Source organism: Coregonus lavaretus (genome assembly GCF_964263955.1).
Source record: "Coregonus lavaretus genome assembly, chromosome: 22".
Taxonomy (NCBI): Eukaryota; Metazoa; Chordata; class Actinopteri; order Salmoniformes; family Salmonidae; genus Coregonus; species Coregonus lavaretus.
This window is the reverse complement of record NC_140009.1, coordinates 36,832,846-36,977,024: the sequence shown is the minus strand read 5'-3', so window position 1 is coordinate 36,977,024 and position 144,179 is coordinate 36,832,846. Positions and strand designations below refer to the sequence as shown.

General features: G+C 43.1%; 2 protein-coding genes across 5 annotated transcripts; one reads left to right on the top strand and one right to left on the bottom strand.

The window, feature by feature from the left end:
- The first annotated feature begins 56,032 nt into the window (after positions 1-56,032).
- On the top strand, positions 56,033-87,130 carry LOC311150093 (solute carrier family 41 member 1-like). 4 transcript variants are annotated; one of them, XM_084187368.1, is made up of 11 exons: positions 56,662-56,851; positions 66,429-66,733; positions 72,740-72,847; positions 73,237-73,308; positions 73,693-73,837; positions 74,025-74,171; positions 81,300-81,444; positions 81,694-81,773; positions 83,457-83,609; positions 85,476-85,624; positions 85,806-87,130. In XM_084187368.1, the coding sequence occupies exons 2-11, from the start codon at positions 66,455-66,457 to the stop codon at positions 85,977-85,979; spliced, it is 1,452 nt and encodes a 483-aa protein (XP_084043494.1). In that variant the 5' UTR covers positions 56,662-56,851; positions 66,429-66,454; the 3' UTR covers positions 85,980-87,130. The 4 variants fall into 4 exon arrangements, with proteins under 4 accessions (XP_084043491.1, XP_084043494.1, XP_084043492.1 ...); XM_084187365.1 differs by lacking the exons at positions 56,662-56,851; positions 85,476-85,624; positions 85,806-87,130 and adding an exon at positions 56,033-56,164 and having other exon boundaries at positions 83,457-83,919; XM_084187366.1 differs by lacking the exons at positions 56,662-56,851; positions 85,476-85,624; positions 85,806-87,130 and adding an exon at positions 56,876-57,547 and having other exon boundaries at positions 83,457-83,919.
- A 4,981-nt stretch (positions 87,131-92,111) lies between these two features.
- On the bottom strand, positions 92,112-112,138 carry LOC311150098 (carbohydrate sulfotransferase 11-like). Its single transcript, XM_084187378.1, has 3 exons — positions 111,639-112,138; positions 100,055-100,137; positions 92,112-99,037 (listed from the first exon to the last, which is right to left on the bottom strand). Exons 1-3 carry the CDS (start codon positions 111,730-111,732, stop codon positions 98,192-98,194), a joined length of 1,023 nt encoding a protein of 340 aa, XP_084043504.1. The 5' UTR covers positions 111,733-112,138; the 3' UTR covers positions 92,112-98,191.
- Positions 112,139-144,179: the final 32,041 nt, after the last annotated feature.

Below are 144,179 nucleotides of genomic sequence, written 5' to 3'. Positions count from 1 at the left end.
ATTGCAGCTAAAGGTGGCACAACTAGTTATTGAGTGTAAGGGGTCAATTACTTTTTCACACAGGGGAATTGGGTGTTGCATAACTTTGTTGATGAAATAAATATGTAATTGTTGTGTTATTTGTTCACTTATGTTCCCTTTATCTAATATTAGGTTTTGGTTGAAGATCTGATAACATTCAGTATCACAAATATGCAAAAGTAGAGAAAATTAGAAAGGGGGCAAATACTTTTTCATAGCACTGTATGTGAGAATGCTATTCATTGACTACAGCTTAGCGTTCAACACCATAGTGCCCTCAAAGCTCATCACTAAGCTAAGGACCCTGGGACTTAACACCTCCCTCTGCAACTGGATCCTGGACTTCCTGACGGGCTGCCCCCAGGTGGTAAGGATAGGTAACAACACATCTGCCACGCTGATCCTCAACAAGGGGGCCCCTCAGGGGTGCGTGCTCAGTCCCCTCCTGTAATCCCTGTTCACCCATGACTGCATGGCTAGGCACAACTCCAACACCATCATTAAGTTTGCCGACGACACAACAGTGGTAGGCCTGATCTCCGACAACGATGAGACAGCCTATAGGGAGGAGGTCAGAGAACAGGCCGTGTGGTTCCAGGATAACAACCTCTCCCTCAATGTGATCAAGACAAAGGAGATGATTGTGGACTACAGGAAAAAGAAGAGGACCGAGCATGCCCCCATTCTCATCGACAGGGCTGTAGTGGAGCAAGTTGAGAGTGTCAAGTTCCTTGGTGTCCACATCACCAACAAACCATTATGGTCCAAACACACCAAGACAGTCGTGAAGAGGGCACGACAAAGCTTATTCCCCCTCAGGAGACTAAAAAGATTTGGCATGGGTCCTCAGATCCTCAAAACTTTCTACAGCTGCACCATCAAGAGCATCCTGACTGGTTGCATCACTGCCTGGTATGGCAACTGCTCGGCCTCCGACCGCAAGGCACTACAGAGGGTAGTGCGTACGGCCCAGTACATCACTGGGGCCAAGCTTCCTGCCATCCAGGACCTCTACATCAGAGGAAGGCCCTAAAAATGGTCAATGACTCCAGCCACTCTAGTCACAGACTGTTCTCTCTGCTGCCGCACGGCAAGCGGTACCGTAGTGCCAAGTCTAGGTCCAAAAGGCTTCTTAGCAGCTTCTACCCCCAAGCCATAAGACTCCTGAAAAGCTAATCAAATGGCTACCCGGACTATTTGCATTGTCCCCCCACCCCACTTTTACGCTGCTGCTACTCTCTGTTTATTATCTATGCATAGTCACTTTAACTCTACCTACATGTACATATTACCTCAATTACCTCGACTAACCTGTGCCCCCGCACATTGGCTCTGTACCGGTACCCTCTCTATATAGCCTCGCTACTGTTATTTTACTGCTGCTCTTTAATTATTTGTTATTTTAATTTTTTACTTATCTATTTTTTACTTAACACTTATTTTTCTTAAAACTGCATTGTTGGTTAAGGGCTTGTACGTAAGCATTTCACTGTAAGGTCTACACCTGTTATATTCGGCGCATGTGACAAATAACATTTCATTTTATTTTATTTTATTCACCTGGTTATGGAAAGAGCAGATGTTCCTAATGTTTTGTACACTCAGTGTGTATCTGACACAACACCTGAAACCATAAGGGAACGCTTGAGAGACATACAGTTGAAGTCGGAAGTTTACATGCACCTTAGCCAAATACATTGAAACTAGGTTTTTCATAATTCTTTAATCCTAGTAAAGATTCCCTGTCTTAGGTCAGTTAGGTTCACCACTTTATTTTAAGAATGTGAAATGTCAGAATAATAGTAGAGAGAATGATTTATTTCAGTTTTTATTTCTTTCATCACATTCCCAGTGGGTCAGAAGTTTACATGCACTCAATTAGTATTTGGTAGCATTGCCTTTAAATTGTTTAACTTGGGTCAAACGTTTCAGGTAGCCTTCCACAAGCTTCCCACAATAAGTTGGGTGAATTTTGGCCCAATCCTCCTGACAGAGCTGGTGTAACTGAGTCAGATTTGTAGCCTCCTTACTCGCACACTCTTTTTCAGTTCTGCCCACAAATTTTCTATAGGATTGAGGTCAGGGCTTTGTGATGGCCACTCCAATACCTTGACTTTGTTGTCCTTAAGACAACTTTGGAAGTGTGCCTGGGGTCATTGTCCATTTGGAAGACCCATTTGCGACCAAGCTTTAACCTCCTGACTGATGTCTTGAGATGTTGCTTTAATATATCCACATACTTTTCTTCCTCATGATGTCATTTATTTTGTGAAGTGCACCAGTCCCTCCTGAAGCAAAGCACCCCCACAGCATGATGCTGGCACCCCCGTGCTTCATGGTTGGGATGGTGTTATTCGGCTTGCAAGCCACCCTCTTTCTCCTCCAAACATAACGATGGTCATTATGGCCAAACAGTTCTATTTTTGTTTCATCAGACCAGAGGACATTCTCCAAAAAGTATGATCTTTGTCCCCATGTGCAGTTGCAAACCATAGTGGCTTTTGAATAGCGGTTTTGGAGCAGTGGCTTCTTCTTTGCTGAGCTGCCTTTCAGGTTATGTCGATATAGGACTTGTTTTACTGTGGATATAGATACTTTTGTACCTGTTTCCTCCAGCATCTTCACAAGGTCCTTTGCTGTTGTTCTGGGATTGATTTGCACTTTTTGCACCAAAGTATGTTGATCTCTAGGAGACAGAACGTGTCTCCTTCCTGAGCTGTATGACGGCTGCGTGGTCCCATTGTGTTTATACTTGCTTCAGGCGTTTGGAAATTGCTCCCAATGACGAACCAGTCTTTTGGAGGTCTACACATTTTTTTCTGAGGTCTTGGCTGATTTCTTTGGATTTTCCCATGAAGTCAAGCAAAGAGGCACTGAGTTTGAAGATAGGCCTTGAAATACATCCACAGGTACACCTCCAATTGACTCAAATTATGTCAATTAGCCTATCAGAAGCTTCTAAAGCCATGACATCATTTTCTGGAATTTTCCAAGCTGTTTAAAGGCACAGTCAACTTAGTGTATGGAAACTTCTGACCCACTGGAATTGTGATACAGTGAATTATAAGTGAAATAATCTGTCTGTAAACAATTGTTGGAAAAATTACTTGTGTCACGCACAAAGTAAATGTCCTAACCGACTTGCCAAAACTATAGTTTGTTAACAAGAAATTTGTGGAGTGGTTGAAAAACGAGTTTTAATGACTCCAACCTAAGTGTATGTAAACTTCCGACATCAACTGTAAATGTTATCATCATCTTTATGGTATAATTCTTGCCCTAAACCTAATACTACAGTAGGTGCCTGATTACCCAGAATTAAGTCAAAGCAAGAGAGAGCCAAGACAGAACAAGCAGAGTGAATTGGACAAACGGACACAACTTGAAAGCAAAGCATTGTCAACTCCCATACTCTGCCAGCTAACTGGCAGCCCTTTCGGGAAAGCAGACTTTGAAGGAGACCAAATCACAAAACAGTTTTTGTTTGGTATAAGCTGTCCTTTCTCTCCCAGTGGCTTAGAATACTCTCCATTGATTCTAGATGGGAGAAAGCAACCACAACAAAGCTTAGTACCACAATAAGTATTATACAATGACATCCAACTGCTCCACATTACGTTTTAGTCATTTAGTAGACGCTCTTATCCAGAGCGACTTACAGTTAGTGAGTGCATACATTTTCATACATAGAAACATCCCCTGTTTCTAATTAAATTGCAGCCTATTATTCATTGACATTTTAAAATATTGCATATCTCTCATGGATCTTTGCTAGTGTAGTGTCAAGTACCTTCTCGTTATTCCAAGTTTATTTTGCATCTGAGATGGCACAGAATCGGATTCTAGAGTGGAAGTAAGTAGCACCAGACTTTGTGTAAGGAGAGTGGCATTGATGGTTGCTGTCTTGACTTGGCACAGTGTTGATGTGATTGGAGTGGGAGTTGGGGGGATCCTGTTCATTCTACTGAAGGTCACATGGAGCTGACCTCTATTCTATCACTTCAACTATGGTGAGGTTCCACATGCCGAATCGGCAGGGAAGATCAAATGAACCCTGTTATACAATAGATCAGTCCAGCCAAGTGCGAAGAGGAGCGTGTAACATTGCACAATCACCGTGTCACCACAGTGCACTGTCACGGCACAATTTACCGTGCAGTGGAATCTCCATTTCAGACTGCAGTGTCAGCTGTCTGTGAAAGAGGCTCTGTGAGTGACTGAGTGTGTGTGTGTTCGTAGCTGTGTGCGTGGGATGACATGCGTTTGTGACTGCTTGTGTGGTGGAAAGGGTGTGTGTGTGTTTGTGCACACATTCTAACCTTTAAAAAAAGTGCTCATTCAGCATTGTTTGTTAACTGTGCTTTTCATCAGTAATTGTGCTAGTTTAAAACATAGCTATAAAGCACTTCTATAAACCTTAGATTGATTAGTGCTTGATCACCAGAGGGGTGGAGCCTGCTGTGAAAACTGTTCAAAAAAATGGATGCAACTAAGGAAGTTAGAGGACACTGTTATCAGGTTGAAAAACATCATACACATTTCAGCATAAAATAAAGCATTTGAAAATCAAACACAGAATACAACATATGTTTCCTATAGGGCATAACTGATTATCTTATCTAGTCTTGCCTAAACCTTCCAAAGCATGCCCAATACATGTATTTCATTACACCCGAAAGAATAGGTGCATGCATGCCAAGACCAAAACATGAACGTTTTTCCATATGGTAGCAGTACAATGCAGAATGTTCTCCTGCTCAGATAGATAGCTTAATATTAACAGCCAAACTGTTCTGGAACTGCTCTGCTCTCAGGGCCCAGGAGAATACCAGCCAGGCTCTGGCATTTCTAACAAATTGATGACCTATGATAGCAGGGCCAGAAACATTATAGAAAGACGGAATTAATGTACATTATAGAACAATATAGCATTTATCCATTCACACTGAGATAATCCACATGGCTTCCATAATAGTAATCATTGCTTAGGTTTTAATATTCCCTGATTTATAATCTGCAGGAATGCCCTTGATGGTGAATACTGTATAATCTCTCAAGATGCATGTCATGTCCACATTCATCAACTTTCCACTATTTAATAGTGTTGTGTTTTTGTGGATGAAAGTCCCACATAACATTCCTTATAGACCCAGTATACTCATGACTGGTTCTCTCCTCTATGCCACCCTGCTCCGTGCTGCAGATGAAGACAATGGGTCCTGCACCCAGTCAATATTTATCCAGAGAAACCAGAGTGGAAGAGGCTTTACAGGTCTCACATGCACCGCTGGTACCTTTAGGGACATGAATGATTGAAAATCAGCTCTTGGTGGAAAAACGACATGAGACAATGTCCTTTTAATCATACTTGTTGTTGATGAACTTGAGCATACAGAAGGAGTTGGTATTTCATTGAGGTATTTTGATCATTTTTTATTTGCAGGTATTTGCTTGCAGCCAAGTGGGTGTCTGGTAAAACCACCTGTCCCGGAACATGTGTTGGCTGCCCTGTCAGCCTAGCCAATATCAACCATTACTGAAGTCCTACCAACAAATTTTGTTCGAGGTGTTTTGACACAAAATGAGTTTCGATGGAATTATTTGTTAAAAGTCTTTGAAGTTGAAGACTTCTATGCAAAGCAGATAGCTGTTAGTAAATTCTCCCTCAGGCTCCTTGTAGGCCCCTCTCTGAGCAGGTAGGTCTCCTTTTGACAATCACTCCACTCTCCACACAGCATGTTATTTATGACTCATGGTATTTTCTGGGTCATTAAATGCATCTTTAAATGGCTTAGGGCTACTGGGGCCAAGGCCCAGCAGTCATACAGATTGTATCCTAGCGGAACGGCAGTCAATCTCCACAGAAGAACAGGGCCTGAAAGTGTTTTGGAGTTGTGGGGTTGTGTGACGACAATTTTTTTTATATTGTTTTATTTCACCTTTATTTAACAGGAGAAACAGGCTGGCCCCCAGCTTAGTCATTTCCAGTCATTCATTCATAGGTGGTGTAAAGTAAAACAAGCCCAAGATTATGAACCTCTCAGTCGATTAACTTGGCTTAGTCGTTGTTGCATTGTTTAATGCATAACATGTATGGGTGATAGGCCAATGACGAAGAGGGATGTGGGTAATAGGGTGAAAGCCTTTCATAATACAGTTTCAATAGGGAGTCTCATTTAGGAAGCCCTCCTTGACATGTGCATGCTTTGCTTCAAAACAACTGTTTCATGTTCCTTTAGGTGTGCATTGCCAGAGAATTAGAAAACCACTGGATTACTTTTGAAGTCATCCAAAGTAAAAGTTTGATACATTAAATGATCCACTATCTTCAATAAAAAGCAGTTGGAAACTCCATAAACATCATATAAGCCCAGTCAGAAGGTAGTAAAAACACTTCTCCATAATCTACTTTCTTTTACAAGTTTATGATCACACATAGAGCTTACCTTTTCTTGAGGAAAGAGCTGATCTAAATATTGGCTCCTTTATCCTGGCGTAATAGCCTACATCCCCTGAGGGAAGCTCTGATCATTTAATCTAGGTTTGAGTATCCAACACAAAGACACTGAGCCAGGTGGACCGCAGCCAGTGTGCCAGCACGCCTGTAGAGAATTACCCACTGTTGTGTAACATTACACAAAGCATCATTTTAACAAGCAAAGGAGAGGAGAAATATACATGCCTTGCCTTAAACCTGAACTCTATAGAAGACCATTACATACACATTAGCACTAATTGGGTTTCCATTTACACTTTTAAAGTGTTTCTTGATTCAGCCAAGTAAGTGTTATTTGCAAGTTTTCAGTGTTGCGTTTCTGCTTATTTATCTTGCCGTCATGTCAATAATTGTTTCGCTTCAAATAGCAAATGAGGGAGTTTATCAAGGTGGTTTAATGACCCCAAACCTTTTCATCCAGAAACATTGAAGGGAAAGTAATGTATACATGTCAGGTAACACCCATCTGTTGGCCGAAGCCTATTGACATTAGATTAGATTGGAAAAAACGACTGGGCAGGATACATTTACTACATAGTTATTTGACCAACAGATGGTTGAAGGAATGATCTCATAACCCAAGTAACACAAGCTCATCAGACCTCTAATCAGACTTGGCAGATGAGACTGGCTGTTAGCTGCCAGTTACCAGGCTGGTGGAACTGGAGCATTGGATCATGGGATGGACAGGGAAACACAAGCATGGCTGGGGCTAAGAGTGTGGGACAATGACTGACCGTCCGGGACAGGAGTGTACTTCCTGTCCTATTTGACACATATTACACTTACATGTCATGATGGAAATAAAGTGTGAGCTGACATTTACATTGTGTGTGTGTGTGTGTGTGTGTGTGTGTGTGTGTGTGTGTGTGTGTGTGTGTGTGTGTGTGTGTGTGTGTGTGTGTGTGCGTGTATGTGTGACAGTGCTCTGAAGTATAAAATATAATATACAAGAGCCTTTGCTTCCATGCTTCCACTTGAAGCCAGTACAGAACGTGCTCTTCTTGCTATTGCCTCCCAAGAAAAACAGATGGATGCTATTGTTTTTAGAGCTATGAGTTTTTAGTGGTTTTTTAAATTCAGTTTTTTTTGTTTTTCAAGGAAAAGGCAGATGGAGCTACTGTTGTTGCCTCTCGTCTGTGGGTCTATGCTTGGCCCCCTAGCCCTCATCCAGTCACGCTCCATGGCATAATCACTCCTCACATTTCAAATGTCTCCTTCCCTTCACTAGAACCATATTCAGGGTTAGGATAAACACTCTAAATCAATCCCTGGCCCCTCTTCCCCCCTCCAGAGAAGTCCTTCTAAAGACTCAGGCTCAGAGTGGCAAAGTCATGTTTTGTATCAGTCTTTGGAATATGCTGTTCTTAGGCATTGATGATGATGACAGTGTGGATTCACAAAAAATACGGAATGTACTCACATAAAAATGTGCTGCTCTTTAGGAAGTGCGTGTCAAACAGAATGGTCATTCTGGAATACCTGTACCCATTACACTCTCTTCCGTCTGTCCCCCTCCTCCCTCCTCCCTCTATCCTCCACACTGTAAGGATCGGAGGGTTACGGGCATCTTTCCAAATGGGCCCCATAACAGCTTCTTTTTACGGTCGTGACTCTGCACCTTTATCCTGCCCCCCATATATCCCGCTGTGAATGAGTGCACACACACACACAAACACACACATACACACATACACACAGACACATCCAGTGGGGCCCCACTGCTGACTGGCTGACTGATGGAGGCCCATTCACAAGTGTAAACATGTCGGAATGTCAGTCAGAGCATGGCTATTCCCTGTCCTCAAAATATTTTGTGTTTTTTTGAGCTAGCACTTCAAAAGATTAACATTCCAAAGACCACTCTTTCAATTAAGGTCACATACAGTTCTGTCAAGTTCGTTTTTTAATCATTGCTAGATACACATTTTGCCATGAGGCTGAGAGAAAATGTTGCAGTTTTACAGCAAATTTCCTGTAATTCTATTTTTTGCCATTTATTTTGACGTGTTCATGTACTACATTGAAAAAAGCTATCTCCCAGATAGCATATGAACATGTTTTTTGGGGGGCTGTGGGGGATGTGGTATGCCAGTGATGATGGTATGTACCTAGTACTACAGAGTACAATGTAACAGGTTCAAACGTGAGACAGGCGGCAGGTAGCTTAGTGGTTAAGAGCGTTGTGCTAGTAACCAAAAGGTCGCTGGTTCTAATCCCCGAGCCGACTAGGTGAAAAATCTGTCGATGTGCCCTTGAGCAAGGCACTTAACCCTAATTGCTCCTGTAAGTCGCACTGGAAAAGAGCGTCTGCTAAATGACATTTAAAAAATGAGACATCTTCAAAACAAGATGGAGAGGATGGCCAGGATTTTTTTTACATTTAGACAGCTCAAGAGAGTAGGAAGACATTGACGCAGAGACTGAAGGCGAAATATAAAGAGACAGGGTCAATTTGAGAAGGAGTAACCTAAGTGAATGGGTGAGTGAGAGAAATAAGTAGAGAAAAATAATAAAACTGGAGATCCCAAATAGTGACGGAAGGGGGGGTTGCCAGGGGGGAGCACGGGCCCACTGTGATTTAAGAACTCCACTTCATTTTTTACGCTAGTTATTTATGGCCTCCGGGAGCCAGCAGCTACATTATTGTTATATACACATACTTAGAGCACTTTTTGAAAATAAAAAAATGACTATCAATTACCAGCACACTTCTGAAAGGGAACATTAGACTGCCATAAAACATGGAAACACAACACACTTAAAGGAATCATTTCTCATTCAAAGCAGCCCTTCGGGCTTATGAATGCACAGAAATCCCAAGGTAGAGTTGAACATATTCACCACAGGCCCTGCTAGAGGCCGATTCAGACTTAGGAAATGTATGCCTTTCCTATGCACTTCTCGGTAGCTGGTATTCAGACTTACCTTATGCAGGTGTGTAGCGGGCATTGCAGGCGTGGTTCCCTTCCGCGCGCTGAATAAATGTAATTCAACCATTGAAAACCCTCCCACTTGCTGGCCAACAGATTTTCTTGTGGAGTTTTCATTCAATGGGGTTTTTAGTAAGCTGCCGCGGTCATCCCCCTCTTCAAAGGGGGTGACACTCTAGATCCAAACTGTTACAGACCTATATCCATCCTACTCTGCCTTTTGAAAGTATTTGAAAGCCAAGTTAGCAAACAGATCACCGACCATTTCGAATCCCACCGTACCTTCTCCGCTGTGCAATCTGGTTTCCGAGCTGGTCATGGGTGCACCTCAGCCACGCTCAAGGTCCTAAACAATATAATAACCGCGATCGATAAAAGACAGTACTGTGCAGCCGTCTTCATCGACCTGGCCAAGGCTTTTGACTCTGTCAATCACCGCATTCTTATTGGCAGACTAAATAGCCTTGGTTTCTCAAATGACTGCCTCGCCTGGTTCACCAACTACTTCTCAGATAGAGTTCAATGTGTCAAATCGGAGGGCCTGTTGTCTGGACCTCTGGTAATCTCTATGGGGGTTCCACAGGGTTCAATTCTCAGGCCGACTCTATTCTCTGTGTATATTTACATTTTATTTTACATTTTTAGTAATTTAGCAGACGCTCTTATCCAGAGCGACATACAGTTAGTGAGTGCATACATTTTCATACTGGCCCCCCGTGGGAAACGAAACCACAACCCTGGCGTTGCAAGCGCCATGCTCTACCAACTGAGCTACAGGGGACTGATGTCGCTCTTGCTGCTGGTGACTCTCAGATCCACCTCTACGCAGACGACACCATTTTGTGTACATCTGGCCCTTCATTGGACATTGTGTTAACAAACCTCCAAACAAGCTTCAATGCCATACAACACTCCTTCCGTGGCCTCCAACTGCTCTTAAACGCTAGTAAAACTAAATGCATGCTCTTCAATCGAACACTGCTTGCACCCGCCCGCCCGACTAGAATCACTACTCTCGGCGGGTCTGACTTAGAATATGTGGACAACTACAAATACCTAAGTGTCTGGTTAGACCGTAAACTATCCTTCCAGACTCACATTAAGCATCTCCAATCCAAAATTAAATCTAGAATCGGCTTCCTATTTCGCAACAAAGCCTCCTTCACTCATGCTGCTAAACATGCCCTGGTAAAACTGACTATCCTACCGATCCTTGACTTCGGCGATGTCATTTACAAAATAGCTTCCAACACTCTACTCAGCAAATTGGATGTAGTCTATCACAGTGCCATCCGTTTTGTCACCAAAACCCCAAATACTACCCACCATTGTGACCTGTACGCTCTCGTTGGCTGGCCCTCACTACATATTCGTCGCCAAACCCACTAGCTCCAGGTCATCTATAAATCACTTCTAGGCAAATCCCTGCCTTATCTTAGCTCATTGGTCACCATAGCAACACCCACCCGTAGTATGCGCTCCAGCAGGTATATCTCACTGGTCATCCCCAAAGCCAACACCTCCTTTGGCCGCCATTCCTTACAGTTCTCTGCTGCAAATGACTGGAACGAACTGCAAAAATCTCTGAAGCTGGAGACACTTATCTCCCTCACTAACTTTAAGCATCAGTTGTCAGAGCAGCTTATGGATCACTGCACCTGTACACAGCCCATCTGTAATTAGCCCACCCAACTACCTCATCTCCATATTGTTATTTACATTGTTATTTATTTTGCTCATTTGCACCCCAGTATCTCTATTTGCACATCATCTTCTGCACATTTATCACTCCAGTGTTAATACTAAATTGTAATTATTTTGCACCATGGCCTATTTATTACCTTACCTCCATAACTTACTACATTTGCACACACTGTATATAGATGTTCTATTGTGTTATTGACTGTACGTTGTGTTTATTCCATATGTAACTCTGTGTTGTTGTTGTTTTTATCGCACTGCTTTGCTTTATCTTGGCCAGGTCGCAGTTGTAAATGAGAACTTGTTCTCAACTGGCTTACCTGGTTAAATAAAGGTGAAATAAAATAAAATAAAATAGTACATCTATCTAAAGCCATCCTTTTAAATTGGGCATACCTTTAATTTGAATATATGAAGGGAACGGTTCAAAATATTAGGGACCAATTTTTAAAACTGTAGGCCTAAATACACGCATATTCATCTCCTTTTCAGCACTAATTGGAAAATATTTATGAATAACTGGTTTGGAGTGCCTTTTCTCACAAAATATATTGGTGAATCAAAAATACAGTGGTTTGATTCATCCTGAAAGTTGCCAAATTCAATTGTCCAATCTATGAAATATTGACAGTGACAGTTATAAATGTGGGTATAACTGATGGTGGCTACCGATAGTGGCTAATATTTAACAAGACACAAATTGTGAAAATGACAGTGAGAGGTCCGGGCATATAGTTAAAACATTCTAGAAATCATAAATCAACTCGGTAGCTTTGGCTCTATACTGTCATTTGCGCATGGCTACAAAAGCGTATAGCTTGGGTCACCAAATTTAATCTTTGCAAGTTATAAGGCCAGCATTTCATAAACTTCACTGTGGAAAAGGTGATATGTTGATATGCTTCAGTTTGCTGCCATATGACTGGTTTCACGTTTGTATCCAGCGATCATAAGGTAAAATAGCTCTAAAACAATTGTTATTTATATTTACAATACCCTTATCCAAACAGCTTACTTATTTACCTAGCTCTTATCAATAGCTCTTATCAATTTGAAAATTACAGTGCATGGAGAATGGTGTTATTTCTGTCTAAAAAAATAAAGTAGATGTGGTTCCATTGGCAGGTTGCTCGACCTTATTCAATGTTTCATCACGCTTAAAGGTGGTGGAATTATGAGGGAATTAAATCAAGATCAGAATACGGCATATCTGTGGAGACACCTCCGCCACGCCTTCATTTCTTTGATCTCCACCCCAAACAAATAGCGGGTGAATAGCATGCTATTCTCATGCTTAAGTTCAAGGTCAGAATACGGGTAGAGAGAAAAGTGCATAAAGAGGGAATTAAGTGTATTTACATGCACTGAACTCGGGTCGGAATCCCCCCCATTGTACACACCCTAGAACAACGGGAGACGTATAACAGCTGGGCTGTTTTGGCCTGTTCTACCACATAGTGTTGACTGTTCCTGGCTGGTCTGATAGAATATTCTACAGGTATGTGAACTATCAAATCTATCTTAAGCATTTATGTATTCTATAAAAATATTCCCCTTGGCCATTTCATCACCTATCATTGCTGTAGCCCAAGGAACCACAGTTCTAAATAAAAAGTATGTTTATTCTCTTTCCATATATGCAAGAATGAAGACAAGTAGCTTCCTGTGGAGGCCTTTGTTTGCGCTGTATAGAGTTGAATATTTAGTGGAAAATATACTGGTAACAGTGGCTTCTTTCATAGCGCCTTGAATGTTTACAGTAGGGGAGAGTGGGGTAAGTCGAGGTGAAGTTTAGTTGAGCCAAGGGTTAGTTGAGCCACCCTTTATTTCTAGGAAACCATACACACAATTAATCATGTGACCAAATATTTAAGAAGAGTTAATCATTTCATGGAGTCTGTGAAGGAAGAAGCCACATGGAAAAAGTTAGGTCCAAAAAACTGATTTTCACTAAATCTAATGATTTTATTGTGTTATAGGTTTCATGATACTTGTATCTAAATCAAAGTAGATTGTTTTAAGATTGTTTGATACATCAGTTGGGGTATCTATAAGCTACAATATGAGGTCCTAAACCTAGCATGAAAGTGCATCATTATAGCAGTGTGGGCATATATAGTAAAAATATTTGCATTAGGGTAAGTTGAGCTAATGGCCACCATACCCCATACAAGTGATGATTATATTTTTATGCATACTATGCATAGTATTTTTGCAATGTGTCATGCATATGAACTCAAGGTAGTGAATTTGTTATTGTAACAGAGCAGACATCATCATGGCCCGTGTATACAAACGTAAAACAAGCACGGGTCTAGCCCCCCTTGAGGTTCTTGAGAGAGCAGCCAAGGAAGTGAGAGAAGGGAAGAAGTCAATTAGAGTGAATGATACTGAAGAGGTACATTGACAAAAAAGATAATGAACATGTACCTGTGCGATAGAGAGGCTATGATAGCAGAGGTACACAAGGTCTTATCTGATGACATGGAGTCTTAGCTTGCTAAACATATCAAGAATTTGGTGGACCAGTTTCATGGTCTTAGTAGCCTCAAATGCAAGGAACTTGCCTACGAATTTGCACATCGAAACAACATCCCTGTCCGAGACAACTGGTCGAGAAATGGAAAGGTAAGTGATATTGAACAGAGAGATCTATATCTGAACGTAGGCATACATTTAAGATATACAACATACCACACCCCCATTCCATGAATTAACCTTTGACCTACCAGCACCATCACCCACTGTCACAGGACACCTTACCCCAAGGCGGCTCAACTTATCCTGTCCCTATACTCAGCTTACCCCATACTCGGGGTAAGTTGTGCCAAGAGACCACTTTTTTTGGACAAGCAATGTTTTCAAAACTTTGCATGAATTCTGATTATTTCCAGGGATACACGACATCCTGAAATATATGTAGCTATCCTTGTTAGAAAGAATCCTATATTTCCCTTGATGTAGTGATGCTGAATGTAATGAATGTCTCAACTTACCCGACTCTCTATGTGTGTTGGTGTGTGTTGATGTGTGTGAGTCTGTGTTGAGGTAGTGTGTATTTGTGTGGTGGGGGGAAGTGTTCTAACTAAAGGAGTTCATCAGGTCACAACACTCATATAACAACACAAAGCACAGCCAATTCATTTTTTCATTTTCACTTCATTGATGCATGAATGTATTTGTAAAAACGAACATACTTCAGTTGTCAACCCTCTGACTCATCTTGAACATGGCGACCTCATCACTTTGTAACAATAATCACAGTAACACATACCCTCTCTTGTTCATTATTGCTTTAATAATGTGTTCTCAGCACCCCCAGGCAAAATGAGGTTTAATCAAACAGTCAGCAATCAGATGTGGTCCAGTTCAGTGCCTCCCAGCACTAGCTTGAGCTTATTACTGTAAGCACACTTGACAGCAGATCAAAGAGGTTATCTACCTATACTTTATAAGACTGACAATCTGAGAGATTCCCCACATGCAGTATCTGGCTATGCCCTCTATTTTCTACACAGCTGCACCTTGAATTGATTCATTGATTAATTGTATTTGTCAGTTACAAAAACATATACACAAAGTGCATACATTTTCAAAAAGTGACAAGGATATCACAAAAACTCAGAAAAAATCACATGTGAAAAAAACAGGTGAATAAAATGTGTTTTTCAACACGAGTGAACAAATCAAGTGAAAAATGTAATATGTGAAAAAGCTACAGTGAGGGAAAAAGGTATTTGATCCACTGCTGATTTTGTGTGTGCCCACTGACAAAGACATGATCAGTCTATAATTTTAATGGTAGGTTTATTTGAACAGTGAGAGACAGAATAACAACAAAAAAATCCAGAAAGACGCATGTCAAAAATTTTATAAATTTATTCGCATTTTAATGAGGGAAATAAGTATTTGACCCCTCTGCAAAACATGACTCAGTACTTGGTGGCAAAACCCTTGTTGGTAATCACAGAGGTCAGACATTTCTTGTAGTTGGCCACCAGGTTTGCACACATATCAGGAGGGATTTTGTCCCACTCCTCTTTGCAGATCTTCTCCAAGTCATTAAGGTTTTCGAGCCTGACGTTTGGCAACTCGAACCTTCAGCTCCCTCCACAGATTTTCTATGGGATTAAGGTCTGGAGACTGGCTAGGCCACTCCAGGACCTTAATGTGCTTCTTCTTGAGCCACTCCTTTGTTGCCTTGGCCGTGTGTTTTGGGTCATTGTCATGCTGGAATACCCATCCACGACCCATTTTCAATGCCCTGGCTGAGGGAAGGAGGTTCTCACCCAAGATTTGACGGTACATGGCCCCGTCCATCGTCCCTTTGATGCGGTGAAGTTGTCCTGTCCCCTTAGCAGAAAAACACCCCCAAAGCATAATGTTTCCACCTCCATGTTTGACCGTGGGGATGGTGTTCTTGGGGTCATAGGCAGCATTCCTCCTCCTCCAAAGTTGAGTTGATGCCAAAGAGCTCGATTTTGGTCTCATCTGACCACAACACTTTCACCCAGTTCTCCTCTGAATCATTCAGATGTTCATTGGCAAACTTCAGACGGGCCTGTATATGTGCTTTCTTGAGCAGGGGGACCTTAAGGGCGCTGCAGGATTTCAATCCTTCACGGCGTAGTGTGTTACCAATTGTTTTCTTGGTGACAATGGTCCCAGCTGCCTTGCGATCATTGACAAGATCCTCCCATGTAGTTCTGGGCTGATTCCTCACCGTTCTCATGATCATTGCATGGAGCCCCAGGCCGAGGGAGATTGACAGTTATTTTGTGTTTCTTCCATTTGCGAATAATCGCACCAACTGTTGTCACCTTCTCACCAAGCTGTTTGGCGATGGTCTTGTAGCCCATTCCAGCCTTGTGTAGGTCTACAATCTTGTCCCTGACATCCTTGGAGAGCTCTTTGGTCTTGGCCGTGGTGTAGAGTTTGGAATCTGATTGATTGATTGCTTCTGTGGACAGGTGTCTTTTATACAGGTAACAAGCTGAGATTAGGAGCACTCCCTTTAAGAGTGTGCTCCTAATCTCAGCTCGTTACCTGTATAAAAGACACCTGGGAGCCAGAAATCTTTCTGATTGAGAGGGGGTCAAATACTTATTTCCCTCATTAAAATGCAAATCAATTTAGAACATTTTTCACATGCGTTTTTCTGGATTTTTTTGTTGTTATTCTGTCTCTCACTGTTCAAATAAATCTACCATTAAAATGATAGACTGATCATTTCTTTGTCAGTGGGCAAACGTACAAAATCAGCAGGGGATCAAATACTTTTTTCCCTCACTGTATATACAGCTCTGGAAAAAATGCCAAAAGAGTTGAAAAGGAAAGTTTTGAGTGAGGAAAAGAAGGGTATAATTCTGGCTTTACTGGCAGAGGGATACAGTCAGTTTGCTTCCATCCTTAAAATTTCAATGACGGCGGTTCATAAGAACAAGTTCAAGCAGCAGACATTGGGGACAACAAAACTACAGACCGGCAGAAGGCGAAAATGACTCTCTACTGACCGGGATGACCGCCAACTAATTTGAATGTCACTCAACATCCGTAGGATGACATCAAGTGACCTACACGGCGAGGACGGTTCGAAACAGGCTACTAGGGGTATTGCTGATGTCGTGCAAAGCTAGAAAAAAGCCCTTCATCAATGTGAAAGACTGGTGGAGAGCATGCCAAGACGCATGAAAGCTGTGATTGAAAATCAGTGTTATTCCACCAAATATTGATTTCTGAACCCTTCCTAAGTTAAAACATTAGTATTGTGTTGTTTAAAAATGAACATGAACTTATTTTCTTTGCATTATTCGAGATCTGACAACACTGCATCTTTTTTTGCTATTTTGACCAGTTGTCATTTTCTGCAAATAAATGCTCTAAATGCCAATATTTTTATTTGGAATTTGGGAGAAATGTTGTCAGTACATTTTTACATTTACATTTTAGTCATTTAGCAGACGCTCTTATCCAGAGCGACTTACAGGAGCAATTAGGGTTAAGTGCCTTGCTCAAGGGCACATTAACGTCATCTAGCAGACGCTCTTAGCCAGAGCGACTCACAAATTGGTGCGTTCACCCTAAAGCCAGTGGGATAACCACTTTACAAATTTTTTTTGGGGGGGGGGGGGTAGAAGGATTACCTTATCCTATCCCAGGTATTCCTTAAAGAGGTCGTGAGGGAGCTTGTTCCACCATTGGGGTGCCAGAGCAGCGAACAGTTTTGACTGGGCTGAGCGGGAACTATGCTTCCGCAGAGGAAGGGGAGCCAGCAGGCCAGAGGTGGATGAACGCAATGCCCTCGTTTGGGTGTAGGGACTGATCAGAGCCCGAAGGTACAGAGGTACCGTTCCCCTCACTGCTCCATAGGCAAGCACCATGGTCTTGTAGCGGATGCGAGCTTCAACTGGAAGCCAGTGGAGTGTGCGGAGGAGGGGTGTGACGTGAGAGAACTTGGGAAGGTTGAACACCAGACGGGCTGCGGCATTCTGGATGAGTTGTAGGGGTTTAATGGCACAGGCAGGGAGGCCAGCCAACAGCGAGTTGCAGTAGTCCAGACGGGAGATGACAAGTGCCTGGATTAGGACCTGTGCCGCTTCCTGTGTAAGGCAGGGTCGTACTCTCCGAATGTTGTAGAGCATGAATCTGCAGGAGCGGGTCACCGCCTTGATGTTGGCGGAGAACGACAGGGTGTTGTCCAGGGTCACGCCTAGGCTCTTCGCACTCTGGGAGGAGGACACAGCGGAGTTGTCAACCGTGATGGCGAGATCATGGAACGGGCAGTCCTTCCCCGGGAGGAAGAGCAGCTCCGTCTTGCCAGGGTTCAGCTTGAGGTGGTGATCCGTCATCCATACTGATATGTCTGCCAGACATGCAGAGATGCGATTCGCCACCTGGTTATCAGAAGGGGGAAAGGAGAAGATTAGTTGTGTATCGTCAGCGTAGCAATGATAGGAGAGGCCATGTGAGGATATGACAGAGCCAAGTGACTTGGTGTATAGGGAGAAAAGGAGAGGGCCTAGAACTGAGCCCTGGGGGACACCAGTGGTGAGAGCACGTGGTGCGGAGACAGCTTCTCGCCACGCCACTTGGTAGGAGCGACCGGTCAGGTAGGACGCAATCCAGTAGTTTATAGAATAAAACAAAAATGTTATTTTTACCCAAACACATACCTATAAATAGTAAAATCAGAGAAACTGTTAATTTTGCAGTGGTCTCTTAATTTTTTCCAGAGCTGTATACTGTATATGTTTATTTGTTATTTTTTTGTCAAACATTTATATCATGAGTCAGACACTGGGTTTTCGGATACGTGTGAAGTTTTACATGTACAGTGGCTTGCGAAAGTACTCACCCCCCTTGGCATTTTTCCTATTTTGTTGCCTTACAACCTGGAAATAAAATTGATTTTGGGGGGGTTTGTATCATTTGATTTACACAACATGCCTACAACTTTGAAGATGCAAAATATTTTTTTTGTGAAACAAACAAGAAATAAGACAAAAAAACAGAAAACTTGAGCGTGCATAACTATTCACCCCTATTCACGCCCCTTGGTTAGTGGTGTTGCAGACTCTGGGGCCTTTCAGAACAGGTGTATATATACTGAGATCATGTGACAGATCATGTGACACTTAGATTGCACACAGGTGGACTTTATTTAACTAATTATGTGACTTCTGGAGGTAACTGGTTGCACCAGATCTTATTTAGGGCCTTCATAGCAAAGGGGGTGAATACATATGCACGCACCACTTTTCCGTTATTTATTTTTTAGAATTTTTTGAAACAAGTTATTTTTTTCATTTTACTTCACCAATTTGGACTATTTTTTGTATGTCCATTACATGAAATCCAAATAAAAATCAATTTAAATGACAGGTTGTAATGCAACAAAATAGGAAAAACGCCAAGGGGGATGAATACTTTTGCAAGGCACTGTACATTTTTCACATGTGTATAAATATCCCCACACTTTTATTTTCCACCACTTCCAGTTACATTTGGTCTCCCATCCAGGGAAAAACCAGGCCTGCCCCTGCTTGGCTTCTGAGGTAAACCAGCAGTGGGATGCAGGGTGCTATGTTGCTGGAATGAATGTGACAAACCTTGCAACTGGAAAAGGCAGCAAAAGCAATGGCCAGGGTAACAACCAAAGACATGGAAAACTGCAGGAAAGAGGGAGGCGTTTTATTTAATCGCGTTATTAAAAAAAATTAAACACTGAATTTTTATTTTTTTCATCCATTTACAATTCCTTTTTTTCCCCTTGCAATATTTTGTTTCGCTATCAATACTTTTGGGTTTATGTTTTGCTTTCAATATAATAGTTTTGGTTTGTAATAATACGAATTTTGTTATTGTTTGTTTTGCTTGATATAAATGGCACAAAAGTAACTCACTCACTAGAGGATTGCACCATATAATAACACCATTACTCTATTACACTATTACTCCTTGCCACAGTTTCGGTAAAAAGCTGAGGGATGGGGCTGGAGAAATGCAACCACTCTCAAATCCATAGACTACACTATGGATGCAAGCTTTTATTTTGGGTTCTGATGGGGTACAACAGTTGTACTAAGCTCATAAGGGAATTTTACGTTACATTCTTCAAGAATCAATGGGTTCATATCATTCATTTATAAGTCTAAAAATGTATGTAGCAACTAAGGTTTGATCCTTTAACAGACAGTGACCTTCATACAGCCATTTGAACGTGATTCATTAACCTGCCCCCCAAAAAATTATTCTGTCCACTGTTCTGCGAATGTCCCGCAAAAATAGTTTCCTTGTCCCGCATTTGGGCTTTTTAGATGTGGTCAACCTAATTCCACTGGTGGAAACATTGCTACTGCAACATGTTAACACCATCTTTTCATGTGAGGAGAATACCATTATTTCAACCTCACATGTGAATCTGCAAATTTCACATGTGAAAGTGAGATTTCCATATGTGGAGTTTTCTTAGATGTGAACCCGAAAATTAGATTTTCACGTGATTGATTTTCAAAAACATGTTGTTCTCCTCACATGTGAAAAGGTGGTGTAATCATGTGAAACAAACATTTTTATACATGTGAAAATATGGTTTCACGTGTGAAATTTAAGCTTAACATGTGAAAAAAGCTATTTCACATGTGAAATTACAAATTTGACGTGTTTTTTTGTAAGGGATGTGCAGGTGAAGGTGGGACATTGTGAAAGAACACCTAAGCCTTGTCCCTACAGGGGATGATGGATGAAATCTTTGCCCTCAGAACAGCCTCAATTCGCCGGAGCATGGACTCTACAAAGTGCCGAAAGCGTTCCACAAGGATGCTGGCCCATGTTGACTCCAACTCTTCCCACAGTTGTGTCAAGTTGGCTGGATGCCCTTTGGGTGGTGGACCATTCTTAATACACACAGGATGTGTATTAGCTGTTGAGCGTGAAAAACCAAGCAGCGTTGCAGGTCTTGACACACTCAGACCGGTGCGCCTGGCACCTACCATACTTTGTTCAAAAGCACTTCAATATTTTGTGTTGCCCATTCACCCTCTGAATCGCATGCATACACAATCCATGTCTCAATTGTCTCAAGGCTTAAAAATCCTTCTTTAACCTGTCTCGTCCCCTTCATCTACACTGATTGAAGTGGATTTAACAAGTGACATCAATAAGGGATCATAGCTTTCACCTGGATTCACATGGTTAGTCTATATCATGTGTTTTTAATGTTTTGTACACTCAGTGTATACTTCATTATCTGGATGGCCCCAGGTGATCAGGGTCGATCAAACTATGGATTTATTCTGAATGTATGGGGATATGCTCATACTGTACATGTAACATGCACATGACTATGAAGCATTCTCCAGATAGTGAAATAACTGAACAAAAAACCATTCATAGAAATAGAACATTACTAGAATAGAACCACTTGGTGGGCTGGGCTTTTAGAAGTTCAAAATGTATTATTTCACACATTGAACATGCAAATATATATGATATCATTGCAGTACTTAAGAGAGATGGTGGGGTTTGAGAAATGGTGTGGAGTACCATTCATGATCCAGCCCTGCAGCCCTAGAAGTTCTGGAAGCCAGACTATGAGTGTCAGGTTGACTGGTGTCTCTGTCCAGGAGTAGTGTGGGTATTAAGTGGGGGCCACACCCTTAGGGAATGTAAGGAAATCATATGTGGTTTGTTACACCCCAGGCTCTAACTGAAATTCAAGAGTTTATTGGAAGTCATTAACCCAAATTATTTAAAATTGCAATAATGAAGGTAATTATTTGGATCTCAGGTCAAATCATCTCTTCTCCTCGTCAGTGGTTTTCTGTAAATACAGACCGCTGTTAGGAAATGTCAATAAACCAAACATGGGGGTCAGTACGGGTTGATAACTTTTAAAACAGTCTGACAGAAAATGTCTGTCTTAGTAGAGAGAGTTGAGTTGGTGGTGTTGGTAGTGTATTGGCTTCTTCCTAAACTGAACTGTGGGCAGATTTACTGTTTTGGCTCTGCAGATGGATTTCTGTCATACAAAGTTCTATGACCTCAGGGTTAAAGGGATGTTTCACCATTGAAACAAACTTTTCATACCGTGCCCTAAAGTCGATCTAAAACCAGCTAATTCTAGCACTATTCTTCAAAAAAATGACTTCAAATTAGCAAGAAAATCAGTGAGCAAATGATAGGTTCAAAGGTGAACTCCTAAACGAGCTGTATGTCTTAGTCAAACTTTCGTACTGTTTTTGGCCGTATTCCTGCGAGATCAGCCCAAATTACCGCGCATGCTTAATAACTAAATGGATATGAAATCAAGGATGGAGAACAAGTACATGTACAACTATCATAGGAGTTCCCCTATTAACTGAATCATTTACTAACTTTTGCTATTTTGAAGTCAATTATTTTAATAATTGTGCTAGAATTACCTGGTGCTTTTTTAAATTCCTTCTGGGAAATAGACCACACAATAAAATGTCTGGCATATCTGGCAGACATATCAGTGTGGATGACGGATCACCACCTCAAGCTGAACCCCGACAAGACGGAGCTGCTCTTCCTCCCAGGGAAGGACTGCCCTCTCCATGATCTCGTCATCACGGTTGACAACTCTCGCTGTTGGCTGGGCTCCCTGCCTGTGCCATTAAACCCCTACAACTCATCCAGAACGCTGCAGCCCGTCTGGTGTTCAACTTCCCAAGTTCTCGCACGTCACCCCACTCCTCCGCACATTCCACTGGCTTCCAGTTGAAGCTCGCATCTGCTACAAGACCATGGTGCTTGCCTACGGAGCTGTGAGGGGAACGGCACCTCCTTACCTTCAGGCTCTGATCAGTCCCTACACCCAAACGAGGACATTGCGTTCTTCCACCTCTGGCCTGCTGGCCCCCCTACCTCTGCGGAAGCACAGTTCCCGCTCAGCCCAGTCAAAACTGTTCGCTGCTCTGGCACCCCAATGGTGGAACAAGCTCCCTCACGACGCCAGGACAGCGGAGTAACTGACCACCTTCCGGAGACACTTGAAACCCTACCTCTTTAAGGAATACCTGGGATAGTATAAAAGTAATCCTTCTACCCACCCGCCCCCCCACCCGCCCCACCCCCACAAAATATATAAAATAATAATAAATAAAATAAATAAATAAAATATAATTGTAAAGTGGTTGTCCCACTGGCTATCATAAGTTGAATGCACCAATTTGTAAGTCGCTCTGGATAAGAGCGTCTGCTAAATGACGTAAATGTAAATGTAAATAAAAATATATGAATGTACCCACAATGCCCAGTATAATTGTTTTAAATACCAGGATTGCCTTCAAAGCATCCAAAAATTGACAAGTACGCTATACAGAACACGAGTTAAAATACATAGTATGTAATAGCACATGTTCAATTTTAGACAACAGTTCACACCCTGAGTTGGAATGTTCTCTTTCAAATACCATGTCACTACACCAAATAAAAACTCAAGTGGTTTGTCACGACAACAGTGGTCCAAGTCAAGTGAAACTTGAGTCAGGTGCACCCAGTCAGGCCTGACAGCTGACAGGCAGCAGTGATGACGTCCTTACGGAGAGCAGGACAGCACAGAGGTGGTGTGACGGTCAGCTAATATAGAAGAGGTGGGGTATCAGCAGCACTGTTCACTGCTGTGCAGGGTGCTGGGGACTGGCAGGCACAGGGCTGTTTCCATCGGGTCACTGACACCAGGCCAGGAACACAGGGGGAGAGGAACCAGGAAGATAGGCAGGCAACACGGCAGGGTCGGTGGGTGAAAGAGACAGGCAGGGACGGAGGGAGGCAGGCAGGCAGAGTGGTTGGGTCAGCAGGGCTAGCTCTCCATGATGGGTCTTGGCTCTGTGGCTAAGTATAGACACTTATGATGGGCTGATGCTCCAGCCAACTCTAATGAGAAAAACATGCTTGCATTATAGTGTATGTCTTTAGGGTACAAAACAAACAAGACACATTATTTACCATTGGGACTAGAATTAGGCCATAGCAATGGTACACAAGTCTTACACAAGAGAGTACATACTCTTTATCAGCCAGACCAAATGAGCGGTATTGATGAATAACCCTGAGAAAAAAAGAAAATAGTTTGTACATTATGTTGGGATATGTTTGTGTGCCTTAAGTCAGCTTATAATTGGCTCTGGAAACAAAACATTTAAAAAAATGTCAGGGTTTAAGGTCTCTGGGAATGAGAATGCCTGTGATTGTGAAGAATAATATAGCTATTACAGTTGCCTTGCGCCGCCGTAGTAATAGCCCTGCCATTATGGCTATGATTACACTGGTCGTAAGTAGGAGTTCACTGTCAGCTCACAGAGAGGGATAGCTGTTGACATATCTAGATATGGAATTGATATTGAAAAACTGGGTAATTCTGTTTCTCTGGCCTGCTTCCGCTGCTAAGGTGTGTGGACATTGTGTGCTGTACTGTAGCAGTGGGGCACGTGACAGACACTAGAAGCATGCCCTATTCCTGTGCCAGTTCTGATAAGAGGTGTGGAGGGAGAAATGAAAGGAAGCATGAATAAATTTTTCTACATACAGTCAGTTGCTTTGTTTGTATCAACAACAAACTGATCTGACCCACATGAGATGGAGGTGGTCATCCTCAAAGAGGTTTGTTTTGGTCCTGTTTTGGTCCTGGCATTGTGGCTTTAGCCTTAGTTTAGTCATACTCCCATTGTTGATTCCTAATAATTGTTTTCAACTCAAGGGGAACTCATACAGTTGAAGTCGTAAGTTTACATACACTTAGGTTGGAGTCATTAAAACTCGTTTTTCAACCACTCCACAAATTTCTTGTTAACAAACTATAGTTTTGGCAAGTCGGTTAGGACATCTACTTTGTGCATGACACAAGTAATTTTTCCAACAATTGTTTACAGACAGATTATTTCACTTATAATTCACTGTATCACAATTCCAGTGGGTCAGAAGTTTACATACACTAAGTTGACAGTGCCTTTAAACAGCTTGGAACATTCCAGAAAATGATGTCATGGCTTTAGAAGCTTCTGATAGGCTAATTGATGTCATTTGAGTCAATTGGAGGTGTACCTGTGGATGTATTTCAAGGCCTATCTTCAAACTCAGTGCCTCTTTGCTTGATATCATGGGAAAATCAAAAGAAATCAGCTAAGACCTCGACAAGTCTGGTTCATCCTTGGGAGCAATTTCCAAATGCTTGAAGGTACCGCGTTCATCTGTACAAACAATAGTACGCAAGTATAAACACCTGTCACACCCTGGCGCTGGGACTCATTATGTTGAGCCAGGGTGTGTTCATTCTATGTGTTCTGTTTCTATGTTGGGTGTTCTAGTTCGTCATTTTCTCTGTTTGACTGAGTGACTCCCAATCAGAGGCAACGAGTGTCAGCTGTTTGCTGGTTGTCTCTGATTGGGAGCCATATTTAACTGTCTGTGTTTCACTTTGGGTTTGTGGGGTTTTGTTCCGTGTTCGGTCATTGTCACCGTGGACTTCACGAGTCGTGTTTTGTTTTGTTTAGAAACTTTAACTAATTAAAGTCATGTTTGTTTCTCACGCTGCGCCTTGGTCTACTCATTACTACGACGATCGTGACAACACCATGGGACCACGCAGCCGTCATACCGGAAGGAGACGCGTTCTGTCTCCTAGAGATGAACGTACTTTTGTGCGAAAAGTGCAAATCAATCCCAGAACAACAGCAAAGGACCTTGTGAAGATGCTGGAGGAAACAGGTACAAAAGTATCTATATCCACAGTAAAACGAGACCTATATCGACATAACCTGAAAGGCCGCTCAGCAAGGAAGAAGCCACTGCTCCAAAACCGCCATAAAAAAGCCAGACTACGGTTTGCAACTGCACATGGGGACAAAGATCAAACTTTTTTGAGAAATGTCCTCTGGTCTGATGAAACAAAAATAGAAGTTTGGCCATAATGACCATAGTTATGTTTGGAGGAAAAGGGGGGTAGCTTGCAAGCCGAAGAACACCATCCCAACCGTGAAGCACGGGGGTGGCAGCATCATGCTGTGGGGGTGCTTTGCTGCAGGAGGGACTGGTGCACTTCACAAAATAGATGGCATCATGAGGAAGGAAAATTATGTGGATATATGACTTCAGTCAGGAAGTTAAAGCTTGGTCGCAAATGGGTCTTCCAAATGGACAATGACCCTAAGCATGCTTCCAAAGTTGTGGCAAAATGGCTTAAGGACAACAAAGTCAAGGTATTGGAGTGGCCATCACAAAGCCCTGACGTCAATCCTATAGAAAATTTGTGGGCAGAACTGAAAAAGTGTGTGCGAGCAAGGAGGCCTACAAACCTGACTCAGTTACACCAGCTCTGTCAGGAGCTTATTGTGGGAAGCTTGTGGAAGGCTACCCAAATCGTTTGACCCAAGTGAAACAATTTAAAGGCAATGCTACCAAATACTAATTGAGTGTATGTAAACTTCTAACCCACTGGGAATGTGATGAAAGAAATAAAAGCTGAAATAAATCATTCTCTCTGCTATTATTCTGACATTTCACATTCTTAAAATATAGTGGTGATCCTAACTGACCTAAAACAGGGAATTTTTACTAGGATTAAATGTCAGGAATTGTGAAAAACTGAGTTTAAACGTATTTGGCTAAGGTGTATGTAAACTTCCGACTTCAACTGTATGTATGGGTTCACCTTGATCTGAAAACAGTTTTTCTAGTGGAGAGATGTAGGTGGATACAATAGAGGGATACCTAGGTCTAAGGTCAATACATTAAATATCACACTAATCAGAAACCATTTATACGTGTCCAATGAACCCTGCTCAGAGGACATGATTTGAATATTTAAAATGTTGATTATAAAGGGTTAATTTTCAATGTTCTCCTCCAGACTGCATGTGACAAAAACTGTTCCTTCCTGTTAATTGCCTCATCCTCATGCAAAATATAACAGGCATAATTAAGACATTCATTACATTTCCAGCCTTAGGTAAGATGCTGATTAGGACTCATTTAGCTTCGTCTTAGACTCCAGAGAGGAGGACTCCATGTTCTCTGCATTAGGAGATGCTAAGTAGTAGTGGGTCCATTACACCAGGCAAATCCTGATCTTGCAGATAAGGGTGTGACCCTGTTCCTTTACTACTACTACTAATACAGCTGTCGCCACTCCTGATAGCAGTGCTGGTGAGATTGTAATGGGAAGAGAGATAAAATAACTGTTGACCACTGAAATTAGCCAAAACTTGATGTAGTTTACCCTGACGATGTGCCAAGGTGCTTCAGAGGCCATGGTTTCCTGCTCTGTGTATAGGACTAACAGAAAGCACTTCATATAGCTTCCATTTAATAGCAACATTTAACAGGAGCACAGAGTGGCGAGTGTAAAAGTACAGTCAAATCCTCATAAAAGTGGGACTTGAGAATGACATGATGTGTACGTAAAAGGTTTGTGAGGATTTGCACACACAGGCCCCTGTGAGGACCAAACAATGGTGTGTTGTGTAACAGCTGAAGATGAATGAGAGAGCAAATAAGCAGTGTCATTGAGGAGGCTTTTATAGACAAGTCTCTGGTTTGGTTGGTTATTATGATGTCTACTCCCTGATAGCGCGATGGCAACGTAACAGAGAACAGCATACAGAGTTAGGGGCAGAAGGGTTTAGCAAAGTCCATCTTTATGTGTTGGGGATAGACACTGTATCTCAGAGTCTAGTGCTTATTAAACAGGGCCATCGAAGTTATATAGTGCCAATGCCGTGTTAGGGAAGCAAATGCTGTGTGGCAATCCCACTGTAGTCTACTCGTTCAATGAACTTAGTGTGTTGATTCATATTTGAGTTACTCATCGACCAAGGCTCCAGTGCTCCATTGGTTACCATATCAGACTAATACCTCCAATGTCCTGCCAGGCCGTATAATGTTTTCCTGGTTGTGTTTGTTTGCTGTTTCCCTCTACAGCAGTGGGCCTCTACACGCTTTGTTCAATAAAGAGGACATTGTTACCCCAACACTTCCTAGTGTAATGCAATGTATGGTAATAATATTGTCGGCACGAAAAGGGCAATCATTTTCATTACTTGAAATATATTAACTATGCACTTGCTGTTATTCATTAGAGGCAAGGGATAATATCATTATGTAATCTACATACATCAATATTAATAATAGCACTGGCAAAAAGCTATCAACAAATCCAATCCGGAGGGGCAACATTAAAGCGTTTGTGATTGGGGTTGATTCCAGAGTCTTCACCTTTCCCATGTACAGCACAGCAGGATCTGGGCTCAATAGACTTACTTTTTAAGTACCAGCAAGCACTTAGTTTAAAGGAATGAGTGCAGAAAAAAACCGCAGAGTGGGTACCATAACTATAACTGTCACGACTTCCGCCGAGGCTGCCTCTCCTCCTTGTTCGGGCAGGCTTCGGTGTTCGTCGTCACCGGCTTACTAGCCACTGCCGCTCCATATATCATCATTCCATTTGTCTTGTCTTTTCAATTACACACACCTGGTTCATATCCCCTCATTAGTCTGTGTATAAGTGTTCCCTCTGCCCCCTTGTCCTTGTGGGTGATTGTTTTATGTGAGCTGAGTGTAGCTCGGTGGAGCTACTCGTACCTTGTATTGCCGGGGTAGATTATTCCCCTGTGCCTGTATTTTGTTGGAGCTACCCGTACCTTGAATTGCCGGTGTAGATTGTTCCCCTGTGCCTGTATTTTGTTGTCGCTATCCAGCGCAACTGTGTACGATGGAATAAACTCTGTATATTCAGTGATTTACCCTCCTGTGCCTGACTCCTTCTAATCACACTCATCACAGAATCACCCACCTTGCTATGGAGTCAGCGGGAGAGGAGCGCATGCCTTGAGTCATGGCACGGGTCCAGGAGCATTCCACGATGCTGGCCAGCTTGGGGGAAGCGATGGATCGGGTTCTTCAGGTCGTCCAATGCCTGGAGAGGAGAGGACCCAATCTGTCGAGACCAGCTGGCCAACCGGATCCAGCCATCCACACCCCAGCACCCGGAGGGATCCAAATATATCGACCACGGGAGATCGACGGACGGCGGCGCTCTGCCAAGGATTCCTCCTCCAACCGGAGCTCTACTTCTCCAGCATCAGGCCGGCCCCATCGGAGCGGGAGAAGGTGTCCGTCCTCGTTTCCTGCCTCTCGGGGAAAGCCCTGGAGTGGGCCAACGCGGTTTGGAACGAAGGAGAACTACGGGGACGAGCAGCTGGTCCACCTGAGGCAGGGGACTAGGACCGCGCAGGACTTTGCTTTGGAGTTTCGGACTCTTGCAGCGGGGTCCGGGTGGAACGAGCGGGCCCTGATCGACCATTTCCGGTGCCATCTGCGGGAGGACGTCCGACGGGAGCTAGCCTGCCGGGACACCATGTTGTCCTTCACGCAACTGGTGGACATGGCCATACGTTTGGACAACCTGCTGGCAGCCAGAGGATGTCCTGGAAGGGGTCTGCCCATTCCCACCCCGGCCGACTCGGATCCCGAGCTGATGGAGCTGGGTGGAGCCGCCATCTGAGAGAGCGGAGGACGACAGCGACAGTGCTACTCTGGTGGCATGAAGGAACAGTACACCACACGTTGTCGTCAACACTCTTTTGGGTCTGGAGGCAGAAGGCAGGGCACTCTCGCATCACCCCAGGTATCAAACACCCACCCTCTGCTGCACACTGTACCCTACCCATCTACTTTCCCGATCACATGGTAGTTCCCCAGTGTAAGGCGCTAGTCGATTCAGGCGCAGCTGGGAACTTTATGGACAGGGCATTCTCACGCCGTCTAGGCATTTCATTGGTTCCCCTATCCATTCCACTCCCCATCAGAGCACTTGATAGTCGACCATTAGGGTCCGGGTTTGTTCAGGAAGTTATTGCACCAGTCACCATGATTACCCAGGAGACTCATTGTGAGCAGATCACTTTTTTTATTATTGAGTCCCCTGCTTTCCCTGTGGTATTAGGTAACCCTTGGTTAGCACTCCACAACCCCACCTTCTAATGGCCGCAGAGGGTTCTCACGGGGTTCTCACTACTAAGTTACCACCTCATCGTGCGGGGGATTGCGCAACAAACCTCCGGGTAGACGCTATACCTCCCAGGAGTCATGTGTACCCCCTGTCGCAGGCTGAAACGGCGGCAATGGAAACATACGTCACCGAGTCACTGCGCCCGGGGTATATACGTCCTCCACTTCTCCTGCCTCCTCAAGTTTCTTCTTTGTGAAGAAGAAAGACGGCGGTCTGCGCCCGTGCATTGATTATCGATCACTGAACAAGGAGACGATCAGATTTAGTTATCCACTCCCCCTCATTCCTTCAGTGATTGAGTTAATGCATGGGGCGCGCTTCTTCACCAAATTAGATCTCAGGAGTGCATACAACCTGGTGTGTATCCGAGAGGGGGATGAGTGGAAGACAGCATTCAGCATAACCATTGGGCATTATGAATACCTGGTGATGCCCTATGGTTTGATGAATGCTCGATCCGTATTCCAGTCCTTTGTGAACGAGGTGTTTCGGGACATGCTTGGTCGCGGTGTAGTGGTCTACATCGATGACATTCTGGTGTATTCCGCTATGCGCGCCGAGCATGTGTCCCTGGTTCGCAAAGTGCTGGCCCGACTATTGGAAAATTACCTTTATGCAAAGGCAGAAAGTGTATGTTTTTCCAGCAGTCCATCTCCTTCCTCGGATACCGCATTACCACCTCAGGTGTGGAGATGGGGGGAGATCGCATTTCAGCCGTGCGTAATTGGCCGACTCCAACCACGGTTAAAGAGGTGTAGCGCTTCCTTGACTTTGCCAACTACTATCGGAGGTTTATCCGGGGCTTTGGCAAGGTCGCAGCTCCCATTACATCCCTGTTGAAGGGTGGGCCGTCCCGGCTCCGCTGGTCTGCTGACACTGACCTGGCCTTCAGCAGACTGCGGGGTCTGTTCACCTCAGCCCCGGTACTGGCCCACCCCGATCCATCACTACCATTCGTAGTGGAGGTGGATGCGTCCGAGGTAGGGATAGGCGCTGTCCTATCTCAACGCTCGGGCACGCCACCCAAGCTCCGCCCCTGTGCCTTCTTCTCTAAGAAGCTCAGCCTGGCGGAGCAGAACTATGACGTTGGTGATCGGGAGCTGTTGGCTGTTGTCCGAGCCTTGTCCGTGTGGAGGCATTGGCTCGAAGGGGCGAAACACCCTTTCCTCGTCTGGACGGACCACCGTAACCTGGAGTACATCCGGGCAGCGAGGAGGCTGAATCTTCGCCAGGCCAGGTGGGCCCTATTCTTCACCCAGTTCAATTTTACACTGTCATACATCCCGGGTACGAAGAACGTGAAGGTAGACGCATTGTCAATGCTGTATGAAACAGAGGAGAGGCCCAGAGACAACACCACCATACTCCCAGCCTCCTGCATTGTGGCGCTGGTAGTATGGGCGATGGACACGGATATAGAGCAGGCATTACGCACAGATCCATCTCCACCTCAGTGTCCAGCTGGGCTGCGGTATGTGCCTGCTCTTATCCGTGATCAGCTGATCTACTGGGCACACACGTCACCCTCCTCTGGTCACCCAGGTATCGGTCGTACAGTGCGCTGCCTGACCGGAAAGTACTGGTGGCCTACCTTGGCTAAGGACGTGAGGGTGTATATCTCCTCCTGCTCTGTGTGCGCCCAGAGTAAGGCACCTAGGCACCTCCCAGCGGGTAAGTTACAACATTTACCAGTTCCACAACAACCATGGTCTCACCTAAGTGTTGATTTCCTGACTGATCTTCCCCTCTCCCAAGGTAACACCACCATCCTGGTCGTTGTGGACCGCTTTTCCAAGTCCTGCCGCCTCCTTCCTCTGCCCGGTCTCCCCACAGCTCTGCAAACTGCGGAGGCCCTGTTTACACACGTCTTCCAGCACTACGGGGTACCAGAGGATATAGTGTCTGACCGAGGTCCCCAGTTCACATCTAAGGTCTGGAAGGCGTTCATGGAAAGTCTGGGGGTCTCGGTCACCCTGACCTCTGGGTTCCACCCGAGTCTAATGGGCAGGTGGAACGGGTAAATCAGGATGTGGGTAGGTTCCTGCGGTCCTACTGCCAGGACAGGCCGGGGGAGTGGTCGGTGTTCTTGCCATGGGCAGAATATGCCCAGAACTCTCTCCGCCACTCCTCTACTAACCTAACGCCATTCCAATGTGTTTTAGGTTACCAACCGGTTCTGGCACCATGGCACCAGAGCCAGATCGAGGCTCCTGCGGTGGATGACTGGTTTTGGCGCGCGGAGGAGATGTGGGACGCTGCCCACGTTCACCTCCAACGCGCCGTGCGTCGTCAGAAGGCCAACGCTGACCACCACCGCAGTGTGGCCCCGGTCTTCGTACCGGGGGATCAGATCTGGCTCTCAACCCGGAATCTGCCCCTCTGCCTGCCCTGCCGGAAGCTGAGCCCGCGGTTTGTGGGGCCGTTCAAAGTCCTGAGGAGAATCAACAAGGTCACCTATAGGTTATTACTTCCCCCTGATTACTGTATTAACCCCTCATTTCATGTGTCTCTCCTCAGGCCGGTGGTGGCTGGTCCACTCCGGGAGTCTGAGGTGCGGGAGGTTCCTCCACCTCCTCTGGACATCGAGGGGGCCCCGGTGTACTCTGTCTGTTCCATCCTGGATTCGAGGCGTGGGGGGCCTTCAGTACCTCGTGGAGTGGGAGGGGTACGGTCCGGAGGAACGGTGCTGTGTCCCGGTGAGGGTGGGATTTCCACCGTCGCCATCCGGCTCGCCCTGCTCCGCGTCCTCCTGGCCGTCCCCGAGGCCGGGGTCGGCGCGCTGCTGGAGCTGCGCGTCAAGGGGGGGTACTGTCACGACTTCCGCCGAGGCTGCCTCTCCTCCTTGTTCGGGCAGGCTTCGGCGTTCGTCGTCACCGGCTTACTAGCCACTGCCGCTCCATATATCATCATTCCATTTGTCTTGTCTTTTCAGTTACACACACTTGGTTCATATCCCCTCATTAGTCCGTGTATAAGTGTTCCCTCTGCCCCCTTGTCCTTGTGGGTGATTGTTTTATGTGAGTTGAGTGTAGCTCGGTGGAGCTACTCATACCTTGTATTACCGGGGTAGATTATTCCCCTGTGCCTGTATTTTGTTGGAGCTACCCGTACCTTGTATTGCCGGGGTAGATTGTTCCCCTGTGCCTGTATTTTGTTGTCGCTATCCAGCGCAACTGTGTATGACGGAGAAAACTCTGTATTCAGTGATTTACCCTCCTGCGCCTGACTCCTTCTAATCACAATAACATACATTTCCAACAGAAATGGAATCCCGTCAGTAAGCTATTTCTCAGTCAATTTCACGGTTTTACTTTGAGCTGTGAGTTTTACTGTGGTTTTTCTCAGACAGCTTTTTAGTTTTCTTCCTTTTCTGGTTCCTCCACATTCCTGTGCACCGGTCAATGTTTTCATTCATCCTATAAAGTCAAACAGACTCTCTTCCTTGAGAATATCATGTTACCATCTGCAGCTCCATATTGTTAGGCTTGTGCTTTCACAAACACAGATTCTCTCGCCGAAATCCACACACACAGGGATGCACACGCACGCACACACACACACACACACAGTCACGCATGCATGCACACCTGTTACTGTTTTATTTAAATGGACAACTTATCTCAATGCTTACATAACCATGATGTGGTCAACACTATGTCTATTTAATATCAGTGTGCCCAAGAGGAGCAGAGAATATCACACTTTAAACCAGATCACTTTAAACCATCCCCCTTTGCAAGATTATGTGGAAAGTCTGACCCGTTTCAATGGTCCATAGTATCTGTTACAATTTAACAGACTGGTCTGGTCTCTCCCCAATTCAAACAGATGGGAGATATGAGAAATCTTGGCAGTATGGGTTTATTACTGTATTGTTACATATTGCAATATGATAGACTGCTTCATACAGTTCAAGACACAATATGAATGCAATATGGTTACACCTCATGTGCAACTGAGTGTAGAAAACATTAGGAACACCTTCTCTTTCCATGACATAGACTGACCAGGTGAATCAAATCAAATGTTATTTGTCACATGCGGGGGGGGGGGGGGGGGGGGGTCAATGTAAATAGTCTGGGTGGCCATTTGATTACTTTTGGTCCTAGACTTGGCGCTCTGGTACCGCTTGCCGTGCGGTAGCAGAGAGAACAGTCTATGTCTTGGGTGACTGGAGTCTTTAACCATTTTTGGGCCTTCAGCTGACACTGCCTAGTATATAGGTCCTGGATGTCAGGGAGCTTGGCCCCAGTGATGTACTGGACCGTACGCACTACCCTCTGTAGAGCCTTACGGTCAGATGCCGAGCAGTTGCCATACCAGGCGGTGATGCAACCGTTCAGGATGCTCTCGATGGTGCAACTTTATAACTTTTTGAGGATCTGGGGACCCATGCCAAATCTTTTCAGTCTCCTGAGGGGGAAAGGTGTTGTCGTGCCCTCTTCACAACTGTCTTGGTGTGTTTGGACCATGATAGTTTGTTGGTAATGTGGACACCAAGGAACTTGAAACTCTCAACCCGCTCCACTTCAGCCCTGTCGGTGTTAATGGGGGCCTGTTCGGCCCTCCTTTTCCTATAGTCCACGTTCCGCTCCTTTGTCTTGCTCACATTGAGGGAGAGGTTGTTGTCCTGGCACCACACTACCAGGTCTCTGATCTCCTCCCTATAGGCTGTCTCATCTTTGTCTGGAATCAGGCCTACCACTGTTGTGTTGTCAGCAAACTTAATGATGGTGTTGGAGTCGTGCTTGGCCACGCAGTCGTGGGTGAACAGGGAGTACAGGAGGGGACAAAGCACGCACCGCTGAGGGGCCCCAGTATTGAGGATCAGCGTGGCAGATGTGTTGTTGCCTACCCTTACCACCAGGGGACGGCCCGTCAGGAAGTCCAGGATCCAGTTGCAGAGGGAGGTGTTTAGTCCCATGGTCCTTAGCTTAGTGATGAGCTTTGAGGGCACTATGGTGTTGAACGCTGAGCTGTAGTCAATGAACAGCATTCTCACATAGGTGTTCCTTTTGTCCAGGAGGGAAAGGGCAGTGTGGAGTGCGATTGATATTGCGTCATCTGTGGATCTGTTGGGGCGGTATGCGAATTGGAGTGGGTCTAGGGTTTCTGGCATGATGGTGTTGATGTGAGCCATGACCAGCCTTTCAAAGCACTTCATGGCTACCGACGTCACAGCTACGGGGCAATAATCATTTAGGCAGGTTACCTTCGCTTTCTTGGGCACAGGGACTATGGTGGTTTGTTTGAAACATGTAGGTATTGCAGACTCGGTCAGGGAGAGGTTGAAAATGTCAGTGAAGACACTTGCCAGTTGGTCCGCTCATGCTTTGAGTACACGTCCTGGTAATCCGTCTGGCCCCGCGGCTTTGTGAATGTTGACCTGTTTAAAGGTCTTGCTCACATTGGCTACGGAGAGCGTGATCACACAGTCGTCCGGAACAGCTGGTGCTCTCATGCATGCTTCATTGTTGCTTGCCTCGAAGCGAGCATAAAAGGTATTTAGCTCGTCTGGTAGGCTCGCGTCACTGGGCAGCTCGCGGCTGGGTTTCCCTTTGTGGAAACCAGATGAAAGCTATGATCCCTTATAGATGTCACTTGTTAAATCCACTTCAATCAGTGTAGATGAAGGGGAGGAGACCAGTTAAAGAAGGATTTTTAAGCCTTGAGACAATTGAGACATGGATTGACTATGTGTGCCATTCAGAGGGTGAATGGGCAAGACAAAATATTTAAGTGCCTTTGAACGGGGTATGGTAGTAGGTGCCAGGCGCACCATTTTGTGTGTGTCAAGAACTGCAACGCTGCTGGGATTTTCACGCTCAACAGATTCCCGTCTGTATCAAGAATGGTCCACCACCCAAAGGACATCCAGCCAACTTGACACAACTGTGGGAACCATTGGAGTCAACATGGGTCGGCATCCCTGTGGAACACTTTCGACACCCTGTAGAGTCCATGCCCCAACTAATTTAGGCTGTTCTGAGGGCAAAACGGGGTGCAACTCAGTAGTAGGAAGGCATTCCTAATGTTTTGTACACTCAGTGTATAAAGACACTCCATAGTTCTCTAGTTACAGTACATTCACATTTGGGTTGCATTTGCTCTTCAGTTCTTCCCTGCAAGAATACTGAAATATTTTCCTCTCTCTTTGTCTTTGTAATGGAGATATTAATGGACACAGCAGAGACAGAGGGAAAGAAGAATTAACATTATATGCTTTCGAAAACAAAATGAAAGAAACCCAACTGATGACAGTGAAATGACTCTGGGCCAGAATTGACTGCCCCACAAGAGCCTCTTGGGGTGAAAGTAAACACAGAAACACACACACATGGGTTTTAAAAGGGAGGCTTAGCTCACTGGCACCATATAATTTGTGGTGGAATCTCAAAATTGGACCTCCGAAAAACTCAGGGTCTGGCAGGATGGTGAACAGACTTAAATTGTTGCAAGAATGGAATGGAGGGAGGTGGGAGGACGGAGGGGGGTTTAAAGTAACAAAGAAAAGAGGAGAAAATAATGTCCTCAGAGCTAACGGTCATAAAAAACAGCACTCTCATAAAGACATGCTGAGGAAACACATTCATAAGACAGGCTTCTGTTTCCCTTTTCTTTCTTTTTGTTGCATTCGTTTATTAGTTTCCTTTGGTTGAAATGCTTGGGGAGGTATGGTATGTTCAGCATGCCGATTCAAGAATCTCTTCTTGAATCAGTTGAGACTGGGTATAAAAGAGATGTGTTGATCAGTTGAGACTGGGCACTGATTCAATGGATCTGTTTCAACATTTCACAGTAATTCAGTAAGTATTTTGCATTTGTATTCACTTAACTTTATGCTGACAGAGTGTTTGATCGATTCCACTAGGTTATTTCAGGCGGAAAAAGCACTGAGGGCATGTCTCAGGGTGTCTGAAAATATTTGCTTCACCACAGGAAATCCACGCCAAGGCATTGTGCAGTTTGGGATCCTAAAACAACCACCACATTCCAGTCCCTCCAGCATGTTGGCTCAGTTTTAGAAGTCACAATGCCTCAGTGCAGCAATCTGTAAAATGGATGCTTTCGTAGCTACAGTATGAATGTAACAGTGGGAAAAAAAAGTATTTAGTCAGCCACCAATTGTGCAAGTTCTCCCACTTAAAAAGATGAGAGAGGCCTGTAATTTTCATCATAGGTACACGTGAACTATGACAGACAAATTGAGAGAGAAAAAATTCCAGAAAATCACATTGTAGGATTTTTAATGAGTTTATTTGCAAATTATGGTGGAAAATAAGTATTTGGTCACCTACAAACAAGCAAGATTTCTGGCTCTCACAGACCTGTAACTTCATCTTTAAGAGGCTCCTCTGTCCTCCACTCGTTACCTGTATTAATGGCACCTGTTTGAACTTGTTATCAGTATAAAAGACACCTGTCCACAACCTCAAACAGTCACACTCCAAACTCCACTATGGCCAAGACCAAAGAGCTGTCAAAGGACCCCAGAAACAAAATTGTAGACCTGCACCAGGCTGGGAAGACTGAATCTGCAATAGGTAAGCAGCTTGGTTTGAAGAAATCAACTGTGGGAGCAATTATTAGGAAATGGAAGACATACAAGACCACTGATAATCTCCCTCGATCTGGGGCTCCACGCAACATCTCACCCCGTGGGGTCAAAATGATCACAAGAACGGTGAGCAAAAATCCCAGAACCACACGGGGGGACCTAGTGAATGACCTGCAGAGAGCTGGGACCAAAGTAACAAAGCCTACCATCAGTAACACACTACGCCGCCAGGGACTCAAATCCTGCAGTGCCAGACGTGTCCCCCTGCTTAAGCCAGTACATGTCCAGGCCCGTCTGAAGTTTGCTAGAGTGCATTTGGATGATCCAGAAGAGGATTGGGAGAATGTCATATGGTCAGATGAAACCAAAATAGAACTTTTTGGTAAAAACTCAACTCGTCGTGTTTGGAGGACAAAGAATGCTGAGTTGCATCCAAAGAACACCATACCTACTGTGAAGCATGGGGGTGGAAACATCATGCTTTGGGGCTGTTTTTCTGCAAAGGGACCAGGACGACTGATCCGTGTAAAGGAAAGAATGAATGGGGCCATGTATCGTGAGATTTTGAGTGAAAACCTCCTTCCATCCGGCATTGAAGATGAAATGTGGCTGGGTCTTTCAGCATGACAATGATCCCAAACACACCGCCCGGGCAACGAAGGAGTGGCTTCGTAAGAAGCATTTCAAGGTCCAGGAGTGGCCTAGCCAGTCTCCAGATCTCAACCCCATAGAAAATCTTTGGAGGGAGTTGAAAGTCCGTGTTGCCCAGCGACAGCCCCAAAACATCACTGCTCTAGAGGAGATCTGCATGGAGGAATGGGCCAAAATACCAGCAACAGTGTGTGAAAACCTTGTGAAGACTTACAGAAAACGTTTGACCTGTATCATTGCCAACAAAGGGTATATAACAAAGTATTGAGAAACTTTTTGTTATTGACCAAATACTTATTTTCCACCATAATTTGCAAATCAATTCATTAAAAATCCTACAATGTGATTTTCTGGATTTTTTTTCCTCATTTTGTCTGTCATGGTTGACGTGTACCTATGATGAAAATTACAGGCCTCTCTCATGTTTTTAAGTGGGAGAACTTGCACAATTGGTGGCTGACTAAATACTTTTTTTCCCCACTGTAGTACAATTAAATCTAAAAAAGATTTGGGTCAAAATTATTGCCACCCTTGTTTTCAGTACTCCAGTACCCTACCTTTGCGAGGATAACGACACTGAAGCTTTTTCTAAAATGTTTTATGAGATTGGGGAATACTTTGGGAGGGATCTTAGACAAGACTTTGGGAAGAATCTTTCCAGATCCTTGATATCCTTTGTCTGCGCTGGACTGCCCTCATCAATTCAAACAACAGGTAATCAATGGGGTTCAAGTCAAGAAGACTCAATTAACTATTTCTTTGTGGATTTTCATGTGTGCTTGCTGGAAGATCCACTTGCAGCCAAGTGTCAGCCTCCTGCCAGAAGCAACAAGGTTTTTGGCTAAAAGTTCATGATGCTGTTGACCTTCCACAGGACCAGTGGAAGCAAAATAGCCCCATAACATCAAAGATGCACCACCATATTTTACCGTAAGTACAGAATTAGCTACTTTTCTGCATGTGCTTCAGTTTTTTGTACGCCAAATCCACCACTGGTGTTGCTTGGCCAAGGAGCTCTATTTTCATGTCATCTGACCATAGCACCGCATGGAGTGATAAATCACCAGTGCTTTTGGTTTGGTATGTAGCTTGAGTGTGGCAGGCAGCCTCTGTCCAGCTCTGATATCACCTCCCTTTACGACTGAAAATACCTTTATTGAATACATTGTCATCTCAACACTACTAACCCTATCCTCTCTCTCTCTCACTCCCGCTCTCGCTCTCTTTCTCTTTCTAAGTAAGAGTAAAATACTTGGCATAATGTAGTAGCTTGATCATTTTGTGCGTAATATTTTTTACTAATGAACTGAACATCAGTGGAGGCTCCTCAGAGGAGGAAGGGCCATCCTACAATCCAAACTAGATGCCATCAATCTCACACAAATTATTAAGGAACCTACCAGGTACAACCCTAAATCCGTAAACATGGGCACCCTCATAGATATAATCCTGACTAACTTACCCTCTAAATACACCTCCGCTGTCTTCAACCAGGATCTCAGCGATCACTGCCTTATTGCCTGCGTCAATAACGGGTCCGCGGTCAAACGACCAACCCTCATCACTGTCAAACGCTCCCTAAAACACTTTAGCGAGCAGGCCTTCCTAATTGACCTGGCCCAGGTATCCTGGATGGATATCGATCTCATTCCGTCAGTAGAGGATGCCTGGTTGTTCTTTAAAAGTGCTTTCCTCTCAATCTTAAATAAGCATGCCCCATTCAAAAAATCCAGAACTAAGAACAGATATAGCCCCTGGTTCTCCACAGACTTGACAGCCCTTGACCAGCACAAAAACATCCTGTGGCGTACTGCATTAGCATCGAAAGCCCCCGCGATATGCAACTTTTCAGGGAAGTTAGGAACCAATATACACAAGCAGTTAGGAAAGCAAAGGCTAGCTTTTTCAAACAGAAATTTGCATCCTGTAGCACTAACTCCAAAAAGTTTTGGGACACTGTAAAGTTCATGGAGAATAAGAGCACCTCCTCCCAGCTGCCCACTGCACTGAGGCTAGGAAACACTATCACCACCGATAAATCTACAATAATCGAGAATTTCAACAAGCATTTTGCTACAGCTGGCCATGCTTTCCACCTGGCTACCACTACCCCGGCCACCAGCTCTGCACCCTCCGCTGCAACTTGCCCATGCCCTGTCCTAGAGTATGTGGACAACTACAAATACCTAGGTGTCTGGTTAGACTGTAAACTCTCCTTCCAGACTCACATTAAGCATCTCCAATCCAAAGTTAAATCTAGAATCGGCTTCCTATTTCGCAAACAAAGCCTCCTTCACTCATGCTGCCAAACATGCCCTCGTAAAACTGACTATCCTACCGATCCTTGACTTCGGCGATGTCATTTACAAAATATCCTCCAACACTCTACTCAGCAAATTGGATGTAGTCTATCACAGTGCCATCCGTTTTGTCACCAAAGCCCCATATACTACCCACCACTGTGACCTGTACGCTCTTGTTGGCTGGTCCTCACTGCATATCCGTCGCCAAACCCACTGGCTCCAGGCCATCTATAAATCACTGCTAGGCAAATCCCCGCCTTATCTTAGCTCATTGGTCACCATAGCAACACCCACCCGTAGTATGCGCTCCAGCAGGTATATCTCACTGGTCATCCCCAAAGCCAACACCTCCTTTGGCCGCCATTCCTTCCAGTTATCTGCTGCCAATGACTGGAACGAACTGAAAAAATCTCTGAAGCTGGAGACTCTTATCTCCCTCACTAACTTTAAGCATCAGTTGTCAGAGCACCTTTCCAATCACTGCACCTGTACACAGCCCATCTGAAATTAGCCCACCCAACTACCTCATCCCCATAGTGTTATTTATTTTTGCTGATTTGCACCCCAGTATCTCTATTTGTACATCATCTCTTGCACATCTATCATTCCAGTGTTAATACTAATTGTAATTATTTTTGCACTATGGCCTATTTATTGCCTTACCTCCATAACTTGCTACATTTGCACACACTGTATATATATTTTCTGTTGTATTTTTGACTTTATGGTTTGTTTTACCCCATATGTAACTCTGTGTTGTTGTTTTTATCGCACTGCTTTGCTTTATCTTGGCCAGGTTGCAGTTGTAAATGAGAACTTGTTCTCAACTGGCTTACCTGGTTAAATAAAGGTGAAATTAAATAAATAAATAAAATAAAAATAAAAGGGGAGGACCAATGTTTCACAAATGTAAATTGTGAAACATTAAAAAAGTTATCATTTTTTGATAAAACTCTGTTAAATATATTAATATGTCTTCAAATAATGTATTAAAATACACTGTTTTGCAATGAAGGTCTACAGTAACTTCAACAGCACTGTCTGGGGTATCACCATGGTGTAGCCGGAGGACAGCTAGCTTCCATCCTCCTCTGTCTGCATTGACTTCAACACAAAACCTAGGAGGCTCGTAGGCCTCACGCCCTTCCATAGACATACATGGTAATTATGACCACTTCCGGAGGACATTCTCCAACCAATCAAAGCTTTTGCAGTATGAACTGACATGTTGTCCATCCAGTCATAGAATTGAACCTAGTGTGTTGTATTGGGATTGTGCCACAGAGCATTATGGGGGTTCTATGTGTTGAGAAGCTTGGTGACATTGTTGGATAGAGATTAAGAGTGAAGAGTGATAGTTGAGCAGTTTTTTTTATATTATTCAATTCAACAAAAAAAAATCAAATTACAGGAGACGGAGGAGGTATATTATAAATCGTTTTCTTGGTTTTAGAACTGTATTTTTGTGTCCAGTTAGTGCAATTATTTAAATTTGCCTCGCTAACTTCAGTAGCTAGCTACCAGTGCAAGTGTGCAGTTTTCTCCGCCAGAATGGTGGAATGGCTAACGCTGCCGAAAATGTTGTGGACTTTTTGTTGAAGAACCCCTTTCATTCTCTGGGGTACACGGAAAAGGTGCAAATTAAAAGCGAAGTTCTACCTCTGCCTGAGATCAGTTTCATGAAGAAGGATGAAAAGGTGAGGGCGTTCAATACCAACTGGTGTCAAAAGTATAGCTGGTTAACATGGAGCCTTTCATCAAGTCGCCTGTATTGCTGGCCTTGCCTGCTTTTTGGAAAGTCTGAGCCTTGGTCGAAAGGTGACCTGAAGAACATCGATTCTTCAGCTAAACAGCAAAACAAAAGCAGGGAGCATATAAATGCCCACATCAGATTCAAGCTTCTTGTAAAAAGCTGCATCGATTATGACGAAGGTCTGCGTATTCAAACTGCGCAACACAATGAGAAAGTAAGAAGAAACAGGGATGTGCTCAAGCGGCTTATGAACACCATTGCGTTTTTGGGCATGCAATAATTTTGCTTTTAGAGGACACGACGAGAGGGAAAGTTCCGCCAACAAGGGCAACTACAAGCAGCTTGCAGAGGTAATTGCACGTTACGATGCTTTACTTGCTGAACATTTCAAATGTTCGACTGTCTTTTCTGGGATGTCGAAAACAATTCTGAATTATTTGATAGCTTCCATCGCATCATCCATTGAAAGTTAGATTAAAGAGAGAGGTTGACGCAGCGCATTTTTTCGCATGCGCTTAAGTAGGCTTTCCACTTTCCTCCGGTATTTATTTAGCAAAGATGATAACGCATAATCACTCCGGACAGACACAAGCAAAAACTCATGACATAAATGTTGCATCAGCCTAGGCTACACCTAAACATTAGACATCTGACATGCTGTATGGGATGAAAACAAGACTATTTTTCAGTCTGATCAACTGTAGGCTACTAATAAGAGCAGCTGCATACAGCGTATGCGCCCTGTCCATCTGGTCAGGGTAAACTAATTGGTAACTTTATGTATTTATAGTCCATTTGTGTGTCAGGAGAAAATGTGAATGTGATCAAATTTAGTTTATATTCAAAATAGGGCTGGCTAAACTGCCTATACGTTTTTAATCCAAAATTATTAACTGGAATTAATCAATCAACATAATAGGTCTTTGTTCAGCGCACTCTGAATGCTAAGAGGTCTTTGTTCAGCACATTCTGAATGCTAGTCTTTTTTCAGCACATTCTGAATGCTAAGAGGTCTTTGTTCAGCACATTCTGAATGCTAAGTGGTATTTGTTCAGCACATTCTGAATGCTAAGAGGTCTTTGTTCAGCACATTCTGAATGCTAAGTGGTATTTGTTTAGCACATTCTGATTGCTAAGAGGTCTTTGTTCAGCACATTCTGAATGCGAAGTGGTATTTGTTCAGCACATTCTGAATGCTAAGAGGTCTTTGTTCAGCACATTCTGAATGCTAAGTGGTATTTGTTCAGCACATTCTGATTGCTAAGAGGTCTTTTACCCCCTCAGTTTTATCATTGCAATGTGACACAAAACGAGCCTCGGTGTGCTTTAGGACCATGCGGACGCCTCCGAGCAGTCGGGTAGGCTGTTTGGAGTGTTTATCTGACTGGATAAAAAATTTAATAATAATAATTTATGTCATCCCCACTTCTAAAACCAAAGTTGTGCCCCTGCTCTGAAGTAACCAGAAGTACTGGACATACTGTACATGGATGAAAGACGTAAACAACAGACAAATGCATATGTGAAAATAATCTCTCTCTTCAACTTCTCTGTCATTATCTATTTATCTATCTATCTATCACATGCACACAGACACACTCGCCCTATTCACAAGATAACATTTGAGCTCTTTATGTAATTGCGCTGTGTTCCGCCAAATGGATGTTTTAATTGGAAGGGCCTTCAGTGCGTTCACATTACTGATACTGCATCTCACAGGTTCTCTCCCTGCCCCCTCAAACAGAGCACTCAGAGTGCCGGACAGTGAAGTAGCTGTTTCCCCCAGTACGGTAGGTTCCGGGAAGCAGCTTGATTTAAGACTGGAGCTAGAGCTGGAGCTGGGATGGATGCCTCGCCTCACTCTGTCATCAATGGAGCTTTAAGGCCAATGCAGCCAGTTAATCTGGGTACTTAGATCAGAACAGGCGAACGGAGCTAACAGATCTTAAAGGGATACTTCAGGATTTTGTCAATGAGGCACTTTATCTACTTCCCCAGTCAGATTAACTTGTGGATACCATTTCTATATCTCTGCATGCAGTTTGAAGGAAGTTGCTAACCAGCACAATTGCTAACTAGTGTTAGCACAATGACTGGAAGTCTATGGGTATCTGCAAGCAGTTAGCATTGGCTCGCTAAACTACCTCTAACTTCCTTCATACTGGACACAGAGACATAAAAATGGTATCCATGAGTTCATCTGCACAGTACATCACGATGGCATGGCTCACAACTCCCACTTTTACTAAGTGTTCATTAATAATGTGCTATGACTCCTAGGAAATCTACTTTACCTGTAATAGAGGGACTTTACAAAGACAGACCTTGCCACTCCACTACTTCAGGTTGGCACAAGCAGAGAAAGACACCCTTCGCTAAATGGCTGGCAGTGGAAAGTGAGAAAGACCTTGCTGCCTGTGCTCACTGCTTCAAGACAGAGTTCTTTTAAACACTACCACATGCAAGGAAGCACATGGTGATGGATCCCAGATGTGTGCGAGAGAAGGAGCTAGCTCGCTTTGGACCGAGGCCACAACAGTCCAGACCAGATTGCAATTGTATTGTCCGGTGTTGTGTTGATGATTTAGACTAATTACAAGACTGATTAGAGTAAGCTTGGCGATGGACCACAAGGCCTTGTGTGCTTTGATGATTCAACAAGTAACAGCGCCAAAGACTGATAGTGGTTCATACACATACAAACCCGCACGCATGCACACACAGGGACATGTACATGCATACCCACCATCTGTGCATAATACAATGCACAATGGCTCTCAAACCAACTTATGTAACATGTTAAAGATGAAGCCAGAAATGTGTTTTCCAGAGACTGTCATCATCCACTGCATCCTGGTTAACGTTATCCGTCCATATTTTCTCTTTTTTTTTTTTTCCTTCTTATGAATGTCAGCACAGCCGTGTATATTTCCAAGACAGCAAGTAACCAACACCACATCATGCTTAAATGCCTTAATGAGCTGACAAAATCAGATCCAGGAGATTTCTAGGGGAGATTTTCCTCGACTGATCAGAGACTTGTAGGCCTAGAGAGGGATCTCTTTATGTTTGTGTTTGTGTGATGGGGAGGGGGCATTTTAGAGTCATGTGTAACAGTTTAAGATATTCCTTTGAAGAGCAGCATATATTGTGGAGGAGTCCAGAAGTACCGACAGAAAGGGCCAAACCCAGAAGATTATGTCATGCACACACACACACACACACACGTGCGTACGAACACACATGGACGCACACACACACACACACACCATAGTGATAGTAGTAGCAGGTCTTGCCAACAATTTGACTCAGGGTGTCATGCATTTGGTGTGTGTCCAAGTAAAACTTGTGGGCCAATGGGTCACACGATTAATGAAATACTAGTGTGGGAAACATTCAATTGTGATTGTGATGTTGACTTTGTTTCCCTTATTAATCTGTTCTCCTAATCTTGTTTTAATATTTGATTCATCACCATTGATTATATTGAATAACATAGCCCGAGGTCCTGGCGCTCAGTGTTGTTATGCCAGTAAATGAGGACCAGTTCCCCATTTCCTCAGCTCTCAAACTTTGAACGTTGTCCAATATGTAACTAAGAATCTTATTCTGTGCACTTACACTAAGTTGTGATCAAACAAATGTCCAAAGCACTAATACAGATCTGCAAGATCTACAAACAAACTGCTTACCAGAGGAGGCTGGTGGGAGGAGCTATAGGAGGTTGGGCTCATTGTAATGGCCGGGATGGAATAAATGGAACATGTGGTTTCCATATGTTTGATGGGTTTAACACTATTCCATTTATTCCATTCTAGCCATTACAATGAGCCCATCCACCTATAGCTCCTCCCACCAGCCTCCTCTGCTACTTACTATTGGAAGATTTGGGAGCTGAAAGCCACAAGAGAAGTAAAATTGACAAATAAATCGCACACACATGCACAGACGCACGCACACACACACACACACACACACACACACACACACACACACACACACACACACACACACCCCCCCCCCCCCCCCTGGTTGATGACTATAATGTAAATGTAAAATGTAAATGTCCAGTCATCCACCCACGTCTTTCCACAGTACTTGTCTACAGTAGCCCAGTCAAAGCCAACAAACGTAGGTCGCAGCACCCTCGGGCCCGATTTTCCACCAAAACATCATGTTTCCTGGTGTGTAGCCTGCCAGGTGCACTGCAAATGCTTCTCCACCACAGCCCTGGAACCATTCTAACCACTGAGAATAAGTAAGTAGGGGCCTATCTTTCCCTGCGAACTATCTTCAATTCCCTTGGGTGTATTTATAGTGCATAGCCTGTACTCATAATCATGCTATAGTATATGATTTAGTGTAATCAACTGCAAAGCTCTAATGGCTAGTTCTCTTCACAATATGGAAGGAGCCAATGGTATTATCTTTAAATCCAATAATTTAAGGCTAAGGAAATCAGAGTCAAGATTGTAAGGCAGTGTTTAATAGTTTATCTCAGCTTCCCAAACCGATCTTTAATTAGTCAGAGTTATATGCAATCTATTGAAATACTGAAAGATTGTCATCATTGAACACATCAGTATGCATGTGTGTATGTCTGTGGAGGAACACTAGTCCACTGTGCAGGGAGGAGCACGGGGCTAGCTGAGTAAACATACTATTATTATGTCATTACATGTTTAGTTTGTAAATAACCTGACTTAAAAAGTAATGTTATGTAACACTCCATTCCCCCAATATAAATATAGCTATTTCGGATCAGAACATAGTCCTGGGAAATTCTAGAAGGATATCTGCCAATTTGACATGAACATAGTCAAACACTAGGAATGAGAGAGCCAGGAAGCCAGAGAGATCCAGCCTTGTTATTCGATTTGAACATGTCAGCAATACAGGAAGCAATCCCTCAGCTTCCATGGTCAATCGTGAAAATATACTATGTTTATTGCCATGCTACTTTACAGGCTCTTTTGATCTCTTCGGCTCACAGCTTGCCACAATGCTGTGAGATGAATCAAAGACCCCCTGCTATATTACATAACAAAATTTGAAACACACAGAACAAACTGGCCTAATTTTTATCAAGGACATTCATCAGCAATTAGTAATGCAGATATTAAATGACCATCAATGAAAATGAATCTTTGTTGCTCTTTTGGGTGCAACGCCTTCAATCACTACAACTTCAATCACCTACTGTAATTCAAGTTTGATCGTAGGTATCTATTCCTCTTTCCCGTAAGGGTCAGGGGTATCAGGGCTCTCCTTACCATCAGGAGTACATGTACATGTGTGTGAAAGTGTGTCTAAGCTAGTGTGTGTGTGAAAGGGGGAAGGGTTGTTAACACCTGCTGTCGTTCTGGGGAGAGCATGTGTGGAAAAGCAGAGGACGGTGTGAAACTGAGGAGGATAGAGGAATGCAAATGGACAGTAGGGTTGATCTCCTGCTGGCAGCATCTGTCAGACAGTCAGCCTCACAACAACAGGCTGCTGCTGCTCCCCCCCGTATGAAAGTCAATTTGAACAACAACAAAAAACGGTTCAGGTTTTCCTTTTATAAAAAACAAATAAATGTTGCCCTTCCTCTCTAAAAATGAACATATCCGGTTCCCTATGTGTTCTTCTCATTGTATTTGGCTCTCTGTTTTCCCTAATTTGATAAGACTGGGAAGAGAAGGAAGGTTGAGAATACAAGCAGAGAAGAAAGTATTGGCACAGAGCAACAGTAAGCCGAAGCCATCATCAATCAAGTTCAGTACGATTATGTAATGTCTTTTTTTATGAAAGGGTCAGAAGGCAGCGTAAAAACAGATGGTGGATCTGAACACATTCAGTAATGGTGGGGACATGTGTCTGCTCAAACACACAGGCATTGCACACACACGTGTTTTCCTCTGATCAGGTCGCGCAAAGGCTGGATTCAGCAGTAAATGTTATTGCCATCAGACAAAGGGTAAAATAAGCCCCATTCTCTGTGTCTCTAAAGTAATCATTGTATCTCTCATGCCATGTAATACATACTTATTAGGTGTAATGGCTGTGCAGTTTACATGCTATCACTCCCTCTGGAGTAAGATCTACTTCACATCTATTACATTTACATTTTACATTTTAGTCATTTAGCAGACGCTCTTATCCAGAGCGACTTACAGTTAGTATGTTCACAGTGTATTTGGGTCCTACGACTAGTTGAATTCCATTTGATCAGATACAGATAGATGTAGGATCTTAATTTGAGACCGTTTGCTACAGCAGGAAAATAATCCTGCAGCAACAGAAAATGTGAATTATTACGTGGATTATAAAATAATGGAACTTTTTTGTAGGGGGTGATACATTTTTCATTAGGGAAAATCAAGTCTGAGATTCTAAAGTGGAAATTACAAACTTTAGAAGCCTTTTTTAACCTTGAATAAACTACAAGTTTGAATTTCCTGCTGTGCAGGAAAATTCTCAGCAACAAAAGTGTGATCAAGATAAGATCCTACATCTGTACATAAAGTAGATTACTGTAAGTAGGCCTGCATACAGTTTTTCAAGCATATTGCATCCGGAAAGTAATCAGACCCCTTGACTTTTTCTACATTTAGTTACGTTACAGCCTTATTCTAAAATGGATTAAGTTGTTTTATTCCCTAATCAATCTACACACAATACCCCATAATGACAAAGGAAAAACAGGTTTTTAGAAATGTTTGCAAATGTAATATCACATTTACATAAGTATTCAGACCCTTTACTCAGTACTTTGTTGAAGCACCTTTGGCAGCGATTACAGCCTCAAGTCTTCTTGGGTATGACGCTACAAGCTTGGCACACCTGTATTTGGGGAGTTATTCCCATTCTTCTCTAAAGATACTCTGAAGCTCTGTCAGGTTGGATGGGGAGCATCGCTGCACAGCTATTTTCAGGTTTCTCCAGAGATGTTCCATGCTTCACCGTAGGGATGGTGTCCGGTTTCCTCCAGGCGTGACGCTTGGCATTCAGGCCAAAGAGTTCAATCTTGGTTTCATCAGACCAGAGAATCTTGTTTCTCATGGTCTGAGAGTCCTTTAGGTGCCTTCCGTCTGGCCACTACCATAAAGGCCTGGTTGGTGGAGTGCTGCAGAGATGGTTGTCCTTCTGGAAGGTTCTCCCATCTCCACAGAGGAACTCAAGAGCTCTGTCAGAGTGACCATCGGGTTCTTGGTCACCTCCCTGACCAAGGCCCTTCTCCCCCGATTGCTCAGTTTGGCCGGGCGGCCAGCTCTAGGAAGAGTCTTGGTGGTTCCAAACTTCTTCCATTTAAGAATGATGGAGGCCACTGTGTTCTTGGGGACCTTCAATGCTGCAGAAATTTGTTGGTACCCTTCCCCAGATCTGTGCCTCGACACAATCCTGTCTCGGAGCTCTACGGACAATTCCTTCGACCTCATGGCTTGGTTTTTGCTCTGACATGCACTGTCAACTGTGGGACCTTATATAGACAGGTGTGTGCCTTTCCAAATCATGTCCAATCAATTGAATTTACCACAGGTGGACTCCAATCAAGTTGTAGAAACATCTAAGGATGATCAATGGAAACAGGATGCACCTGAGCTCAATTTAGAGTCTCATAGCAAAGGGTCTGAATACTTATGTAAATAAGATATCTGTTTTTTTATTTTTTATAAATTTGCAAACATGACTAAAAACCTGTTTTCGCTTTGTCATTATGGGGTATTGTGTGTAGATTAATGAGGATTTTTAAAAATGTAATACATTTTAGAATAAGGCTGTAATGTAACAAAATGTGGAAAAGGGAAGGGGTCTGAATACTTTCCGAATACACAACAGATATACTTCCGGAGTATTGTGTTGGGCAATGCATTTTCACCACAAGTCATTATGTAAATATATAAGGTTTACACTTGGCAGAGTAATATGAATGCAAGTCATGCTAAAACAGTAGGAGAAAAGCAATGCAAGTCATGCCAAAACAGTAGGATAAAAGCAATACAAGTTATGCTAAAAGAGTAGGATAGAGAGTGTAGTAGAATGGTGTGGGAAAATGAACAATAAATAAACCCAAACCAGTTTAGGCCTAACCACAGATCAATATGCCTGCAGCAATATCATAAATCACTCTTCTGTTTCAATGGAAGTCCTTGAGTGACACGACACCCACATGATTTCATTGGCATACAACCAGTCAGCCCATTTTCCTTCTCTTCTCACGGGTTGTGCCTGTGGTGACAGTGTCAGAGATCACACACAGAGGAGCTGCAGGAGTGTTGGAGAAGGGAAAAATGAAAGTAGCGTGAGGCCAACAGCTGTTGGTCGTTGGGCTGGCAACAGGTGTCCAGAGACAGACAGCCCAGGCCCAGGGACATGTATTTTTAGCCCTGAGACTTTCCACCATGCTGGCCAGAGGGTCTGGAAATACCCATCCTCGGGTTCAGAGAAGCTAGGACAGTCCTCAGTCTCCCCCCTCTGTTGAGTTGAGACTCTAACTCTAACTCAAAACACTCACTCCAAAGATCCACACCACCATTGATAAAATAATCTCCTACTCCCAATGACATCTCATATTCCAAACATTTCTAAGACAGGAAATTGCAATAAAACTTCTACAGTGAAAAGCAGAGCTGTTTGATTCTCAAGTCACAGATGTAGCGGCTTCAGCTAGAGGGGACTGTTTCCCCCTTAAGGCGTCAGCATGCTTCAGTTCGGCTGGCACCTCGCATACTCCCTTAAAACACCTCTTGGAAAAACTAGGTTAAAGCAGCAATAGTACTGTTTGTCCATCTTGAGACACTGTAGACAGAAAAAAATAGTCAGAATTAATCCAAGATAACTAAGAAATCTTTGTCGCACAACTCAAGGAGATCTTTGTCGCACAATTTTACATCTAACTAAGATGTTTGGTGCAATATTTCTCAAGTGAAAAAATGTGCATGAAAACAATTTATCTCTCGTTGAATGACAGCAAACACTTTATTGAAGAATCCCTACTGTTGACCAATCGCAGACGAAGGGGCGTAGACTTTGGCAACCAACTTCGGCTTGTCTTGAGAGAAAAAATTATTGTGCACGAACAGCCGAAAAAATCCTTGCTGAAGACCAAAATGAACAAAAACATCACAAAATGTCCTCATAATATATGCACAAACTGTTCCGAACTGTTTCGGACGGGATGCCTTTAAGGCGTCCGCATGCCTTTTAGACAGCTCCAGAGTCCACCGCGACGCCCCCTAGGCCCTCCTGTGGAGTGCACATGTGGAGTCCATATTGAACTTTATGTATGATGTCTGCATGGAGGTGTTAATGAAGTGATGAAAACATCACAGCTCATACTGACGGCTGAATCGCTGCCAAAAATCCTAACGCAAAACAAAGTCGGAAAAAATGAATAAAGGAAAAACAGACGTAAAGGTAGTATTTGCATCTTACTGGTTTCGATTTAATATGATGTTAAAATAAACATCAGTGGACCGTCAACCAGATCCCAGTCATCTCCTGGAGCTTTCCACCTCTCAGAGGGGGCTTACATTCAACTCCATAACTACAACAAGGATTATGGGAACAATAATCTCTGTACGACATCTACTACTACTTCTACTGCTACAAACAATACAACCATTCATTGTGTCCTTGCTACCACTACTCCCATGTTGTTTTGACAGGAATAGAAATATGTAAAGAAACCATTCATTAAAATAGATCAACATGTATATTTCAGTATGTGGCTTCTGTAAAACAGCACTACTGTATGCTGTTAGACATTAGTAACTCTGTTGCAATCCACAGCCAACTCTCAGCGAAGGATTCCGTTGCAATGTGGTGAGTGACACAAATACATTTTTACCTGCATGGCTGACTGAGGAGTAATAAAGACATTTAGGTTTTCACTTTACAGTATGTTCTGTTTGATTTGTTATTCCATGCCACCACCTAGTGGAGGACCACACCACTGTGCAAAGGGAAAGTTTGGTGAGAGGTGACAGAGGAAAACATCTCAGAGCCCTGAGGGTTGAGCATGAAGCTAGGGTTGGACATGAAGTTAAGGTTAGGGTTAGGGTTAGGTTTGAGGCTAGACTTAGGGTTGAGCTGGGGTGTGAATATGAAGCTAGGGTTACAGTTGGGGTAGGGTTGATGCTAGAGTTAGGGTTGAGCCAGGATGTGGACAAGATTGGGTTAGAGTTAAGGTTAGGATCGTTTCTGACTCGTATTCCCACTCATATTCATACTAAGACCAGCCTACAGTAATTCCAGTCTAACTGGAATTCTCACCAGTCTTTCTAAAAGGTTAACCAGATTCCAAACCAAGGTTTCAGTCTGTTGCATCTGGTTTCCTACAGTGTTGTAGTGGAGGCTATACGCAGGTATATGCCGTATACCCACTTTTTTTACAGTGGGCATTGCGTATACTCCCTTCTTAAAACCAGTGGTGGACAGAGTACCAAATTGTCATACTTGAGTAAAAGTAAAGCTACCTTAATAGAAAATGACTCAAGGAAAAGTGAAAGTCACCCAGTAAAAGTCTAAATGTATTTGGTTTTTATCAAAAGTAAATGTAACGAGTACTTTTGGATGTCAGGGAAAATGTATGGAGTAAAAAGTATATATTTTCTTTAGGAATGTAGTATAGTAAAAGATAAAGTTGTCAAAAAATATAATTAGTAAAGTAATGTACAGATACCCCCAAAAAACGTACTTAAGCAGTACTTTAAAGTATTTTTACTTAACACCACTGCTAAAAAACCTATTAGATGTAAAGTCCCCTGTTTTGAGAACCTGTGTGGTTCTGGTACCAGTTCCAACCGGCATTTTCATTTATAAATCGATATGTGGACACCATAGATCGAAATGGCTTGCATTGAGCGGTAACCATGATTCTCACGGACACAGGAGTACAGAGCATTCGGAAAGTATTCAGACCCCTTAACTTTTTCCACATTTTGTTACGTTACAGCCTTATTCTAAAATTGATTATTATTATTTTTATCCCTCATCAATCTACACACAATACCCCATAATGACAAAGCAAAAACTGATTTTTATAAATTTTTACAAATGTATAAAATAAAAAAAACTGAAATTACATTTACATAAGTATTCAGACCCTTTACGCAGTACTTTGTTGAAGCACCTTTGGCAGCGATTACAGCCACGAGTCTTCTTGTGTATGACGCTACAAGCTTGGCACACCTGTATTTGGGGAGTTTCTCCCATTCCTCTTTGCAGATCCTCTCAAGCTCTGTCAGGTTGGATGGGGAGTTTGGCTGCACAGCTATTTTCAGGTGTCTCCAGAGATGTTCAATCGGGTTCAAGTCCGGGCTCTGGCTGGGCCACTCAAAGACATTCAGAGACTTGTCCCGAAGCCACTCCTGCATTGACTTGGCTGTGTGCTTAGGGTCGTTGTCCTGTTGGAAGGTGAACCTTCACCCCAGTCTGAGGTCCTGGGCGCTCTGGAGCAGGTTTTCATCATGGATCTCTCTGTACTTTGCTCTGTTCATCTTTCCCTCAACCCTGACTAGTCTCCCTGTCCCTGCCGCTGAAAAACATCCCCACAGCATGATGCTGCCACCACCATGCTTCACCTTAGGGATAGTGCCAGGTTTCCACCAGACTTGATGCTTGGCATGCAGGCCAAAGAGTCTTGGTTTCATCAGACCAGAGAATCTTGTTTCTCATGGTCTGAGTCCTTTAGGTGCCTTTTGGCAAACTCCAAGCGGGCTGTTATGCATCTTTTACTTCCGTCTGGTCACTCTACCATAAAGGCCTGATTGGTGGAGTGCTGCAGAGATGGTTGTCCTTCTGGAAGGTTCTCCCTTCTCCACAGAAGGACTCTGGAGCTCTGTCAGAGTGACCATCGGGTTCTTGGTCACCTCCCTGGCCAAGGCCCTCCCCCCGATTGCTCAGTTTGGCCGGGCGGCCCGCTCTAGAAAGAGTCTTGGTGGTTCCAAACTTCTCCCATTTAGAAATGATGGAGGCCACTGTGTTCTTGGGGACCTTCAATGCTGCAGAAATGTTTTGGTACCCTTCCCCAGATCTGTGCCTCAACACAATCCTGTCTCGAGGCTGATGGAACAGATCAGAATGTTTAGCTTAAAATGTTTATAAACTATTATTTCATCACATTTGAAGGGCAGCAAAGTGCACACGGCGGTAGGCCTATGCGTGAATGTTCCAAAATGCAATTTGCAAAAAAACACCATTCTAAAATGCGCATGCAAGCAGTTTCATGGACAGAGACAGAAGTATATGTTAGAAATTTAGAAAGAGGGGAGATCTAAAGAATCAACAACTATCATGGGTTGCTAAAATGACTACGATAATGCTTTTGGCTGCTAGACAATGAAAGAAAGTTGATTTGAAAACCAATAGAATAGGAGAGCACATATGAGGAAGTGTTTATAAAATATTTCCCTCAACATTTCTATGGTCAAGTTTTGTCTTGGCTACTTTGAAGCAAGGTGAGACATGCCTCACATTATGAAGTAAAACATCCAGGTTTCAAACAATGAAGGAACTGGAAAAATATGAGGATGCTAATGATAGGCCTAAACATCTTCTGGTAGACCGTAGAAGGAAACGCTTTCCCAAAAATCTTCTCAATTAAATGTTAGCTGCAAACTAGCTACAAAGGAAGAATGATATCATGATTATTTGCATCAATCCAGTTGCCTTTTGTTTTGAAAACTGTATCTCGTGTAAGAAACAAGGCTAACCAAACAAAACAGTGCTAATTTCCTGCTTGCTTGAATTAAAGGGTAACTACACAAATAGATCTAAATTTCTATGATTTTTCCCAGGACTCAAAAGTGATCTCCTGATGTGGTTTAAGCATTGTTGTGGATTTAGAACGTCCAATTTGGTTGATTTTCTATTTAAAAAGTGCGACTGTGAGCGAAAACCTGAAAAAAATGGAACAAATCTGAAACGTCTGAATTTCTGACTCAGTTGACAGCCTAATTTATCTATTTCATAAGCCTACTATTAGACTACTTGCACAGTACAGCTTGGGTTGGCCTGACTGAGAAAGACCAATATGGCATTTATAATTGTAGGTCATTCAGAGTACATGTCACTGTTTCTCATAGGGCACCTTTACTTCGCCAGACAGGTCGTTTGGGACATCTTTGGCAAATTTAGAGTATACCCACTTCTCCAGGCACCACTACAGCACTGGTTTCCTACCTTGTTCCCTTTCTGATGGGGCTGGTTCAGTGTGTGACATTTCAAAGTGTCTTAAATGTGATGTCACTATGTGCCTCTGTATAGTTGAGTTTCAACACTCCTAACACTAAGCATATAGGGACAGTACAGGCTACAGTATTGAAATCCCAAAGCTCATTAAAATATGAAACGAGGGTCAGATATCATTCTCCTTTAAAGTTCCAATGCAGCTGTTTTTATCTCAATATCAAATCATTTCTGGGTAAAAATTAAGTACCTTCCTGTGATTGTTTTCAGTTAAAATGGTCAGAAAGAAACAAAAATAGCTTCTTAGCAAAGATCAATTTCGCAAGCAAGAATTTTGCTAGGACTGTCTGAGAGTGGTCTGTGGGGAGGGGAAAACTGAGAACTAGCTGTTATTGGCAGAGAGGATTGGAAATCTATTTCTTATTGGTCTAGCTGGTGTCATGGCTAAATTCCCAATCTGGCCCTCATACCATCATGGCCACCTAATCATCCCCAATTTAACAGTATTATTCCAACCTAATAGTGCAGAAATATATATAAAACACAAGACAATCACATTTTTGACTGCACTGGGCCTTTAAAAAACAATTGTTGCCACTGACCATAGGAGCACTTGAGCAAATGACTTGGCACTGATAGTATTGTCAACATGCTGGGTAAACAAAAAATAATTCCTTTGGTATGGGTGCAACCATTGCAATATTCATTTCTGTTCAGTCACATTACTTAACATTAAGACATACGTACTTGTAGTTTACACACAAACAAATGTAATGATTTGAGTGTTTGTTTGGTATCCGAGGGAAAGTGCTTGCTGGCTGCTGCTGTCGCCATCCTCTGACGCAGATGAGGTCAGGCAGGCAGGTGGTATCCTAATTTGCCAACCAGGGTGAAATTTAAGACGACCCCCTCTTTAAGCCACCAGTTCTGGAGCCCCCACTCCATAGATCAGTTATTCTTGGTGTCCGCCACTGAACTTGGTGACCATATTTTTCTGGAGCACTATCTCGGCCTCATATGCTCTTCTTTAAGAGCTGCTTCAACAACAGGTAAGAACATTGAATATGACTGTTGCATAGGAGTGTTGTGTTTAGAATGACTGCATCCCAAACCACAGCATTGAAACAACATGTCAGATAACGAGAACATTTATAAACTTGCTAATAAACTTGCTAACAAATTACAAAGTCACTCAATCATCTGAATATAATAGATTCATTATAGTTCTGATGTTACAAATTATTGTTTCGCTTATTATGAAATGAAATTGAAGACTGTAATGAAATATAGTATGTTCCTCAATTAATGCATCAGTTATCAATGATATAGCCTATATTGTTTTTAATGGATACATATATAATGCCTTAGGCTACTGCTGTCCTCGTTGCTTCCAGAGCCACAATATGGATGGAATTTAATTTCCTTATCTAATGGGCGGAGTTATGCGTTACTATACTCCTCTACTCCAATTCCGATCCAATCAGACTCTTTTGCTGGTATAACCATTGGTTACCAATGCACGAGCATTATGGGATGTGCACGTCAGCCTCCTGTACATGGTATTCGCGACAACTACACGTCAACATTTTCGCTAGTCTAAAGCTTCTTACTACTTTATGAATTTATTTTAACAAGCTTTCAGAGGTTTCCTCTTCACAATCGGGACTTGCTTTATCAAAGGGAAAATGAATGCAAAGAGTCCGCGGAATACCAGGACATAACGTCAGAGCAGTGGGGTAATCGGATTTGATTGTTACATAGCTGTCTGTAGTATCAGGGGTGTAATCATTACTTCAAACAGTTGTTCTGTTTTACAACGAAAACAAGCGTTTCTATTGGACATGTTCAGTAAACAGGGAGGGACCTACCTAAATATGTCCAATAGAAACGCTAGTTTTCATAGCAAACCAGAACGTTTTGTAACTGTTTAGAGTAATGATTACAGCCCCAGGTGGTAACGTTGTTGACAGTATAATGAATGGATCAAGGCAGGAGTAGTAGGTCATTGTCATCCATAAATATATGGTTGTCATCAGCCAACCCTTGTTGTTTGTGCATGCTATCAAACATAACAGTCACTTATCATTCGTTAGCAAGGTCTTGGCATAAATCTGTACTTTTTACTAGAGAGCCTCTAAAACATTGTCAAAAAGGCAAGGGGTCAGGTTTTATCCCACTAAGCATTTACTGACAGCAACGTGTTTTGGAAGACTTTTTTTGGTCCTGCCCTGGACCAGCCATCTTTTTATGGTGCAGTCCAGACAGGCCTTTACTTCAACGTCCAAGGACGTTGATGTTTGGTTCAGATGTTGTCCGGTCTGGACAAGAGGTCTTCATGGATCCACCTGTACCCGAATACATGATGCAGGGTCCGGATGCAGGATTCTAACTAATGTCATGGGTCTGGGTCGGATCTGATATGATTGTCAAAGGTATGGGGTATGTGTAATTTTAATTGACTTGTCCGGTAGGGACCATAGAGATCGAACTCGACTGCTGCAGTAGAGAGAGAGAGATAAATTGTATAATTAATGCTGCTGCTCTTGCTTTTTATGAGTGGAGCGTGGCACGTGTAGCTTGTTGTTGTTGTTGGCCAATCATAAGTCATCAAAACGGCAGTAGGCTACAGTCATAGAGCCTCTGTGTGTGTCAAAAGTTAGAAGATATCTAATCAATGGAAGATGGAATTAAAAGTTAAAGGAGAAGGATAGGCTACAACGACCAACTGCTACTTAATATTCTGAATGGAGTTCTTGTTATTTGTAACTGTAGGATGAGAAAGGGCATGCACTGCAGCCTCAATTAGCCTAGCTAGCTAACATTAGCTGGCTTAACAAGCTTCTCTCGGTTTGATGCAGTCAAGCAGGTACTATGTAATCATATTTGATGATAAATAACCTAGCTATGGCAGCTATTAGTCTACTATAGCGGGAGTTGGTTGGTTGGTTGCTGTCTCATCTCTCCCTCCCTCCTCCCTACTCCCAGTGTCACTCGCTGACAGTACGGCCCCTCCCTAGCCTGCTAGAGCTGCACCTCTCTCTCCCACCTCTTGTGCTTTATCAGCTCCTGTTAATAAAGTAGCTTAAAAAATGACTTTTCTGCTGCTTCCCTCGCTCGGCTCGGACCGGGTCTGGATCCGACCAGGTCTATACGGAACAGGAATAGTTGTCCTCAGGTCCGTTCGGAATGGGTCTCAATATTTTACAAATTAATTTATGCATATCAAGTCCAGGTGGGAATGCCCCAGCGGGTCCACCTTTTTGGACCCGTGAAGACCTCAAGTCTGGACCGGCCTTGATTTCAACGTCAACAGATGTTGACCGGCCTATATGGCGCAAACATAGACTTTGGACAGCACAGTACAGTAGTAGCGGTGCATGGGTAAAATCACTGGGGAAGCCAAGCCAGGGAAAAAAGCCATATTACAACCTACAGTGGGGGAAAAAAGTATTTAGTCAGCCAACAATTGTGCAAGTTCTCCCACTTAAAAAGGTGAGAGAGGCCTGTAATTTTCATCATAGGTACACATCAACTATGACAGACAAATTGAGAATTTTTTTCTCCAGAAAATCACATTGTAGGATTTTTTATGAATTTATTTGCAAATTATGGTGGAAAATAAATATTTGGTCACCTACAAACAAGCAAGATTTCTGGCTCTCACAAACCTGTAACTTCTTCTTTAAGAGGCTCCTCTGTCCACTCGTTACCTGTATTAATGGCACCTGTTTGAACTTGTTATCAGTATAAAAGACACCTGTCCACAACCTCAAACAGTCACACTCCAAACTCCACTATGGCCAAGACCAAAGAGCTGTCAAAGGACACCAGAAACAAAATTGTAGACCTGCACCAGGCTGGGAAGACTGAATCTGCAATAGGTAAGCAGCTTGGTTTGAAGAAATCAACTGTGGGAGCAATTATTAGGAAATGGAAGACATACAAGACCACTGATAATCTCCCTCGGTCTGGGGCTCCACGCAAGATCTCACCCTGTGGGGTCAAAATGATCACAAGAACGGTGAGCAAAAATCCCAGAACCAGACGGGGGGACCTAGTGAATGACCTGCAGAGAGCTGGGACCAAAGTAACAAAGCCTACCATCAGTAACACACTACGCCGCCAGGGACTCAAATCCTGCAGTGCCAGACGTGTCCCCCTGCTTAAGCCAGTACATGTCCAGGCCCGTCTGAAGTTTGCTAGAGTGCATTTGGATGATCCAGAAGAGGATTGGGAGAATGTCAGATGAAACCAAAATATTACTTTTTGGTAAAAACTCAACTCGTCGTGTTTGGAGGACAAAGAATGCTGAGTTGCATCCAAAGAACACCATACCTACTGTGAAGCATGGGGGTGGAAACATCATGCTTTGGGGCTGTTTTTCTGCAAAGGGACCAGGACGACTGATCCGTGTAGAAGATGAAACGTGGCTGGGTCTTTCAGCATGACAATGATCCCAAACACACCGCCGGGCAACAAAGGAGTGGCTTCGTAAGAAGCATTTCAAGGTCCTGGAGTGGCCTAGCCAGTCTCCAGATCTCAACCCCATAGAAAATCTTTGGAGGGAGTTGAAAGTCCGTGTTGCCCAGCGACAGCCCCAAAACATCACTGCTCTAGAGGAGATCTGCATGGAGGAATGGGCCAAAATACCAGCAACAGTGTGTGAAAACCTTGTGAAGACTTACAGAAAACGTTTGACCTGTGTCATTGCCAACAAAGGGTATATAACAAAGTATTGAGAAACTTTTGTTATTGACCAAATACTTATTTTCCACCATAATTTGCAAATAAATTCATAAAAAATCCTACAATGTGATTTTCTGGAGAAAAAAAAATCTCATTTTGTCTGTCATAGTTGATGTGTACCTATGATGAAAATTACAGGCCTCTCTCATCTTTTTAAGTGGGAGAACTTGCACAATTGGTGGCTGACTAAATACTTTTTTCCCCCACTGTATGTGTTGTGATAATTGTGTTCTTTGCTCTACAACCTGTTAGTTCAAATGACACTGTGATATATAGGCCTAAGGCCAAGACAATAAGAAGACAAAAGTCACACAGTGGCAGAATCAATTCAACCCACGTTTGTTTCATCCCAAAACCGGAGAACAACATCTGTCCGGTACAGTCCACAAAGCATATTGCATGTAACAAACAGTTACATGACCAACAGCATGGTCAAACAAGTTTAATGTTTCCGACATTTTCGAACTACTAAACAACTATTGATTTAGAACCACAGAGAGTTACCGCAATTCGCAAAGAAAACAGGAGCTGACTCCACTATTCCAGCACCATTTCATCTTCAACATTTCAACATCATTAAATCACCTATGCTTAGTCAAATACAGTGACAACTTAAAGATACCAAAAATGATTTACTCCAATCAACATAAGCTAAATATGATGTGGCTGTCCATGGTTCTGATTTCTGTGTGTGTGTTTGCCTGCAAGTACAAAAAAACATGTTGACCCATCCTACTAGTAGAGGAACGCCAATGCCATCCTCCTCTCGTTCATGTTGCCGAAACGGTCTATGACTTTGTCATACAGTACACGCTTTTAGTTTTTGTTGTCCTAGGCTACCTGGCTAAAATGATTGTTCGCTAGCCTAACTTCCTTTCATGATCAACAATGGGCCAGCTAGTTAACATTAGCCTACTACATCTAGCTCCATATTAAACTTCCATCCTCTCAGGCCAGGGGAACAATGTATGAATGTATAATTTAGTTGGATCAGAATTGCCGTTATATTCATTGGCCAGTACGGAGAATTAAGAAAAACCAGTCCAAATACATCCATGGCTAATTTAGGAAAGGGAACATTTTAGATAGGTAGCTAGCCACCAGAGGACAACGACACAACGAGATGCAACAATTCAAGTTTTTTCTGTCAATTACGTTTTGCTTTAGATGTGATTTAATTGGTGTGAAGCCAAATCCAAACTGGCTTCCCTTGACACTTTTTTTGGGTGCGCCAAGACATTTACATTTTTACATTTTAGTCATTTAGCAGACGCTCTTATCCAGAGCGACTTACAGGAGCAATTAGGGTTAAGTGCCTTGCTCAAGGGCACATTTACGTCATTTAGCAGACGCTCTTATCCAGAGCGACTACAAATTGGTGCCTTCACCCTATAGCCAGTGGGATAACCACTTTACAATTATACTTTTTTTTTTTTTTTTTGGGGGGGGGGGGGGGGGGGGGGTAGAAGGATTACTTTATCCTATCCCAGGTGTTCCTTAAAGAGGTGGGGTTTCAAATGTCTCCGGAAGGTGGTGAGTGACTCCGCTGTCCTGGCGTCGTGAGGGAGCTTGTTCCACCATTGGGGTGCCAGAGCAGCGAACAGCTTTGACTGGGCTGAGCGGGAACTATGCTTCCGCAGAGGAAGGGGAGCCAGCAGGCCAGAGGTGGATGAACGCAATGCCCTCGCCTGGGTGTAGGGACTGATCAGAGCCTGAAGGTACGGAGGTGCCGTTCCCCTCACTGCTCCATAGGCAAGCACCATGGTCTTGTAACGGATGCGAGCTTCAACTGGAAGCCAGTGGAGTGTGCGGAGGAGGGGGGTGACGTGAGAGAACTTGGGAAGGTTGAACACCAGACGGGCTGCGGCATTCTGGATGAGTTGTAGGGGTTTAATGGCACAGGCAGGGAGCCCAGCCAACAGCGAGTTGCAGTAATCCAGACGGGAGATGACAAGTGCCTGGATTAGGACCTGTGCCGCTTCCTGTGTAAGGCAGGGTCGTACTCTCCGAATGTTGTAGAGCATGAACCTGCAGACCATTCACAGTTGAGCTCACTCAGTTTAGCTCAACACTGATTGGCTATAATATATATTTTTTTTTAATATCAAGGGAGGCCAAATGCTTGCAGGCTTCCATTGCTGTTGAATTCAATGCTACGGGCAGCAACAATGTCATACACTTTTTGGTCAGACAGCATCAGATACATGGGCTACACATACTGAGACAGAGGGGCGCTGTTTCACTCGATAAGGTACTTTCTCCGGTGAGATACATTCAGCCTATTGCAAATTGAAGGAACATTTTGAAACACAGAGATTAAATAAATATGTTTTTCTTTTTTTTTCTTTTTTTCTTGGTCAATTTGTTGGGGAAGCCTGGCTTCCCTTGGCATCCATGAATACATGCCACTGCAGTACATCACAATACAGTACAGTGGAGCACAGGAGAGTACAGTACACAGTAAGTAAAGAAAAGTAGAGTATAGTACAGTAGAGCAAAGTATAGTGTACTGTATTGTACCCTACTTTACTCTAATAATAATATGCCATTTAGCAGACGCTTTTATCCAAAGCGTTTTTTTTGTGTGTATGGGTGGTCCCGGGGATCGAACCCACTACCTTGGCGTTACAAGCGCCGTGCTCTACCTGCTGAGCTACAGAGGACCACAATGTACTCTAATAGTGGTTCCCAAACTGTGCGGAGTGCCCCCTAGTGGGGGCGCGTGGGGTCGGCAGGGGCGGCGCGTGTTTTATTTAGCATTATTTTTAAGAAACTTACCCCGGCTTTCCACTTACTTTTGAAAGTTCTAATAGTAGAATGCACAAGGTGCAATTTCGAAATTGGGTAGTGCATCATCAGTTTTCCTTTTGTCATGTTAGTCATTGCATACCTTAGAGAGCTACAGTATTTATAACTTGTCAGAAATGTCCAGATCAACAAGCCCATGTTAGCTAATGTTTTTTAGCTAGGTTTTTTAGCCCATATATTTTGTTGTAATGTTTGAGTCACTCAACTATCACATGAATACCCATTAGACATGGCAAAATGTATAGCATTGCAAGAAAATGACCTTTAAAACTGCAACATTTTCTCTGCACCCCATGACAAAATGTGAAGAATTGCAGGAAATAAGCTTTAAACCTGCAACATTTTCTCTCCACCAAAAAGAGGGGTGTGAACAATTTGTGTCATGAAGTGCTTGTACCCAAATAAATAGATGGGGCGCGGAATGTTCTCCAATGCTGGAAGGGGGGCCTGAATGAAAAGGTTTGGGAACCCCTGCTCTACTCTACTGAAATAAACTGTACTGTACTGTACTCTACCTAATTAAACTGTACTGTACTGTACTCTACCTAATTAAACTGTACTGTACTCTACCTAATTAAACTGTACTGTACTGTACTCTACCTAATTAAACTATACTGTACTGTACTCTACCTAATTAAACTGTACTGTACTGTACTCTACCTAATTAAACTATACTGTACTGTACTCTACCTAATTAAACTATACTGTACTGTACTCTACCTAATTAAACTATACTGTACTGTACTCTACCTAATTAAACTATACTGTACTGTACTCTACCTAATTAAACTATACTGTACTGTACTATACCTAATTAAACTATACTGTACTGTACTCTACCTAATTAAACTATACTGTACTGTACTCTACCTAATTAAACTGTACTGTACTGTACTCTACCTAATTAAACTATACTGTACTGTACTCTACCTAATTAAACTGTACTGTACTGTACTCTACCTAATTAAACTATACTGTACTGTACTCTACCTAATTAAACTGTACTGTACTGTACTCTACCTAATTAAACTATACTGTACTATACTCTACCTAATTAAACTATACTGTACTGTACTCTACTGAATTAAACTCTACTGTACTCTACTGAATTAAACTCTACTGTATGTACTGTACTGTACTCTGCTGTAGTCTACTCTACTGAATAAAACTATATTGTCCTTTACCATACCATACTGTACCGTACTGTACTGTACTCTACTGTGCCCTACTTTACTAAACTGTGCCGTACTGTACTGTGATGTTCAAACTTGTGAAACATAGCCTAGTCGTCTATGATTCTATCAGATTTGGATCTGGTCTACACCGACCAAATGTTTACTTGTTTGGGGGCGGAGCTCATTAAAGATTATACCCAGCATGATTTGCAAGTGTTTGTTTTAAAATGTACATTATGGTCATTTAACAGACGCTCTTCAGTCAGTGCATTTAACTAAGGTAAATAAACAATAACATATCACAGTCATAGCAAGAAAACATTTTTATGTAACCGTTACTGACAATGTTATTCTCGTTGAAGTGGCCTGTTGGTTTATTCTGTAGATTGGACTACTTTGAACACCATCGCTGCCAGTTTTAAAGCATTTGAAAAAGTTAACATAAGTGCATGTGACAGATGGGAGCAATAATAAATATTCTGTTACACTCTTCAGTTGGCTCGTCTTCCCTATATTAAGAGGCTTGAAAAAATATTATTGTGATATAATGCTTACTTTATTGAGAATGTACACTAACATTCAAAGGTTTGGGGTCACTTAGAAATGTCCTTGTTTTCTAAAGAAAAGCATTTTTTTTGTCCATTAAAATAACATAAAATTGATCAGAAATACAGTGTAGACATTGTTAATGTTGTAAATGGCTATTGTAGCTGGAAACGGCAGATTTTTAATGGAATATCTACAAAGGCATACAGAGGCCCATTATCAGCAACCATCAGTCCTGTGTTTCAATGGCATGTTGTGTTTGCTAATCCAAGTTTATCATTTTAAAAGGCTAATTGATCATTAGAAAACCCTTTTGCAATTATGTTAGCACAGCTGAAAACTGTTGTGCTGATTAAAGAAGCAATAAAACTTATTGAGACTAGTTGAGTATCTGGAGCATCAGCAATTGTGGGTTTGATTACAGGCTCAAAATGGCCAGAAACAAAGAACTTTCTTCTGAAACTCATCAGTCTATTCTTGTTCTGAGAAATGAAGGCTATTCCATGCGAGAAATTGCCAAGAAACTGAAGATCTCATACAACGCTGTGTACTACTCCCTTCACAGAACAGTGCAAACTGTTTCTAACCAGAATAGAAAGAGGAGTGGGAGGCCCCGGTGCACAACTGAGCAAGAGGACAAATACATTAGAGTGTCTAGTTTGAGAAACAGACGCCACACAGGTCCTCAACTGGCAGCTTTATTAAATAGTACCCGCAAAACACCAGTCTCAACGCCAACAGTGAAGAGGCGACTCCGGGATGCTGACCTTCTAGGCAGAGTTGCAAAGAAAAATACATATCTCAGACTGGCCAATAAAAAGAAAAGATTAAGATGGGCTAAAGAACACAGACACTGGACAGAGGAAGATTGGAAAAAAGTGTTATGGACAGACAAATCGAAGTTTGAGGTGTTCGGATCACAAAGAAGAACATTTGTGAGACGCAGACCAAATGAAAAGATGCTGGAGGAGTGCTTGATGCCATCTGTCAAGCATGGTGGAGGCAATGTGATGGTCTGGGGGTGCTTTGGTGGTGGTATAGTGGGAGATTTGTACATGGTAAAAGGGATCTTGAAGAAGGAAGGCTATCACTCCATTTTGCAACGCCATGCCATACCATGTGGACGGCGCTTGATTGGAGTCAATTTCCTCCTACAACAGAACAATGACCCAAAGCACAGCTCCGAACTATGCAATAACTATTTAGGGAATAAGCAGTCAGCTGGTATTCTGTCTATAATGGAGTGGCCAGCACAGTCACCGGATCTCAATCCAACTGGTGGGAGGTGCTTCAGGAAGCATGGGGTGAAATCTCATCAGATTACATCAACAATTTGACAACTAGAATTCCAAAGGTCTGCAAGGCTGTAATTGCTGCAAATGGAGGATTCTTTGACGAAAGCAAAGTTTGAAGGACACAATTATTATTTCAATTAAAAAACATTATTTCTAACCTATTATTTCTAACCTATTATTTCTTTCCTATTCATTTTTCTATATTTCCTATTCAAACTCATTTCATATATGTTTTCATGGAAAACAAGGACATTTCTAAGTGACCCCAAACTTTTGAACGGTGTATGTGCAGTTGAAATTTGGCCATAAAAATCAATGACCGAAAATACATATTTTCATCTGTAAATTCCGTATTTTCAATGTCCGGAAAATACGTATTTTTCACGTCTGGAAAATACTTATTTTTACCTTTCACTCGGCACCTAAAATGCACCTGATTTCAACGTCCAGAAAATACGTATTTTCAACATCCGTAATAGACATCTTGTCAATGTTCAGAAAATGCATATTTTAAACGACTGGAAAATATTTATTTTCAACGTTCTGAGAATACATATTTGCTTACTGGGATGTTTCTGCAATGTTGACAGTTGCCATCATGCTGGAGCATGCCAGTGCCAATGCAAGACATATTACAGTTTGCCCTATGTCACTGTATCTAGCAAGCAGGATTGTTGTTGGTTTGGTCCATGATATGTAAGACTATTGATTACCTTTGTGTGGAACGTGTTATCTCTCTTCAGTGTAAGACACCACATCCACCACCACCATGCCAGAAGGGGAGGTACGCCAGAGGAAGGGGAAGTCCAAGAAGTCAAAGTCAAAGGGCAAGGGGAAAGGCCAAGGTGGCAGTGCCAGCCTAGATGGGCAAGATGAGCTGCCATTATTGCACCCTGTCCAGCCCGTCAAGAAGGCTGTGGAGGAGAAGGTGGCCGTGGCCAAGGTGGAAGAAGAGTCGTCCATTTTCATCGGTCTCCAGGTGGTGTTCCCCTACCTGCTGGCTGGGATGGGGATGGTGATGGCTGGGATGGTGCTGGACAGCGTCCAGGTGAGTGCTCCATGTTGTCTTGAACCCTGATATCCAGCCTTCTCATGTTCAAGTGAATACGTTACATGACTATGAAATAGACTGTCTTACAGTATATACAGTAGGCAGTCACTGACGCTTACTCTGTTGGATCATTTATCAAATAATAATGCCAAAATCTTGGTGTGTCTAATCTTATCAGTATTTGAGGACATAATTCATACTTCCAAAGGAATCAAGTGTATTGACACTTAAATATTGATTCTTAAAAAATAAATGACCTTCCAAACATGCCACTCAAATTGGTTAAAATAAGGCATTTGTTTTGCCATAATTTACATTTACATTTACATTTTCGTCATTTAGCAGACGCTCTTATCCAGAGCGACTTACAAATTGGTGCATTCACCTTATGATAGCCAGTGGGACAACCACTTTACAATATTTGTTTTCTCTTTTTTTTTCTTTGGGGTGGGGTAATGGGGGGTAGAAGGATTACTTTATCCTATCCCAGGTATTCCTTAAAGAGGTTGGGTTTCAAGTGTCTCCGGAAAGTGGTGAGTGACTCTGCTGTCCTGGCGTCGTGAGGGAGCTTGTTCCACCATTGGGGTGCCAGAGCAGCGAACAGTTTTGACTGGGCTGAGCGGGAACTGTGCTTCCGCAGAGGTAGAGGGGCCAGCAGGCCAGAGGTGGATGAACGCAATGCCCTCGTTTGGGTGTAGGGACTGATCAGAGCCTGAAGGTACGGAGGTGCTGTTCCCCTCACAGCTCCGTAGGCAAGCACCATGGTCTTGTAGCAGATGCAAGCTTCAACTGGAAGCCAGTGGAGTGTGCGGAGGAGCAGGTTGACGTGAGAGAACTTGGGAAGGTTGAACACCAGACGGGCTGCGGCGTTCTGGATGAGTTGTAGGGGTTTAATGGCACAGGCAGGGAGCCCAGCCAACAGCGAGTTGCAGTAATCCAGACGGGACCTGTGCCGCTTCCTGTGTAAGGCAGGGTCGTACTCTGCGAATGTTGTAGAGCATGAACCTACAGGATCGGGTCACCGCCTTGATGTTAGCGGAGAACAACAGGGTGTTGTCCAGGGTCACGCCAAGGCTCTTTGCACTCTGGGAGGAGGACACAACGGAGTTGTCAACTGTGATGGCGAGATCATGGAACGGGCAGTCCTTACCCGGGAGGAAGAGCAGCTCCGTCTTGCCGAGGTTCAGCTTGAGGTGGTGATCCGTCATCCACACTGATACAGTGGGGGAAAAAAGTATTTAGTCAGCCACTAATTGTGCAAGTTCTCCCACTTAAAAAGATGAGAGAGGCCTGTAATTTTCATCATAGGTACACGTCAACTATGACAGACAAAATGAGAAAATCACATTGTAGGATTTTTAATGAATTTATTTGCAAATTATGGTGGAAAATAAGTATTTGGTCACCTACAAACAAGCAAGATTTCTGGCTCTCACAGACCTGTAACTTCTTCTTTAAGAGGCTCCTCTGTCCTCCACTCGTTACCTGTATTAATGGCACCTGTTTGAACTTGTTATCAGTATAAAAGACACCTGTCCACAACCTCAAACAGTCACACTCCAAACTCCACTATGGCCAAGACCAAAGAGCTGTCAAAGGACACCAGAAACAAAATTGTAGACCTGCACCAGGCTGGGAAGACTGAATCTGCTTATAGGTAAGCAGCTTGGTGTGAAGAAATCAACTGTGGGAGCAATTATTAGGAAATGGAAGACATACAAGACCACTGATAATCTCCCTCGATCTGGGGCTCCACGCAAGATCTCACCCTGTGGGGTCAAAATGATCACAAGAACGGTGAGCAAAAATCCCAGAACCACACGGGGGGACCTAGTGAATGACCTGCAGAGAGCTGGGACCAAAGTAACAAAGCCTACCATCAGTAACACACTACGCCGCCAGACGTGTCCCCCTGCTTAAGCCAGTACATGTCCAGGCCCGTCTGAAGTTTGCTAGAGTGCATTTGGATGATCCAGAAGAGGATTGAGAGAATGTCATATGGTCAGATGAAACCAAAATAGAACTTTTTGGTAAAAACTCAACTCGTCGTGTTTGGAGGACAAAGAATGCTGAGTTGCATCCAAAGAACACCATACCTACTGTGAAGCATGGGGGTGGAAACATCATGCTTTGGGGCTGTTTTTCTGCAAAGGGACCAGGACAAGAATGAATGGGGCCATGTATCGTGAGATTTCGAGTGAAAACCTCCTTCCATCAGCAAGGGCATTGAAGATGAAACGTGGCTGGGTCTTTCAGCATGACAATGATCCCAAACACACCGCCCGGGCAACGAAGGAGTGGCTTCGTAAGAAGCATTTCAAGGTCCTGGAGTGGCCTAGCCAGTCTCCAGATCTCAACCCCATAGAAAATCTTTGGAGGGAGTTGAAAGTCCGTGTTGCCCAGCGACAGCCCCAAAACATCACTGCTCTAGAGGAGATCTGCAAGGAGGAATGGGCCAAAATACCAGCAACAGTGTGTGAAAACCTTGTGAAGACTTACAGAAAACGTTTGACCTGTGTCATTGCCAACAAAGGGTATAGAACAAAGTATTGAGAAACTTTTGTTATTGACCAAATACTTATTTTCCACCATAATATGCAAATAAATTAATTAAAAATCCTACAATGTGATTTTCTGGAGAAAAAAAATCTCATTTTGTCTGTCATAGTTGACGTGTACCTATGATGAAAATTACAGGCCTCTCTCATCTTTTTAAGTGGGAGAACTTGCACAATTGGTGGCTGACTAAATACTTTTTTTCCCCACTGTATGTTCGCTAGCGAAACAGAATGTAAGCTTGCGAGATCAGGATGGTTCGTATGAGGCCAACATCTAGTGCCCTAAAGCTCCAAAGTGCTCAAAAGCGAATGACAGTCAGTGGCAGTGCAGTAAATCAAGAAGGAATCAACATGGGCTAGGTGTTGTTTAGAAATATATGGGATTCAGGGACAAGACATCTTGTTATGCAAGAAGGTGGCATACTTTAGGTTTAGGTTATGCATTGTGTCCTTAAAGTTGGGCTGGGCATTATATATTGTATTCAGGGTGGCTGCGAATGTGATGCGTATTTCATTAGATTGCAGCATTCCATGATTTCAACATTCTTTGATTAGAAGAGTAAAGAGAAGCGTAAACAGGAGAGGGTGGGTATGCTGCCGAAGTATGGCTCATTGCATGTCTCTTTCGCTGAATCACTGCTCTGATGCTGCATGGCGCTGACTTTGTCCTCTCCTCTGCCCGTCGTCCCTGGCATTTGGCAGCCAGCTTACCCACCGGTGAGTAATCAGAGGCTGGTTCTCTCTCTTCCTCTCTCTCCGTCCCTCCGCATCATGCATGTGGTTTAGGGGAAACACAGCTGTGAGATCAGCTCTATGTATACTGCTGACGCCAGAGAGGGAAGTGGTAGGATGCCCTAACATAAAGAGACAGTCACAGCATGCAAAGGGATAGACAGAGGCAGTCTGAGCAGAGGTACATGAAAATAAGTACTGAGGGAGGATACGAGAGGGCAGATACCAAGTGGTCAGATGAAAGGGGGTGACACTACACACAGAGAGGAGCAAAGCCAGCCCACCAGTTAGAGCAGGTCCCTGACATATGTTTCTGACAGGACTTAAACCTGTTACTACAACCGAGAGAAACACAGTAGAGAGATGGAGCGGGAGATAGAGGAAGAGAGACTCTGTGTGCTAGAATAAAGAGGGGGAAGGTGGAGGGGGGGATAAACTGTGCGTTTAAGAGGGAGAGGGAGCATGGAGTGAGTGAGTCACGACACCAGAGAGAGAGAGGGAGGAATAGAGAGAGTGTGTCTCAGTCTCAACCGGTAAGCCGGTCGTCCTCCTGAATGACTGTGGCGCAGACAGACAGCCTTCCTCCTGCAGAGGCCTCCCTTGATGGTGAATGAGTCTCCAGGAACCTACTGCGTTGCTGTTTTCTCAGAGGGCACAGAGAACACTGTCAGTGAGCCAGCAAAGGGCCATCGAAACAATCAAACAAATGGAACAGGAGCAACAAAGAGCATCTAATGGGGCAGAAGGATCAACTGCACCTGCTGCCTCTTTCTATTCTCTGTCAAGGACCGGGGATTGAATGAAAGCCTCTTGATAGAGGTTCATTGTTTGTTTGTGAGCTAGTAAGATGGAGCCTGTTGGTGTATCATATGACAGAGAGAGTGATGTCTGGACCCCTCACCAGGACTGACGCATCAATGTACAAGATAACTTTTGGTGTTTTCTGAGTTTGTTCCATTCTCTCTAATATCTTCTGGGGAAAAGGAGTATTTACATTTACATTTTAGTCATTTAGCAAACGCTCTTATCCAGAGCGACTTACAGTTAGTGAGTACATACATTTTTCATACTGGCCCCCTGTGGGGTCAAGGACATGGCGAGGACAGCACAAGAACAACGTCTAACTTCAAGAGGACTTTAATCAAGTTCACCCACTTTTCAGCACAAGGGTCCTTTGTTACTTCTTCATAGTCACCAGCTTTGTTGTCACGACCTTTCATGAATCACGGAAAGCAACATTGTAGTGAAGTCAAGCTCCCACCTGTGAGGTAAGCGGCGGAGACACTAGCTTGTGGTGCTTACTGGCGAAAGAACATAGTACTTGTCTGTGGATCCCAGGCTGTGTCACTGTCCACCCCCAGCCCTTTATCCCTACCCAGTCAAGCGTTTGAGGAATGGGGTAAGTGGATACAATCATGGTGGTGACACGGCTGGAACTGGAGCTGTGCTACCAGGGGAAGAAGTTGCGTGGCTTCACCTGTAAGCTGACCCGCTCTGCCCATGGCTTCCTGCCTGAGAGCTCCTGGCAGATTGCAGCCCAGGTGCTGCTGCCATACCTGGTGGCTGGACTGGGAATGGTCTCCGCTGGCATCATCATGGATATTGTACAAGTATGGATCTATGTGATGGGCTACCTGTCTCCTCCTACTTCTGTGTATTTATAACCATCTGTGATCACGTGTGTGTGTGTGTATATATAACTTATTATAGGCCTCTTTTATGTAGATTGATAGGATTCAAAATGGTCAGGTCATTAAAGGCCAACAGGGACGGACCACTTACAGCACTGTCTTAGAACATCTGAGAGAATTGTTTTGAGAATGGTTTCGCTCCTGTTGTAACCCCTCTGGATATTAGTAATGCATTTTAGTCACAGGGGCACTGGAAAGATGGACAATGACTTGAAACACAGGACTCATCATGCCTAAGATTTTCTCAGAAGCTTATCAGTTTGTTTCATTAAATTTCCTCTAATATCCTCTCTATTTTGGATGCCCATTTTCAACTCTTTCTCCTCCTTCCATTGCCATACAAATCCGATTTGGAGGTGGGAAAGGTCTGGGGAGGCTTTAATTGAATAGAGAGAGCGAGTGGGCAGTTGGCTGACATAGGGAATCAGACTGGTAATGAGAGAGACAGAGGTTTGCATCCCAAATGGCACCCTATTCCCTATGTAGTGCACTAAAAAAGGGATAGGGTGCTATCTGAGCTGGAGCTAGGGCTCTGGACCGCCCACCAGCGGAGGCAGAAGGAACTGGGACACTTCCCAAGATAGGGCCCGAATGTGACAGCCTTCCATCGACATTCGAGAAGAAATTGAGAGCGGCATATAAAAATAACTTACCCCACCCCCATCCTGGCAAAGCTGACTTATCTGTTCATTTATACTTTCCTCTATTTTTAGATCTGCAGTGGGAGGTTTGTAGACACGTTGTCAAGAGGAACTCTCATTCACTCAATTTAACTATTTTAATGTTCTGTCTGACAAAGTCTATCTGACAAAATAGATGCCAATATATAACTGAGATTAAACTCGAGTAATATTTAATTTTGAAGATCACAGTTTACAAAGAAAGGAAGGACTGCTGGTGTTGGATGATTATTTTAGCATTGGGATGATGGTGGTATTTGAGGACAATATAAGTGTTTATCCCTGTCGGGGTCCGGCTGAAAGGACACAGTTGATAATGATGTCTGTGTCTGTGTGTTTCAGCACTGGGAGGTGTTTAAGATCATCACAGAGATCTTCATCCTGGTTCCAGCTCTGGTGGGGCTGAAGGGCAACCTGGAGATGACCCTGGCTGCTCGCCTCTCCACCGCAGTGAGTCCACATCTTCAGCATCCTAATATAAATAGAATAATATATACCATTTAGAATACGCTTTAATCCTAACAGTCATACTTGCATACATTTTACGTACGGGTGGTCCGGGGAATCAAACCCAGTATCCTGGCGTTCCAAGCACCATGCTGTACCAGCTACTGAGCTACAGAGGACCGCATCCTATTGTATAAAGTACGTAGTATTAGCCAAAGTAGGACGGCAAAGTAGCCTGGTCTCTTCATGCTCTCTTGCTAACTCCTAGGGGCTAGTGTGAAAGTGTAAATAAATACACATTTCCCCACAAATAATCACACAGAAAGCTCTTGTTGAAAAGCCAAAGTTTGATGTTGGCGTATGTTGTACTGATGATGAGCTCTTTTGTTTAGGCTAACACTGGACAGATGGATGACCCCAAGCATCAGTGGACGATGGTGTGCAGCAACCTGGCTCTCATTCAGGTATTCTCCAATATTCCATGACATGGTATCATTATAGTAAAGAATTATTGAATTATTTCTGTATGCTTTGATATTGATTTATTGGGAGACAGGCAGACAGGAAGATGGACATTCATAAGTCTTCCACGGCACAACTTGGCCTTTTATCTCCAAGCCTGAAAGACATATAGCAGCACTGTAACTGTAGCCCGAGGCTAACTTGACCTCGAGAATGGGATCACCGTAAAAGCAGCTGTGTTAGACTCGTCCAAGTTTAGGAAGAGCTCAAGATAGCCCTTGGTCACACATTATCCAAGGCATAATAATGTAGGTATGGTAAGCCCATAAGGGACAGTAAATGTGATGGATGAACCCAGGGGATGTGAAAATCAATTCTATCCACAGGTTCAGGCCACGGTGGTGGGCTTCCTGGCTGCAGTGGCAGCCATAACACTGGGGGCCATGTCTAGAGGTGGGGTGGAGCTGGACCAAGCTGCTGTGCTCTGTGCCAGCAGCATCATCACTGCATTCGTTGCAGCACTGTCTCTAGGTGAGTTCACCCTCAGGGTGTCTTTATTGGATTGAGATTCCAAGTGTCTTGATAGTAGTATCTGTTAACAGTTATGCTCACAGTCACCCCCTCTCTCTCCCTTCTCCATCCCTTGCTCTGCCTCCCTCCCCCTCTCTCCTTCCTTTCCTCCCTCCCACTCTCTCTCTCCCCCTCCCTCCCTCCATAGGGCTCGTGATGATCGGGGTGATCATTGGCGCCAGGAAAGTGGGCATCAACCCAGACAATGTGGCCACGCCCATCGCTGCCAGTCTGGGAGATCTGATCACACTGTCCCTGCTGGCTGGAGTCAGTACTACACTCTACCAGTACCGAGGTATGGCTTTATTATAATGGATGAAGGGCTTAATCAACTTTGAATTAGAAAGCAGTAATTAAACTATTAATAGAGTCAGTAGAGTGCATGTATCTGGGTAAATAACTATTTAAGCAAATTAAGACCTTCTCCACATTGTGGTCAGAAGTTACAGTGAACAAAAATATAAAGGCAACATGTAAAGTGTTGGTCGAATGTTTCATGAGCTGAAATAAAAGATCCCAGACATTTTTCATATGCACAAAAAGCTTATTTTTCAAAAAGAATTTCATTCTTGTTTACATCCCTGTTAGTGAGCATTTCTCCTTTGCCAAGATAACCCATCCACCTGACAGGTGTGGCATATCAAGAAGCTGATTAAACAGCATAATCATTACACAAGTGCACCTTGTGCTGGGGACAATAAAAGGCCACTCTAAAATGTGCAGCGTGCAATTGGCATTCTGACTGCAGGAATGTCCACCAGAGCAGTTTGTATTTGTATTTGTATTTATTATGGTTCCCCATTAGCTGCTGCAAAGGCAGCAGCTACTCTTCCTGTAGTCCAGCAGAAATTAAGGCAGTAATATGCACTACCAGTCAAAGATTTGGACACACCTACTCATTCAAGGGTTTTTCTTTATTTTTACAATTTTTTACATTGTAGAATAATAGTGAAGACATCTAAACTATGAAATAACACATATGGAATCATGTAGTAACTAAAAAAGTGTTAAACAAATCAATATATATTTTATATTTGAGATTATTCAAATAGCCTCCCTTTGCCTTGATGACAGCTTTACACACTCTTGGCATTCTCTCAACCAGCTTCATGAGGTAGTCACCTGGAATGCATTTCAATTAACAGGTGTGCCTTCTTAGAAGTTTATTTGTAGAATTTCAGAGTATGCAAAGCTGTCATCAAGGCAAAGGGTGGCTATTTGAAGAATCTCAAATATAAAATAGATTTTGATTTGTTTAACCCTTTTTTGGTTACTACATGATTCCATATGTGTTATTTCATAGTTGTGATGTCTTCACTATTATTCTACAGTGTAAAACATAGTAAAAATAAAGAAAAACCCTTGAATGAGTAGGTGTGTCCAAATTTTTTGACTGGTATTGTACATTATAATAACAAAAATCAACATTAAAATACATTTTTACAACAGATTTCACAATACATTAAGTGTGTGGCCTCCGGCCACTACTCTACTACAACACACAATCCAGGTGTACGTGTGTGTATAGTGTGTATGTTATGTGTGTTTGTATGTATGTGTTTGTACCTGTGTGTGTGACTCTTCACAGTCCTCGCTGTTCCATAAGGTGTATTTTTATCAGTTTTTTAAATCAGATTTTACTGCTTGCTTGAGTTACTTGATGTGGAATAGAGTTCCATGTAGCCATGGCTCTATGTAGTACTGTGCGCATCCCATAGTCTGTTCTGGACTTGGGGACTGTGAAGAGACCTCTGGTGGCATGTCTTGTGGGGTATGCATGGGGGTCCGAGCTGTGTGCTAGTAGTTTAAACAGACAGCTCGGTGCATTCAACATGTCAATACTTCTTACAAAAACAAGTAGTGATGAAGTCAATCTCTCCTCTACTTTGAGCCATGAGAGATTGATGTTAGCTCTACGTGTACAAGGGCCAGCCTTGCTGCCCTGTTTTGGGCCAGTTGTAATTTTCCCAAGTCCCTCTTTGTGGCACCTGACCACAAGACTGGGCAGTAGTCCAGGTGCGACAAAACTAGGGCCTGTGGGACTTGCCTTGTTGACATTGTTGTTAAGAAGGCAGAGCAACGCTTTATTATGGACAGACCTCTCACCATTTTAGCTACTGTTGCATCAATATGTTTTGACCATAACAGTTTACAATGCAGGGTTACTCCAAGCAGTTTAGTCTCCTCAACTTGCTCAATTTCCCCATTATTCATTACAATATTTAGTTGAGGTTTAGTGAATGATTTGTCCCAAATACAATGCTAGGACTAACTGATTTCTTGCCACCCATTCTGAAACGGACTGCAGCTCTTTGTTAAGTGTTGCAGTGATTTTACTCGCTGTAGTGCTGACGTGTATAGTGTTGCGTCATCCGCATACATAGACACACAGGCTTCACTCAGACCCAGTGGCAGGTCATTAATAAAGATTGAAAAAAGTAAGGGGCCTAGACAGCTTCCCTAGGGAATTTCTGATTCCACCTGGATTATGTTGAAGAGGCTACCATTAAAGAACACCTTCTGTGTTCTGTTAGACAGGTAACTCACAATCCACAATATAGCAGGGGGTGTAAAGCCATAACATATACGTTTTTCCAGCAGCATACTATGATCGATAATGTCAAAAGCCGCACTGAAGTCTAACAAAACAGCTCCCACAATCTTTTTATTATACATTTCTCTCAGACAATCATCCGTCATTTGTGTAAGTGCTGTGCATGTTGAATGCCCTTCCCTATACGCGTACTGAAAGTCTGTTGTTAATTTATTTACTGTAAAATAGCATTGTATCTGGTCAAACACAATATTTTCCAAAATGTTACTAAGGGTTGGTAACAGGCTGATTGGTTGGCTATTTAAGCCTGTAAAGAGTGCTTTATTCTTGGGTAGCGGAATTACTTTTGCTTCCCTCCAGGCCTGAGGGCACACACTTGTTTGTAAGCTTAGATTGAAGAGATGGCAAATAGGAGTGGCAATATCGTCTGCTATCATCCTCAGTAATTTTCCATTCAAGTTGTCAGACCCAGGTGGCTTGTCATTGTACACTCACTTTATAGAATTCAAAATTACAATGCTTGTCTTTCATAATTTGGTCAGTTATACTTGGATGTGCAGGTTCGGCATTTGTTGCTGGCATGTCATGCCGAAGTTTGCTAATCTTGCCAGTGAAATAATTAGTAAAGTAGTTGGCCGTATCAGAGGGTTTTGTGATGAATGAGCCATCTGATTCAGTGAATGATGGAGCTGAGTTTGCATTTTTGCCCAAAATTTTATTTAAGGTGCTCCAAAGCTTTTTACTATCCTTCTTTATATAATTTATCTTTGTTTCATAGTATAGTTTCTTCTTCTTTTTTGTTCTGTCTAGTCACATGATTTCTCAATTTGCAGTAGGTTTGCCAATCAGTTATGCAGCCAGACTTATTTGCCATTCCTTTGGCCTCATCCCTCTCAACCATAACATTTTTCAATTCCTCATCAATCCATGGAGATTTAACCGTTTTTACAGTCATTTTCTTAATGGGTGCATGCTTATTAGTAACTGGAGTGCTCCTCATTACACACTACAGACCAGCACATGTTCTTTACATCATCAACTTAGGAATCACTACAAAACCTCTTGTAGGACCTCTTATATACAATATTAGGTCCAGCCTTTGGAACTTTGGTTTTCCTAGATATGGCTACCATATTGTGATCACTACAGCCGATGGATTTGGATACTTCCTTACAGCAGATTTCTGCAGCATTAGTAAAGACATGATCAATACATGTGGATTTCATTCCTGTGCTGTTTGTAAATACCCTAGTAGGTTGACTGATAACCTGAACCAGGTCGCAGGCACTGGTTACAGTTTGAAGCTTTTTCTTGAGTGGGCAGCTTAATGAAAGCCAGTCAATATTTAGGTCACCCAGAAAATATACCTTTCTGTTGATATCCCATACATTATCAAGCATTTCACACATATTATCCAAATACTGACTGTTAGCACTTGGTGGTCTTTAGCAGCTTCCTACAATAATTGGCTTTAGGTGAGGTAGATGAGCCTGTTGCCATATTACTTCAACAGTATTTGAAATGAGATCCTTTCTAAGCTTTACTGGAATGTGGCTCTGAATATAGACCGCAACACCACCCCCGTTGGCATTTCTGTCTTTTCTGTAGATGTTATAACCATGTATTGCTACCACTATATATCATCAAAGGTATTATCTAAGTGAGTTTCAGAGATAGTCAGTATATGAATGTAATCTGTTACTGTCGATTTCATAAACCTTGTTTCTTAGGCTACATATGTTAATGTGGGCTATTTTTAGCACTTTTCTGGGATGCTTGATTGTTTTGATTGTTTTACTGAGCGGCTTATCAGAAATAGACATGACCGTGATACAGTGAGGAAAAAAAGTATTTAGTCAGCCACCAATTCTGCAAGTTCTCCCACTTAAAAAGATGAGAGAGGCCTGTAATTTTCATCATAGGTACACGTCAACTATGACAGACAAATTGAGAAAAAAAAATCCAGAAAATCACATTGTAGGATTTTTTATGAATTTATTTGCAAATGATGGTGGAAAATAAGTATTTGGTCAATAACAAAAGTTTCTCAATACTTTGTTATATACCCTTTGTTGGCAATGACACAGGTCAAACGTTTTCTGTAAGTCTTCACAAGGTTTTCACACACTGTTGCTGGTATTTTGGCCCATTCCTCCATGCAGATCTCCTCTAGAGCAATGATGTTTTGGGGCTGTCGCTGGGCAACACGGACTTTCAACTCCCTCCAAAGATTTTCTATGGGGTTGAGATCTGGAGACTGGCTAGGCCACTCCAGGACCTTGAAATGCTTCTTACGAAGCCACTCCTTCGTTGCCCGGGCGGTGTGTTTGGGATCATTGTCATGCTGAAAGACCCAGCCACGTTTCATCTTGGTCCCAGCTCTCTGCAGGTCATTCACTAGGTCCCCCCGTGTGGTTCTGGGATTTTTGCTCACCGTTCTTGTGATCATTTTGACCCCACGGGGTGAGATCTTGCGTGGAGCCCCAGATCGAGGGAGATTATCAGTGGTCTTGTATGTCTTCCATTTCCTAATAATTGCTCCCACAGTTGATTTCTTCAAACCAAGCTGCTTACCTATTGCAGATTCAGTCTTCCCAGCCTGGTGCAGGTCTACAATTTTGTTTCTGGTGTCCTTTGACAGCTCTTTGGTCTTGGCCATAGTGGAGTTTGGAGTGTGACTGTTTGAGGTTGTGGACAGGTGTATTTTATACTGATAACAAGTTCAAACAGGTGTCATTAATACAGGTAACGAGTGGAGGACAGAGGAGCCTCTTAAAGAAGAAGTTACAGGTCTGTGAGAGCCAGAAATCTTGCTTGTTTTTAGGTGACCAAATACTTATTTTCCACCATAATTTACAAATAAATTCATTAAAAATCCTACAATGTGATTTTCTGGATTTTTTTTCCTCAATTTGTCTGGCATAGTTGACGTGTACCTATGATGAAAATTACAGGCCTCTCTCATCTTTTTAAGTGGGAGAACTTGCACAATTGGTGGCTGACTAAATACTTTTTCTCCCCACTGTATTTATGTTTGAGCTGATAGTGCAGAATTAGCTGCACACAGCAAACTTCCTATTAGGGCACACCGCCTCAGTGCTAACAGTATCACTCTGGTTCATAGACACATTATTACTGCATACAATCGCTATTGGATCGACAGAGGAATTCAGGGGACTTAGAGGGACATAAATTAGGTTACTTGCATTATGACTTCCAACACTCCTGGGACAATGTACATTTGCTGCAGCACTACGACAACTCAGTGACACAATGGTAGGGATTATCTGAGCAGGGCTTGGGTCGTTGATAAGTCATTGTCTCAACGCAGCCTTGAAATGCGTGGACAGAGTTCAGGAGCCAAGATGATTTGGATGGACTCTGTCATTCCTGTAGAGCATCTTTTGTTTCCAGAAGGTGTCAAAGTTTATTTTTATTTTATTTAACCAGGTAAGCCAGTTGAGAACAAGTTCTCATTTACAACTGCGACCTGGCCAAGATAAAGTTATCGATAAAAGTTATCCCAACAGAGCTACAGTAATCTTTTAGCCAGATGTGTAATGCCAGTAGCCTGCTGAATCTCTCACAGACGCGGCCCAACGATGGTACCGGGCCAGAAATAATTGGCTGCTGCGGGATTGTCTGATACCAGATACCCGGACAGCTGAAGAAACTGTGGGTTTGCACAACCGAAGAATTTCTGCACAAACTGTCAGAAACCGTCTCAGGGAAGCTCATCTACGTGCTCGTCGTCCTCACCAGGGTCTTGACCTGACTGCAGTTCGGCGTCATAACCGACTTCAGAGGGCAAATGCTCACCTTCGATGGCCACTGGCATGCTGGAGAAGTGTGCTCTTCACAGATGAATCCCGGTTTCAACTGTTCCGGGCAGATGGCAGACAGCGTGTATGGCAGGGTGTGGGCGAGTAGTTTGCTGATGTCAACGTTGGGAACAGAGTGCCCCATGGTGGCGGTGGGGTTATGGTATGGGCAGGTATAAGCTACGGACAACGAACACAATTGCATTTTATCGATTGCAATTTGAATGCACAGAGATAGCGTAACGAGATCCTGAAGCCCATTGTCGTGCCATTCATCCACCGCCATCACCTAAAAAATGGCATATTATTATTATTATTATTATTATTATGTTTCAGTATGATAATGTACGGCCCCATGTCGCAAGGATCTGTACACAATTCCTGGAAGCTGAAAATGTCCCAGTTCTTCCATGGCCTGCATACTCACCAGACATGTCACCCATTGAGCCTGTTTGGGACGCTCTGGATCGACGTGTACAACAGCGTGTTCCAGTTCCCGCCAATATCCAGCAACTTCACACAACCATTGAAGATGAGTGGGACAACATTCCACAGGCCACAATCAACAGCCTGATCAACTCTATGTGAAGGAGATGTGTCGCGCTACATGAGGCAAATGACTGGTTTTCTGATCCACGCCCCTACTTTTTTAGGTATCTGTGACCAACAGATGCATATATGTATTCACAGTCATGTGAAATCCATAGATTAGGGCCTAATGATTTTATTTAAATTGACTGATTTCCTTATATGAACTGTAACTCAGTAAAATCGTTTACATTGTAGCATGTTGCGTTTATATTTTTGTTCCGTGTAAGTTCCCACTCATCTGTTGCCTGTGGTCAGCACCGACTGTACAGTTAGCTAATTTTACAAAGCCCAATTTAAACATGCAGAAGTAAAATGGTTTTAATGTTGAATTATCAAACAATCTTTAAGCAATTTTGGAGGTGCTCCTATGTCAGATGAATTGTGTTCTATTTGTGTGGGAGAGGGGTAACAGTGCATTGTGGACACTATTCTAAGCTGTGTTTTCTCTGTTGTGTAGACGTCTGGTACCTGTCTCCCCTGTTGTGTGTGTTCTTCCTGGCTCTGATCCCTCTGTGGGTGGTGGTGGCCCGGAAGAGCCCTCAAATCAAGGAGGTCCTCGTCTCTGGCTGGCAGCCTGTCATCATAGCCATGTCTATCAGCAGGTACGACACACAGGACACCTTATCATTCTTATCATATGGTCCTGTATGGCTCAGTTGGTAGAACTTGCAACGCCAAGATAGTGGGTTCGATTCCCGGGCCCACCCATACGTAAAATGTATGCACGCACAACTGTAAGTCGCTTTGGATAAAAAAACTTGTATTATTATTATTATAATATTATTATTATTCAATACATGTATCTAATCAGTAGATGCTTGACTGATGTTTTTCATTATGACCTTTTTCAGTTTTGGGGGACTCATATTGGACAAGACTGTTAGCGACCCTAACTTTGAGGGGATGGCTGTCTTTACACCCGTCATAAATGGTGAGTGGACTCATCTTGGTTAAATTAAACTAGAAAATGGTCTCTGAACACATTATACAAGGATGGAAATGGGTGAGTTGAGTTATTAACTCTACCATGAGATATGCATGACTCTCTTCGCCTGAGTGAGAATGAGATGTGAAGACAATACTGGTGAGACAGCATTCGGCGGCCCCATTCTGTGAGCTTGTGTGGCCTACCACTTGGCGGCTGAGCCGTTGTTGCTCCCAGACGTTTCCACTAAACAATAACAGCACTTACAGTTTACTGGGGCAAATCTAGCAGGGCAGGAATTTGACGAACTGACTTTTTGAAAAGGTGGCATCCTATGACAGTGCCACGTTGAAAGTCACTGAGATCTTCAGTAAGGCCATTCTACTGCCAATGTTTGTCTATGGAGATTGCATGGCTGTGTGCTGGATTCTATACACCTGTCAACAACGGGTGTGGCTGAAATAGCCGAATCCACTAATTTGAAGGGGTGTCCACATACTTTTGGTGATGTAGTGTATCTTTTCAAGGAAATTAACTTAAATATGATTAGGCTATATAGTTTACAGTGTCGGTAAATTCATATTGATAATGGAAAGAAGTGGCGGGCACTCAACCAACAAGAGTCGAGGTGCAATCAAAAAATGTGATAGTTGAAAAGAATGAGCGAGCGTTGCTGCTGCTTTTCCTTTTCAATAAATATGGATTACCCATTTCTTTGTCTCTGCCTGCAAATCGTCCCGCTCCTAAAAGGTAGGCTAAATCCTATATGCAAAAGGTAGCTCGTGAGAAAGTGCAAGTGTCTGCTCTCATCATTCTTGCTGCTTCAAGTTCAGTAACCATATCCTCTCCTAATTGAGCGTGCGATATCAGGTGTGCTTGTGATCTCAATTAAATAGAGTACTAGGCTTTATCCTATGCAGAAGCACAGGCAGATATCTTTCCAAGTAAATTAACTTCCTAAATATGATTAGGCTATAGTTTACTACATTGCCTAGAAATAAATATTGATAACCCATATTTGTGTCCGTCTGAGAGTTGTCCCTCTCCTGAAAGGTAGGCTATTAGGCCTATGCTAAACGTAGCTCAAGAGAAAGTGCAAGTGTCCGCTCTCTCTCCAACTCTGCATTCTTCAAACTACGTCTAGCATATTGGCTGATATAGCCCAGTAATACCGATAGCCTAATATAATGGGCTACGTGAAAATCTCGGGTAATTTAACCTAGCCTATTTCTTAGGTTATTTTAGCGCATTTTGATATTACCTATAGTATAGGGCGCACACTTGCTGGAACCATGGCTGTCAAGCGAGCTGCGTCACATATGGCTAAAATAACATTGCAGGACTGTGGTTGGGTTGGAGACCAGGGAGCGGGGTGGGAGTCAGACAAAAAGCTAGCGGGAGCGGGCAGGTGCGGTATGAAAAGCTGAGGGCGCAGGATGAAGACATCAGTCCCGTGCAGACCTCTACAATCAGGGATCTATCAATGTGGAATTGATCAATCAAATAAGAAATGAAATAAATCAACAATTCCTAAGAGTATATCCTTATGAAGTCAAAAGCATGTGGTGGACAACATATGTGTTTTACATATAGAGAGTCATGTTTCATATTTCAATGGAAAAGCATGTGACTATATAATAGGAGACTTGTGTGGTTGATATTCTTTCCATGCTTGGTGGTTCCCCTCAGGTGTTGGAGGGAACTTGGTGGCCATCCAGGCCAGTCGGCTCTCAACCTACCTTCACTTCTGGAGCATGCCTGGAGTCTTGCCCTATAAGATGAGACAGCACTGGCCCAGCCCCTTCACTACCTTCTTCACCTCAGGAAAGGCTCCTCCACTCTGTCTTTCTATAGAGGGTCATGGATTGCATGTATATATGTCTGTGGGGAACAAAACAGGGAGAATATATGCCAGTGACATCCTCTCTGTTTGTGATTTATCAAATATGAACTTTACTCTTTGGAACCACTTTCTTGCCATTCTTGTTATATTTGTCCTCTCTTCATCATAGTATTTGTACATACAGTGCATTCGGAAAGTATTCAGACCCCTTCGCTTTTTCCACATTTTGTTATGATACAGCCTTATTCTAAAATATATACAATAATTTTTTTCCCCTCATCAATCTACACACAATACCCCATAATGACAAAGCGAAAACAGGTTTTTAGAAATGTTTGCAAATGTATTACAAATAAAAAACAGAAATACATTATTTACATAAGTATTCAGACCCTTTGCTATGAGACTCAAAATTGAGCACAGGTGCATCCTGTTTCCATTGATCATTCATGAGATGTTTCTACAACTTGATTAGAATCCACCTGTGGTAGATTCAATTGAATGGACATGATTTGGAAAGGCACACACCTGTCTATATAAGGTCCCACAGTTGACAGTGCATGTCAGAGCAAAAACCAATCCATGAGGTCGAAGGAATTGTCCATAGAACTCTGAGACAGGATTGTGTCGAGGCACAGATCTGGGGAAGGGTACAAAAATATTTCTGCAGCATTGAAGGTCCCCAAGAACACAGTGGCCTCCATCATTCTGAAATGGAAGAAGTTTGGAACCACCAAGACACTTCCTAGAGCTTGCCGCCAGGCCAAAATGAGCAATCGGGGGAGAAGGACCTTGGTCAGGGAGGTGACCAAGAACCCGATGGTGACTCTGACAGAGCTCTAGAGTTCCTCTGTGGAGATGGAAGAACCTTCCAGAAGGACAACCATCTCTGCGGCACTCCACCAATCAGGCCTTTATGGTACAGTGGTCAGACGGAAGCCACTCCTCAGTAAAAGGCACATGACAGCCTGCTTGGAATTTGCTAAAAGGCACCTAAAGGACTCTCAGACCATGAGAAACAAGATTCTATGGTCTGATGAAACCAAGATTGAACTCTTTGGCCTGAATACCAACCGTCACATCTGGAGGAAACCTGGGACATTCTCTACGGTGAAGCATGGTGGTGGCAGCATCATGTTGTGGGGATGTTTTTCAGTGGCAGGGACTGGGAGACTAGTCAGGATATAGGGAAAGATGAACGGAGCAATGTACAGAGAGATCCTTGATGAAAACCTGCTCCAGAGCACTCAGGACCTCAAAGGTCCACCTTCCAACAGGACAACGACCCTAAGCACACAGCCAAGACAACGCAGGAGTGGCTTCGGGACAAGTCTCTGAATGTCCTTGAGTAGCCCAGCCAGAGCCCGGACTTGAACCCGATTGAACATCTCTGGAGACACCTGAAAATAGCTGTGCAGCCACGCTCCCCATCCAACCTGACAGAGCTTGAGAGGATCTGCAGAGAAACTCTCCAAATACAGGGGTGCCAAACTTGTAGCGTCATACCCAAGAAGACTTGAGGCTGTAATCACTGCCAAAGGTGCTTCAATAAAGTACTGAGTAAAGGGTCTGAATACCTATGTAAATGTGATATTTCCGGTTTTTATGTTTAATACATTTGTAAGAATGTCTAAAAACCTGTGTTTGCTTTGTCATTATGGGATATTGTGTGTAGATTGATAAGAGAAAAACTAACATTTAATCCATTTTAGAATAAGGATGTAATGTAACAAATTGTGGAAAAAGTCAAGGAGTCTGAATATTTTCCAAAGGCACTGTATTTACCTTTCAGCCAGTGCTTCCACAGTAACTAACTAGATAAGAAAGCTACCTACAGTATTCATTAGTTGCCTTTGTCTCTCCAGGTGTGAACTCCAAGTCAGCGAGGGTGTTGTTCCTACTGGTGGTGCCTGGTCACCTGGTGTTCCTCTATACCATCTCTCTGCTCCAAGGAGGCCACACTGCCCTCACTGTCACCTTCATCGTCTGCTACCTGTGTGCCACCCTTCTCCAGGTACACCCTATGCCCTCGCCTGCTACCCTCAGTCACTGGTCCACTGATGGAGTTTGGTAAAGTCTCATACAACGTTATAAGGACTTTTCATTATAGAGTTATTGACGTATAAGGACTTATGGATTTCTCATTCAAATCTGATGTGTGATTGATTGTCTGTCTGTATGGGATGTTCCTCCAGGTGGGCATCCTCCTTTATGTGGCTGACCTGATAGTCCGTCTGATGTGGAGGAGGAGTCTGGACCCAGATAACTTTTCCATCCCCTACCTGACAGCCCTGGGAGACCTGCTGGGGACCGGCTTCCTGGCTTTGGTCTTCCGCTCCGTCTCACTCATGGAGGGGCTGGGACTCTGAAAGGGAGGGGGGTCATCGGTCTCCTACAGGCCTCTCTGTGCTGTGCCTTCCCAGACCAGGGGTCTGTATCATCTCCTTGCCCTGCCTCTCCTCTGCCTTCACCACTGGAGGGGAGTTAGTTACTCTACTGGGCGTGGGGATGGCTGTGTGACTGACTGACTGCATTCACACTCACTCACTCATTCACTCACTCACTCAGCTTGCAGTTCATCAGCAGGTGTGGGTCGTTAAAAACCTCAAAGTATGGGTGATGGGACAAACTGCAAACTCATCCAGGTCCTATTTCACACACCCCACATGTCACCTGTGAATGTGAGACGACTGAAAAATCAACACACTAAATTGAACTTTTTCTGAAATTCGGGAACGGTTATTGATCAAGAATGGGTGCATTGTATGTTGGTGTATGAAAATGAATTTGAACTTGTTTACAGTATTTCTGGATGTAGAATGCAGAGTGGGGCTTGGCAATAGACAGAACTCAAAAAACCTTAATGGACTGGTAACTACTGGAACATTCTGTTGTAGACCAAACATCACCACCAATGCTTAGCTTGAAACTACTGCACCCATTGAAATTGAAACTAGGGTGTGGGAGAGAACTGGACCTGTGAATGTATCAATGATAGAACATATTTGAAGGACATCAGTATTATTTAGTGATTTTCTAAGAGCCGCTTACTATCACAGTGTTAAGTTAAAAAGTTACAACTTTTAAGGGAGGAACATCTTAAACCAGAATGAAGTTACTATTGGCATGTCATCAGTAATGTGAGATGGGGTAAGGGCAAAGAATTGAAACTGTTCTCAAATCTGCTCAAGGCTATCTCGTATGACAGGACAGGCAAAAGTGTCATTGCAAAATGCCTAATAAAGCTTTACTAATGTTTTTCACATATTAATGTTCAGCAGCAATCTTAAATGCAAAAACAAAGCCTTAATGTACACAGTATCTGTCAAGTCCATGTATCATGAAAGTTACATGTCGGTGTGTTTTGTATAATCACAAATGTCTATTTAAAGAAAAGGTAGCTTTATTTAAAACATTGCAATGGCCCCATTCACATGCCTTCTGTACATTACAACTGTAGTGCCCTCACTGCCAGCTCATGGTTAAGGGGCTTGAATAAAACAAATCTTAAGGCCAGGCACCACAGACTGAAATGGCATTTTTGCATCTACTTGATATTTTGGTCCTTTAATTTGAGAACTTTCAAAAGGTAAACATGAAAATGAAAAAAAGAAACTAATGTAAATGTATTTTTTAGTTTGTTTATCATCCTACCGTCATCAATATTTCATGAATTTTAATCACTTTAAAGTGGACATACATCCATAATTTCAAAGTTCACTACATTGAATCACACATTTTAAAGTCAATTTCATAGAGAATGTTACAAACTGGACTATATCTAGTAACTTACTTTGAAGAGATTTGGTCAAAATAGGCATTTGGCGATTGGTATGCAGAATTCAGTGTACTTGTCTTTTAACTGTCATTTCTCAAAAGTCAGACTCTTCCCACAGGCCAACTCATTTTTCTCAGCTTCAGAAGCATCTACGTTCACCAATGTTTGTGTGGTTATCCTTAGATATATTATCCAGAATTACTCAGAGGGAATTGTTGATTTGTCAAATATTTATTATAGATTACATTTTCTTGGAAATAGTTGCCAAAAATGCTTTTTATGTACAGGTAACTGCCAAAATAATGGAAACAATTGAGTAAATGAGGGATACAAATTATATGGAAAGCAGGTGCTTCCACACAAGTGTGGTTCCTGACTTAAATACGAAATTAAAGTCCCATCATGCTTAGGTTTCTTATTTTGGCTACCATGGCTATGCCCCCATAGGATGACAATGCCGCCATCCACAGGGCACGAGTGGTCACTGAATGGTTTGATGAGCATGTAAACCATATGCCATGGCCGTCTGGCACCAGAGCTAACTCACAGCTAACTCTACTCAAATCAAATTTTATTTGTCACATGTACTGAATACAACAGGTGTAGACCTTACCATGAAATGCTTACTTACAAGTCCTTAACCAACAATGCAGTTTTAAGAGTTAAGAAAATATTTACTAAATAAACTAAAGTAAAAAATGTAATGATGGTGTTGGAGTTGTGCTTGTCCACGCAGTCGTGGATGAACAGGGACTACAGGAGGGGACTAAGAACACCCCTGAGGGACCCCGTGTTGAGGATCAGCGTGGCAGATGTGTTGTTGCCTGCCCTTACCACCTGGGGGCGGCCCGTCAGGAAGTCCAGGATCCAGTTGCAGAGGGAGGTGTTTAGTACCAGGGTCCTTAGCTTAGCCTAAATGAAGTGACTGAGCCACGAGTTGAGGACAAATGAAATCAGCTTCCCTCCCTGTCGCAAAGATTGCTTCATCATCCCCTTCATTTGAGGAAGAAGACTGATAATATTTTATTAATCAAATGTTTTGTTAAAAATTGTAATATTAAAATACCCATCACATTACACATTTAGTAATGATGGGATGCATTTGAAATTTCACGCACAGTATCAATAGGTGGGGGAAAATGTGCCTGTGCATTGATAAGCACACCAAAGACGGCATTAACGATAGGTAATAAAATGAAAATGCCACTTCTAATAGCCTATTTCACAGCATAGCCTGCTGAATTCGCAAGAAAGCTTTTCTTTCGTGTTGATTTCGGCAAAAATGTAAATGTGTCACTGACACGCCCATGGATTGATGTTTCAGCATTGGCTCAGTGAATAGTTCCACGTTCGACTAGCCATGTGCGACATGCACGCGCAGTTAGAAGCCTGCTAGAGTTAGCTGCAGGCTGATGAGCAATATCCACCGTCATAGTACGGATGAAGCCTGAGCTGGAATGTGAAACTAACTGAAGCTGGATAGCTTTATAAACGCCTGAGTAGATCTAGCTTGCTTCGTAGTGTATATCACTCTGATCTCAACCCACTTATGGGCGATCCTGGAGCAGCGCTTGAGACAGCGTTTTCCACATAGAAATAAGAATGAATAGAACAGGCTTGGAACCTCTAACCCTGGCAATTTGACTGGTAAACTCATGGGTACACTCACAATGGCTGCCTGGTATTGTGATGTAATAATTTCCATGGTAATGTAGAATGTTCATTCAAATGATGCTAACTGACATTGCTCATGCAATGGAATGTATTTTTTTAAATGTAATTTGAGTTGAATCAACAAATCACAGCACAGACTGATGGTTACACTTCCTGCTTTTACTTCCTTCTTTGCTCTTATGGGTTCACTCGCAATGGCCGCCAGTCCACCCATTTTCTATCAATCAATCAATCCAATGTGACATCTGCAGATGTCACAAAGTGCTATACAGAAACCCAGCCTAAAACCCCAAACAGCAAGCGATGTAGATGCACGGTGGCTAGGAAAAACTCCCTAGAAAGGCAGAAACCTTGGAAGAAACCTAGAGAGGATCCAGGCTCTGAGGGGTGGCCAGTCCCCTTCTGGCTGTGCCGGGTGGAGATTATACCAGTACATGGCCATTAAGGCCAGATTTATCTCCAAGATGTTCAAACGTTCATAGATGAACAGCAGGGTCAAATAATAATCACAGTAGTTGTAGAGGTTGCAACAGGTCAGTACATCAGGAGTAAATGTCACTTGGCTTTTCATAGCCGGGCATTTAGAAGTTGAAATAGCAGGTGCGGTAGAGAGAGAGAGTTGAAAACAGCAGGTCTGGGACAAGGTAGCACGTCCGGTGAACAGGTCAGAGTTCCATAGCCGCAGACAGAAGAGTGGAAACTGGAGCAGCAGCACGACCAGGTGGACTGGGACAGCAAGGAGTCATCAGGCCAGGTAGTCCTGAGGTATGGTCCTAGGGCTCAGGTCCTCCGGGAGGGGAGGGAGAGAGAGAGAATTAGCATACTTAAATTTACACAGGACACCGGATAAGACAGGAGAATAACACCAGATAACAGACTGACCCTAGCCCCCTGGCACATAGACTATTGCAGCATAGATATGCCATCATTCACTTGAATGGGGACGCCTGTTCTATTCATTCTTATTTCTAATGGTTTTCCACCACCACCACCAACAAAACACCAAATTATGGAATTTCTCATAAGAATGGTGTCACATCCCTCCAACAGAGTTCCAGACATTTGTAGAATATATACCAAGGTGCATTGAAGCTGTTATGGCTTGTGGTGGCCCAACGCACTATTAAGACACTTTATGTTGGTGTTTCATTTATTTTGGCAGTTACCTGTACATGTCTTTAGTATTTTACAGATAGAAAGACAAAAACATGATTTATCCATAATCTGGTCGAAGTAAATCCGGTCCTGGAGCGTCTTACCAAAATGAAACCAAAATATTTAGGCTGACTTCATCCAGTGTCCAGAAAAATAGATTTTGCGGTATATGAAAATATGTGCACCTAATTTGCATATTGTAATACAAAAAAGCATTATATTTGTGTCTACATGTAACTGGTAAAAATGTATTGTGATAGTGTGTGGTGCCTGGCCTTAACATGCCTTTTTCTACACAATTGCAGAACTCTCATATTATTTAAGTTACCTTTCATAGACATTTCAAATGATGGTATCAATTACTTCATAAATGTACAACAAGCATCAATATGGTTTCTGTAGTCTGTGGCTCTGGTCAGTCCCACTGTAATAAAAAAAAGCACTGAACAGTATGTGACCGCATAACCTGTCATATTTCTCTCTCAGCTCTCCCTGTGCTCCAGTCAGTCAATCCCATTGGTTTAACACAACTGACCACTGGTCTGTATCAGTTAGTGTACATTGGTATTAAATTCACAGTTTGTTGGTAACACACGATGAGCACATAAAGGAGTTTTTAAAGCCTGTGCAAAATGTTCCCCAATTAATGAGCTATATAGAAATTGCAGATAGGGCTTTTGTACTTTTCAAAAGTGGAGCAAACTTGAATTCCTTCACAATAGTTTCATAGCCTCAAAATAGATTTCTGTCACAGAATAACAGTCATTCATAATTGAAAATAAGGACATGGAAAAAGGCATCCTATGATGGTTGATCCTATGATGGTCCTATGATGGTTGATAACCGGTAATGACAATACAAGATGTCATCACTTTCTACTAGTGTGCTTGGTTTTTGAGAAATTAGTGTGTGAAAGTATAATTTATATTGAATGGTGGATATCATTACTATAAAATACAATTTGCCACTTGCAAAGTGAACATAGAGGACTCTAACATAAGACAACATTTACAGAAAAACAGCAAGACAACTGTGTAATACTGGTATAATAAATAGTGTAACTACCTGCTCATTTCTCTGTAGGCTAAATTGGTAGCAGAAAATACCAGGTTTTACAGACCACTTGTCAACAACAGTCAAATGTTGTGTCACTTCCCAGCTGAGGAGTTCATGAAATGATGCAACTCTACTGAGTGCAACCTCTGTTCTCTCCAGACATTATTCACAGTCTACGGGTGTTTGTCTGAAACAGGCTGTCTGTACACAACTTGAATGTAGCTCGTTAACACTCAGGGAGCTTGCCAAATTAATTCTAAAGTAACCTGCCTCAATGACTACCGCCCTGTAGCACTCACATCTGTAGTCATGGAGTGCTTTGAAAGGCTGTTCATGGCATACATCAACACCATCATCCCAGACACCCTGGACCCACTCCAATTTGCATACCGCCACGACAGATCCACGGAAGACGCAATCTCAATTGCACTCCACACTGCCCTCTCACACCTACACAAGAGGAATACCTATGTGAGAATGCTGTTCATTGACTACAGCTCAGTGTTCAACACCATAGTCCCCTCCAAGCTCGTCACCAAGCTTGGGACCCCTTGGACTGAACACCTTCCTCTGTAACTGGTTCCTGGACTTCTTGACGGGCCGACCACAGGTGGTTAGGGAAGGAAACACCTCCGCCACGCTGACCCTCAACACGGGGGCCCCATATTGACGGGGCCGCAGTGAAGAGGGTCAAGAGCTTCAAGTTCCTCTGTGTCCATCACTGAAGACTTAACATGGTCCTCTCATACCAGTAGTGAAGAGGGTGCGACAGCGCCTCTTCTCCTTCAGGAGGCTGAAGAGATTTGGCATGGCCCTTCAGATCCTGAATAACTTTTACAGCACATCTTGACTAGTTGCATCACCGCCTGGTGGCTCAGGCTCCCGATAGGCCAGATTCTTCCAGTACCACCACCAACGGGCAGCTCCTCTGTACCTACGGTAGCAGTAGCGATATCGGTAACCAGCATCCCCTCAGACGGAACAGGACCACCCAGGGCTCCAGCACCGGTCTCTAGTAGCTATGTGATGGGCTCGGCCTGCATCTGGATCGTGGACTCTGTCTCAGCCCACCTCTGATGGAACACACATGTAGAAAGGCCATGCCCGAACTGGCGACAGTGACAGCACCAGTACGGGGAAGCCTTCGGACAGCTGGCCCAGCTGTGGTTGGCCTGCAGGCAGTAATGGCAGTAGCGATGGTCTGTGCACTGTAGATGACAGCTGCAGGGCTCATCACCTGGAAGAAGGTCACACTCCATCAGCATCGGCAAAAACCGCTGGGCTCTGAAGAACTCGTCTTTGCTGGATACAGCTTCGCCCACTTTCACCAGTCGTCTGGGAAACAGCATTGTAGTTTGTTTACCAGAAGAGTGTCGTCGTCCCAGTAGCGTTGATTGTGTAGCCACCCCCACAGGTAGTCGGTTGCGTCCTCCTTCTTGTTGCATCAGCTTGTAGCATTGTGGTCGGTGCTTCACTGTCCACCGCTGCCACCATATGTGAAGCAGAAACCGAAGCGGCGGATCGGCCAGTGAGGAGACAGACAGGATGTTCTTGTTCTCACCTCTCTTCAAGGCTTTTATTTACAATAGTAACAGGTGCAGGACGAATTGGCCAACAAACTTGGTACAGAAAATAACAAACAGGACGTTGACAAAGACGTGAATAAATCAAAGATATTCTCAGTATAAACTATTCCGGCAACAACTCTTTGTCTATAACCAAACTCGGGTATAACTCTACTCTAGCCAACCTGTTACCTGCCCAGCCTGCTCTCCCCCAGGCAAAAGCCAACTGAGAACCTAAGAACTCTTTCCAGGAACTCGCTTCCGCTAGGAATGTTCCATCATGATAGCCCCAAAACACATTTTTACCATAAACGCGTAATTTCCCATGGACATATATAATAAACAACAGTTTTACATAAACACACACTTCAATAACTTGTGCCATAACTCCTTCTTTAAGTCACACAATACACATTCATTAAGTAATTCATCACTTTGGTTATTCCCGTCAACCAATAAAATGTTCCTCGATGACTCGTAGACTAATTTGCACCATGCGTAATGCAGGCACTTCAACAAGGAAATAAACACATCAGGTAGGTTAAATTATATGATTATTCTCTACCAACACTTTGATCGTTATTCTAATAATATATTTCACATTGCTAGAGCATGTACGTTTAAATGGGCTGTTTTATACACAGTAGAAACATGGTTAAAAGTTACATTGTTTTAGTAACTGGCGTGCACATTTGCCTTATGTCAAAGTTTTTGGCAAACGGAATGCGCAACTCTATCCAACATATTCTCTTTTGTTTCAGGATTATTGGCTATACCTTGAGGAGATACAATAGTCTTTCTCCAACCAATAATTTGATTCAGTGTCATTGTCTATAAGTCACGGACATGCGCTCCATACACACACACACACACACACACACACATACACTCACTCATCACCATGCACACACCCACTCACCACTTACACTGCTGCTATATTGATTCTTAGTACCATTATTATTTATCCTGCCATCAGTCACTTTTTACCGCTGTTTACATGTACATACAGTCATGTGAAAAAGTAAGTACACCCCCTGGAAAGTGGTCTTGTTTTTGTACATATTTGGACACATTGATATTTGAGCTAAATTCCCACCACATTTATTGATAAAGGTAACCCAATTTAACAAATCACACAAAAAATAAAAAAATACATTGAAAATGTTATGCCATTCAAATAAACAAAAATGCATTTTCCTTTATGCGGAAAAGGTTAGTACACCCCTACCTTTACCAGCACATAAAATGGCAAACATTTGAATCAGGTGCACCAAAACAGGTGCAAATGATTAGAAAATCATTAGAGAGAAACTTAGGAGGGTCCAGCCTTCCATAAAGACTAGAAACTTGGTCTGGTTTGGTCTTAACCATATGGGTGTGTGGTAACACAGCATGCCCTCAGAAGAGAGATTATTGATGCAGATGAGTCTGGGAGGGGCTAGAAATCAATTTCCGAGCAATTTGAACTACATCATTCCACTGGCTCATCTACAAATGGAGAAAATTCCAGACCACTGGCAATCTACCTAGGACAGGTCGTCCCACCAAATTCAGCCCAAGAGCTGACCGAAAGATGCTCATAGAAGTCTGTAAGAACCCCAGGGTAACATCAAGGGATCTACAGGCCTCTCTTGCCACAATCAATGTCGAAGTGCATGAGTCAACTGTCAGAAAGAGACTGCACAAACTTGGCCTACATGTGAGGTCAGGAAGGAAGAAGCCTCTGCTCTCAAAAAAGAATATCAAGACATGACTGACGTTTGCCAGACAACACCTGGGTAAAGACCAAAACTTCTGGAACAATGTGCTCTGGACAGATGAGGCAAAGGTGGAGTTGTTTGGCCGCAATGCCAGACACCATGTTTGGCGAAAACTAAACACTGCCTTTGAACAGAAGAACCTCATACCAACCGTAAAGCATGGAGGCGGTGGCATTATGGTTTGGGGCTGCTTTGCTGCCTCAGGGCCTGGCCAACTTGCCATCATTGAGTCAACCATGAATTCTATATTGTATCAGAGAATTCTTGAGGAGAATGTGAGGCCATCTGTCAAAAAGCTGAAGCTGAACCGAACATGGATCTTGCAACAGGACAATGTTCCAAAACACAAAAGCAAAGCTACAACAGAATGGCTCAAAAATAAGAAATGGAGGATTATAGAATGGCGAGTCAAAGCCCAGATCTCAATCCTATCGAAATGCTGTGGGGGGACTTGAAGCTGGCCGTGCACGCAAGAAAGCCCTCGAACATGACACTTTTGAAGAAGTACTGTAAAGAAGAGTGGGCAAAAATTCCTCCCAGTCGATGTAAAAAATGTCTACATTAAGTTATTTCAGCCAAAGGGGGCAACACAAGCTATTGAAGCTAAATGACTCAAATGTAAATGTAAAATGTGTACTTGTTTTTTCCGCGCTATGGAATTGCATTTCTGTTGATTTTTGATGAATAAATGTTTGCCAGGTATAATCTTTCAGTGTCATTTACTAAATTAGGTTACCTTTATCTGTTAATAGTGCTGAAGTGAAGATTACATATCCATCTGTCCAAATATGTAAAAAAAAAAAATAATTAAACAGACAATTTTCCAGGGGGTGTACTTACTTTTTCACATGACTGTATCTACCTCAATTACACAGGTACTCCTGCACATTGTAATTACGGTACTAGCACTGACCCTGTATATGACTTGCATTCTCATGTTTTTTGTTGTTGTAGTTTTTCATACTTCTCATGTGTTTTCTTACTTTATATTAGTAATGTATATTATTCCTTTATATTATTTCCACTCACCTTGATACTGAATACTGCATTGTTGGGAAAGAGCTTACATACAAGTAAGCATTTAACGGTACTATTTTACACCTGCTGTATCCTGTGCATGTGACAAATAAACTTTACAACTTGAAACACTTAGGAGAGGCTACTTCTATTTCAAGTCAGCAATTTGACATTTCTAAAGTATTTGGTTATTTCCAACATAAGAACATGTCCTCCACACCACTGCTACCTCAACACATGGCCTATAGCATACGTTGATGCAAATAAATGTTGTAAATACAGTGCATTTGGAAAGTATTCAGACCCCTTTACTTTTATTTTTTTTACAGCCCTATTCTAAAATGGATTAAATAAAAATTGTACCTCATCAATCTACACACAATACCACATAATGACAAAGTGAAAACATAATTTTTTGCAAATGTATTAAAAATAAAAAACAGAAATACCTTATTTACATAAGTATTCAGACCCTTTGCTATGAGACTCGAAATTGAGATCAGGGACATCCTGTTGATCATCCATGAGATGTTTCTACAACTTGATTGGAGTCCACCTGTGGTAGATTCAATTGATTGGACATGATTTGGAAAGGCACACACCTGTCTATATAAGGTCCCGCAGTTGACAGTGCATGTCAGAGCAAAAACCAAGCCATGCGGTGGAAGGAATTATCTGTAGAGCTCCGAGACAGGATTGTGTCGAGGCACAGATCTGGGGAAGGGTACCAACACATTTCTGCAGCATTGAAGGTCCCCAAGAACACAGTGGCCTCCATCATTCTTAAATGGAAGAAGTTTGGAACCACCAAGACTCTTCCTAGAGCTGGCCTCCCGGCCAAACTGAGCAATCGGGGGAGAAGGGCCTTGGTCAGGGAGGTGCCCAACAACCCGATGGTCACTCTGATAGAGCTCCAGAGTTCCTCTGTGGAGATGGCCTTTATGGTAGAGTGACCAGACGGAAGCCACTCCTCAGTAAAAGGCACATGACAGCCCGCTTGGAGTTTGCCAAAAGGCACCTAAAGGACTCTCAGACCATGAGAAACAACATTCTCTGGTCTGATGAAACCAAGATTGAACTCTTTGGCCTGAATGCCAAGCGTCACGTCTGGAGAAAACCTGGCACTAACCCTACAGTGAAGCATGGTGGTGGCAGCATCATGCTGTGGGGATGTTTTTCAGCGGCAGGGACTGGGAGACTAGTCAGGATCGAGGGAAAGATGAACGGAGCAAAGTACAGAGAGATCCTTGATGAAAACCTGCTCCAGAGCACTCAGGACCTCAGACTGGACCATAAGCACACAGCCAAGACAACACAGGAGTGGCTTCGGGACAAGTCTCTGAATGTCCTTGAGGGGCCCAGCCAGAGCCTGGACTTGAACCCGATCGAACATCTCTGGAGAGACCTGAAAATAGCTGTACAGCGACACTCCCCATCCAACCTGACAGAGCTTGAGAGGATCTGCAGAGATTAAAATGGGAGAAACTCCCCAAATACAGGTGTGCCAAGCTTGTAATAGCTGCCAAAGGTGCTTCAACAAGGTACTGAGTGAAGAGTCTGAATACTTATGTAAATGTCATATTTCTAAAAACGTGTTTTTGCTTTGTCATTATGGGGTATTGTGTGTAGATTGATGAGCTATGCACCGTTTGCTCTGTCTGATGTGAGCTAAATAAAGGGGTGACTGCGAAACGTGCCATTTCTGTCATTAACCTCCTATCTGCAGTCATTCTGCCTGCCAGGCTTTATATAACCAGCATACATTGTTTATCAGTACATTTTTACTATCAACTGTAGTCTATGTAACATAAATGAACAGGTGGCTTTAAAGTCACCAAAATAGAGGCAATTATTTTATAATGTGGGAAAATTGTGACATGGTACAGTATGAACGAGGACTTCGTTTATTTTTTTTTAATGCTACCACCATGTAAGATATACCATTTAAACTGGTTCAATTCATATTGGGTCTGTGTAAGCCTCATACTTCTGTCCTTAGAGAGTAAATGGCTTATTTTTATTGGGTTTCTTTCTTTTTATTTGTGGACTATGCTTTCTTTTGTTTGGTGGTTTATGTACGTTTTATGACACCCTTTGTCCCCAGAGGATCATTTTGGCTACAGAAGATGTGCAAGAGCCAAGGAAACATGCTGTATGTGCAAGCAGAAAGAAATGCATGAATTAGAACGTCCTCACACAATTCGCTCTGTCCATGACTCAGTCTGTATTGACAATAAATACTCGTACAATTGTATAAATTAAGAGGAAGGCATAGTAGAGGGATTCTGTGATACACACAACGAGTTCTTTACAACCCTCTACACATTGATTTGTAAAAGAAGAACCTGCTTCTCTCTTATCTAGGCCACATGAGGAGGATTAAAGCAAATACGGCGCCTCCAAGGTCAAGCCCCCATGCCCATAAACTTCTTACATCTGACAATGCAGTGATTCCCCCCACTGGCAAGGCACTTATAAATAACATCTGGAACATCAATTACAAGCTGTACACACCAAGATTACAGAGCCAAACAGATTCATTACTAAATCTCCAACCTACATGGAGAGAGCTGCCCTCATCTAGTCTTCAAGTACTCTGGGATGGAGTAATTGAAGAGCAGGAAGTCCATGCGGTAAAGGTTGTACAGCTTCTTTTGGTAAAAGGGGCTGACGTTTTGGAAGAACTGAGCTGCCATGTCCCCGTTGGTCCTGGTTCTCTTGCCTGAGGTAGGGAAGTGGACCTCCCCGTCAGCGCCGGCCAGCCGCAGCACAGAGCGGGAGTCCTGCTCCAGAGTCTCATACTTCCCCACCACATCGTAGTGGATGAGGCAGGGGTGGCACAGTGAGTGGATCCGCTCCCAGTGCTCGTTGAAGGGCTCCTCTCTCTGTGTGCGGGGATCCACCAGGTAGTACACAAATTCCTGGAAGGTGACGTCGTTTCCCTGCTCCAGTGCCTCCGGCTGGGGGTGGGGCCGGTGCCGGCGGATGATCTTGGTGCCGTAGCGCTTGTGGAAGGCCGTGTTGTAGCTGCGGGTGAACTTGTTGCGGTAGGCCGACACTAGCCTCTCGAAGGGCTCCCGCACAAAGATGAATTTCAGGTAGCTGCGCAGACGGCGGTTGATCTCAGAGGTGGAGTACTCTGAAAGTGTGCGCAGGTTGCCCGCCACGTGGGCCTCGTTGGCGGGGATGGCTAGGGGCTCACGGTAGCGTCCGTCCCCCGTCAGGACCATGAAGACACGTTTCCAGTTGGTGCAGGCCACCTTGGGGACGTAGCAGTACAGCAGGCCGTGCTTATCGTCCACGATGAGGTGGCGGAGGTCATCTGGGGTCAACACCCGCCGCTTCTTGGTGTGGGTGAGACACGCCTCCTCCAGCAGCTCTCGCCGACCACGCAGAGACGTCTGCACTGCAGACAAATCCAACTACAGTCACAGAGAGAAAAGGGGACGTACAAGTTCAACACTCACATTTAGAATGTAACACTTAGTGATGAAATAGGAAATATCTCCAATGATAACATCTTCATGTAGCCACATCCTCTGACTAAAACAATTGTGTCCAACTGTCAGTCTTTTAATCTATCTTGTCGGATTAGAAAATGAACTGGAATTGGCATTGCAACATCAAGGCCATCCACTGTGTTTCCCAGTAGACAGGCTGTGGCACTAGTCACATGCAAGAGACAAAGTGTTTAACATTATAATAATGAGAAGCAAAAGAGGTGGCTTGATTTGAGAAATGAGGAAGCAATAGAAGGATCAAGGATGGGGCATGGTGCTTTGTGTTGCTGGCCCACTGTGAATAATGAACAGAAGATAGAGGGGTTGCCAGGTGGCCGGAGTCCAAGAGAAAAAGAACACAACAGATAAGATTAGTTGCATCAGCAGCACCAAACTAACTGCCCTCTGTGTGAGAGAGAGAAAAAGAGAGAGAGAGAGATTCAGTATCACTCAGCATACACTGGATTCCTGAGATTTGAGATATTGGAGCTGAAAAAGAGAGCTTTGTCTTTCTGAGGAAGAGGGGGTACTGTTTTTATAGTAAACACTAAGGACCTGAGTCATAACTTCTAAGTCAAATCAAATTAACTCAACTCAGCCTTGCAGTAACGCTTGAGCCATTACCTCTGAGGAAAGTGAAAGAAAAAGGCAGTTGGTATGTAGTATGATGTAACAATATTTAATGTACAGCAGCAATAATTCAGTTCAGAGACCAAAGGCTACCCAAAAATTATATTTTTTGAGAAATCAAATATGTGTTAACCAAATAAAATGTGTCAAAGTGGTTCACCAAGATCAATACTTTGTCAAATTTAGTTTCCTGTGTGTGACACATCTGGAAACACTTACACATCGATATCAGGTGAACAAACATTATATAACCTTGAGTGTTCACACGCACTCGGCATGATAGAATGGGGCCATTCTAAAGCTAGTCACCTGGTCTCCGTTGTAGAGGGTCTGTAGTGGACTTCTCCTGGTCTTCCCTGGGGTGATGCCCTTCCCCCCAGACTGCTCTACAGCTACAGACACAAAGACAGAGGGAGAAAAAGCGAAACGGGTTAATCATCTGAAAAGGGCATTATTGTCTGTTTTCTTTAGTGATTAGTGACGGGTGCTCGATGTTCAAGGAACTTTGTCCTTACTGAGCATCCTTTTGGAATACAAGAAGACATCATATTCTGTACTGGTTGAGCTGTCCTGAACAGTGTTTATCCGACTCTATCACCCTCACCTTGTCAAACAAATCTGACTGTGGCCAGTGCTGCTATAGCACACTGTAGTAATGTAGCCCATCTAGTTCTCATTTCAGTATGTTTTACCTTATGGTGCATGATCTCACATGAGCACCAGCGCCTCAGGGCTGGAGGCATGTTAGTGGTGGAGAGCGAGCGAGAGAGAGAGAGAGAGAGAGAGAGAGAGAGCGAGAGCGAGAGAGAGAGAGAAAGAAACCGCAGAAGGAAATGGGAAAGTGGGTCAAGAGATCTGAAGCTGAGGCACATCACTCGGTGTCAACATCACTAAGGACCTATCATGGTCCAAACACACCAACACAGTCCTAAACGCCTCCCCCTCAGGAGGCTGAAAAGATTTGGCATGGGTCATCAGATCCTCAAAAAGTTATCCAGCTGCACCATTGAGAGCATCTTGACTGGCTGCATCACAGCTTGGTATGGCAACTGCTTGGCATCCGACCGTAAGGCGCTACAGAAGGTAGAGTATATGGCCCAGTACATCACTGGGGCTGAGCTCCCTGCCATCCAGGACCTCTATACAAATTGTCAAAGACTCCAGTCACCCAAGTCAGACGGTTCTCTCTGCTACCGCATGGCAAGCAGTACTGGAGCACCAGGTCCTGAACAGCTTCTACCCCCAAGCCATAAGACTGCTGAACAGTTAATCAAACGGCTACCCGGACTATTTGCATTGACCCCTTTTTTTGCATTGACTCTCTTGCACCGGCTCTATTCACACTCACTGGAATCTACCCACACACTTACACATACTACACTGACACACACAATACATATGCTCACACACACATGCATATTGATGTGTCACACTCTTTCACACTCTTTCACACTCTTTCACACTCTTTCACACTCTTTCACACTCTTTCACACTCTTTCACACTCTACAGATACGCTGCTGCTACTCTGTTTATTATCTATCCTGATTGCCTATTCACTTTTACCCCTACCTACAGTGGGGGGAAAAAGTATTTAGTCAGCCACCAATTGTGCAAGTTCTCCCACTTAAAAAGATGAGAGAGGCCTGTCATTTTCATCATAGGTACACGTCAACTATGACAGACAAATTGAGATTTTTTTTCCAGAAAATCACATTGTAGGATTTTTAATGAATTTATTTGCAAATTATGGTGGAAAATAAGTATTTGGTCACCTACAAACAAGCAAGATTTCTGGCTCTCACAGACCTGTAACTTCTTCTTTAAGAGGCTCCTCTGTCCTCCACTCGTTACCTGTATTAATGGAACCTGTTTGAACTTGTTATCAGTATAAAAGACACATGTCCACAACCTCAAACAGTCACACTCCAAACTCCACTATTGCCAAGACCAAAGAGCTGTCAAAGGACACTAGAAACAAAATTGTAGACCAGCTTTCTTAGTGTCCAACAAGCTTTCTCTGCCCTTAACCTTGTTCTATTGTAATCGCTCCTTTTCCCCCCCAGCTGCCAAATTAACCCTGATTCAGATGACGATCCTACCCCTGCTAGAATACAGAGACGTCATTTATAGATCGGCAGCTAAGGGCGCCTCTCGACCGGCTAGATGTTCTTTACCATTTGGCCATCAGATTTGCCACCAATGCTCCTTATAGGACACATCCCTGCACTCTATACTTCTCTGTTAACTGTCCATTTCTGTATACCCGATGCAAGACCCACTGTTTGATGCTTATTTATAAAACCCTCTTAGGCCTCACTCCCCCCTATCTTAGTAACCTATCCTCCACATAAAACACCCGTTCTGGCAGTCACATTCTGTTAAAGGTCCCCAAAGCACACACATACCTGGGTCGCTCCTCTTTTCAGTTCGCTGCAGCTAGCGACTGGAACGAGCTGCAAAAAACACTCAAACTGGACAGTTGTATCTCCATCTCTACATTCAAAGACTCAATCATGGACACTCTTACTGATACTTGTGGCTGCTTCCTGTGATGTAATGTTGTTTCTACCTTTTTGTCCTTCGTACTGTTGTCTGTGCCTAACAATGTGTGTACCATGTTGTGTTGCTCCAGTGTTGTTGTCACGGTGTGTTGCTACCATGCTGTGTTGTAATGTGTTGCTGCCATGCTATGTTGTTGTCTTAGGTCTCTCTTTATGTAGTGTTGTGGTGTCTCTTGTCGTGATGTGTGTTTTTTCCTACTTAAAAACAAATAACAATAACATTATTATCCTCGCCCCCGTCCCTGCTGGAGGCCTTTTGCCTCTTGGTAGGCCATCATTGTAAATAAGAATTTGTTCTTAATTGACTTGACTAGTTAAAAAAAGGTTAAATAAATTCCCTCGTACCCCTGCACATTGACTCAGTACCGGTAACCCTTGTTTACAGTGCCTTCAGAAAGCATTCATAACCCTTGACTTATTCCACATTTTGTTGTGTTACAGCCTGAATTCAAAATGGATTCAATTAATAATTTACATAAGTATTCACACCTGAGTCAATACTTTGTAGAAGCACCTTTAGCAGCGATTACAGCTGTGAGTCATTCTGGGTAAGTTTCTAAGAGTTTTCCACACCTGGATGGTGCAACATTTGTCCATTATTCTGAAAAAAATATTTAAGCTCTGTCAAATTGGTTGTTGATCATTGCTAGACAACCATTTTCAGGTCTTGTCATAGATTTGCAAGTAGATTTAAGTCAAAACAGTAACTCGGCCACTCAGGAAATTCACTATCTTCTTGGTAAGCAACCAGTGTAGATTTGGCCTTGTGTTTCAGGTTATTGTCCTGCTGAAATGTGAATTAATCTCCCAGTGTCTGGTGGAAAGAGGACTGAACCAGGTTTTCCTCTAGAATTTTGCCTGTGCTTAACTCCATTCCGTTTATTTTTTATCCTGAAAAACGACCCAGTCCTTAATGATTACAAGCATACCCATAACATGATGCAGCCACCACTATGCTTGAAAATATGGAGAGTGGTACTCAGTAATGTGTTGTATTTGATTTGCCCCAAACATACAGTAACACTTTGTATTCAGGACAAAAAGTGAAATGCTTTGCCACATTCTTTGCAGTAATACGTTAGTGCCTTGTTGCAAACAGGATTCATGTTTTGGAATATTTGAAATCTGTACAGGCTTCCTTCTTTTCACTCTGTCATTTAGGTTAGTATTGTGGAGTAACAATGTTGTTGATCCATGCTCAGTTTTCTCCTATCACAGCCATTAAACTCTGTAACTATTTTAAAGTCACCATTGGCCTCATGGTGAAATCCCTGAGCGGTTTCCTTCCTCTCCGGCAACTGCGTTAGGAAGGATGCCTGTATCTTTGTAGTGACTGTGTGTATTGATACACCATCCAAAGTGTAATTAATAACTCCACCATGTTCAAAGGTATATTCAATGTCTGCTTTTTTTTACTCATCTACCAATAGGTGCCCTTCTTTGCGAGGCATTGGGAAACCTCCCTGGTCTTTGTGGTTGAATCTGTGTTTGAAATTCACATCTCGACTGTGAGACCTTACAGATAATTGTATTTTTGGGATACAGAGATGAGATAGTCATTCAAAAATCATGTTAAACAGTATTATTGCACACAGAGTCCATGCAACTTCTTTTGTGACTTGTTAAACAAATGCTTACTCCTGAACTTATTTAGGCTTGTCAAAACAAAGGGGTTGAATACCTATTAACTCAAAACATTTGACTCAAAACAAAATGTGACAAGTCTTTTTTGTGACTAGCATGTGACTCCTGCTGTGATAAAACACACTTCCCCCTCTACATATGTCGTTTAATCTGCTCTACACATCAGCCTGCGTCACTGACTATGACTTCCGCTTTGGTGGAAGCACCGTGCACATAGAAGGGGGAGATTCAGGGTTGCGAAACAACGTCAAGATACCAAATTAAACCCTTCCCACTGGGCACACACTGGTTGAATCAACATTGTTTCCACGTCACTTCAATGAAAATGTTGAAGCAACGTGGAATAGATGTTGAATTGACGTCTGTGACAGTGGGTTATCACTACTCTATGCATTAGTCCAAAGATAAATCAGAAGATTTCTCCTTTTGAAAATATAATATTTTAGATTCTCCTCTCATTGGATATGTGGAGATCACAGGATGCAAGCTACAGTTTCACTATTGCCTGTATAGCTTTCTATAGACCATAGCTGTGTAGACTACCTGTATCTATATAGATAGAACATAGCTGTATAGACCAAAGCTGTATAACCCATAGCTATATATAGATCATAGCTATATAGATCAGCTGTATCTACAGTACCAGTCAAAGGTTTGGACACACCTACTCATTAAAGGGTTGTACAGAAGATAGCCCTATTTGGTAAAAGACCAAGTCCATATTATGGCAAGAACAGCTCAAATAATCAAAGAGAAACGACAGTCCATCATTACTTTAAGACATGAAGGTCAGTCAATCCGGAACATTTCAAGAACTTTGAACGTTTCTTCAAGTGCAGTCGCAAAAACCATCAAGGGCTATGATGAAACTGGCTCTCATGAGGACCGCCACAGGAAAGGAAGACCCAGAGTTACCTCTGCTGCAGAGGATAAGTTAATTAGAGTTACCAGCCTCAGAAATCGGCAATTAACTGCACCTCAGATTGCACCTCACAGAGTTCAAGTAACAGACACTACTAAAATAGTGAGCAATTGACTTTTAACGTCTCCCAATGGCTTATTCAGCAAGAACAAACACCCAGCAGGTGTGGCTTTTGACTGATTCAGCTTTCTATGGCGCAGTGGGCATGTGGTGGGATTGGGACATATGCCAGCCTCGTTCGTTGACTAGACAAGACCCACATGATGCCAACGTGTGAAGATGTTTGCATGTGTGTGTTGGTAGAAGAGCATAGTAATGAAAGTGTGTGTGGGCCCAACCCAGTGAGCAAAACATTCAACGTCTTTTGCTCATAGGGAATACATTGCTGCTTGAAATTACTTTCTGTTCTAACTTCAGTAACTCAGGAGACAAAAAGGAAAATCCCTCACGTTAAACTGATGTCAGAAGAAGAAGAATTTAGAATAGAAATTATCTCTGACCGTGAAGTATTTGAGGTTTAGAACAAATCTAAATTTCGAAGAGTTGAGAAAGTCTGCTCTAGCAGACCTTTGATCATCATGTGTGATTAAGTCTGTGGTGTACAGGGCTCATGACGTGCTCAACCTAAAAGGATGTCATGACTTTGACTGTCAGGACAGAGTCTAGACAACCCAAATAATATCTGAAGGCTCAAAGGTCCTGTTCGAAAAGTAGACATGTCCATAGATGCAACTATTTTCACATGCATTTTGTCACATGTCACATTGAGCTGGCTTGTAAAGCATGCTTGGCGCATCTAGCACCTTTCAGTAACTGACAAGTGTACACCCACCCACACGTTGAGACAGCAGTACTATGTCCAGTCTGAGAAAGAGCTAAGTCCAAGGTGTGAATCCATCAGCCCGTAGAGGAGAGACATTCACTATAGTGAAATACACAGATATGTTTATTCTGAAACCAGTTTGTTTCCACCATTTTGTGTGCACTACGTCATCACACACTGATTTTTATCTTGTTGCAGATACAAATTAGTACGTGATGACGTAGTGCACACAAACTGTACTTTTTCATGTACCGAATAAATAAATAAATAAATGTGCCTACTCTGGTCTTGGCACATGCACTCTAGCCAACGCTCTAGATACGGATAGTCTACATGATGAGATTATTATGGATAAGAGCAATACTATTTTTATTTGTCAAACGGAAGTCAAGCATCAATCATCATGTCACCAGAATCCGACCCTCAATATTTATTGGAAAGGAGCATCAAGATCACTGTGCACTTTCACCACCCTGTGAAGTTCACCGTAAGTTATTTCATCTGTAGCCTAATAAACTGCATTTCCCTAGTCGTAGTGTGAGTACCAGACAACATATCATCGTGTGACTCCAAGTTTACTTCGATATGATGGTTATTATATCAATATTTGCGCATAAAGGCATTTCCACCACCATTTCTCACATAATACATTTTACCCACACAAAAAGATCCCACCATGTCGAACGAAATATTTATCTGTCAGCATTTATAAAATTGTACCGAAACTTCCTGTTTCCATCACAGCTGTTGTGATTTTTTTTTAATGGTATGACTGTACTCGCATAAAAACTATGGATGGAAACGTGACCCACGGCCTGTTCACCGAGCTATCACCTAGAAGGCGGAGACAGTACAGGTGCATCAAAGCTGGGACTGAGAGACTGAAAAACTGCTTCTATAGCTAGGCCATCAGACTGCTAAATAGTCACCACTAGTCGGCCTCCGCCCAGTACCCTGCCCTGAACTTAGTCACTCTTACTAGCCAGCTACCACCTGGTACTCTAGTCTGCACCTTAGAGACTGCTGCCCTATGTACATAGTTATTGAACACTATTCACTTTAATAATGTTTACATACTGTTTTACCCACTTCATATGTACAGTTGAAGTCGGAAGTTTACATACACCTTAGCCAAATACATTTAAACTCAGTTTTTCACAATTCCTGACATTTATTCCTAGTAAAACTTCCCTGTCTTAGGTCAGTTAGGATCACCACTTTATTTTAAGAATGTGACATTTCAGAATAATAGTAGAGAGAATGATTTATTTCAGCTTTTATTTCTTTCATCACATTTCCAGTGGGTCAGAAGTTTGCACACACTCAATTAGTATTTGGTAGCATTGCCTTTAAATTGTTTAACTTGGGTCAAACGTTTCGGGTAGCCTTCCACAAGCGTCCCACAATAAGTTGGGTGAATTTTGGCCCATTCCTCCTGACAGAGCTGGTGTAACTGAGTCAGGTTTGTAGGCCTCCTTCCTCGCACACGCTTTTTCAGTTCTGCCCACAAATGTTCTATAGGATTGAGGTGAGGGCTTTGTGATGGCCACTCCAATACCTAGACTTTGTTGTCCTTAAGCCATTTTGCCACAACTTTGGAAGTATGTTTGGGGTCATTGTCCATTTGGAAGACCCATTTGCGACCAAGCTTTAACTTCCTGACTGATGTCTTGAGATGTTGCTTCTATATATCCACATAATTTTCCTTCCTCATGATGTCATCTATTTTGTGAAGCGCACCAGTCCCTCCTGCCTCAAAGCACCCCCACAGCATGATGCTGCCATCCCGTGCTTCACGGTTGGGATGGTGTTTTTCAGCTTGCAAGCTACCCCCTTTTTCCTCCAAACCTAACGATGGTCATTATGGCCAAACAGTTCTATTTTTGTTTCATCAGACCAGAGGACATGTCTCCAAAAAGTACGATCTTTGTCCCCATGTGCATTTGCAAACCGTAGTCTGGATTTTTTATGGCGGTTTTGGAGCAGTGGCTTCTTCCTTGCTGAGCGGCCTTTCAGGTTATGTCGATATAGGACTTGTTTTACTGTGGATATAGATACTTTTGTACCTGTTTCCTCCAGCATCTTCACAAAGTCCTTTGCTGTTGTTCTGGGATTTATTTGCAGTTTTTGCACCAAAGTACGTTCATCTCTAGGAGACAGAACGTGTCTCCTTCCTGAGCGGTATGGCGGCTGCGTGGTCCCATGGTGTTTATACTTGCGTACTATTGTTTGTACAGATGAACGTGGTACCTTCCGGCGTTTGGAAATTGCTACCAAGGATGAACCAGACTTGTGGAGGTCTACCATTGTTTTCTGAGGTCTTGGCTGATTATTTTGATTTTCCCATGATGTCAAGCAAAGAGGCACTGAGTTTGAAGGTAGGCCTTGAAATACATCCACATGTACAGCTCCAATTGACTCAAATGATGTAAATTAGCCTATCAGAAGCTTCTAAAGCCATGACATCATTTTCTGGAATTTTCCAAGCTGTTTAAAGGCACAGTCAACTTAGTGTATGTAAACTTCTGACCCACTGGAATTGTGATACAGTGAATTATAAGTGAAATAATCTGTCTGTAAACAATTGTTGGAAAAATTACTTGACTCGTGCACAAAGTAGATGTCCTAACCGACTTGCCAAAACTATAGGCATTAACATAATACTGCAAAAAATGTGGCAAAGCAATTCACTTTTTGTCCTGAATACAAAGTCTTATGTTTGGGGCAAATCCAATACAACACATTACTGAGTAGAGTACCAATCTCCATATTTTTAAGCATAATTGTGGCTGAATCATGTTATGGGAATGCTTGTAATTGTTAAGAACTAGGGAGTTTTTCAGGATACAAAATTAATAGAATGGAGCTAAGCACAAGCAAAATCCTAGAGGAAAACCTGGTTCAGTCTGCTTTCCACCAGACACTGGGAGATGAATTCACCTTTCAGCAAGACAATAACATAAAACACAAGGCCAAATATACATTGGAGTTGCTTACCAAGAAGACTGTGAATGTTCCTGAGTACATGAGTTATAGTTTTGATTTAAATATCCTTGAAAATCTATGGCAGGACCTGAAAATGGTTGTCTAGCAATGATCAACAACCAATTTGAAAGAGCTTGAACATTTTTGAAAATAATAATGGGCAAATGTTGCACAATCCAGGTGTGGAAAGCTCTTAGAGACTTACCCAGAAAGACTCACAGCTGTAATCGCTGCCAAAAGTGCTTCGACAAAGTATTGACTCAGGGGTGTGAATACTTATGTAAATTAGATATTTATGTTTTTCATTTTCAATAAATTTGCTAAAATGTATAAAAACACACCACTTTGTCATCAAAAAATATATTTTATCCATTTTGAATTCAGGCTGTAACACAACAAAAACGTGGAATACTGTACATATATATTTATATTCCGGACTCTGACATTGCTCGTTCTAATATTTATATATTTCTTAATTCCTTTCTTTTATTTTTGTGATTGTTTTGTATTGTTAGGTATTACTGCACTGTTGAAGCTAGTAACATAAGCATTTCACTACACCCCCAATTACATCTGTAAAATATGTGTACGCGACCAATAACATTTGATTTGATTTGTACACAGAATCGAAATACATCAACATATTTTGATGGGGTTTTAATCTGCGATTTCCGGCCATCCTCACCATAGACTGTAAAAATAATTGTCATGCACTGTTGACCAGATACAATGCTATTTTACAGTAAACAAATTGACAACAGACTTTCAGCACGCTTATATTCAACATGCACGGCACTTACACAAAGGACTGATCATTGGCTGAGACAAACTGATGATAAAAAGATTGTGGGAGCTGTTTTGTTAGACTTCAGTGCGGCTTTTGACATTGTCGATCATAGTCTCCTGCTGGAAAAATGTATGTGTTATGGCTTTACAACCCCTGCTATATTGTGGATAAAGAGTTAACTGTCTAACAGAACACAGAGGGTGTTCTTTAATTGAAGCCTCTCTAACATAATCCAGGTAGAATCAGGCATTCCCCAGGCATCTGTCTAGGCAGCTGTCTAGTCTTTGAGTAAAGCCAGTGTGTCTATGTATGCGGGTGACTCAACACTATACACGTCAGCTACTACAGCGAGTGAAATCACTGCAACACTTAAAGAGCTGCAGTCAGTTTCAGAATTCGTAGTAAGAAATAAGTTAGTGCTAAATATTTCAAAAACTAAAAGCATTGTATTTGGGGCAAATCATTCACTAAACCCTAAACCTCACCTAAATCTTGTAATGAATAATGTGGAAATTGAGCAAGTTGAGGTGACTAAACTGCTTTAACCCTGGATTGTAAACTGTCATGGTCAAAACATGTTGATGCAACAGTAGCTAAGATGGGGAGAAGTTTGTCCATAATAAAGCGCTGCTCTGCATTCTTAACAACACTACCTACAAGGCAGGTCCTACAGGCCCTAGTTTTGTCGAATCTGGACTACTGTTCAGTCGTGTGGTCATGAGCCACAAAGAGGGACTTGTGCAAAGCTGTCATCAAGGCAAAGGGTGGCTATTTGAAGAATCTCAAATATAAAATATATTTTCATTTGTTTAAAACTTTTTTGGTTACTACATGATTCCATATGTGTTATTTCATAGTTCTGATGTCTTCCCTATTATTCTACAATGTAGAAAATAGTCAAAATAAAAAAAAACTTGAATGAGTAGGTGTGTCCAAACTTTTGACTGGTACTGTATGTGAAGCCCATGTATCTGATGCTGTCTGGACAACAAGAGTATGCCATGTCATACTCTTGTTTTGGCCAGACAGCATCAGATACTGTACATGGGCTACATACAGTACAGTAAGACAGAGGGGGGCTGTTTCACTCACTCGGATGCTTTCTCTGGTAAGATAGTTTCAGCCACTTGTGAATTGAAGGAGAGTTGGAGGGTGCACAGTGCACTGTTCGGATGCTGGAATTATTTTTGGATGAACGTGCGAAGGTAACCTACTTTTTGAAGTGATTTGTTTGACAATCAGATGAAAACATCATGACTGGTTGTGTTAATGGCACATTCAAAAGTAATACATTTTTACAGTTAAATTACATCTTTACTCTAAAACCCATTTAAAAATGTTGATCAAGCGATTGGAGGGGCGGGGGGGCCTCTGCCTGGGGCCTCAAAATCACTAAGTCCGCCCCTGGGAGATGGTTGGATAGGAAGGATGAGTCTTATAAATCTTTCCTGTTTAAACAGAAAGTATTCTATGACATAATGTAATAGCATAGTAAGAGTGTCCCTTCCTTGGTTGCTCACTTACTCTTAGAGGCTCTGTAAAATTAAGAACCTGGACTTTTTACATCATTCCTTTCCCATTTATGTGGTATAACAACAGCATACCGTGGCATAGAAATATATGGTTTATATTTAATTCTCTCTATTGTTAAAACTTCAGACATAATACAGGAGTGAGGCTTGGTTAGGTTCTGTTCCCTCCTATCTTTCACTGTCCCTCAGTATCACTCAATCCCGTAAGGGTAAATGCGTCTTCTTCCTCTGCCCTAGCACAGGGGAGCACAGGAGAGCTGAGGAAACTAGTCCAAAAAGGCACAGGAATGCTTAATGGTCTCTCATAGGGGGCTACCAAAACATTCCATGGTTCACATTCACAGTGCTCTTACTCATGCCCCGCCATTTACCCCTTCCATTGTGTCTCAACCCAACACACATGCTAATATAGGGAGAAATTGTGCAACAGACAGGGTAGTTAATTTCAGTTAGACATGATGTTTGTGATAAACGATTACATAAATACATACATATAATATTTAATAAATTATTGGGACTAGCCTAATGAACAACAGCCTACACTCACTGTATGTAATACCCCAAAACTTCGCCCTACAAGAACATCATAGGGCCACCATCCCATAGCTCCCTGGTATGTGGTGATGATCGAAACTTACCTGGCCTTGTGATGTTCTGAAAGTACAATATGACCATGAAAAGTGACCCAACGCATGTCGCCAGAAACATTCGTCCAACTTTGGGTTTTCTCATCCTGATTCCCCGAGCTGGCAGAGCAGAACCCTCGCCCCGAGTTGGCTCATGCGAGGCAACTCGTCTGATGCAGCTTTGCGAAAGAAGCGAAAGAACGATACCTTCATGCGGAAAAAGTTGGAAGTGGCACGGTTAGGTCAACCTCTTCAGTAATTAGTCTATTCGCCTATGCCTATGAATATACAACAATAAATAAACAGCCGCGAAAATATTCGAATGGGCAACAGAATGTCGGTTGTCTTTGTTGGTGTGTTCCGATAAATTATGAAATCTTTCAATCAATATTTTCTGCTCCGCTGAAATGTCTCATTGCAAACATGTCCTAACAACCACAAATGATAGAATTGTTTCATCAGAGTTCTCTGATCACTCAACCGTTTTTGTTTCCTCAATTTTGTCAGCCTCAAACTTCCCCGAAAAATGGTCGGCGGCACTTGTGCCTTGACGTCACACCCACCCCTATACTTTGTAGCAGTGACTGACGCCACAGCTTCGCCTCAGAGCCATACGAGACGTAGACCGACTTTACGTATTTCTGAACACTTCCAAGATGTATTATACCTAGGGAAGACCGGGGACCAAAGTAACAGTGTTAGGTTTTTGCTTAGTATGAAATTAATATTGTGTTACATTCATAATATTTTTATACAAACAACATAGCCTACATATCTTAGCTACCATTAGGCATACACATTGTAAATAAGTTGACACACCAGTTATTCACAATTCAACCGAAAGTGGTGGAAGTGAAATGTCCCTCTTGTATTTCTCACGGGTTAATTGTAACAGACTGCGGGGTTAATTGTAACACTGTATTCAATGGTAAAAAATGAGGGGTAATTTTAAAATATTCTGATTTTAAACTGATATTTGGATGAAAATACACTAATGTTATAAAATAAAAAAATAAAACATTTGATCTTTTAGGCATGTCATATTGACCCAGAACGGAGTAGCCAAAATGAATATAGCCTATTTTATATAAGATACTTTTAGCATTAAAAAGAACTGTAGCATTTTAGCAAACCCTTCCACCTAACCCTTAATCTAAAATTAACCCAATTCACCTAACCTGCTACATAAATTCACCTAACCGTTGTTGTTTTAGTTCTCCTAACTTTTACGTAAATTATCCTAACCTTTGTCATTAGTTCCACTAACAACCAACTTAAATTATCTTTGTAATTCTTCTTTATTGTTACACACAACAAGCAATGTGGTCTCAGAAAAAATATATAATACTAAGGTATAATAAATTACATCATCCAATGTGTATGCTATTGTACGACAGGTAAGATGTATGATACAATACGTCCTATAAATCGTATGATATTGCATGAGCGCTATTCCATTCATAAAGTAACGAAACGTGACATAATATATCACCCTATATAGAATGTTGCAAATGTACTTGGTCACCAATCTTCCCTGTGACAAATGTATCCAAAAATATGCCATGGACTACTTCTTACAATGTCTACAAAGAAAATGTACGAACCTGATTAATTTCTGCCATTGTTGGTATGATGGATTGTAGGGATAACATTTGCATATTATCATTTGTTTTACTGTAAATTACAATATACAGTAGGGAGAACAAGTATTTGATACACTGCCTCATGTGGTCTGATGAGACAAAAATAGAGCTTTTTGGTCTAAACTCCACTCGCCGTGTTTGGAGGAAGAAGAAGGATGAGTACAACCCCAAGAACACCATCCCAACCGTGAAGCATGGAGGTGGAAACATCATTCTTTGGGGATGATTTTCTGCAAAGGGGACAGGACGACTGCACCGTATTGAGGGGAGGATGGATGGGGCCATGTATCGCGAGATCTTGAGCATCTAAGAGCATTGAAGATGGGTCGTGGCTAGGTCTTCCAGCATGACAACGACCCGAAACACACAGCCAGGGCAACTAAGGAGTGGCTCCGTAAGAAGCATCTCAAGGTCCTGGAGTGGCCTAGCCAGTCTCCAGACCTGAACCCAATAGAAAATCTTTGGAGGGAGCTGAAAGTCTGTATTGCCCAGCGACAGCCCCGAAACCTGAAGGATCTGGAGAAGGTCTGTATGGAGGAGTGGGCCAAAATCCCTACTGCAGTGTGTGCAAACCTGGCCAAGACCTACAAGAAACGTATGATCTCTGTAATTGCAAACAAAGGTTTCTGTACCAAATATAAAGTTCTGCTTTTCTGATGTATCAAATACTTATGTCATGCAATAAAATGCAAATTAATTACTTAAAAATCATACAATGTGATTTTCTGGATTTTTGTTTTAGATTCCGTCTCTCACAGTTGAAGTGTACCTATGATAAAAATTACAGACCTCTACATGCTTTGTAAGTAGGAAAACCTGCAAAATCGGCAGTGTATCAAATACTTGTTCTCCCCACTGTAAGTATTTGATACATCAGAAAAGCAGAAGTTAATATTTGCTACAGGAACCTTTGTTTGAAATTACAGAGATCATACGTTTCCTGTAGTTCTTGACCAGGTTTGCACACACTGCAGCACGGATTTTGGCCACTCCTCCATACAGACCTTCTCCAGATCCTTCAGGTTTCGGGGCTGTCGCTGGGCAATACAGACTTTCAGCTCCCTCCAAAGATTTTCTATTGGGTTCAGGTCTGGAGACTGGCTAGGCCACTCCAGGACCTTGAGATGCTTCTTACGGAGCCACTCCTTAGTTGCCCTGGCTGTGTGTTTCGGGTCGTTGTCATGCTGGAAGACCCAGCCACGACCCATCTTCAATGCTCTTACTGAGGGAAGGAGGTTGTTGGCCAAGATCTCGCGATACATGGCCCCATCCATCCTCCCCTCAATATGGTGCAGTCGTCCTGTCCCCTTTGCAGAAAAGCATCCCCAAAGAATGATGTTTCCACCTCCATGCTTCACGGTTGGGATGGTGTTCTTGGGTTTGTACTCATCCTTCTTCTTCCTCCAAACACGGCGAGTGGAGTTTAGACCAAAAAGCTCTATTTTTGTCTCATCAGACCACATGACCTTCTCCCATTCCTCCTCTGGATCATGGCAAACTTCAGACGGGCCTGGACATGCGCTGGCTTGAGCAGGGGGACCTTGCGTGCGCTGCAGGATTTTAATCCATGACGGCGTAGTGTGTTACTAATGGTTTTCTTTGAGACTGTGGTCCCAGCTCTCTTCAGGTCATTGACCAGGTCCTGCCGTGTAGTTCTGGGATGATCCCTCACCTTCCTCATGATCATTGATGCCCCACGAGGTGAGATCTTGCATGGAGCCCCAGACCGAGGATGATTGACCGTCATCTTGAACTTCTTCCATTTTCTAATAATTGCGCCAACAGTTGTTGCCTTCTCACCAAGCTGCTTGCCTATTGTCCTCTAGCCCATCCCAGCCTTGTGCAGGTCTACAATTTTATCCCTGATGTCCTTACACAGCTCTCTGGTCTTGGCCATTGTGGAGAGGTTGGAGTCTGTTTGATTGAGTGTGTGGAGAGGTGTCTTTTATACAGTTAACGAGTTCAAACAGGTGCAGTTAATACAGGTAATGAGTGGAGAACAAGGGGGCTTCTTAAAGAAAAACTAACAGGTCTGTGAGAGCCGGAATTCTTACTGGTTGGTAGGTGATCAAATACTTATGTCATGCAATAAAATGCAAATTAATTACTTAAAAATCATACAATGTGATTTTCTGGATTTTTGTTTTAGATTCCGTCTCTCACAGTTGAAGTGTACCTATGATAAAAATTACAGACCTCTACATGCTTTGTAAGTAGGAAAACCTGCAAAATCGGCAGTGTATCAAATACTTGTTCTCCCCACTGTATGTCATGCAATAAAATGCAAATGAATTACTTAAAAATAATACAATGTGATTTTCTGGATTTTTGTTTTAGATTCCGTCTCTCACAGTTAAAGTGTACCTATGATAAAAATTACAGACCTCTACATGCTTTGTAAGTAGGAAAACCTGCAAAATCGGCAGTGTATCAAATACTTGTTCTCCCCACTGTATTTTAAAGGTAGACTCAGCAAAAAGTACGTTGCCACGAGCAGTACCGCCGATATTGAGATGGGCGAGATGCAAGACTTCGCTTTCACACACTATTTGTGCATGTGCACGGGTTCACTTCAAGCTGCTACAGCGTGGTAGCCACGGACCAAACAGCAGAGAAGTTGAGCCTCGCACTTCAATGCTCTTAGTTATTGCGGAAATTGACACACTATGCAATTTACTTTCTGCATCTACACCATATCGCTTAGTCTACCTTTAATATATATGTTAACATAGTTTATCGAAGAGAGTTCCTGCATATTTGGGTCTAAAGCATGCAGTGTATACTTTGGGGCCTTATAGGTGAGGTAGGTTTGACGGATATGATGTGCAGTAGACCTAGTAGAGGTGATCACAGTAGGAGTGTGGGGGAAGTAGATTTAGCTGATTGAGCACTGTAGTGTTTGGGAAAGCGGTCCTTCAGTAGCCTCAAGTTATGAGGTTGGATTTACTTTTAGCTTTATTTCTTTGCACCAAAGAAAACAAATGATAGACAACAATACAGATAAAAAATATATTATTTCCTTTTAAAACAGTGTGCAGTTGTGGTTGGAAGGCCAAGGGCTTATATGACAAAAATCTAAAAGGTTTATTAAAACAGATAACAAAACCTACTAATTATAAATGTATAAATGAATTGATCAGTAATCACGAGAAAAAAAATGTTTTGTTTAAATCTGTGTGTGCATGTGAGTGTGTGAGAGTTAGGTTATATGGAGGAGATTACTGAGTAGTTTGGTTCATCAGGCTGACCCCCAGTCCTTGACTTGAAGTTATTGAGGGATGATGATGTTTTGGCAATGTGAAGATAAGAATTACAGAGTATGGCACCTCTGTATCTGATAGAGAATTAACTATGTGAGGTGCGGCAGTGGGGAGGGTGAAAGTTATCGCAGTGTCTTGTGTTATATAGATGGATTTCAGAATTAAAATACACATTGTGAACTGATTTTGATTAAATCTTATAAGTGTAAATGGGCAAGATCAGGACGAGATCGGGACGAAGGATGCATGTTAGCAGCAGGTATAAACGGGGCTTTAGAGACAACAGCTGTCTGCCTCCCTCTGCCTGTCCCTGGTGAGGTACGGGACGAGACACCACTGGATGCCTAGCTTTCTGAGGAACCTGACCAGATGATAGTAATGTCACTGTTACCATCTGGCAAGCGGTATTGGAGCATCGGGTCTCGGACCGACAGGCTCCGAGACAGCTTCTACCACCAGGCCATGAGACTGCTGAACAGCTTACCCTAGCTGTCTCCCTGCACAGACCTTAGTGACTATTTGCACTGACTCTCTACACATCCAACCCTTACACACAAGCACACACACACAACCACCCATAAACAAACACACACATGCACACAGACTCACACACACACAGTCAACGCTGCCGTTCTATTATATACTATTTATTCAGCTGCGCGACCAAGATATTACCCTCTTTATATTTGTAAATACAGTCATACTTGACATAGCACATTCATTATTTATACTGTATATTCTATTTAGTACATTTCAGGCTATTACTATGCATACTACCTCTTCTATTACTGGTTATTTTTTATTTGACTCTTTATCATTGATTTTGGTTATTGTCCTGCGGTGTTGAGGGAGCTAGCACACAAGCATTTTGCTGCCTCTGCTGTAAACTGTGTACGCGACGAATACATTTTGACCAATCTCAAAACACAATACCTGCCATAAACCTTGAACATAATGTCAATAATTAGCAACACGTTCAATGACTGTGTGTAGAGCATATTAGCCATAACAAAGGACCAGGGTGTTGATATGACCTGTGTGGCCGGGACGGGGGGGATTCAGGAGGCTGCCGACTGGCTTCTGCAGCTCCTGGAGCAGGAGGAGGTGGTGGTCTGGGAACAGCTGTGGGACAAAACAAGGACTGCATTGATAGGATTTCAGTTTCGCAATTAAACATTTAGGACATATGTTGATGGACAGCCTTGAAACAGAGGACAACAGGCAGCGATCTATCTTCACGTTGGGTCTGGGGATGTCAGGGATGGGGATGTGGATGTCAGTGAAGCGAGAGGCCGGTGGCTCTTTCACAATGCTGTTCAACACAAAGATCAGCACAATGTACTCCACTGCAACTTCTGGCAGTGGAGATATTAGCTGTGGTAAGTCAGGCCAAACATTACTCAACTCTGCTCCACACACAGGCCAATGCCCCTGAGGTTAGGATCTAACAGTGCCATAATAATTTAACATGGAGTGTGAGAAATCTGACACATCTGATTACACAATACTCTCTCATTACAGAACAGTTTTGTTTAATGATCATTAGTCAGTACCATGACTGGTGGCTGGAGGAATGTGGGAGGTTGTTCCTCTTTCGGACTGGCAGACATCTCTAACGCACTCTGATTGGATGCTCCATGCAGCAGCCATCTCTAGGATATCTGATTGGACCTCCCAGGATTCTGTTTAGGACTTGTACTGACAAAACACTTAGGAAAAACATATTACTTTACATAGACATACAAGTTATTTAGGTCAGCTAGGGGAGAGGCGTTGTGCTGTGAGGTGTTGTTTTATTCATTTTTTAAAGCTGATTTGCTTGGGTAATTTGAGATGGAAGGGCGTTCCATATAACCATGGCTCTATACAATACTGTGTGTTGCCTTAAATTGGTTTTGGACTTGGGGACTGTGAAGAGACCCCTGGTGGCATGTCTGGTGGGGTATGTATGTTTGTCAGAACTGTATGTTATTTGATTATACAGACAATTTGGAATTTCCAACACATTAATGTTTCTTATAAAAACAAGAAGTGATGCAGTCAGTTTTTCCTTAACTCTTAGCCAAGAGAGACTGGCATGCATAGTATTAATATTAACCCTCTGATTACAATGAAAAGCAAGATGTGCCGCTCTGTTCTGGGCCAGCTGCAGCTTAACTAGGTCTTTCTTTGCAGCACTTGACCATATGACTGGACAATAATCAAGATAAGCTCAAACTAGAGCCTGCAGGACTTGCTTTGTGGAGTGTGGTGTCAGAAAAGCAGAGCATCTCTTTATCACAGACAGACCTAACCCCATCTTTACAATCATTGAATCAATATGCCTTGACCACGACAATTTACAATCTAATGTAACACATCATTCATTACCAGATTCAGCTGAGGTCTAGAACTGTCACGAACGTTGAGAGACGGGTCAGACCAAGGTGCAGCGTGAAAAGCGTACATGTTTATTAAACTCAATAAACAAAACAAGAAACAACGTAACGTTTCTTGGGGCTGCTTCTCGGGCTTCCTCTTCGGCCGGCACCGTTGATGTCGCCGTTGATCCTCTCCTGCCTGGGCTTCCTCCTTCACCCAGGGTCCTTTACCTGCCAATATCTCCTCCCAAGTCCAAAATGACTTCCCCACCTGTGTCCAGGGTGTCTGCTGCTCGGTTCGTTTTTGGTGGGATCTTCTGTCACGAACGTTGAGAGACGGGTCAGACCAAGGTGCAGCGTGAAAAGCGTACATGTTTATTAAACTCAATAAACATAAACAAAACAAGAAACAACGTAACGTGAAGTCCTCAGGCTATACACATACAAGCCTAACACGGAACAAGATCCCACAACTAAGGTAGGCAAACAGACTACTTAAGTATGATCCCAATCAGAGACAACGAGCGACAGCTGCCTCTGATTGGGAATCACACCCGGCGAAACCTAGAAATACACATCTAGATCCTAAACATAGAAATTCTAACAGATCCTCACGCCCTGACCAAACCAACTAAAGACAACCGGCCTCTCAAGGCCAGGGCGTGACAGTACCCCCCCCCCCCCCCCAAAGTTGCGTACTCCGGCCGCACCAACCTGACTCATTAGGGGAGGGTCCGGGTGGGCTGTCAGCCTCGGAGGCGGATCCGGCTCCGGGCGTGACGACCCCTTCCTCTCTGCCTCCCCGTTACGCCCCTGGTCTGGTCTGGACCGCGGCGCGATGCTTCCCCTCTCCTTCCTCCCACGATGCACCAAGCCCTGTCTGGACCCTGGTGTGGGAGACCCCGAACCTGGAGAGGGGCGGACATCTGGGCCTGGATCGGCAATCCTCCCGCGTTGCACCAAGCCCTGTCTGGACCCTGGTGTGGGAGACCCCGAACCTGGAGAGGGGCTGACGTCTGGGCCTGGATCAGTAATCCCCCCACGATGCACCAAGCCCTGTCTGGACCCTGGTGTGGGAGACCCCGACCCTGGAGAGTGGCTGACTTCTGGGTCTGGACTGGAACCGCTGACCGGAGCTGAACTGGATCCCGGTGGAGCGGACTGCTCTGGCTCCAGTGTGGAACCGCTGATCGGAGCTGGTCTAGGCACCGGTGGAGCGGACTGCTCTGGCTCCGGAGTAGATCCTCTGACCGGAGCTGGACTAGGCACCGGCGGAGCGGACTGCTCTGACTCCGGAGTGGAACCGCTGACCGGAGCTGGACTGGGCACCAGTGGCGCGGACTGCTCTGGCTCCGGAGTGGAACCGCTGACCGGAGCTGGACTAGGCACCGGTGGAGCGGACTGCTCTGGCTCCGGAGTGGATCCACTGACCAGAGCTGGACTTAGCACCGGTGGAGCGGACTGCTCTGGCTCCGGAGTGGAGCCGCTGAGCGGAGCTGGAGTGGGCACCGGTGGAGCAGACTTCTCTGGCTACGGAGTGGATCCTCTGACCGGAGCTGGACTAGGCACCGGTGGAGCGGACAGCTCTGATTCCGGAGTGGAACCGCTGACTGGAGCTGGACTAGGCACCGGTGGATCGGACTGCTCTGGCTCCGGAGTGGAGCCGCTGACCGGTGCTGGACCAGGCACTGGTGGAACGGGTACGGGCCGTGCCAGACTGGGAACACGCACCACTGGCTTGGTGCGAGGAGCAGGCACGGGCCAGGCCGGACTGGGAACACGCACCACTGGTCTGGTGCGAGGAGCAGGAATGGGCCGGACTGGGGACACGCACCACTGGTCTGGTGCGAGGAGCAAGCACAGGTCGTACCGGACTGGGAACACGCACTACTGGTTTGGTGCGAGGAGCAGGGACGGGCCGTACTGGACTGGATACACGCACCACTGGTTTGGTGCGGGGAGCAGGTACGGGGCGTACCGGGCTGGCGACAGGCAACACTGGTTTGGTGCGAGGAGCTGGCACGGGTCGTACCGGACTGGATACGCGCACCACTGGTTTGGTGAGGGAAGCAGGTAGGGGGCGTACCGGGCTGGCGACACGTACCACTGGTTTGGTGTGAGGAGCAGGAACGAGCCGGGCCGGACTGGGGACACGCACCACTGGTCTGGTGCGAGGAGCAGGTACAGGCCGGGCCGGACTGGAGACACGCACCACTGGTTTGGTGCAGGGAGCAGGTACAGGGCTTACCGGGCTGGTGAGGCGCACTGGTGACACAGTGCATAGAACCGGAGCAGGATATACTGGACCGTGGAGGCATACTGGAGGTCTGGAGTGTACAGCTGGCACAACCCGTCCTGGCTGGATGCCCGCTCTCGCACGACACATGCGGGGCGCTGGCACAGGACGCACTGGGCTGTACATGCACACTGGCGACGCAGTGCGTATCTCCGCATACTTAGGTTCCTCTATGAACACACGCTCCTTCTGTTGCCTGACCAGCTCCTCTCTCCTTGCCTCCACTACTTCCTTCTCCCTTTGAGCCTCCTGTAGCACCTCCCTCTGAACGGATACCTCTGCTCCCTCTGATCTAACAGCCCCCGTAACGTGGTTGCCTCTTCTCTCAGACTCTCGATACGCGGTCTTGGAGAACCTCTAGAATAGCGGCCTCCTCCTCTCTAGTCAGCCCTTTCCCGGCCTCCTGCTGCCTCGTCGTCCACCCCGTGAGCCCCCCCCCAGTTTCTTGGGGCTGCTTCTCGGGCTTCCTCTTCGGCCGGCACCGTTGATGTCGCCGTTGATCCTCTCCTGCCTGGGCTTCCTCCTTCGCCCAGAGTCCTTTACCTGCCAATATCTCCTCCCAAGTCCAAAATGACTTCCCCACCTGTGTCCAGGGTGTCTGCTGCTCGGTTCGTTTTTGGTGGGATCTTCTGTCACGAACGTTGAGAGACGGGTCAGACCAAGGTGCAGCGTGAAAAGCGTACATGTTTATTAAACTCAATAAACATAAACAAAACAAGAAACAACGTAACGTGAAGTCCTCAGGCTATACACATACAAGCCTAACACGGAACAAGATCCCACAACTAAGGTAGGCAAACGGGCTACTTAAGTATGATCCCCAATCAGAGACAACGAGCGACAGCTGCCTCTGATTGGGAATCACACCCGACCAAACCTAGAAATACACATCTAGATCCTAAACATAGAAATTCTAACATAGATCCTCACGCCCTGACCAAACCAACTAAAGACAACCGGCCTCTCAAGGCCAGGGCATGACAAGAACTTTGTACAAAATACAATAATTGTAGTTTTAGTTATGTACAGGACTAGTTTATTACTAGCCACCCCATTCCAAAACGGACTGCAACTCTTTGTTTAGGGTTACAGTGATTTCACTAGCTGTAGTTGCTGATGTTGAATCATCAGCGTACATAGACACACACTCTTTGTTTAAGGCTAGTGGTAGATCAGTAGTAAAAATTGAGAACAGTAAAGCTGTGCCACTAGAGATCCTGGTTCGAATCCAGGCTCTGTCGTAGCCGGCCGCGACCAGGAGACCCATGGGGCGGCGCACAATTGGCCCAGCGTCGTCTAGGGTAGGGGAGGGAATGGCCGGCAGGGGATGTAGCTCAGTTTGTAGAGCATGGCGTTTGCAACGCCAGGGTTGTGGGTTCGATTCCCACGGGGGGTATAAAAAAAATGAAAAAATAATGTATGCACTAACTGTAAGTCGCTCTGGATAAGAGCGTCTGCTAAATGACTTAAATGTAAATGTAAATGTAAAAGGACCAAGACAGCTGTCTTGCGGAATACCACACTTGACCTGTTTTACATTAGAGAAGCTTGCATTACAGAAGACCCTTTGTGTTCTATTGGATAGATAGCTCTCAACCCATGATATCGTAGAGGAAGTAAAGTTTTTCCAATCACAAATTATGGTAAATAATATCAAAGGCTGCACTAAAGTCTAACAATATACAGTACCAGTACCTACTCATTCAAGGGTTTTTCTTTATTTTTACTATTTTCTACCTTGTAGAATAATAGTGAAGACATCAAAACTATGAAATAACACATATGGAATCATGTAGTAACCAGAAAAGTGTTAAACAAATCAACATACAGTATATTTTATATTTTATATTCTTCAAAGTAGCCACCATTTGCCTTAAAGACAGCTTTGCACACTCTTGACATTCTCTTAACCAGCTTCATGAGGTAGTCACATGGAATGCATTTCAATTAACAGATGTGCTTTGTTAAAAGTTAATTTGTGGAATTTCTTTCCATCTTAATGTGTTTGAGCCAATCAGTTGTGTTGTGACAAGGTAGGGGTGGTATACAGAAGATAGCCCTATTTGGTAAAAGACCAAGTCCATATTATGGCAAGAACAGCTCAAATAAGCAAAGAGAAACGACAATCCATCATTACTTTAAGACATGAAGGTCAGTCAATACGGAACATTTCAAGAACTTTGAACGTTTTTTCAAGTGCAGTCACAAAATCCATCAAGCGCTATGATGAAACTGGCTCTCATGAGGACCGCCACAGGAAAGGAAGACCCAGAGTTACCTCTGCTGCAGAGGATAAGTTCATTAGAGTTACCAGCCTCAGAAATTACAGCCCAAATAAATGCTTCACAGAGTTCAAGTAACAGACACATCTCAACATCAACTGTTCAGAGGAGACTGCGTGAATAAGGCCTTCATGGTCGAATTGCTGCAAAGAAACCACTACTAAAGGACACCAATAAGAAGAAGAGACTTGCTTGGGCCAAGAAACATGAGCAATGGAGATTAGACCGGTGGAAATCTGTCCTTTGGTCTGATGAGTCCAAATTTGAGATTTTTGGTTCCAACCGCTGTGTCTTTGTGAGACACAGAGTAGGTGAACGGATGATCTCTGCATGTGTGGTTCCCACCGTGAAGCATGGAGAAGGAGGTGTGATGGTGTGGGGGTGCTTTGCTGGTGACACTGTCAGTGATTTATTTAGAATTCAAGGCACACAACCTGCATGGCTACCACAGCATTCTGCAGCGATACGCCATCCCATCTGGTTTGCACTTAGTGGGACTATCATTTGTTTTTCAACAGGACAATGACCCAAAACACCTCCAGGCTGTGTAAAGGCTATTTGACCAAGAAGGAGAGTGATGGAGTGCTGCATCAGATGACCTGGCCTCCACAATCCCCCGATCTCAACCCAATTGAGATGGTTTGGGATGAGTTGGACCGCAGACTGAAGTAAAATCAGCTAACAAGTGCTCAGCATATGTGGGAACTCCTTCAAGACTGTTGGAAACGCATTCCAGGTAAAGCTGGTTGAGAGAATGCCAAGAGTGTGCAAAGCTGTAATCAAGGCAAAGGGTGGCTACATTGAAGAATCTTTGTTTAGAATTTGTTGAAACATTTTTGCGTTACTACATGATTCCATGTGTGTTATTTCATCGTTCTGATGTCCTCACTATTATTCTACAATGTAGAAAATAGTAAAAATAAAGAAAAACCTTTGAATGTGTCCAAACTTTGGACTGGTATTGTAGCTCCCACCATCTTCGTATTATCAATTTCAACCAATCATCAGTCATGTGTCAGTGCAGTTCATTTTGAGTGCCCTTCTCTATAAGTATGCTGAAAGTCAGGTGTTCATTTGTTCACAGAGAAATAGCATTGTATCTGGTCAAACACCATTTATTCCAAAAATGTGTTAAGTGCCGGCAGCAAGCTGATTGGTCGGCTGTTGGAACCATTAAAGGGTGCTTTACCATTCTTGGGTAGCGGAATGACTTTAGCTTCCCTACAGGTCTGAGGACCAACACTTTTCTCCAGGCTCAGATTAAAGATACTGTATGACAAACAGAAGTGGCAATATAGTCTGCTACCATCCTCAGTAGTTTTCCATCTAAATTGCCAATACCAGGTGGTTTCTCATTATTGATGGACAACAATACTTTTTCCACCTCTACCACACTAACTTCACAGAATGTGTTAATTTTATTATTTGGTATTTTATGCATGAATATGATGGCTCACAGTTTGTTGTTGGCGTTTCATGTCTGTTTGCCCACTTTGCTAATGAAATAGTCATTAAAATAATTGGCAATATCAGAAGGTTTTGTGATGAACAAGCCTTCTGATTCAATGAAAGATGGATTTGAATGTCTTTGTCCATAATTTCATTTAATGTACTCCAAAGCTTTTTTCCATCATACTTTATATAATTTATCTTAGTTTATAATATAATACAGTTTATTCTTCTTTTTGTTCAGTTTAGTCACATAATTTTTCAATTTACAGTAAATTTGCCAATCAGCTGTGCAGCCAGACTTATTAGCCACTCCTTTTGCCTCACCTCTCTCAACCATAACATTTTTCAATTCATCCATCCACAGAGCCTTAACAGTTCTAACAGTCAGTTTCTTAATAGGTGCATGCTTATCAATAACTGGAAGAAACAATTTCATAAATGCATCAAGTGCAGTGTCTGGATGCTCCTCATTACACACATCAGACCAACAAATCTTTTTTACATCTTCAACATAGGAATCGTTACAAAACGTTTTGTATGATCTCTTATACACTATTTTAGGCCCAACCTTTGGAACTTTGGCTTTTCTGGATATAGCCACTATATTATGGTCACTACATCAAATGGGTATGGATATACAGCTTTAGAACAAAGTTCTGCAGCATTAGTAAAAATGTCATCAATACACGTGGATGAACACTCTGGTAGGTTGATTGATAACCTGAGCCAGATTACAGGCACTGGTTACAGTTTGAAGCTTCTCCTTGAGCAGACAGCTTGATGAAAACCATTCTATATTCAGGTCACCCAGAAAATAGACCTCTGTTAGCATCACACACATTATCAAGCATTTCACTCATATTATCCAGATACTAACCTAACGTAGCAGGCATAAAATAAATGCCTGAAACTAGATCCCCTACATGCTGATCTTGATGAAAAGGAAAAAAAAAACTGTCAGGGGAGGTTCTCTTCTGCACTGTTCAACCAATCTAGTAAATGTGGAGGAGGAGTGAAGATGGAGTGTCGCCTTGTTAACGTCCAAAAGCGGAAGTCATGTCACATGCTCTCTTTCCATTTCCACCAAAAACCGGAACATCCAGTTGTTGGGGACTCAGCAGAGGCTATCCAGATACTGACTGTTAGCACTTGGTGGCCTATAGCAATACCCCAAAAGAAAAGGCTTTAGATGAGGCTGGTGAACTTGCAACCACATCACTTCAGCAACATTGGACATGAGGTCCTCTCTAAGCTTTACAGGAATATGGCTCTGAACATATACAGCAACACCTCCCCCATAGGCATTCCTGTCACTTCTATAGATGTTATATCCTTGTATTGCTACTCTTGTATCAAAGGAATTATCTAAGCGAGTTGATGCTATCAATCCTCTGATTTGATCAACTCTGGGGTGGACTCAGCAAGTTGGGGAGACTGCCGCCTCAGTAGCATATCTGATGCTACAGGGGGAAAAACACTAAAATGTCTGTACACAAACGTTCATCTTTCTCATTATTATGTTTCTTAACTTCAAAGTGCCTGACAACGCAGTAAAATGTATGCTGGTGTCTTCCACAGCTCCACAGCTGTACCTACCATACACAGTTGTGCCTGCTCAGTGCTCAATTACACACCGATCTCGGACTACCTAATTGGTGTGTTGTAGATGGAGAGATGGTAGTGCTGCCAGTGGGGAGTAGTTCCACATGCTGGAGGTCTGGGAAACTTCCTGAGGTTTACTTTAATGATAGCACTGGGCTTGCGCTCATGTTTTGGGAACTCTCTACTGCACCACATCAATGCTAAGGCGTAGGGCTTTCATTAAAGTATTCCTTTATGACTCATAAGCAGAGAGCACAAGCATAGTTTGACCAAAGAGTCTAAAGATGTAAAATGTACCTTTAACTACAAAATATAATTTCAGCTAATTGAAATACTCGTTATACACAAACACTATCTAAATCGGAAAATTACATAATTCTAAATATGAATTATTTATATTAGAATGGTTTTTACTAATGATTAAAAATATAACTAGAAGCTGCCTGCCAGTGACTTTGTGAGGTCAGTTGTGGACTGTCCAGGTGTGAGTAGCGGGCTCTGAAGGACAGGACCAACAGAGAGGAGATGGGACTGGGCAGGAACTGGTAGGTCAGGGAGGGGGCATGAAACATCTCATCCACACTGGACATAGAGTCCTTGAGAGAAAACCAAAAATACAGATTGATAGATTAATCTTTTTTGTATCTGTCCCATTATGGTTTCTGTGAGCGCACGGGCAGCGCCTTTGAGGCCATCTCCATTTTGAAGTAGTCCATTTTCTTCTTCTACTACTTCTATGAGTTGCTAAACAAACCGAAAGGGTGCATACTGCCACCTGGAGTATGTTGTTTGAACAGGTATAAAGCCAAGGTTGGCAATTTACTGCCACCTGCAGTTTTCTCACAAGTATAATTCATTGCCTGATCCCTCCTGATGACCTGGATGAAATGATGTTATCCTTCCTTAACCTATAGGAAGTCCCACCCAGTTGACTACTTAAAAATGGTGAAAGTCCTCAATGGCGCTGCCCATGCTAAAAGGGACTTTTGGGCACTAGAGTCCTCTATCACTCTTTATGGTAAGGCCCAAGGCAAGACCACTCTAGATTTCTTAGTCTTACTATGATTAAATGTATTTATCCTGCTCTAGAGCTTAAACAAGTTAAGCTATGAACACGAAACCAACTTTAAAACATACAGACGGACTCATTTTTGATCGCATTTATACTTTTTGAACTACAACAATATTTAAATGAGCTCTCAATGCATTTCAATGGCAATAAAAGGATCATAGACTTACATGGGGGAAATGTGGGCATGCAACTCCTCTTACACCATTTAAGCTATCAGATTTTTGCCGGCGAAGAAATATAACCAATTTTCAGTGAGGCCCTCCGAACCTCGTTGAAGACCGAATGCAGCCCCTGGGAAGAAATATCACAAATCTGAATGCAAACAATCTAACTTGGGTCAGCCTGAACATCTCATCCTCGTTGAAGACCGAATGCGGCCCCCGGGCAAAATGAGTTTGACACACCTGGTTTAAGCTATCAACACCAAACCAACATTGAGATGTTTAGACTGACCCAACTTAGATTGTTTGCATTCAGATGTTTTATATTTTGTATACTTTTTATACTATAATGATTTTACATTTACATAAAATAACATGAGTTTGAATGAGAACCATAGGAATTCAGTGGTAGCTATTCAAAATTGTCCTGCTCTTTGGCCAATTAAGCTACAAGACCAACCATGAAACATTCACGCTATCCTTCAGTGATTCAATGCCAAGCATAAAAACACACTGGTCAACATTTGAAATGCTAATGCTCTTTAAATATTTCAGCTAGAAACATTAAGACAACTTTAACATTTTTTAAACCTTCCCAACTATAACAATTCAAATTAGCACAAATTAGCATATAATAACCCACCAACAATAATAGTAACTCTTGAACCGTTCAAGCTAGAAACACCAAACCAACTTCCACATATTAAGGCTATCCTATCCATCAATCAATTCTTACATCTTCCTACTTTTTCAACTGTAACCAGTGACTACCATTACTACTGCAGTCACTATCTCTACAATAACTTACATTACATGACCAAAAGTATGTGGACACCTGCTCATCGAATATCTCATTCCAGAATCATGGGCATTAATATATAATATGAAGTTGGTCCATATGGTATAACAGCCTCCACTCTTCTGGGAAGCCTTTCCACTAGATGTTGGAACATTGCTGCGGGGACTTGCTTCCATTCAGCCACAAGAGCATTAGTGAGGTCGGGCACTGATGTTGGGCGATTAGGCCTGGCTCGCTGTGGCATTCCAATTTATCCTAAAGGTGTTCGATGGGGTTGAGGTCAGGGCTCTGTGCAGGCCAGTCAAGTTCTTCCACAAACCATTTCTGTATGGATCTCGCTTTGTGCACGAGGGCATTGTCATGCTGAAACAGGAAAGAGCCTTCCCCAAACTGTTGCCACAAAGTTGGAAGCACAGAATCGTCTAGAATTTCATTGTACACTGTAGCATTTTCCTTCACTGGAACTAAGGGTCCTAGCCCGAACCATGAAAAACAGCCCCAGACCATTATTCCTCCTCCACCAAACTTTACAGTTGGCACTATGCATTGGGGCAGGTAGCGTTCTCCTGGCATCCACCAAACCCAGATTCGTCTATCGGACTGCCAGATGGCGAAGCGTGATTCATCACTCCAGAGAATGCATTTCCACTGCTCCACAGTCCAATGGCAACGAGCTTTACACCACTCCAGCCAACACTTGGCATTGCGCATGGTGATCTTAGGCTTGTGTGCTGCTGCTCATCTATCACTAAATTGTAATTATTTTGCACTATGGCCTAGCTCCCGACGAACAGTTCTTGTGCTGACGTTGCTTCCAGAGACAGTTTGGAACTCAGCAGTGAGTGTTGCAACTGAGGACAGACAATTTCTACATGCTACGCGCTTCATCACTAGGCGGTCCCGTTCTGTGAGCTTGTGTGGCCTACCACTTCGCGGCTAACCGTTGTTGCGCCTAGACGTTTCCACTTCACAATAACAGCACTTACAGTTGACCGGGGCAGCTCTAGCAGGGCAATTTGACGAACTCACTTGTTGGAAAGGTGGCATCCTATGATGGTGTCACATTGAAAGTCACTGAGCTCTTCAGTAAGGCCATTCTACTGCCAATGCTTGTCTATGGAGATTGCATGGCTGTGTGCTCGATTTTATACACCTGTCAGCAATGGGTGTGGCTGAAATAGCCGAATCCACTAATTTGAAGGGGTGTCCACATACTTTTGTATATATAGTGTCTTTCACAACCTTAAATCGCATTCTTATTGGCAGACTAAATAGCCTTGGCTTCTCAACTGACTGCCTCGCCTGGTTCACCAACTACTTTTCAGATAGAGTTCAATGTGTCAAATCGGAGGGCCTGTTGTCTGGACCTCTGGCAGTCTATATGGGGGTGCCACAGGGTTCAATTCTCGGGCCGACTCTATTCTTTGTGTATATCAATGATGTCGCTCTTGCTGCTGGTGACTCTCAGATCCACCTCTACGCAGACAACACCATTTTGTATACATCTGGCCCTTCATTGGACACTGTGTTAACAAACCTCCAAACGAGCTTCAATGCCATACAACACTCCTTCCGTGGCCTCCAAATGCTCTTAAACGCTAGTAAAACTAAATGCATGCTCTTCAATCGAACGCTGCTTGCACCTGCCTGCCCGACTAGAATCACTACTCTCGGCGGTTCTGACTTAGAATATGTGGACAACTACAAATACCTAGGTGTCTGGTTAGACCGTAAACTCTCCTTCCAGACTCACATTAAGCATCTCCAATCCAAAGTTAAATCTAGAATCTGCTTCCTGTTTCGCAACAAAGCCTCCTTCACTCATGCTGCTAAACAAGCTCTCGTAAAACGGACTATCCTACCGATCCTTGACTTCGGCAATGTCATTTACAAAATAGCTTCCAACACTCAACTCAGCAAATTGGATGTAGTCTATCACAGTGCCATCCGTTTTGTCACCAAAGCCCCATATACTAACCACCATTGTGACCTGTATGCTCTCGTTGGCTGGCCCTCACTACATATTCGTCGCCAAACCCACTGGCTCCAGGTCATCTATAAATCACTTCTAGGCAAATCCCCGCCTTATCTTAGCTCATTGGTCACCATAGCAACACCCACCCGTAGTATGTGCTCCAGCAGGTATATCTCACTGGTCATCCCCAAAGCCAACACCTCCTTTGGCCGCCATTCCTTCCAGTTCTCTGCTGCAAACGACTGGAACGAACTACAAAAATCTCTGAAGCTGGAGATACTTACAGTGAGGGAAAAAAGTATTTGATCCCCTGCTGGTTTTGTATGTTTGCCCACTGACAAAGACATGATCAGTCTATAATTTTAATGGTAGGTTTATTTGAACAGTGAGAGACAGAATAACAACAAAATAATCCAGAAAAACGCATGTCAAAAATGTTATAAATTGATTTGCATGTTAATGAGGGAAATAAGTATTTGACCCCTCTGCAAAACATGACTTAGTCCTTGGTGGCAAAACCCTTGTTGGCAATCACAGAGGTCAGACGTTTCTTGTAGTTGGCCACCAGGTTTGCACACATCTCAGGAGGGATTTTGTCCCACTCCTCTTTGCAGATCTTCTCCAAGTCATTAAGGTTTCGAGGCTGACGTTTGGCAACTCGAACCTTCAGCTCCCTCCACAGATGTTCTATGGGATTAAGGTCTGGAGACTGGCTAAGCCACTCCAGGACCTTAATGTGCTTCTTCTTGAGCCACTCCTTTGTTGCCTTGGCCGTGTGTTTTGAGTCATTGTCATGCTGGAATACCCATCCACGACCCATTTTCAATGCCCTGGCTGAGGGAAGGAGGTTCTCACCCAAGATTTGACGGTACATGGCCCCGTCCATCGTCCCTTTGATGCGGTGAAGTTGTCCTGTCCCCTTAGCAGAAAAACACCCCCAAAGCATAATGTTTCCACCTCCATGTTTGACGGTAGGGATGGTGTTCTTGGGGTCATAGGCTGCATTCCCCCTCCTCGAAACACAGCAGGTTGAGTTGATGCCAAAGAGCTCAATTTTGGTCTCATCTGACCACAACACTTTCACCCAGTTCTCCTCTGAATCATTCTGTCGTTCATTGGCAAACTTCAGACGGCCCTGTATATGTGCCTTCTTGAGCAGGGGGACATTGCGGGCGCTGCAGGATTTCAGTCCTTCACGGCGTAGTGTGTTACCAATTGTTTTCTTGGTGACTATGGTCCCAGCTGCCTTGAGATCGTTGACAAGATCCTCCCGTGTAGTTCTGGGCTGATTCCTCACCGTTCTCATGATCATTGCAACTCCATGAGGTGAGATCTTGCATGGAGCCCCAGGCCGAGGGAGATTGACAGGTCTTTTGTGTTTCTTCCATTTGCGAATAATCGCACCAACTGTTGTCACCTTCTCACCAAGCTGCTTGGCGATGGTCTTGTAGCCCATTCCAGCCTTGTGTAGGTCTACAATCTTGTCCCTGACATCCTTGGAGAGCTCTTTAGTCTTGGCCATGGTGGAGAGTTTGGAATCTTATTGATTGATTGCTTCTGTGGACAGGTGTCTTTTATACAGGTAACAAACTGAGATTAGGAGCACTCCCTTTAAGAGAGATCAAATACTTATTTCCCTCATTAAAATGCAAATCAATTTATAACATTTTTGACATGCGTTTTTCTGGATTTTTTTGTTGTCTCTCACTGTTCAAATAAACCTACCATTAAAATTATAGACAGATCATTTCTTTGTCAGTGGGCAAACGTACAAATTAAGCAGGGGATCAAATACTTTTTTCCCCTCACTGTATCTCCCTCATTAACTTTAAGCATCAGTTGTCAGAGCAGCTTACCGATCACTGCACCTGTACACAGCCCATCTGTAATTAGCCCACCACACTACCTCATCCCCATATTGTTATTTACATTGTTATTTATTTTGCTCATTTGCACCCCAGTATCTCTATTTGCACATCATCTTCTGCACATCTATCACTCCAGTGTTAATACTAAATTGTAATTATTTTGCACTATGGCCTATTTATTGCCTTACCTCCATTACTTACTACATTTGCACACACTGTATATAGATTTTCTATTTTCTATTGTGTTATTGACTGTACGTTTTTGTTTATTCCATATGTAACTCTGTGTTGTTGTTGTTTTTATCGCACTGCTTTGCTTTATCTTGGCCAGGTCGCAGTTGTAAATGAGAACTTTTTCTCAACTGGCTTACCTGGTTAAATAAAGGTGAAATAAAAAAATTAAAAAATACTTTTGTAGTTTAATAATAGTCATCCCTATTTCATTAATTCAATATGTTGTCTTATTCTATCCAGATTATTTTAGTTTGCAGAGTTGCGATTTGTTCATCATTGTATGTAATTCAGATCATGTCTCTCCTGCTCTCAAAGACATCACCGTTATGAACTTTATTTTCTTAAATTAAGATAAATGTTATTGTGCGCCGAGAGGCTAATTTGATTGTAATATCAAGACTTGACAGTATATTAATAAACCCTTTTTCAGTTCTACAAGTTCACACTAGTGGGTTAAAGGTAAGCAGGGGTGGAATTCAAATCAAATCAAATTGTGGGGAAATTGTGTGAGAAAGGAGTTTCCAAAATCTCAGGAGGAGCATTTTTGGCATGTAAAATGTTTTCAGCTGCATGCCCGGTGATCCGATAGTGGTGAATTCCTGGAGTTATATTTTTTTCTCAAATTCCTGATGGTAAGTAGCCCACGCTATTGGGCTAAATTTATTTTTTATTTAACTAGGCAAGTCAGTGAAGAACAAATTCTTATTTACAATGACGGCCTACACCAGCCAAACCCGGACGACGCTGAGCCAATTGTGCGCCGCCCTATGGGACTCCCAATCACGGCCGGTCGTGATACAGCCTGGAATCGAACCAGGGGGTCTGTAGTGACACCTCAAGCACTGAGATGCAGTGCCTTAGACCGCTGCGCCACTCGGGAGCCCAATGGAGTATTGAGACAGAAATAAATTCCCCTGGTGCTACACATTCAATTAGTGTAATGTTTAATAATGTAATGCAATCTCCTGAATTACGAACTGCAAAGTCAGCTCCTTGGTGGTCTGTAAAATAAATACTGCAGTTACAGTGACTTCAGATAGTATTCACACCCCTTGACTTTTTCCACATTTTGTTGTGTTACAGCCTGAATTTAAAATGGATTAAATTGAGACTTTTTTTGTCACTGGCCTACACACAATACTCCATAATGTCAAAGTGGAATTATTTTTTATTTTGTATTAATTAATTAATTACAAATTAAAACCTGAAATATCTTGTGTCAAGGAGTATTCAATCCCTTTGTTATGGCAAGCCTAAATAAGCTCAGGAGTAAACATTTGCTTAACAAGTCACATAATAAGTTGCATGGACTCACTCTGTGTGCAATAATAGTGTTTAACATGATTTTTGAATGACTACCTCATCTCTGTATCACACACATACAATTATATGTAAGGTCTCTCAGTCGCGCAGTGAATTTCAAACACAGATTCAACCACAAAGACCAGGGAGGTGTTCCAATGCCTCGCAAAGAAGGGCATCTATTGGTAGATGGTAAACATTTTTAAAAAGAAGACATTGAATATCCCTTTGAGTATGGTGAAGTAAAAAATTACACTTTGGATGGTGTATCAATACACACAGTCACTACAAAGATACAGGCGTCCTTCCTAACTCAGTTGATGGAGAGGAAGGATAACGCTCATGGATTTAACGAGGCCAATGGTGACTTTAAAACAGTTAGAGTTTAATGGCTGTGATAGGAGAAAACTGAGAATGGATCAACAACGTAGTTCATCCACAAGACTAACCTAATTGCTTCTACATCTGATGTAGAATTGCTTCTACATCTGCATTGCTTGCTGTTTGGGGTTTTAGGCTGAGTTTCTGTATAGCACTTTGTGACATCTGCTGATGTAAAAAGGGCTTTATAAATACATTTGATTGATTGCTTAATTGACAGTGTGAAAAGAAGGAAGCCTGTACAGAATAAAAGTATTTGAAAACATGCATCCTGTTTGCAACAAGGCACTAAAGTTATACTGCAAAAAATGTGGCAAAGCAATTCACTTTTTGTCCTGAATACAAAGTGTTATGTTTGGGGCAAATCCAGTGCAACATTACTGAGTACCACTCTCCATATTTTCAAGCATAGTGGTGGCTGCATCATGTTATGGGCATTCTTGTAATTGTTAAAGACTGGGGAGTTTTCAGGATAAAAAATAAACAAATGGAGCTAAGCACAGGCAAAATCCTAGTGGAAAACCTGGTTCAGTCTGCTTTCCACCAGACACTGGGAGATTAATTCAGGACAATAACCTAAAACACAAGGCCAAATTTACACTGGAGTTGCTTACCAGGAGACAGTGAATGTTCATGAGTGGCCGAGTCACAGTTTTTACAAATCTTTTAGAAAATATATGGCAAGACCTGAAAATGGTTGTCTAGCAATGATCAACAACCAATTTGACAGAGCTTGAATCATTTTAAAAAGAATAAATGGGCAAATGTTGCACAATCCAGGTGTGGAAAGCTCTTAGAGACTTACCCAGAAAGACTCACAGCTGTAATCGCTGCCAAACGTGCTTCTACAAAGTATTGACTCAGGTGTGTGAATACTTATGTAATTATATATTTCTGTATTTATTTTTCAATACATTTACAAACATTTCTAAAAACATGTTTTCCTTTTGTCATTATGGGGTATTGTGTGTAGATGGGTGACAAAAAAAATATATTTAATCCATTTTGAATTCAGGCTGTAACACAACAAAATGTGGAATACGTCAAGGGGTATGAATACTTTCTGAAGGCACTGTGTTTGGGAAATTGTGACACAATATTGCACAGCATGTTGGCACAGAGGGAAACCTTTTTTCCCTGTGTTTCAAGACAATGGTTTGAATCTGTAAAACCACTAGACTTTAAAAGCGGAACTATGTCAGTCAGAACAGAAGTAAGATTCTCTTGTGTATGTCACTCTCAAACATTGTTTGACAGGAGTTTATGAAAAACAGTGCTTTGAGTTATCTGAGAGCGGAGTAGCCCACTGGCCTACCAAACAATCTCGCAAGGAGAGGGGGCCCGCAGGCTTTGGGGCCCCCAACCCCCAAAATAAAAAAATAAAATTGGGGGGTAGGTGGCCCCCTGGAGGTGGCCCCCATAGAATTAGGAATTTGAATACTAGAATGGACACGAATCTTCTTATGATGGGATAAAGGTCAACCATTTTGGTCAGGGAGTTGGTCAACCATGGTTTGCCAGTGCTGTGATAAGATATTGTGTAAAATAATGAATTTGAAGAATTTATCTGTAATGTATGTTTGTTACTGTAGCTAGCTAGCCAGTCAGTTTTAGAGGAATGATTCCATACATTTTTCAAATAAACTGCCAACATGCATCCCATTCAAACAATGCAGTCAATCCACAGCCATACACTGGCTGAAATCAGTAGATGATAGAACTTAGACAAGTTGTAAATGCCAAGAAGTACTGATATTGTAGCACTCTCAGCTTTCCAATATATATATATTTTTTGACATTTATAGTCTGTTTACATATATTTTTGAGGCTATTTATACAGAAAATTGGTATAAAACCCGTATACACTGTATTTACAGTGGGGGGAAAAGTATTTAGTCAGCCACCAATTGTGCAAGTTCTCCCACATAAAAAGATGAGAGAGGCCTGTAATTTTCATCATAGGTACATGTCAACTATGACAGACAAATTGAGGAAAAAAAATCCAGAAAATCACATTGTAGGATTTTTTATGTATTTATTTGCAAATTATGGTGGAAAATAAGTATTTGGTCACCTGCAAACAAGCAAGATTTCTGGCTCTCACAGGCCTGTAACTTCTTCTTTAAGAGGCTCCTCTGTCCTCCACTCGTTACCTGTATTAATGGCACCTGTTTGAACTTGTTATCAGTATAAAAGACACCTGTCCACAACCTCAAACAGTCACACTCCAAACTCCACTATGGCCAAGACCAAAGAGCTGTCAAAGGACACCAGAAACAAAATTGTAGACCTGCACCAGGCTGGGAAGACTGAATCTGCAATAGGTAAGCAGCTTGGTTTGAAGAAATCAACTGTGGGAGCAATTATTAGGAAATGGAAGACATACAAGACCACTGATAATCTCCCTCGATCTGGGGCTCCACGCAAGATCTCACCCCGTGGGGTCAAAATGATCACATGAACGGTGAGCAAAAATCCCAGAACCACACGGGGGGACCTAGTGAATGACCTGCAGAGAGCTGGGACCAAAGTAACAAAGCCTACCATCAGTAACACACTACGCCGCCAGGGACTCAAATCCTGCAGTGCCAGATGTGTCCCCCTGCTTAAGCCAGTACATGTCCAGGCCCGTCTGAAGTTTGCTAGAGTGCATTTGGATGATCCAGAAGAGGATTGGGAGAATGTCATATGGTCAGATGAAACCAAAATATAACTTTTTGGTAAAAACTCAACTCGTCGTGTTTGGAGGACAAAGAATGCTGAGTTGCATCCAAAGAACACCATACCTACTGTGAAGCATGGGGGTGGAAACATCATGCTTTGGGGCTGTTTTTCTGCAAAGGGACCAGGACGACTGATCCGTGTAAAGCAAAGAATGAATGGGGACATGTATCGTGAGATTTTTAGTGAAAACCTCCTTCCATCAGCAAGGGCATTGAAGATGAAACGTGGCTGGGTCTTTCAGCATGACAATGATCCCAAACACACCGCCCGGGCAATGAAGGAGTGGTTTCGTAAGAAGCATTTCAAGGTCCTGGAGTGGCCTAGCCAGTCTCCAGATCTCAACCCCATAGAAAATCTTTGGAGGGAGTTGAAAGTCCGTGTTGCCCAGCGACAGCCCCAAAACATCACTGCTCTAGAGGAGATCTGCATGGAGGAATGGGCCAAAATACCAGCAACAGTGTGTGAAAACCTTGTGAAGACTTACAGAAAACGTTTGACCTGTGTCATTGCCAACAAAGGGTATATAACAAAGTATTGAGAAACTTTTGTTATTGACCAAATACTTATTTTCCACCATAATTTGCAAATAAATTCATTAAAAATCATAATGTGATTTTCAGGATTTTCTTTCTCATTTTGTCTGTCATAGTTGACGTGTACCTATGATGAAAATTACAGGCCTCTCTCATCTTTTTAAGTGGGAGAACTTGCACAATTGGTGGCTGACTAAATACTTTTTTTCCCCCACTGTATATGACAATATTTTAGGTTGACAATAATTATATCACACAATTTCTGATATATCACATGCCTTTGATCTATTTTCCTGCATAAGTAAAATCTGGATTATGCCTCTATTGCCATTCATTCCAATTACACAGGTTTAAATCTGTCCCTGACCAATATGGCTGCCGTTCCCTCCTTTCTGGAACTTCGAGGGTTTATGACATAGCCCCTCTAGTAATTTAATAGGATCTCTATTTGCTGTAAAACTGCAAACTTTTCTCTCAGCCTTATGGCAAAATGTGTAGAATAGCAGGAAATTAGCTTTAAAAATGCAACATTCTGTCAGCCTCATTGCAAAATTTGTAAAATAGCAAATGATTAGCTATAAAACGGCACATTTTCCTCTCTGCCCCATGGCAATATGTGTAGAATTGCAGGAAATTAGCCTTAGAAATGCAGAATTCTCTCAGCCTCATTGTAAAATATGTAGAATGGCAAGAGATTAGCAATAAAACTGTACATTTTTCTCTGTGCCCCATGGCAAAATTGTAGGAAGTTAGCGGTTTCTTGTGGGGGGCCCGCGAAACTGTGGTACGCCACTGGAGTAGCCTACCCCATAAACATACTCACAAGCTTGCATCACTTCAGATAAGCTACAACTTACATTTTAAATGTATTCTTTGATTATTGATTATTCATTTTTTTGTTGAAGATGGTGTTTTAATTATTATAATTTTTTCCTTTGACTTAACTTAATAGGAAAAATATATTGATTTGTAATATATTACTTGAACCTGATTATTGACTTTTTTTTTTACATTTAGCGTTTACCTTTAGGAAGCTGTGACTATACAGTGAGGGAAAAAAGTATTTGATCCCCTGCTGATTTTGTACGTTTGCCCACTGACAAAGACATGATCAGTCTATAATTTTAATGGTAGGTTTATTTGAACAGTGAGAGACAGAATAACAACAACAAAATCCAGAAAAACGCATGTCAAAAATGTTATAAATTGATTTGCATTTTAATTAGGGAAATAAGTATTTGACCCCTCTGCAAAACCCTTGTTGGCAATCACAGAGGTCAGACGTTTCTTGTAGTTGGCCACCAGGTTTGCGCACATCTCAGGAGGGATTTTGTCCCACTCCTCTTTGCAGATCTTCTCCAAGTCATTAAGGTTTCGAGGCTGACGTTTGGCAACTCGAACCTTCAGCTCCCTCCACAGATTTTCTATGGGATTAAGGTCTGGAGACTGGCTAGGCCACTCCAGGACCTTAATGTGCTTCTTCTTGAGCCACTCCTTTGTTGCCTTGGCCGTGTGTTTTGGGTCATTGTCATACTGGAATTCCCATCCACGACACATTTTCAATGCCCTGGCTGAGGGAAGGAGGTTCTCACCCAAGATTTGACGGTACATGGCCCCGTCCATCGTCCCTTTGATGCGGTGAAGTTGTCCTGTCCCCTTAGCAGAAAAACACCCCCAAAGCATAATGTTTCCACCTCCATGTTTGACGGTGGGGATGGTGTTCTTGGGGTCATAGGCAGCATTCCTCCTCCTCCAAACACGGCGAGTTGAGTTGATGCCAAAGAGCTCCATTTTGGTCTCATCTGACCACAACACTTTCACCCAGTTCTCCACTGAATCATTCAGATGTTTATTGGCAAACTTCAGACGGGCCTGTATATGTGCTTTCTTGAGCAGGGGGAACTTGCGGGCGCTGCAGGATTTCAGTCCTTCACGGCGTAGTGTGTTACCAATTGTTTTCTTGGTGACTATGGTCCCAGCTGATCATTGAGATCATTGACAAGATCCTCTCGTGTAGTTCTGGGCTGATTCCTCACCGTTCTCATGATCATTGCAACTCCACAAGGTGAGATCTTGCATGGAGCCCCAGGCCGAGGGAGATTGACAGTTATTTTGTGTTTCTTCCATTTGCGAATAATCGCACCAACTGTTGTCACCTTCTCACTAAGCTGCTTGGCGATGGTCTTGTAGCCCATTCCAGCCTTGTGTAGGTCTACAATCTTGTCCATGACATCCTTGGAGAGCTCTTTGGTCTTGGCCATGGTGGAGAGTTTGGAATCTGATTGATTGATTGCTTCTGTGGACAGGTGTATTTTATACAGGTAACAAACTGAGATTAGGAGCACTCCCTTTAAGAGTGTGAAGGGGGAATCTGGGATTGGAACATCCATTTAGCTTAGCCTTAGTTAAACTGTCTGACCCCATAAGAACCCAAAATATAAGCTGGTTTCACTCCATTGTTAATAAACAATGTAATTGTAAACAAACACTTTTCAAACATGGTTCAAACTATCATTTTGATCTCATGGATGGACGGTCCTTGTATCCATAGTTCTGACTATGAATTTAAGGATTAGAAGAGCTGGACCTCAGTTAGCAACGAGTGAATGGGCTTACTATAAGAACTAACACCTTGGCAGTGCTCTATTTAGGACATAATACAGGTTTACAGAATGATCCAGATGCGTTTGTGGGACTGTCCAACCTGAGAACTCCCTCTCTGTATGTGTGTGACCTGACTGAATCTATACTAGATGGCGACTATCTCAGGCCCCTGGTCTCCTTGGAAATGCTATATCTGCATGGTAACCAGGTGAAAAGAATCCAACCTGCACTGTTCCCTTAACAAAAAAGAAGGCTTCCGGCAAACAGTTGTGGCAAATCTTTGGCTAAATGTACTAAATATACTAAACAACCCGTGGAAGTCCTTCATCCAAAGCATATTGAATGCATGCACTGAAACAACCAGAAAACAAAAACAACATTAGGAAACTGAAAACAATTAATGAAAACATTTTATATTTTGGCATCTTAAAAAGGTAGACTCTGCAACTAATGGTTTGGCTTTGGAAAAATGGAGTCAGCTGTTATAAAGTTGCCTTGATGTTGCTATGCTTCTCAGAGAAACTGGCATTATATATACACAGTGCCTTCGGAAAGTATTCAGACTTTTTCCACATTTTATTATGTTACAGCCTTATTCTAAAATGGATTAAATTGTTTTTCCCCCCTCATCAATCTACACACAAAACCCTATAATGACAAAGCGAAAACAGGTTTTTAGAAATTGTTGCAAATGTATTAAAAATAAAAAACTGAAATACTTATTCACGTAAGTATTCAGACCCTTTGCTATGAGACTCAAAATTGAGCTCAGGTGTATCCTGTTTCCATTTATCATCCTTGAGATGTTTCTACAACTTAATTGGAGTCCACTTGTGGTAAATTCAATTGATTAGACATGATTTGGAAAGGCACACATCTGTCTATATAAGGTCCCACAGTTGACAGTGCATGTCAGAGCAACAACCAAGCCATTAGGTCGAAGGAATTGTCCATAGAGCTTCGAGACAGGATTGTGTCGAGGCACAGATCTGGGGAAGGGTACCAAAACATTTCTGCAGCATTGAAGGTCCCCAAGAACACAGTGGCCTCCATCATTCTGAACGGGAGTTGCAGCGATGGAACAAGACTGTAACTACCAATTGGATATAACTATAATTGGGGCTAAAATGGGTTATTTAAAAAAACGAATGTCCACCAGAGCTGTTGCCAGAGAATTGAATGTTCATTTCACTACCATAAGCCTAAAATGTCGTTTTAGAGAATTTGGCAGTACGTCCAACCGGCCTCACAACCGCATACTGTGTGTAACCACGCCAACCCAGGACCTCCACATCCGGATTCTTCACCTGCGGGATCATCTGAGAACAGCCACCCGGACAGCTGATGAAACTGAGGAGTATTTCTGTCTGTAATAAAGCCCTTTTGTGTGGAAAAACTGATTCTGATTGGATGGGCCTGTCTCCCTGGTGGGTAAGCCTGACTCCCATAGCTCTCCCAGGCCCACCTATGGCTGCACCCCTGCCCAGTCATGTGAAATCCATAGATTAGGGCCTAATTTATTTATTTCAATTGACTGATCTCCTTATATTAACTGTAACTCAGTAAAATCGTTGAAATTGTTGCCTGTTGAGTTTGTATTTTGGTTCAGTATAGTTGTCTCTTCTTCCTGACTCAAGGGTATAAAGCCCAAATCAAACGAAAAGCCTTTTTTTTGCGCGTAAACAAGCGTGTACATGCTGTAATTAGAACACATGGTAGTGAATGAGAGAAAACAGATGGGCTGCGAGCGTCAACGCTGTCATGCGCTTAAAATTAGAAAGCAAGTCTATTTTTCTCGCGTCTACACGAAGCAATGCTGATAAAGTGAGCCGATAAATAGCCAGAAAACAGACAGTTTGTGCATTGTTACGTCTGGAATTGGGTATATTTAAAAAGTGTCTATTTAGTGTAAAGTTTAGCTGCCAGTGCCAATCATTTATATTTGAAAACAATAACTTTATCACTATCTTTGTTGATTTCGAGCACAGGAATATAGCCTAGGCAGGCTATGGCCTGGAAACTTGAGGAAGTCCGTTCAAGAGAGAATACTGTTATGTAGCACTATATTGGATCACTCCAATATGGTATCCTTCCGCTTGGCAGGATACATTCCGAGTAAGAATATCAGACTAGTCCCATGTACCGGGTAGTGCTGCGGCTGACCCCCTTAAATAGCTGCACTACTCCCACCTCTTCCTTTTCTCGGCCCATTCCAGAGAGGATTCGCTTGTTAAGAGCTCTATGTTAGAGTGTATAAGCGCATAAGTATACCCGCAGCTATTCAATAGCTTGGAGCAGCTAGCTAGCTAGCTAGCCTCTCCACCTGGGTGATCTGCTGTTTGGGTTTTGTCCTTGTTTTAATTACTTGTGACAGTGTACCAACCTGGGCGATACCCGGTTAGCCTTCAGGCTCGACGACAGTGCCTAACCCCACAAGATCGTGGGTCTGTATGTTTTGCTCCGGCAGGCTTGCAGTTCTCCCCGGAGAGTGAGTCACGTGTCGCTAGGCGTACCACGCTTATCTCTTACAGGGCGCAGCCATCTTGCCTAGACTCTTGTGTGTTCCACGGTGAACGAGCTATGCACTAGCTAGCTTCACAAGAGCAGACATCTGCAGAACTAAGCACACTCCTTACATCCTGCCAACACCCCCACGTATAGTAGAATAAACTATAACGTGGCGTGAGTTACAGCCGACCCACACCTATAAACTAGGATTGAGCTAACGTGTGAGTTTGTGTGCTCTGCCCCGCCCTGAACAATCAGGCAGTTCACACCCAGTTCATGTCTCCTCTCCTTCAGATAGTGTATGAGACTAAGGCTGGTACTGTAGGTCTGTAGTATTTTGACTATTACAGTATTGCACAGTGTATACTATAAACACATAGTAATATCACACTGTTGGCTTCACTTTCACAGTGAAACTACATAGCTATTATGGTGTTTCATTGTGAGAGATGTGGGGTTCCCCTGCCCACGTGGGATGCACACTCTGCCTGCATGACCTGTCTTGGGTTAGATCACGCATGGAGAGCGGTTGGAGAACCCAATAGTTGTCTGTCCTGCGCCGCCTTTGGAGAACACATGCACTTAGTACGCCTGGAGGGGATGAAGGCCACAGTACAGTCCTCCCCATCTGATGACCGTATTCCCCCCGCAGGGGAGATAGGATGTTACAATCCTATCTCCCCTGCTGATCCCTCGCCTCCCAGGGGGTGGTGACGAGCTTCTTAAGGAGGCCACAGAGGTGTCAAGGCTGCTCACTATGCTCCAGAGGGACATGGCACGTGCCAACAGCAAGCCTTTGGCTTCAGTGGTGACTTCACGCTGCGATCTTTAGCTGGCGTACCACGCTGCGTGAAGTCACCACTGAAGCCAAAGTCTTGCTGTTGGCACGTGCCATGTCCCTCTGGAGCATAGTGAGCAGCCTTGACACCTCTGTCTAAACTGCCACCACCAGTTCAGAAAACATTCTTGGAGCTCCCCTTCACGCCAGGTTCCAACTTTGGACCAGGGGTCGACAACATCATACAGCAGACTACAAAACTGTGCAGACAGAGACTTTGCAGGAGTTCTTGGTAACTGCACGCCCTACCGCCGCCCCTCGGAGGAGCTGGACAACAGGGCAGGATGTTTCAAGGATGCTCCAGCAACGTCTTGGCCCCCCTCCTCCCCCGCCGAGACAGCAGGGGCAGAGAAATGGGAACCGGCGTATTACACCCCAACAGCACAAGGACAGGCGTCGTGACCACCCTTGCAAGCAGATGGGCCCTGGCAGTCCTCCTGAGGTGATGGCCTTCGGCCGTCTCTCCCAGGCCCAAAGGGCAAACTGGGAGAGGCAAGTAGTCTCACGGGTACTGGACACAGTCCTGGGGGGATACAAACTCCAGTTTCAATGCCAATCGCCTCCCTACAGAGGCATCTGGGTCACCTCGGTGGCAGATGGGGTGAGGAAGGAGGCGCTTCGGCCGGAGATAGCCTCGCTCCTGAGCAAGGACGCAATCA

What these genes read in the sequence shown, in the direction of transcription:
- LOC311150098 (XM_084187378.1), bottom strand. Translation starts at nt 111,732, where the DNA reads ATGAGAAAACCCAAAGTTGGACGAATGTTTCTGGCGACATGCGTTGGG. An exon ending in TCAGAACATCACAAGGCCAG is followed by an intron (nt 100,138 to 111,638) that starts GTAAGTTTCGAT and finishes TTGTGTCTGTAG; the next exon opens with CTGTAGAGCAGTCTGGGGGG. An exon ending in CCCTCTACAACGGAGACCAG is followed by an intron (nt 99,038 to 100,054) that starts GTGACTAGCTTT and finishes CTGTGACTGTAG; the next exon opens with TTGGATTTGTCTGCAGTGCA.
- LOC311150093 (XM_084187368.1), top strand. Translation starts at nt 66,455, where the DNA reads ATGCCAGAAGGGGAGGTACGCCAGAGGAAGGGGAAGTCCAAGAAGTCA. An exon ending in TACACTCTACCAGTACCGAG is followed by an intron (nt 74,172 to 81,299) that starts GTATGGCTTTAT and finishes TCTGTTGTGTAG; the next exon opens with ACGTCTGGTACCTGTCTCCC. An exon ending in TGTGTGCCACCCTTCTCCAG is followed by an intron (nt 85,625 to 85,805) that starts GTACACCCTATG and finishes ATGTTCCTCCAG; the next exon opens with GTGGGCATCCTCCTTTATGT.